Raw genomic sequence first — 122,226 nt, 5'->3', positions numbered from 1 at the left:
GCTGACCTCTCAGCAGGGTTGTGGTGAAACCCTAGTGAGGAGGCAGAAAAGAAGCTGAAAGGGGGGCCACTGAAGCCTGCCAGAGGATGAGCGAGCCAAGGATCCCAGGGAGGAATTTACCAGCAGAGTGCTCTGCGTTTCGCCTCTGGAGCAGCAGAATCAGATAGACCCTGGGGGGGATGAAGGCCTTCCTCCCAACAGTAAAGATGATAAGGCCTGCTCCTTCTCTCATGTGGCAAATTCAGCGTCAAAAGAAACCTTTAAGCGGGTCACCTGAGGGAAGTGTACAGGGCTGGGCACGTTCTGGGAGGAGTCACAACAGTTTAGGAATGTGTCGCCATAAAATTCCGTTCCTACGCCACTGGCCCTGTGATTTTTTTCTTAAGCCCTGGGGTGGGGAGTGGGGGGGTGGAAGAAAGAATAAGAGCATTTACGGGATTTTTGTTTCAAGCCCAGCCCACCTTCATGGGGCCTCTTTTTGCCCCAACAGCCCTGGAAAAGGTGACCCAGAAAGGGATCACCTCCCAAAAGAGACTTAGCATATTCAGACTCCCCCACCCCACTCCAGGAGGGCAGGTCTGGGAAAGGACCCCTGCTCATGGCTGAAAAGCACATTCCTGAGATGCCAAAGCCTAGCTCCTCCCCTCCTCCCCCCCCTGGGAAATCTCCCACCCCTTTCAGGGTCCCTTCTCTGGCAGCCACACGTGGTCAAATACTAACCTGAGGGCCGGGCGGGACATGATGCTTCCAACTGCTCTTCTAGAAGGGGAACCCCTTCCCCCCATGGGTGTCTGGGTGTGATTACTAGCAATGCACCTCATATACAACCTTGGAGGCTTGTGGGTTGCTGAATAGGTTTCAATAGCGCCTTCCAGAGACCATGAAGAAGAACTCACAATTCTTTCTACTTCACCAAATCGGCCAGTGAGGATCCTGTGGTCTCACATGCAACCTCCCAGGGCCTTGGTGCCCCTTTCTTTCCTTTGTGTAGAGAGCAGGGACCATTCTCTTGATCACATGGGATCCTTAAGAGGATTTGTCACACAGTGCAATATTCAGGACCCAATCTTCTTCCCCCAAAGCCAAACCCACTGCCATTGAGTTGATCCCCACTCACAGCGACCCTGTAGGACAGGGTGGATTTCCCAAACTGTAACTCTTTACAGTGACTGGACCAAAGAGAACTAGTGGACATCCCACCCTTTCAAAAGGTAGCAAATGATAAGAACCAGTGGTGCTGAAGGAAGACGTTCAAGGTGCACTGAAAGCATTAACCGAATACCAATGGAAATGTTTCAACAAGCTGATGAAGCACTAGAAGTACTCATCTATGCCAGGAAATGTGGAAGACAGCTACTTGGCTAATGGGCTGGAAAAGATCCATATTTGTATTCATTCCAATGAAAGGTGACTCAACAGAATGCTCAAACCATAGAACAATGTCATTAATATCGTATCTAAGTAAGATTATGGTGAAGACCATTCAACACAGTTGCAGCAGCGCACTGACAGGGAGCTGCCAGAGGTTGGATTCAGAAGAGGATCTGGAACAAGGAATCTCATTGCGATGTCAGGTGGATCTTGGCTGAAGGCAGAGAATAATCAGAAAGATGTTTTGTTTGTGCTTTATTGACTATGCCAAGGCATTCGATAGAGTAGAACATCACAAACCGTGGACAGCCTTGAGAACGTAAATTCCAGAACACTTCATTGTGCTCATGCAGAACTTTTATGTGGATCAAGGACCAGTTGTGTAAACCGAACAAAGGACTGCTGCATGGTTTAAAATCAGGAAATGTGTGTGTCACGGTTGTATCCTCTCGCCATATTTATTGAATCTGTATGCTGAGCAAATCATCAGTGAAGGAAAATGAGCCTCCGGGATAGGAGGATGGCTTATTAACAACCTGCAGTGTGCAGATGGCACAACCTTGCTTACTGAAAGGGAAGAGAGGTGGAAGCATTCGCTGATGAAGATCGAGGATGGGAGCCTGCAGTGTGGACCACAGGTCCATGTAAAGAAGACCAAAATCCTCACCACTGGACCGATAGGTTACATCCTGATCGATGGGGGAAGGAATCAAGTGGTCAAGGATTCTGCCTTGCTTGGATCCCCAATCAGTGCTCATGGAAGCAGCAGTCAAGAGATCAAAAGATGCATTGCACTGGGTAAATCTGCCACATGACCTCAGAAAGCAAGGATGTCACTTTCAGGACTATGGTTCACCTGACCCAAGCCATGCTGTTCTCTCTCTGCTGCATCATGTGCCTGTGAAACAGTGGGTATTGCAGAAGGAAGGCTGAACAAGCATCGATGCCTTTGAATTGTGAGCCTGGCAGAGAATACTCAAGGTACCATGGACTGCCAAAAGGAAACCCACGGACAGCTAGAGTGCTCCTTAGAGCATGGAGAGACTGAGCTTGCATAATTTGGCCAAGTGTCAGAAGAGACCAGTCCCCAGAGAAAGACCTCACGTGTAGTGGGCAGCGAACAAGAGTAAGGCTCTCAAGAAGGCACATGGACACAGCGGCAGCAACGAGGAGTTTGACCATGGGAACAATTGTGACAATGGCGCAGGACCAGGAAGTGTTGCTTTCTGTTGTGCAAAGGGCTGCAGTGGGTTGGAACCGGCTCCATGACAACAGCCTCCGCCACAACCCTTTCACTCGCTTCTGGAAAGATGTCAGGCCTTGGAAACCCTATGGAGCAATTCCACGCTGCCCTCTGAAGTGGAGTTGCTAGGAGCTGGAAGGGACTCGCCAACGATGGGTTATGTAACCACCAGCTTTTCTACGTGAGGTTCAGGTGCACTCAGATGCTGACTGAAAGGTTGGCGGTTCAGGTCCCCCCAGGACTTCAGAAAATCCAGCTGTTGAAAACCCAACAGAGCACAGCTTTACCCTGACACACATGGCTCACTGGAGCCAGCTGTCTGCAGCCGGTATGTTACCACCACCGAGCTCCAACGAGAGCGTGTTGGCTGCCCTTCCATGTAGGACAGGGCTGACTGTGGCCCTCTCAGAAGAAGGGGACATTTCAGATCTGGTTGAGGGAAGGGTCTTCTCAGCAGAGGTGCAGTGACTTGAGGTAAGAGAAGGGCGAACGAGTGACTGTGGTGAGGTGGGTTGGCAGGAAGACACAGGCCAAGAGGTGGCACAGCAGGTCATTTGGGGCCTAGTGGCCCATGGTGCCGACGTTACCTTTAGCCCTAAGTTGAGGTGGAAGTCCTGGAGGGTTGCCCTCTGACTCAGGTGTCTGCAGACTCTCTGTGGGGGATCAGGGTGGGAGCCGAAGTGTCAAGGAGGAGGCAACTGTCCTGTTCCAGGTGCAACATGACAAGGCAAACTCAGAGGGACTCTGCGAGGGATGAGGGATTGTTAGACTCTGTTTGCATTTTGGTGGAGATGCTATTAGGGTTGGATCCTTCTAGAAAAACACATGTGGGGTTAATTTAAGTTAATTCTAGTTCTTGGCCCTCTTGCTTTGTGATGGTCAGACCAAAGTGAAGCTGCCTTAGCAGTTCCCTGCTTCAGCTGGCAAGGCTGACTTCCTGCAAGACATCCCCAAGGAGAAGCCTCATGGACCTACCCCGATGCAGCCCTGGGTGCTGGAGCAGCCGCGTGGAGACCCCTGCCAGCGCTGAGATGCTTACACATTCACTGACTCGGCGTTCCTCCTGCAGTCAGGATCATTGCGTCTGTTTTGTGAGATGGAGGAGGACTTTGTGGATTGGTGTTGGACATATGGGTTAATGGGTTAATACAGGACTTGTGTGCTGGGGGAGCTCTGGGTTGGGATGTTTTCTTGATGCGTGCTTAACTTTTGTATAAAACTCTCTCTTATACATGAGTTTCTGTGGATTTGTTTCTCTAAAGTACCCATACTAACACAAAACATTTTAAGCAAATACAAGAAAGTTAAATTTCCCCCAAAAGCACATTCTGACAGCAACCCTATAGGACAGAGTAGAACGGCCCCATAGAGTTTCCAAGACTGTAATCTTGATGGTAGGAAATCTCTACAATGTTTCTAGAAGGATCCAACCCTAACAGCATCTCAATCAAATACAGGCAAGCTCCAGTGGCATCATGGGTCACGCACATTGGGCTGCTAACAAGGTCAGTGGTTCAAACCCACCAGCCACTCCTTAGAAGATGAGACTTTTCTGCTCCTGTACAGATGTACAGCCTTAGAAACCCATAGGGGCGGTCTGCTTGTCCAGGAGGGACACGATGAGTTGGAACTGACTCGATGACCATGAATTTCCATCGTTATGGAAGTAGATTGCCACCTCTTTCTCCTGCAGAAAAGCTGGGCAGCTCGAATCACCAAACTTTTTGGTTGTGGACCGAGGCTTGTGGCTTCTCTACACATGGGTATGTCACATCCTCAGCTGTGGCAGTTACATAATCTGGCACCATCTTGAGACTATGAAGAGTGAAGGGGTGGAGTTTAGCCTGTCAATCAGGTCTCAACTTGATGACCTCATTTGGAGGCATGACAGATATAAACAGCTCGCTAGAGGCAAGACACACAGAGACTTCCTGCGAGACATTCCTGTTGACAAGCCACATGGAGCTATGCAGATAGAGCCAGAGCCCTGGAGCTGGAGGAGCCCTGTGGAGACCCATGCAAGTGCTGAGATGTATCCACCATGACTAGTTCCACAAGACTTTCCACTCACTGGCTTGTGATCTTCCTGCATTCAGTGCCCTTGCGTGTGTGTGTTGAGTCTGAAGAGGAACTGGTATCTGGACATATGGGCTAATATCAGACTTATGGATTTGATCTTGAGTGTGCTGGGATGTTTTCTTAATATACAATGACTCTTTACATAAAGCTTTCTCTTAGGTACACATGAGTGTCTATGAAGTTGTTTCTCTAGTCTGCCGGGCTCACACCTCAGTCCTGAGGTGGGACACTGCAGCCTTCCCTGAGCAATCTGTGCCGCCTGGACTTGGTTCTGGTTTGGGGGGGAAACTGAAAACCAAACCCACTGTCATCCAGTGGATGGGTAAGTGGCAGGCGAATCTGAAAGGCCAACTCTGTGGTTAGCAACCCACCCATTAAGCCACTGGGAAGGCAGCTTACAAATCAGGTCTCCAAGGGGCCACCTTCCCAGATCTCAGCCCTGGATGGTGGAGCTGGGCTTCCATCAGGCTCTCAACTAGTTCAGTCCAGTTTGCCCCCCCGCTGAGAAGACCTTTCCAGAGGGATTGAATCAAAATCTATCCTCCCCACAAAACCCCAATCCCAGTGATTCTTATGTGGACATGGACAGTGGAGGAATCGTGTTAAAAAGGAGGCTTCGCCTCAGTATGCTTGAGGTGGAAAGAAAAGGAGAGGTGGTGGTTACTTGTTAAGCTGCTAACCACAAGGTCAGCGGTTCAAAACCACCAGCCACTCCCCAGGATAAAGATGAGGCTTTCTCCTTCCATGAAGCGTTCCCCATCTGGGAAATGCACAGGGCCAGTTTTACCCTGTCCCGGAGGGTCCCTGTGAGTCGGAATCTACAGGAATGCAGTTGTTGAGCAAAGGGTTGAACTGGAATTAACTGGTTCTGATACCTGCTCCCCATGCTCTGAGTGGTTGTGTGTTGCGGGGCACAGACTGAGGATTTGCAGAAGAGGCCCCAACTGGGAGGAAGACATTGGCTGGAATCAAGCCCATTCGCTGGCCATTCTGGAAGTGGCTCCAGCCTTGGGGATGGCGTGACCCTGCTCTCCCGCCCTTGTCCCTGGATAGTGCTTGATGTCTTTACAAGGGTGGGCCGGCCTCGTGGAGTCCTTGAGTGATGAAGAATCAAAACAATCTCCATTAGAAGCTTCTCCAAGACACATGGGTGGCCTTGGCGTCACCAGCTTTTCATAGAAGGCAGCCAGGGCCATCGGGCCGGTCAAGGGCGACCGGCCTCTCAGTTCTTTGTTCCCCGCCAGTGTTCCTCAGCTGCCAGGAACCCACATTCCCCGGGGGAGGAAAAGCCTCCCAGCCTCCCAGCACTGCAGTACCTGTTCTGCTTCAGCTGTTTCCTCAGCTAGACCATCTTTCCCCTCCCCTCCCCTCTCCTCCCTCTCCTGGGACCATAATGAGCACTTAGGTATGCTCCCTGTCCCCAGCCATTCCCTTAACAGAGGAGAGAGCACCTGTAAAAATGGCCGGGGGGTGGCTTCTGACCACCTCTGGCGTCACAAAGGAGGAAGGAAAAGCAGGCGTAACTGAAGCCCGAGGTCCGTGCCTATGAGACGGAGATCTGCCATGCCCTCCCTCTCCGCCCTCTACCAAAGCTGACACCAACCACCTCTCCCGGGTACGCTCTACCGCTCTGCTGGTTGGGATCCTTCATTGCAGTGGTCACACCGAACAAAACTCGCTATAGTGGGGTTTATAAAGTTCATGTCCACTTGAAGATATATAAAAGCATAAGGTTGGAGCCTAGCCTGTCAATCAGGTCACGACCTGATGTGCCCTCCTTGTGGGCGAGGCTTTCTCCTAAGGAGGGCCCTGGGAACCGCCCCCTCCCTCTCTCTGCATTCATCTTCCTGCTGACTGACCAGGAATGGATCCACAGGACTTTGCATCCACCAGCCTGCGGCATTCTGCATCATTGCATGTGGCTGCGTGAGTCTGAAGAGGGATTTATGGACGAGTATAGCAAGACCAGAGGATGTACACTGGTGCAGATAGGAACTGGAAACACAGGGAATCCAGGACAGATGAAACCCCCAGGACCAGTGGTGAGAGTGGCGGTATGAGGAGGGTGGAGGGAAGGTGGGGTAGAAAGGAGGAATCTATTACAAGGATCTACATATAACCTCCTCCCTAGGGTATGGACAACAGAAAAGTGGGTGAAGGGAAATGTCGGGCAGTGTAAGACATGACAAAATAATAATAATTTATAGATTATCAGGGGTTCAGGAGGGAGGGGGGAAATGAGGAGCTGATTCCAAGGGCCCAAGTGGAAAGCAAATGTTTTGAGAATAATGAGGGCAACACATGTACAGATGTGCAATGAAAGTATATATGGATTGTGATAAGAGTTGTAGGAGCCCCCAATAAAATGATTGAAATAAAGAAAAAGAGAGAGAGAGTGTGTGTGTGTTAAAAAGCAAGGATGTCACTTTGAGAACTAAGATGCCCTGACCCAAGCCATGGTGTTTTCAGTCACCTACTTTGCATGTGAAAGTTGGACACTGAATAAGGAAGGCTGAAGAAGAATCGATGCGTTTGAATCGTGGTGCTGGAGAAGACTATTGAAAGTACCATGGACTGCTAAAAGGACAGACAGATCTGTCTCAAAAGAAGTACGGCCAAAGTGCTCCCTAAAGGCAAGGATGACAAGCCTCTATGTTCCATACTTAGGATGGACGTGTTGTCCAAAAAGACTAGTTCCTGCAAAAGGACATCATATTTGGAAAAGTAAAGGGCCCACATAGGAGAGGAAGGCCTTCAAGGAGCTGGACTGACATTGTGGCTGCAACAATGGGCTCAGGCTTAGGAACAATTGGGAGGCTGGTGCAGGACAAGGCAGTGTTTTGTTGTGCATAAGATCACTATGGGTCAGAACTGCATCAACAACAACCACACTGAGCGGCTTCTGACTCATGGTGACCCTACAGGACAGAGTAGAACCGCCCCTGTGGGTTTCCACGACTGTCACTCTTTACAGGAGTCGAAAGCTTCAACTTTCCCCCAAGGAGCGGCTGGTTGGTTTCACACTGCTGACCTATCTGGTCGCAGCCATGAGGGCTCCCAAGGTCTGACTAAAGGCTGTGTTTTCGAGTGTATGGGTGTCCTTGGTGATTTGTTTCTGTAATGAGGGATCCTGAAATCGGTTATCAGCCCAATAATTAGTCTGCCTTGCCACCAGGGCTCCTTAAGACTCAGTTGGAAGTCACTATCCTGGAGGTCAGTGGGTCAGCAAACCCGATAGCCCTAGTGAATTGTGTGGAGCCATCCGCTCTGCGAGCAAGCCTCCTGTCCAAAGAGACTCAGCTCTGCTCAGTCTGGGAGCTGGGGAGCCCAATGCCCTGTCCTGTGCTCTGGGTTCTGCTGCTGCTGCTCCTCCTCTGCCACGTCACTGGCGTCACAGCCCTTTGTGTCCTGCACTAGGTTCCGAAAGGGGATCTCAGTCATCTACGTGATGCCTTCCACTCCTGGCGCTTCTCTCCCAACGGTAATGAGACCCCTGGTCAGGTGTCTGAGGGCGTTCATTTTAAACCCAGCAGGAGGGCAACACAGACCCCTCCCCCATTGGCATTCCATGCACCCTATCTGCATCGTCCCACCCAGGCATTGGGTGGGAGGTCACAAAGACTAGTGGGCTCAAGCGTAGGAACAATTCTGAGACTGGCGCAGGACTGGCCAGTGCTTTATTCTGTTGTGAGAAGGGTTGCTATGGGTTGGAACCAACTTGGTGGCACCTGGCAACCACAATCCGGGCCTTTGGTGGAGTCACCAACCAGGACTGACACATATGGTACCAGGAGTGGGCACTAGAGAAAGGAATCACGGAGATGAGAGTGGATGCTTGTTTGACCTCTGCCTCATGCTTTTCTTCTTTGGCTGGCCAGAGGTCAGAGATGGCCATGCAGTTGACTGGGTTGTTTTCCAGAGAGAATAAGGGAAGTTTTTATTCTTTTCTTGGGTTGTTGTCTTTGATTATTCCTGTTTGAAATGGTGAAAATGAATGTGATTAATGTATATTTTGAGTTCTGGGGGCAAAATCACCCTTAAGTTTCTCAGAGACCATGATGCTTAGTGAAAATGGCTGACAGAAAGTCTGTCTCAGGCTTGATTCCGTCAGAGACCTAAAGCCACACTTCATCTCAATGGGATAATTTAGATAAGGATTAAGATAAGATAGATAAGGATTGAACTTGACTGCTTTAAGTATTGAGTTAAGGATCTGGCTATACTAGGTTTATACTGTTTTCTTCTGACTCTTGTTATTATAGAATGACTGATAAAATGATTGTTGGGGAGGATGGAAATAGAGATCTTGTAAGCCCACTTGCCGTCAGCCATTAATTTGAATCTTTAAATGGGTTAGGACATGCCTGCAGAGAAGGCTCTGAAAAGCTAAGCCTCACTCAGTGTCTTGAGGGCTCAGGACATTCGAAGGTGAAGAGACTTGGTTAGGGGTCTGTTCACAGATTGAAGAAAAAAAAAGAAACCCCTTTAAAAAAATTTTTGAACTAGTTGTTTGTGTCAGAAGCTGGAAAAATTTGGAGCCATGAAAGGAACTTTCCGCTCTAGGACTGAACTGTTAAAGGGAGCCTGGGGGCAGGCTGAAATGTATGCTAGATGACCACCTGGATCCACTTGTTGAGTGGAAGTGAGAGAAACACAACAATAAAGAGACAGGTTGAGTCTGGCCACTGACACCCGTGGACCTGGGTCACAGGAACTAGAGGAGAAAACGAGAGTGGGTTGACTGGTCTGAAGTTCATGGCTAGGGCTATTGAAAATCTGTGATGGAGCCCATGATCCAAAGGCAAGGCAACCAAATGGCACCCTGGTGAGGCTAAGGCGGCCCACATTGAGTTGACCAGAACTTGACCCGATGTGGAGAAGATTTTTGAGTCTGTGAACTGGTGCATGTTGTTGCTGACTTTAGGGACGGCCTGTCCTGATTTGACTCTGCTTAGGGATGCGGACTCACAAGGTTCCAACTGGAATGAAGATTCTTCGCATCGAAGAGTATGATTATCTCCTCACAGCACTGGGTTGATATCAGTGGGCAGTCTAGAAATTGGACACTCAGAATGAAAAGGACAAAGGCCAAAAATTTTAAAAAGAATGAAGGCAAGGAGTGGTTGGCTTACAAACTTTCATAGGATTAAGGTGCACTTGGTAGTGTGACGATGTCCGCCTCAGCGGTGAGGAGCCGAGTATTGACTGACCCATTGCTTTGTCTGAAGTGTTCCCTGGACCGCGGCCTGGAGTGAATCGAGAGAACACTCCGCACAGGTTGGCCAGGTCCAAAGGTGCGCTCTGCCTTTTCACAGCGACACCGGCTTTCCCAGAGGAATGGCTTGGGTTGTGTTTCCTTCAGAGGAGGAACTGCAGAAAGCACTGCAGGCAGAACATCACACTGTTGACGGTGTAATGCTCCATGTTCAAGCTCAAAGGCGGAAAGCTCTTTAAGGGGATCAAACGTCGGATAAAGAGAAAGACTTATGAGAATGCCACTCCCTACTAGATAAAATAAATCAATGTAACACCCCCCACCCCACCCCAAGAAAGGTGAATTGTGAGGCATAAAATATTGTTGTTTTGTTCACTTATAAAGTATCATGTTTAAATGAGGCTGGCACATATGAAATGTTATGCCATTTAGTTTTATCCTAGTAGGTACAGATTTGATTTTATGTTTGTTTGTTTAAAAATTATCCAGGGCCAAAGAGTTGTATAAAGGAGTCAAGCTCCTATCAACTTGGGAAGGGCTGGAAACTAACCTTTCAATCAGGCCTAGCCAATGAGGCCTCTGTGTGGATATGGCCTTCTCCTGAGGATTCTGGGAACTCTTGGCTTCCTCCCTGGGGGCGGGATACACACTCGCTGCTTCACATTCCTGTGGACAAGCCAGATGGAGCAATGCTGATGGAGCCAGAGCCCTGGAGCTGGAGCAGCCACGTGGAACCCCACACCGGCACTGAGATGCTTCCACTGCCACTCGATCCACAAGACTTTCCACCCACTGGCCTGTGATCTTTCTGCATTCAGTGTCATTTCATGTGTTACGTTGAGTCTGAAGAGGAATGTATAGACTGGTATTGAGCATATGGGTTAATATTGGACTTATGGACTTGATCTTAACCGGGCTGGGATGTTTTCTTAATATAAAATTACTCTTTGATATAAAACTCTCTTACACACATATGAGTCTCCCTGAATTTGTTTCTCTGTTCAACACAGGCTTACACGTTATGGTACCAGGAGTAGGGTCTATCCCTAGAGAAGTCATCTCTAACAATTCATTGCACCCACCACTCCTCCTTGGTTCTCAGTCTCCATACTTTGGGTGAGGCCTCCTTCCACAGCAAGGGTGGCCACAAGACCCAGGCTCGACTCAACCGACTTTAGAGATTGGCTCAAGGATGTGCACGCAATTTTATGGACCCTCTGAGCCTACTGGGGACAAGGGACACCTGCTGAGCCTACTGGGAGCAAGAGACTCTCTTCCTATTAGGGATACTGATGGGAAGGTAGAGTAACTGGATGTGTGTCGGAACAACAGATAAGATCAGAGCCCAGAGTTGGTAAGAACAGAGCAAAGCCAAGGAGTTGGAGAAAAATGAGCACTGACTTCACAACTAGGCGTGAACGCCTAGATTCAGCCGTGCCTGAAAGCACCCCTGGACTTTACTGCTATAGCTCCTTACTGACTTCAGCCTGTTTGGGGATGAGTTTATGCCACGTTCAACTACAAGCCCTGCCAGACACAAAGAGCAAATGCTCAACACCGTGCCGGTGTTTTCAGCATCATGAGGACAATGAGTGCTAGGTCCACAGCCAGGCTGTGGCGTCAAAGGATTGAATGTGATTCGAGTTTAAATTCTGAGCACTAGATTTGACTTGTCCGTCAGTTGGTCTTCCCGTGGCGGCTTGTGTGTGGCTGTGATGCTGGGAGCTATGTCATTGGCATTTTCAAATACCAGCAGGGTCACGCGCAGTAAGCAGGTTTCAGTAGAGCTTCCAGATGAAGAACAGACCGTGAAGAAGGGATATGCTGTCCACTCCAGAGCAACTAGCCCCTGAAAACCTTATGGGTAATATCAAAACATTGTCAGGTACGGAAAACCTTGTGACTAGAAGCAGATCACTGTCGGAGACGGTACCAGGAGATGAGCCCCTCAGGCCGGAAGGCACTCAAAATACGACTGAAGAAGAGCTGCCTCCTCAATGTAGAGTTGACCCTACTGATGGGAGTGGAAGAAAGGCCATGAGAGTAAGGCCCTAGGGACCTTCATTTGCCGATGGGGCACGGTGCAACATGAGAAGAAACGGGGCTACAAACAGCTATTAATAACTGGAACTTGGAATTTACAAAGTATGAACCAAGGAAAATGTTAAGTTATTAAAAATGAAATGGTCCCTCAAAACTATCTGTAGCCCTTGGATTTAGGATTGAAATTCCCTGATGGGAGAAGAAGCAGACAATGGCAACCCCAACACGGAGCAAGTGATGGCTCTGAGTGTTGGTTGGGACCCCTTGCTTGGCGGCGTCCAGTGAAAGGGGACCTAGAATCACTGTGTATTTACTCCCTCAGTGCCCTCCTTGCACCAATATGCACATGTCAATCTGATAGGCAAGGATCTGCCCGGTAAGGAATGTTACAGGAAGTTCCCCTAGAACCAACCCCATGCTCAGTGTAAATGTAGTCACCTCGCTTAACACGAGAAACTCCATCTTGTTTCAAACTGCCTTTAACCCATGCTAGCAGTTAGCCCCCCTTCTCCTCTTCCCACTCCTGGCTCTCCAGCAAAACCTTGACTCTTCCAAGATGTCTCCAAACTCTGCCCAATTAGCAAGAAATGTACACTATCTTGTGAGACCTTGAAGCAGCACCTGCAGCTGTCCGGTTCCCCTCAGCCCTGGCACCCTGCCCACCCGATAACAATGTAGCGCTTAGAGTATCCTTCCCTTGAGCTAGCTCCTGATTTGGAACTATAAAAAGTTTGGCATTTCTTTGTTCTTGATCTAGAGGTATCCAGGTGCTAACCTACGCTGGTCCAGCTGTTTAATAAAGGCTTTAGTGGGGTGAGGGGAAGGAGCAGGGGATGGGGGAAAGAGGGAGAAAAAAGAGGAGGGGAAAAGAGCTGATACCAAGGGCTCAAGTTGAAAGAAAATGTTTTGGAAATGTTGATGTCAACATATGTACATGTGTGCTTGATAAAATTGAATGATGGATTGGTCATAAGATTTGTCGGAGCCCACCCCTTAAAAAAGACTCATAAAAATAAAATGAAGGATTTAATTATTAATATAGTGGTGCGGCTGATCTCACCCCTTTACAACAGTAAGCGGAGCTCAGTCATTTATTCAGTATGTATCAAGAAACAACGCATGGACTGCAGGCCATAACTGACCGGTGTGGCGTAGCCTCCTCCTCTGAACAGTACCTTAAACGCTGGGGCACTGGATGGATCATTGAGGTTGGCAACGCAGCCGTCTTCTACTCTGGGGAGATCATGGCGAATGTGACAGTGAGGCCCATCCAGTAAGCCGGAGTCATTCACAACCCAGACAGTACATGGATTTTGAGGTCCCACCTAATCCTAGCCGCAGCCCAAGAGCCGGTCATTCTTCTGACATGGCCCGGCTCGATAGGCACCTTCCTGGGGTGCTCCCTGGAGAGATGGGTGGCAGAGCCAAGGGTGGTGCCCGGCCTCCAACTGGAACAGTGGCTGGCGTCTTACAGGCTTGTTTCCCAACAAGCAGCCATCTAGGTGAGGCATCCATTAAGTCTACTTCGAAGAAGCACACCGACCTGGGTGATCCAAAGATGACGATAACAAAGTCCAAATACGATGAAGGGAAGTACCAGAGCTCAAAGGGTGCGCACCCAGTTGGTAGGAGGCTGTGGAGGGCAGTGGGAGGCCAAGCTCCATCTGCAGGCGACCTGGTCCGATTAAGCCCCGGGCAGGTTCCTTCTGGCCCCAGTGGAGGGACACAGGCTGGAATTGCAGTTTTATATGGTACTGGCTCTGTTGACCTCCCTCTTGACCCAACCCGAATTTGCTCTAGGTCGAAATACTTCTCACTTGTTCCCCGACAGAAATTTTTTCCCTCTGACTTATTTTAATATTGCTGATGGGCTTATCTTTCTTCCTCTTTTTGTTTGGCTCTTTTTCTTTCTGTTTTGTTTTAGTTTTTATGGTTTCTGTTATGTGTCCACTGATGCAATGGTACATCAGGGGTGCAGGGGGTGAGGGGGGACTGGGGCGCATGTAATGGATGTGAGAGGTGGGGAGGGTGCACTAGGACTGGGTGCGGTGGTGTACATACAACTCTCTTTAAAAAGATAGCAAGGGCTCAAGTAGAAAGCAAATGTTTTGAGAATGAGGATGGCAACAAATGTACAAATGTAACGGTGGAAGTGTATGATATGGGGATTTAATATCAATAAAACTAAAACTGTTTCAACTAAAACTGCTTTTAAAAAAGTGAACTGGAAAGATCAGGATCCTTAACGCGAAGGGAGTGCGACAGGGCAGCAAGAGGAACAAGGTAATCAAATCCCAAGGAATCCTGAAAATAGACTTCTGATCCGAGAGACAGGGCTTGGCACCGCATCAGACACAGTCAGAAAACATACATAAGGGTCCGCAGACAAACCTGGAGCTGTCCACTGGTTTTTGTTTTGTTCTTGGTGTTTTTCCTTCGCCCTATGTCTATCTACATAAGATAGGCAGGAGGAACAATCCCAAGGAGAAAACACCGGGACCAGGGGTTCTGTTGGAGACAAGGGAGAGGAGGGCGTGAGGACGGGGAGAGGGGAGCCAACAAACTCAGGGACAAGGGCACAACAAAAGATCTAAAAATGATGGCGAGGAGAGCGTGGAACGCCTGTGGGGTTTAATCAAGTGCAATGTATTGGAGAGGAATTACTGAGAGCCGAATGCAGGGTGAGCATGACCGTGGGACAAGGGGCTGGGGAAAGGAGAGAAACAGGAGGCAAAGCTTTTTATCGAGGTGTCGCTACAGGCATGCGTATCTGTAAATATATTGATTTATAATGAACGGGAGAGGCCACGTACATATATGTATATGCTAAGTATTAAGATAGCAGATGGTTGCTTATGGAAAAATGGTAAATATAGTTGAGAGCAGTGCGCTTAGACCTTAACATTCTATTATTAAAGTTCCAAATTATTTCCATTTGAAATTCTTCCTTAGCTTCGACTGGAACTTTTCCATGGTTCAGTTCCGGTAACTGGAGGAGTATCAATTGACACGGCTCAATTACATAAACTTGGAGGAATAAAAGGAAGCACTGATGCTCTGGGTAAAACGAGAGCTGGCGAGGAGAGACCAAGATTTGAATGGCCACCTTTTCCAGGGGAGCCAGTTGCTCTCTGAGACCCTCTAACGGTTCAATAGCTCCCTTTCTGTGTTCAGCTGGTGCCGCTCAGTGCAGAGTGCGGTGACTAGCTGCTGGGCCAGCGTCTTCACATCGCTCCCGTCACTGCATTTTCAGGCCTTAAGACGGCTGAGAGAAAGGGGGTAGACTTAAAACTAACTTAAAAATAAGTTTTGCTTTAGTCAAGAGTTGCTCTTCCTGAAGCTCTGAGGTAGTAAGAATGAAATACCTCAGACACTACAGTAATTTTAAAGTCAATATATACCATTATATTCTTGGGTGTCAAATGCTACTGATGAGTCTACATTAAGGAAACTATTACAAAAAGCAATAATAATATTCATTAGAGACAAAAAGTAAAGCAATGTAGAGAAACAGATTTAATATCAATTTCATTTTAATGCTTATTCAAAGGCTGATCTATAATTTTTTGTGTGATCTTGTAAATTGTTTTTGGTTAAGTTTCCCTAAAGAAAAATAAACAGTATTTCAAAATCGCAAATGGTGGTAAATTGAATTACTTGGTATGGCTCTTCTGAGCTAGATGAGCTCTGTAATTCTCAAAGGATGAATGGGTTGGGATATGCAAATAAAGTGTATGAGACTCTGAAAAAAAAAAAAGATAGCAGTTGGACTTTGGGCCTCCACTCAAGGCCTCCCTTAACACAAGAACACTTTGTTCTGATAACCTGGCACTCTCTGATGCTCACCTTCCCCACACTGTCGCTGGAGACAAAATGGGTGCATAAGCAAATGTGGTGAAGAAAGTGGATGGTGTCCAGGTATCAAAAGATACAGCATGTAGAGTCTTACAGGCTTGAAGTTAAACAAGCAGCCATCTAGTAGGGAAGCAAAGAAGCCCACACGGAAGAAGCACACCAGCCTGTGTGATCATGAGGTGTCAATGAGATCAGGTATCAGGCATTAAAATATCCAAAACAAACAAGACACAGAACAAAAAAAAAACATATTGATATGAATGGGGTGGGGGGGTTGGAGTGGAGACCCAAAGCCCATCTGTAGGCAATTGGATAACCCCCCCCCACACACACACAGAAGGGTTATACGGAAGGGATGATTCAACCAACGTGCAGTATAGCACCTGTGAATCACACATCCTTCCTCTAGTTCCTGAATGCTTCCCCCCACTACCATGGCCCAGACTGCCTTAAAAATCTTGCCACACTGGAGAACACACATTGCTATGAATAAGAACTCTGGATGCACGGAATTCAGGACAGATAAACTCCTCAGGAACAGTAGTGGGAGTGGTAATATCACGAGGGTAGGGGGATGGTCGGGGAGGGGGGAGAGAAAGGGGGACCCTATTGCAAGGTCGTATATATTGCCCCACCACACACACACACACACACACACACACACACACACACACACGGGGTGAATAACAGAGATGGGGTGAGGGGAGACAGTGGACAGTGTAAGATACGAAATAATAATATATAATTGATCAAGGATTCAGGAGGGTGAAAGGGTGGAGGAGGGAGGGGAAAGGGGAGGAGCTTATACTAAGGGATCAAGTAGAGAATGTTTTGGAAATGATGATGGCAACATATGTACAAACATGCTTGATACAATTGACGTATGGAATGTTATAAGAGCTGTAAGAGCCCCCAACAAATGAGTTTAAAAAATTAAAAAAAAAATTTTTTAAAGATCATTATCCTTGGCATTAGTGAGCTGGAATGGACTGCTCTCCGTGGCAGGAAGGACAAAATCAAGGTCAATGGTGCTGCGTTCATCATCAAACAGGACATTTCAAGATCGATCTTGAAGTACACGCTGTCTGTGATAGGATACTGTCTATCTGCATGCAAGGGAGTCAACTCAGCCAAACTATTATTGCAAATTATGCACCAACCACTACAGCTAGTGGTTCCGCAATTGAGGAATTTACCAACTTCCTCAGTGGGAAATCGATCACAGCTGTGCTCAAGATGCATTGGAAAGTACTGGCAATTGGATTGCAAAAGCTAGAAACAAAAAGGAAGGAACAGAAGTTGGAAAATACGGACTTGGTGAGAGAAATGAAGGTGGAGACCACACGATAGAATTTTGCAAGGTCAATGGCTTCTCCATCGCAAATACCTTTTGTCAACAACACAACCAACAACTATAAACATGAACGTCTTCAGATGGAGGACGCAGAAATCAAATTAACTACATCTGTGGGGGGACACGATGGAGAAGCGCAATATCAGCAGCTAAAGCCAGGGCAGGGGCCGACTGTGGAGCAGCCCATTTGTAAGAAAATGAAAACAAGCCCCTGAGAGCCAAACTATGACCCGCCAACATCCCACCTGTATCTGGAGAAGATCTCACGGCCGCTTTGACACACTGAACATTAATGACAGAGGACCAGAGGAGCTGGGGTGAAGGACATCAAGCGGGAAGAAAGCCAAAGGTCCTTACAAAGACAGAAGAGCGAAGAGACCACAGTGGACACCAGGGGAGACTCTGAAACCTGCTCTTCATGGTCGCGTAGCTGAAGTACCTGGGAGACTTCATGACAGAAAGCGCTCGACAGACAAAGTCAAAGGCCAGCGGGGAAGAAAATTAAAGCATGACCATGAGATGCGCAAAGACCTAGAGTTACAAGACCGCAAATGGGAATATGCTCGGTCTATCTTTTCCTTTTCAACGTTTAAAAAATCATTTCATTAGGGGCTCATCCAACTCTTATCTCAATCCATCCATCCATTGTGTCAAGCACATTTGCACCTCCGTTGCCCTCACCATTCTCAAAACATTTGCTCTCCACGTAAGCCCCTGGCATCAGCTCCTCATTTTTTTGCTCAGTATATCTTAAACCGATGTAACTCAAGAAAAAGTCCAAGTCTCAAGTTGCACTACTGAAAGATTGCAGGAAGCATTTTTTTAAAAAAATAGATGGCAAGAATACACACTGTAAAAAAATACACACTGTAAATAAAAAGAACGAGTGGACATCCCACCATTTCAAGAGGTAGCATCTGAGCAAAACCCAATGGGCTTACAGAAGAAGTGCAAGCTGTACAGAAGGATTTAGCCAAAAACAAGGCTCCAGGATGTGGTGGAATACCAAATGAAATGGTTCCCTAGGCTTATAAAGCAATGGAAATGCTTGTCCGTGGCAAGAGATTTGGAGGACAGCTCCAGTGCTAACTGATACAAACAGATCCATATTTGTACCCATTCCAAAGAAAGGTGACCCAGCAGAATTACAGAAGAACATCTTTGCTGTCACACACAGGGAGCTTGCTGAGCTTTAAGCTCCAGATCATCAACCGTGGCTGCAGCAGTGCACGGACAGGGAGCTACTAGAGGTTCAGGCTGGATCCGAAAAGGGCACGGGACAAGGAACATCATTGCTGATGTCAGATGGATCTTGGTTCAAAGCAGAGTAGACCAGACCGATGTTTACTTGTGTTTTACTGACTGTGTGGATGCTAACAAACTGTGAATAGCTTTGGGAAGAGTGGGAATTCTAGAACATTCGTTATGCTCATGCTGAACCTGTACACAGATCCAGGGGCAGGCGTGTGAGCAGGACAAGGGCACATGGCATGGCTTAGAGTCAGGCAAGTTGTGCGACAGGTTTGTGTCCTCTCACCAACTGGTGGACACCGGGCTATGGGAAGTAGAATGGGGTATCAGGATTGGGGGAAGGCTTATTAACAACTGTTATGTGCAGATGAAGAAGACTCCTGGTTGCACAGTGGTAAGACCCTGGGCTGCTAAGCTCAAAGTTAGCAGTTTGAACCCACCAGTTACTCCACAGGAGAAGGAAGGGGCTTCCCACTCCCGAAAAGCTGACAATCTTGGAAACTGCCCTGTCCTGCGGTTGCTGAAGGTCAGGACTGGCTGGAGGGTAGTGAGTGTGCGAAGCAAGTGACAGTGCTTTGCTCGCTGAGAGTGAGGAGGACTTGAGACAAGTCCTGGAGAAGATCAAGGGCTGCAATTCAGGGTGAAGAAACCCAACATCCTGACAAAGGACCAACAGCGTGAGACACGAGGAAAGGACTGACATTAAGGATTTCGTCTCGCTGGGACCCACAAGGCGGGATCAGGGAAGCCGGCGACAAGAGATCAATCAGATTGGCCAATCTGCTGCACAAGTCCTCTTTCGTGTGATTCCACTATTGAATCGTATGATCTGTGAATCATGTGCCAATAAAAGGGTTTAAAGGGGGAAAAAGACGTCTTTAAAGTGTTGAAAAGTAAAAAAAAAAACAAATTAAAAAAAATTAAACAATTTAAAAATTAATTTAAAAATTGTTGAAAAGTAATGTTTTTTACTCTGAGGAATAAGGCGTGCCTGCCTCGGGCCATGGTACTTTCAGTCACCTCCTATACGTGTGAAAGTTGGACATACGCCGACCGACGATCGACGCAGTCAAACTACTGTGCCGGCGAAGAAGATGGAAGGAGCTGGACTGTCCCACGGGCTGCCAAGAGAACAAACAAGTCTGTCTTGAAGGAAGTACAGCCAGGAGGAGCCTTGGACACGAGGATGAAGAGACAGGGTCTCGCGTCCTGTTGACACGTTGTCAGGAGAGACCGGTCCCTGGAGAGGAATGTCGTTCTTGGGGAAGTGGAGGAGCAGAGGAGAGGGGAGCCCCTCAACTAGAGGGATGGACACAGCTGCCAACGGCGGGCTCACCCCACTTGTCTCCAGGGCATCAGCACAGGACTGTGACCTTTGCTGTCTCTTCCTGTCCCAACAGTGGGACCTGCCTGAGAGCAGGTCTTGTTCATGGCGCCACCTCCCCCCACCCCGCCAGCACCCGGAGGAGCTCAGTAAACGGTGAATGAACGAACCAGCAAGCAAGGTGTGTAGGCAGTACTTTCTTTATTTTATTTAATTTTTTAGTACTTTCTTTTTAAAAATCCTTGTATTGGGGGCTCGTACAGCTCCTATCACAACCCAAACATACATCCATTGTATCAAGCACTTTTGTGCGTAGGTTGCCATCCTCATTCTCAAAATATTTTCTTTCTACTTGAGCCTTGGGTATCAGCTCCTCATTTTTTGCCCTCCCTCCTCTACCCGCCCAACCTCACGAACCCTTGATAATTTATAGATTATTATTTTTTTCATGTCTTACACCGACTGCTGTCTCCCTTCACCCACTTTTCTGTTGTTTGTTTCCACCACCACCACCCGCCCCCAGGGATGGGGGTTATATGTTGATGATTGTGATTGGTTCCCTCTTTCTCCCCCCACCTTCCTCTTCCCCTCCTGACATCCCTACTCTCATTATTGGTCCTGAGGGGTTTATCTGTCCTGGGTTCCCTGTGTTTCCAGCTCTTATCTTCACCAGTGTCCATGCTCTGGGTCTAGCCGGATTTGTAAGATAGACTTGGGGTCATAGTTGGGGTGGGCATTAAAGACCTCGAGGAAAGTTGTATGTTTCCTCTGTGCTACACTGCACCCTGACTGGCTTGTCTCCTCCTTGTGACCCTTCTGTAAGGGGATGTCCAATTGTCTACACATGGGCTTTGGGTCTCCACTCCTGGCCCGCCCCCCATTCACATCAATGTAGTTTTTTGTTCTGGGTCTTTCTTGGTAAATCTTGGACAGTGGAGTTTTCCTTACAGTTTATTCCAGAAGCATTGGCAACATTAGGGGGCTAGGCATTTGTGGTAGTTACATAATGTGGTGTCAGTTTGAGGATTCCGAGTGAAGGGGTGGAGTCTAGTCTGTCCATCAGATCATAGCCAATGAGGGCTCTGTGTGGGCATGGCCTCCTCCTGAGGATTCTGGGAACTCCTGCATTCCTCCTTGGAAGTGGGAGTTTTACACTCTCTCTCTCTCTCTCTGCTCACTCCCTGTGAGACATGGTAGCTGAGAACACATATGGAGCTACACTAGTGCCCTGAGCTGGAGGAGCCACGTGGACAGCCCTGTCACCGCTGAGATGCTTCCACCGCCACTGGATCCACAGACCTTCCCACCCACTGGCCTGTGATCTCCCTGCATTTGGCATCATTGCAGGTGTTTCATGAGTCTGAAGGGGACTTTATAGAGTGGTACCGGACACAGGGGCTGACATTGAACGTAAGTGAACTTGATCTGAACTGGGCTGGGATGTTTTCTTTTCTTTTTTTTTTGGTGGGGGGATGTTTACTTAACGTAGAATTACTCTTTCTATATTTCTATAAAGCTCTTTCTTTTACACCTAAGAGTGCCTATGAATTTGTTTCTCTAGTCTCCCAGACTAACACATCATTTTATTTCTTTTTAAAGTTGCTGATGTGACCTGAGTGAAAACGTGCAGAGCGCATTGGTTTCCCATTCCACGGTGCCAACGCGTTGTGTGGCGATTGCCTGCAATACCAGCAATGCAGCAACGCTCTCCCCACTTCCTCCCGGTCTTTACTGTTTCCATTTTGCCGTCTTTCTGTTCCTCTCCTGTCCATCCGATCGCTTGTGGTTGGTTGTGGTCAGGAGGGTTTGCCTCTCCGGTGTTGCGGTTCACCTAATAGGCCTGCCTATTGTTTGGCTGAAAGCTGAGCCACAGGGAGACTGAGTTGACCTCCCGGTTAGTAAGGTGTCTAAGGGCCATAGTATGGGGAGGGAGATTTTTACCATTTTAATGCGCTCTCCGTCCCGCCTGCCCAAACCAAATGAAAACTTGTATGCACATGAGCATTTTTCTGGGAAGAGCGTCCCCAGATTTCATGAGATTCTCAAAGGGCACCCCGTTTAAAAAACTCCCCTCTGATGATCCAGATGTTCATCCAATCGTAATTTTACTGTATTCCATTTTGTGTAAAACACAGTGCGAATATTTTTTTTTTCCACAAGAGAAAAGCTTGTAGTTAGTTCAGGGATCGTTTGCTGGCCCTTAGGAGCGTTTTCCAGTCCAGTCTGTTGGGGCACCACGCCCTGGCCCCAAAGTCCACTTTCAGCATTCCCTGGGGACCTTGCCACTCCATTCCCTTGCTGTTCTGCTGCACTCCCCCAGTGATTTGCCTCGGTGTGGTGGGATCAGGTCAGGTGCAATTCCCACACTGTGTCTCCGGTGCTGTCCCCTGTATCACCCTTAGTCACTGAGGGGCATCATGTCTCATAGTGGGGCCAGCCATGTTGTCCTCTCTGTGGACTGGCTGCTCTACTCAGGAACATCATCATCACGGCCTGGTGGGCCAGGCTGTGCTCCACTCTCTCCTCCTGCCCCTTCATCTGCTCCCGTGTGCTCTGATCAAATATGTCCATCTCCCATAGCTGCAGCGTCAATGTCGTCCTTTGGAACAAATTCTTTTCGGGGGAGGGGCAGGAATCCACTTAATTTATGGTGCTGGGGCCAGCCTCCCAGACCTCTCCACCGGTTCCCTCCTCCACGCCGGGATATTGCATTCACACCTTGCGACACTGGGTTGAAGTCTGGTCCCACTTTCCCTGTGGAGATATAAACAATACCCTCCCCTTGGGTGGATTAATGCCCCATGACCCCACTACCCTTTTCTTCCTTGTATTCATCCTTTTGTTTTCCTTTCCCCACTTGTTTGTTTTTAAAGATCATTTTATTGGGGGCTCTTACAGCTCTTACAACAATCCATACATCAATTGCATCAGGCATATTTGTACATATGTTGCCGTCACTTACATTCTACTTGAGCCCTTATCAGCTTTTTACCTTCCCTCCCCCCTCCCACCCTCATGACCTCTTGACAAATTAGAAATTATTACTATTTTCATATCTTACACCGACCACTGTCTCCCTTCCCCAGCAGTTTCTCCTCTCCCCACCTTCCCCCTCCCCTCCTGATGTCACTACTCCCATTTCCGTTCCTGGGGGGTTTATCTGACCTGGAATCTGTGTGTCCTGAGCTCTTATCTGTATCTGTGTCCGTGCTCCTGCCTAGCCCGCAGTGAGAGGCAGGATTGGGGTCATGATAGTGGGGGAGGAGGAAGCCTCAAGGAATATCGTGTGCTTCATCAGTGCTGTACTTCACCCTGCTTGACTCATCCTTTCCTTGTGGCCCTTCTGTGTGAGGGGATGTTGCATTGTCTACAGATGGGTTTCTCAACAATATATTTTTTGTTTTGGGTCTTCCGATACCTGATCTGAACGACACCTCCTGATCACACAGGTTGGTGTGCTTCTTCCAGGTGGGCTTGTTGTGTCTCTGCTTGATGGCCGCTTGTTTAACTTCAAGTCTTTAAGACCCCGGATGCTATGTCTTTTGGTAGCTGGGCACCATCAGCTTTCTTCACCACATTTGCTTGTGTACCCATTTTGTCTTCGGCGATTGTGCCAGGAGGGTAAGCATCACAGAATGCCAGGTTGTTAGAACAAAGTGTTCCTGCATTGAGGGAGGGCTTGAGCAGAGGCCCAAAGTCCATCCACTCCCTCAATGTACGCCATATAAATATATATCTATCTATGCCAATATCTCTGTTTTTATGACTTAATATATTTATTTTCACAGAATGCACTTTGGTTTAGTATGAGTCTTTAAAGCAGTCAATGTCTGTCTCAGTCTGTGTGCCCAAAGGCAGCTGTGAGACCAGAACGAGGGACAGGTGCGTGGTTCCAAACCAGGAAAGGTGCGTGTCAGCGTCATATCCTCTCGCCATCCGTACTTCATCTCGGTGGTGAGCAAACAGTCTCAGAAGCTGGACTCTGTGAAGTCACACAGGACACGAGGGTGGAAGGAAGTGTATTAACAGCTTGCACGATGCAGCTGACCACCTGGCTTGCTGAAAATGAGGACGTGAAGCATTCGGTGACCGATGGTCACAGCCTTCAATATGACATAGAACTGAATGCGAAGAAGAAGGAAGACAATCACCAAGGGACCAACGTCATGCTATCAAGAATTTAACTTGCGAGGTGTAGTGGGGAGGAGATGAGTCACTCAGGGTTCAGTGTAGCAATAATGAAACTCACAACCTTCCTCTAGTTCTTAAACGCTTCCTCCCCCAACTCTCATGGTCCCAATTCTACCTTGCGGACCTGGTTAGACCAGAGGATGCACAGCGGTAGAGATGGGGACTGGAAACACAGGGAATCCAGGACAGATGAATCCCTCAGGACCAGCAGTGAGAGTGGTGATACTGGGAGGGAAGGGGGCGTAGAAAGGGGGAACCGATCTCGGGGATCTACACGTAACCTCCTCTCTGGGGAGTGGGCAACAGAAAAATGGGTGAAGGGAGATGCTGGGCAGTGTAAGATAAAATAATAATTTATAAATTATTAAGGGTTCATGAGGGAGGGGGGAGCAGGAAGGGAGGGGGAGGGAAAAAGGAAAATGAGGAGCTGATTCCAGGAACCCAAGCGAAAAGCAAATTTTGAGAATGATGAGGGCAATGAATGTACAGATGTGCTTTACACACTTGATGTATGTACGGATTGCGATAAGAGTTGTATGAGCCCCAATAAAATGACTAAAAAAAAAAAAAAGAATTTAACTTGCTCGGATCCACCGTCAACACTCACGAAGAGCAGTCACGAAACCAAACGATGTGCAGGCCAAGGCCGCTGCCCAACGCTGCCGAGCGAGGCTGTCATATGGAGGACGACAGTGCGTCTCACCCACGCTATGGACGATGTGTCCAACTTTTCATATGTCACACCTGCCCAGAGAGCAAGGGAGACCCCAGAGGAAGCGCCCTGAAACCATGGTGTTGGTGAAGAATGGTGACCTACTTCATCATGAGCTGTTGTAAGGACAAACACATCTGTCTCAGGAGGGGTTCAGCCACAGGGCTGCTGAGAAGCAAGGATGGAGAGACTTGTCTCACATGCTTCAGTCATGTTATCAGGAGAGATCAATCCCTGGAAAATGACATCATGCTCAGTAGGGAGCCCCCCCCACCCCCCCAAAAAAGACAACTCCCTCCGCGAGATGGACTGGCACAGTAGCTGTAACAGTGGGCACACCTGTCACAGTGAGCCGTGTGTCCTGCTGCTGTGCACAGAGCCACCGCGGCCTGGAAGGGACGTGATGGCACCTCACCACAAGGACACAGCGTCTCCGCATTCCTCAGAATGTGAGTTCCACTCTGTAGGATCCTCACGTTGAATGTGTACGTAAATTGGATGCAGACAGTGGTTGGTCTCTCACATCATGGTCTAGGATGGTGTGGACTTTTCTATGCATAAAAACCAGAGGATGGTACAGACAGGCACTGGAAATGCCGGGAATCCAGGACGGATGATCCCCTCAGACCAGGGGTGTGAGTGGCGATACCGGGACAGTAGAGGGAGAGTGGGTTGGAAAGGGGGAACCCATTACAGGGATCTACATGTGACCTCCACCCTGGGGGACGGACAACAGAAAAGTGGGTGAAGGGAGACGTCAGACAGTGTAAGATATGACAAGATAATAATCTATAAATTATCAAGGGCTCATGAGGAAGGGGGGAGTGGGGAGGGAGGGGAAAAATGAGGACCTGATGCCAGGGGAGAGCAAATGTTTTGAGAATGATGAGGGCAACAAATGTACAAATGTGCTTGACACAATTGATGTATGGATGGATTGTGATAGGTGTTGTATGAGCCCCCAATAACATAATTTAAAAGAACACTTCAAAGACACTCCCAGATTCCCTAAAACGTAGTCAACACCAGACTGGGACAAAAACTGTGTTAAGTTTAACTTTATACATTTTCAAAATTGTGATCATCAGTTTTGTATTCAACCGTTTAAACTCCCTATCAAGCCCCCAGGAGCTGACCTTACCTCTTCTCTTACTGACGTAATAATAGTGATCAACAAAGACGTCCTACGACTTGAGCGAATCCGTATTGTTTGGTTGTTGTTTCCCAAGTCCACCCTGAAGCCCGTGTGTGCTAGTTAATACATTTATGTCAACTTGATGTGGAAAGCACTTGCGTGCTATCCGACCTGCCAATCAGGCCGCCTGATGGCGCCTCCTTTGGGGCTTGGCCTTCCCATCGTGAGAGCCCACGGGAACCTGCACCTCTCTCTGCCTTTCCCTTCCTGCTTGCTGGCCACCCTGAGAGCTGCCGGGCCCCAAACTCTTTCCACGTCATCAGAGCCACGTGACATAGTGGCCACTGGCCTGTGATCTTCCTGCATTCTGCATCACTGCTTGTGGCTGTGTGAGTCTGCAGTGGGACTTATGGACTAGTGCTGGACTTATGGACTAGTGCTGGACTTATGGACTTGAGAGGGACTTATGGACTTGAGAGGGACTTAGGGACTTGACAGGGACTTATGGACTTGAGAGGGACTTAGGGACTTGAGAGGGACTTAGGGACTTGAGATTGACTTATGGACTTGACAGGGACTTATGGACTTGAGAGGGACTTATGGACTTGAGAGGGACTTATGGACTTGAGATGGACTTATGGACTTGAGAGGGACTTAGGGACATGAGAGGGACTTATGGACTTGAGAGGGACTTATGGACTTGAGAGGGACTTATGGACTTGAGAAGGACTTAGGGACTTGAGAGGGACTTATGGACTTGAGAGGGACTGGGCTGGGCTGCTTTCTTGATACACAATTACTTCTCGAGAGAACTTTCTTGTACACAGGTAGTGTTATCGGAATCGTTTCGCGATTCGCCCTGGCCTAACACGCAGAGTCCATGTAAAACAAGTCTATGTGGCTTCCTCGAAGGGCACATTCTGACTTCACACAGCGCACTGCTGAGACCGCCTGTTACTGTCGTCTCCTTGCTGGTACCACCTTCAGCTACGATTCTGTTTCTTCCTCTGCCTTGGGGTAGATTAGTAAATCCTCCCTCCTCCGTCCTTCCTCCCGTAATGAGGACATATAATGCACGTTGCAAATGAATGTGTGTCGGTCATGAAGGCCCTCCGTATGCTGAATATTCAGGCTACACTATATAGGGGTTGGTTCATCACTACAGGTTGTACTAACTCAGGCCTTGTAACCTGTCCTTGGAGTGCCTGTAGGTCGAAGTCACTCACCCGTCATCTAGCAGGTGTAGGAACTGAGGTCGAGGGAAGGGCGGCATGCTTGTCCCATGTCTGAGACAGAGCCCATGCTGTCGATTCGCTCTCTCCCCCTTGTGTTGAGCTGTCCGGCTTGTCAATGCCTCTCCTGGACTGGGGGATCGGACGCTGCTAGGTGACCTCGTGCTACTGTAACAGAAAAGCCACACGTGGGCGGCTTCCAGAAACGGGCATTTATTCTCTCACAGCTTCGGAGGCTTGCCTTCTGGATTCATAGCTGTGTCTAAGGGAAGCTTCTTTGTCGGTGCTGGAGGAAAGCGTCTTGGCAGCTTCGGTTCCTTGGGCCCTTGGTAATCTTCAAGTGGCCTAGCATCGAATTCCTCCCTACCGCAGCCTTTGCAATTTCCTCGTTTAACCTGCTCCTTTTTTAAAAAAGGGATAGGCTCTCAGAATAAGGCGTCACCTTACATAGACAGCAAGTGCGCAAGGAGAGACACCTGGGACACAACAAAGCCTGGGGAGGGTCGAGCTCTCCTACGCGGCTGGTTGTGCTGTCGCTTGGTGTCACGGCATCAGTTCGGACTCATGGGCACCCCAGTAGCACAAGAGAACAAAACACTGCCGGGTCCTGTGCCACCCCCACCACTGTTGTTCTGGCTGAGCCCAAGGTCGCAGTCTCCCCTCGTCGCTGCCCCTCCATTTGACCAGGGACGATGGCCTTTTCCAGGGACTGGTCTCCCCTGACCACACGTTCAAAGTAGATGAAACGAACCAACCTTGCCTTTCCAGAGCATTCCGGCTGCATTTCTTCCAAGACGATCTGTCTGTCTTGTAAGTCTACGATGCTCCAATAGTATGCACCAGCACCCTAATTTAAATGCATGAATCCCTCTTCAGCCTTCTTTATTCCCTGGCCAACTTTCACGGGCACACGAGGCTATGGAAAACATCATGGCTTGGGTAAAACAACAACAACAACAACAAACAACTCACCTCACTGCCATCTAGTCCCTGCTGACTCCTGATGACCTGACCCTACAGGACAGGGTAGAGCTGGCTGCGAGTTTTTGAGGCTGGGCCCGTTTACAGGAGTAGAAAGCCTTGTTCTCCCACAGAGTGGCTGGTGATTTCAAACTGCTGACCATGAGGATCTCAGCTCAACTTGTTACCCCTATGCCATCAGGGCTCTTTAAGAACCTTAAAGTGACATCCTTGCTTTTCAGTATTTTTGAAGAGCTCTTATGTAGCAGATTCACCCAGTGCAAGGCATCATTTGATCTGACTGCTGCGTCCATGGATATTGATTGTGGATCCAAGCAAGATGAAATCCTTGACAACTTCAATCTTTTTCTCTTTATCACGATGTCATATATATTTTTGAATTAAATAGTTTCACTGGTAGTTCTTACATCTCTTACCACAATCCATACATCCATACACCCGTCCATTGCGTCAAGCATATTTGTACATATGTTGCCATCATTCTCTTTTTTTGGTCATTATTTTCAAAGCATTTTCTTTTTCTTTGAGCCCTTGATATCAGCTCACCCCCCCCCCACGAACCCTTGAAAAGTTATAATTATTTTCATATCTTACATCTTACTGTGTCACCCATCACCCACTTTTCTGTTGTTCGTCCCCCTGAGAGGGGGTTATTTATATATTAATCCCTGTGATCTAGTCCTCCTTTCTCCCCCTACCTTTCTCTTATCCTCCTGGTATCTCTATTCTCATTGTTAGCCCTGAGGGGTTTGATCTGTCCTGAGTTCCTTGTGTTGCGAGCTCTTACCTGCAGCTGTGTACATGTTCTGGTCTAACCTGATTTGCAAGGTCATGAGAGTGGGAGGGAGGAAGCATTAAAGAACTACAGGAAAGTTGTATGTTTCATCGATGCGATACTGTACCGACTGGCTTATCTCTTCCTGTGACCCTTCTGTAAGGGGATGTCCAACTGTCTACAGATAGGCTTTGGGTCTCCACTCCATGCTCCGCCCCTCCCATTCACATTGGTATGATTTTGTTCTGGGTCTTAGATGTCTGATACTTGGTCCCATCGACACCTCATGATCACACAGGCGGGTGTGCTTCTTCCATGTGGGCTTTGTTGCTTCTCACCTAGATGGTCGCTTGTTTTTCAGGCCTTTAAGACCCCAGATGTTGTATCTTTTTTTTTAATTGCAGATGTTATATCTTTTGGTAACAGGCACCATCAGCTTTCTTCACCACATTTGCTTATGCACCCATTTGTCTTCAGCGACCGTGTCTGGAAGGTGAGCATCATAGACTGCCAGATTATTAGAATAAAGTGTTCTTGTGTTGAGGGAGTTCTTGAGTTGAGGCCCAATATCCATCTGCTACTTTAATTCTTAACATATAAGTGCAAAGATCTATTTCCCTATCATTATATAAAAATATATTTACATATGTACATGCCTGTAGATGTTATTTATTTTCAGTTGGAACCAATTCAACAGTACCTAAGAACAACTGTGGTAGTTACATAATTTCATGTCAACTTGAAGACATATAAAAATGTAGGGGGTGGAGTTTAGTCTGTCTATTAGGACACAGTCAGATGGTGCCTCCGTGTGGGGGCGGCCTTCTCATAAGGGGGACCCTAGAATATCTTCTCTCTTTGCCTTCACCTTCCTGCTGGCTGACCATGATTGTGGCCAGTGCCACTGCCGGTGGATCCACATGACTTTGCCCCCACCAGCCTGTAACCTTCCTGCATTCGGCATCATTGCATGTGGTTGCGTGAGTCTGAAGAGGGACTCGGGGACTAGTAGCAGACTTATGACTTGAGTTGGTCTGGGCTGGGATGTTCCCTTGATACAAAGCTCTTTCTTACATGTCTGGAGCCATGAGGCCTGGCCATTACTTGGAATTTATTAGGACTTGCTTGGAGCCATGAGGCCTGGCCACTACTTGGAATTTATTAGCCTGAGCTCTGGGCATTCTTCTACCCCAGCCTACGTGACAGAGCACTGCAGCTGTAAAGCTTGAGCAAACAAGGGGTGATGCTCTTTAGATAAGCACTGTGTCCTGCATCCCCTTGATTGGGCAAAAGATCGTCCTCCCCTATGCTTGATTTGCATGTACATGCCACTCCTCTGAGTACCTAATTGAAGACTGTAAGCCCTTACTGACTTATGGGCAGGGCACGCTCCCCTGAACTCCCTGATTGGCCTGTTGCCAAGGTAGCCTAATCTGCATGTGCGGCTGAGGCTCCCCTCCTTGGCTGGCTCTTATAAGCTGTGACTCTTTGTTCATTAAAACAGAACTTGATCAGGATATTGTCTTGTCCTCATTCTCCGTGCCTCTTGTATCCCCCAATTCCCACTCTCTCCTCCAGGACCCACGGTGAACGTCCCGCGGGACGGGGCACTTACACATCGATGAGTGTCACTGAATTTGTTCGTATAGTCAGCCTGGCCTAATACAACTACATACAATACAGTTAGCGTTGACGAGCCCGTGGTGGAGAGTAGGTTGTATGTTGAGCTGCTAACCACAAGGCCAGCCCCTCTGCAAAAGCAAGATGAGGTTCTCTACTCCCCTAAAAAGGTAACGTCTTACAGTTAAAAAAAAAAAAGTTAGTGTCTCGGGAACCCCCAGGGGCATTCTACGCTGGCCTCTAGGGTCGCGAGGAGTCTCAGTTGCCTCGAAGGCAATGAGTTTTTTGTTTTGATCCATGAGAAGGTGGATTCTAGGAAGAAGAAAGTGGTATCAGGATTGGAGGGAGGTTTGTAAACAACCTATGATATTCAGATGACTCGACCTTGCTTGCTCAAAGTGAGGACTCAAAGCCCTTGCTGATGAAGAGCCAGGATTGAAGCTGTCAGTGTGGATTACAACTCAGTATCAGGAAAATCAAAATCCTCACAACTGGACCAACAGGTAATATGATAAATGGAGAAAGGGTTGAAGCTGTCATGGAGTGTGTCAGCCTTAGATCCAGGCGCCAATACTGCTCTTTGAAGCAGGAGTCAGGAGAGCAGACAGTACACTGCTTTGGGTGAATCTGCTGCACAGGACCTCCTTACAGTGCTGAAAGGAGAGGAGGTCACTTTGGGGACTGAGGTGCACCAGGCGGCCCAAGCAGTGGTATTTCCAGTCACCTCGTATGCGTGTCACAGTTGGACACTGACTAAGGGAGACTGAAGAAGAATGGCTGCGTTCAGTGTACGGTTCTGAGGAAGAATATCCATAGTCCATGGCGTGTTAGTCTGGGTTGCCTAGAGAAACAAATCCAGATACTCAAATGTGTGTCAGAGCGAACTTTATAACAAAGAGCAAATGTACTTAGGAAACATCCCAGTCCAGATCAAGTCCCTAAGTCCGATATTACCCCATATGTTGATACCAGCCAATAAATTCCTCTTTAGACTCCGGCAGCCATGCAATGACGCTGAATGCAGGAAGCTCACAGGCCAGTGGGTGGAAAGTTGTGGGTCCAGTGGTGGTGGAAGCATCTCAGCGCTGGCGTGGGTCTCCACGTGGCTCTCCCAGCTCCAGGGCTCTGGCTTTGCCAGTGTGTCACCATGTGGCTTGTCAACAGGAATGTCTTGCAGGACGTGTGTGTGTCCCGCCTCCAGTGAGTTATTCATCTCCATAGCACCGCCAAATGAGGTCATCAAGCTGTGACCTGATTGACAGGCCAAACTCCACCCCCTCTTCACCTTTAAGAGTCTCAAGTTGACACCAGATTCTAGAACTGCTCAAGAAGAAACAAATCTATCTTGGAAGTAGTACAGGCAAGGTGCACCTTGGAGGCAGGGACGGTGAGTTTTCGTCTCCCGTTTTGGACCCATCGTCAGGAGAGGTCAAGCCTTGGAGAAGGACGTTGTGCTTGGTGAAGCTGCAGGGCAGCGAAAACAATGAAACGGATCGACACAGCGGCTGAATCAATCGGTTGGAACAGAAGGAAAATGGTGAGGATGGCACAGGACGGGGCAGTGTTCCTTCTGCTGTGCGCACGGCCACTGAGTCGCCACGGACCCAGTGTCACCCAGCCACAGCCCTTACTGAGCTCTCCCCGACCTCATGACCAGCCGCACACCCACAGGGCAACTTGAGAAGGCTGCTCGGTTTCTCGCTGACGCTCCTCAGAAGGCACAGGGTATTTCTTTGTCGTGTGGCACCATCATGCTCCCCCAAAACATGCTGAAGGGAACATGCCGATTCCCTGGCTCTTTGCAACTCTAACGACTTCTGGAAGACAAACTGCTCAGAAAAGGAGTGTAAGCCCATGCCGTCATCTTGCCCATAAATGACTTTATCGAAAACAAAACTCAAAACACAGCCGCCTGCAGTTCTGGGTAGGAGAGGGCGCTCCCCATCGTCTCGACGGCCAGCGTGTGTTATCATGGAACAAATCTCTACCAAAGTGCTAAGAACAACCAGGAGTAGCGATGAGGAATCCTGACGGGGTAGTAGGGTCAAGGGTTGGGCTGCTAACCCCAAGTTCGACAGTTCAAATCCACCAGCTGTTCCACGGGATAAAGCTGAGGCTGTCTGCTCCTGTGAGGACTTAGCCTAGGAAACTCTATGGCAGCGGTTCTCAACCTAATGCTGCGACCCTTTCATATAATTCCTCATGTGGTGGTGACCAACTGTAAAATTATTTGTTACTTCATAACTGTCATTTTGTTACTGTTATGAATCATCATGTAAATATCTGATAGGCAGGATGTATTTTCATTGTTACAAAAACAATGTAATTACATATTGTGAAATATTTCTAATGACAAATCAGTGAACTTCTGTCTTGAAGCATGGTGTAGCATGGTTAAGTCTTCACACTGGGTCCTCGCATGTGAGCGGACCCGCCTGGAGACCATAGAGGAGCGGCGTCCTGGTTCCTGAGACCATCGGAAATGTGTTTTCCAATGGCCTTAGATGACCCGTGAAAGGGTCGTTCGACCCCCAAAGGGGTGGAGACTCAGGTTGAGAACCGCCGCCCTATGGGGCTGTTGGAAGGAGCCTGCAGGGGTGCATCTCCCCTCCATGTTTTCACTCACACTTGCCCTGAGAGTCAGGAACTCCTCCCCTCCCCATGTTGGGGGTGGTGGTGGTGTGTGGACTCTCTCTTGTAACCCCATTTTCCCAGGAACTTCTTGAAGCCCTCAGGTCTTGCTTCTGGAACGTTCTTCTGAAACTTATCTCTCAGCCAACAGGTGGAATGTCTCCAAGCCTCCATTTATTCAGCAAACAAGCTAGTACTTCTCCCCAGCACTTCCCACTCCCAGTGAATTATCAACCAGCCTTCCTGGTTGCCACAGAGATAGGCTTCACCAACAGTTTGGGGACTCTGTTAGGGAGGGGCCTTCTTTTCCTAGAGGATGAGGAGGGAGGAAGGAGAGCAGCCAGGTGAGGCGTTGGGGTGGGAGAGGGACGCCCTCCAGCCCACCTTTGCAGGCCTGGGAGCTTGCTGGGTTCAAGCTCAGGTTTAGCAGGCGTCCCAGCTCCCGCTGAAAGGTGGATGGATGGTAGGAGAGGCCGCGGAGGTGCCTTGGAGGAAAAGGTGGGCCATTCCCCGCAACACCAGCCCTGAAGCCCCAGCAGAGAGGAGAGCAACAGGCATGGTTTAGAAAGATAGGGCTACGGAGTTGCCAAGCTCAGAGGATTTTTTCCCCTTCATTTTTCTTATTAGTTGGTTCTTTTAAAAAATCATTTTATTGGGGGCTCGTTCAGTTCGTATTACAATCCATCTATCCATCGTGTCAAGCACATTTGTACATAAGTTGCCATTATTTTCAAAACATTTTCTACTTCAGCCCTTGAATATTAACTCACCCCGTCCCCCACTCTTCCGCCCTCATGAACCCTTGATAATTTTTCATGTCTCACACCAACTGCTGTCTCCCTTCACCCACACGTCTGTTGTCCATTCCCCTGCGAAGGGGCTATATGTCGATCCTTATGATAGCTTTCCTCTTTCTCCCCCCACCTTCTCCTTCCCCTCCTGGGTTCAGAGGACTTTGAACTCACTGCCGTCAAGGCAAGTCTGACTCATAGCGAGCCTATAGGGGCCCCTGTGGATTTCTGGGACGGTTCACTTTTCATGGGAAGAGAAAGCCTCATCTTTCTCTCAAATAGGGGCTGGTGGTTTTAAACTGCTGACCCTGTGGTTGACAGCCCACCCCAACCCATCGCTCCTCCAGATCAGGGCATGTTCAGAAGCAGCTCGTGGTGAGGGTGGTGCTCAGTGGGAAAATGGAGATCAGGGAGGAGCTGGCCACCAGGGCTGCTAGGTCTGGTTGGGTCTAAAAGATTCTTAGGGAAAATGAGTAAGCAGAGTAGGCAGGGGATGGGTTGGTGGGGGGCGGGGTTGGAGGGCTGGGGCCCTTGGGCCACCTATGAAGTGGGGCCCCAGGAGCGGAGTCAGGTGTGGGAGAGACCCGAGCTGGAATTTGGACATGCCACAAATATTCAGGCTGTGGAAGAAAAGAATTACTTGTCTGGTTGCAGGAGGGCCTTGGGAGGCCATGGGATGAGCTTTCCACTTGAGAATTCGGGTCTGTGAAATTAAACATTGGTGAGGCCATTCTTCCAGTGGCCGTCAGCAGTTTGGAGATGCGTCCAGCCTTCCAGTCAGGAGTCACAGCTGCGCTGGGGTGGGGGGCGTTCCCACGGGCTTTTCTCTAAGTGATGACATGGCAGAGGCACATTTCTGATGCTGTGCCTGCCAAAAACAGCGTCTGTGCAAGGCAGTCCACCCTACAGGTGTCCCAGCGCCCTTCAGCAGTGCTCTCAGGAGCCTTCAGCCTCTTGTCAGGGACCCTCTGTCCTTTAAGTGACCTTGTCATGTTCCTCTTAGTTACTGCACCCCCCATGGCCCCATGACTTTGTGGCTTAAAACCATTTACTCTCATTGTTTTTACCATGCAGACCACTTTTATACAGCCCCCCCCACTGTGAATTGAATGGGGGGTGTGTTATATATTAGATCAACTCTGCATTCAACAGTTCAAATCCCTCATTACCACCCGTCCACCCCCACCTCTGATTTCCCTTCTCCTTCTAGTGGCCTCCACCCTCCCTTTCACCCAAGTCAACACCAGCCAGCTCTCTAGCCCCGCCCCCCCTGGCTCTTCTCTGTGTGCTCCCCCTCTTGGGAACTCCCGAAGGCTGTCCCCTTCTGTAAGCAGGTCCTTACAGGACAGTGGTCTCATACAGTGTCTGTCCTGTTGTGATGGATAGGCTAACTTCATTCTGCATGTGTGTTCTCCAGATCCACGTCAGGGGTGCATTGTGGCTTTGACGTCCTTTTTGCTTTTTGGTGATGCATGTGTTCCGTGAAGGGGGCTTGGGGCTGCTGAGAGGCCAGCAGTCGAAAATCACCAGCCGCTCCTCGGGGAGAGAGACGGGGACTCTCCACGCCCTCAAAGAGGGGCAGTTGGCACTGACCGGACGGCAGTGAGTTCTGAGTATTCCACTGTGCATGCACCAAAGTTGCCTCAACCGTTTTCCTTACCGGTGGCATCTGGGCTATTTCCAGTTTCTTCCCAGATGGAGCCGCGCTGCCATGAACATGGGCACGTGTGTTGTGTGGCTTCCTTAGGCTCTGTATCAAGCAGAGGGACTGCTGGGCCATACGGACTTTCTAGTCCGAAGCGGTGGAGGCTGTGTGTGGTCTGTCACATTCCACAATGGCTGTCCGATTTACCATGTGAGGGGCCCGATCTGCCCGCACCCTCTCCAGCATTTGCTTCCTTCTTTTAAAAAATTGGTTTCTGGCCTTTTCCCATCATGGTGTTGGTAACTGCAGCAAGGACAGGACTATGCCAATACAGTGTTTGTGGCTCTGGGGAGGGGATTGGACAACTTGCCAACAATGCAAATGAGGTGCATGAAACCCTACAGCAGCGGTTCTCAACCTGTGGGTCGAGACCCCAGTGGGGGGTTGAATGACCCTTTCACAGGGGTTGCCCGATTCAGAACAGTAACAAAATTAGTTATGAAGTAGCAACGAAAATAAAGTTATGGTTGGGGGGGGGGGTCACCACACATGAGGATCTGAAAGGGTCTCGGCATGAGGAAGGGGACAGGACCATGCAAGTAAGGCCCAGGGAATCCTAATTTGGTGTGAGTGCCAACGTGGCTCCGTAGGACCATGTGGGCAGAATTTAGCCTATCAATCAGGTCTCAACTTGGAGGGGGAGACAAATGGCCCACTGGGGGTGGGGCGCTCTCTTCTTTCACCCTCTTGTTGACAAGCCACATGGAGCCACACTGAGACCTGAGAGCCCTGGAGATGCTCCCACTGCCAATAGAGCCACACTGAGACCTGAGAGCCCTGGAGATGCTCCCACTGCCAATAGAGCCACGAGACTCAGCATCCTCCGGCCTGTGATCTCCCTGCATTTTGCATCATTGCGAGTGCTTCCTGAGTCTGAAGAGGGATTTGTGGCCTAGTGTTGGACACAAGGACTTGATCTGGCCTGGGCTGAGATGTTTTCTTAATGTACAGCTACTCTCTGATGGAAAGCTCTCTCTTAAACATACATGAGTGTCTCTGGAGTTCTCTAGTCAACCTGGCCTAACACAGGTGGGGACTGATGGCTTGCCATCCTGTTAGCCTTAAAATGAGCTGACCCTCGAGCAGGAGAGGGATTCTCCCATAGGCGTGGACACCAGGTCCCGGGACTGAGAATCTTCTGAATCCAGGAGCAAGACCAGGGCTCTAACACCAGAATTGTGTGAAGTGGAGGCAAGCGTGGCCGGATCCAGCAGCAGTAGCCAAAGAGCCGACCCAGGAGACCCCCGGCTCAACAAGGTCCAAGGCAGTTACAGTGGCTTGCTGACTCAGAGCCAGAGAGCTGAGGCTCACGGGAGGAGTGGGGGTTCCTCTGGGCCCAAAGGGAGAGACGAGAGGGAGGGAACGAGGGAGAGGCCGGCCAGCAGGGAAGGTTCAGTGGATCCAATAACCGTATCCAGTTCCAAATCCTGAATTATGACCCCCTTCTACCCCATCTGTGAGTCATGCCTGTTTTAGGTGGATGACTGAGACCAGCAGAGTGCTAGGGAAGGGTGGGCGGGGTCGGACCGGGTAGAAAGGTCAGAGGATGGCAGTCTGTCAGTCCTGGGATGCCGACTCCCCTCACTGCTTATGACGTCACATAAAGGCCTCCGTCCGACGCTGCTGCCACACTGTTTTCGCAGTTGGCGCTATTTCTCGTTGCTGTAGGTCAGAATCCCTTAAGGCCCGGCTATCCGGTTCTGGCTTGGAGTATTTCATTTGGTTGCACTGGGACGGATGGTGGCTAGATGAGTCAGTCAGGGGTGGACCAGCTGGGGGCCTTGGTCATTGAGGTCTCTCAGCAAGGCTGCTGGGGCTTCCTCACAGCACGGTGGCCCCAGGGCAAGGCTGCCATGTGCTAGCTCACACATTTTGGAAGGCAGTCAAGAAGGGAGAATTCCGCTTCCTCACAGCACGGTGGCCCCAGGGCAAGGCTGCCATGTGCTAGCTCACACATTTTGGAAGGCAGTCAAGAAGGGAGAATTCCGGCATCGTGATGGGTTCTAGAACACGTGGGATAGGAGAACGTTGGGGCCACCTGCCTGCCACACGATACTACTCCCTCTTCTTCCTGACCTCACCCGGCACCGAGCAGCTGCCAGGGGATGCCAGGTGCTTCTGCTTCTCTTCAGAGCCCTGGCCACCTGAGTGCCGGAGGACACAGAGACCTGCCTCTCGCGGCTCAACACACATCCTTTCCAGGGTCATCTGACCCTCTCTGACCCAGGCCTCTCCTCCAGAGCCAGAGCAGGGCCCCATGACCCTCTCCTTGAGCCCCACTGGGATCGCTGGTGAAAATGGGAATGAACCCTGACCCCCAGGACAATTGGGAAAGTGAAGAGCAAGACATGGGTCACCTGGAAGGGAAAGGGCAGCAGGGAGGGTTGGGGCTGAAGGTGAGGCTGGGGGTCTGGTGAGCAGCCCTCATGAGGGATGCACTCGGCCCTGGTTCCTGGCCAATGCCCACATAAGGACTGAATCAGCTGCAGGACTCAGGGCCAAGGTCAACAGGGGTGCCAGGCTGGGGGATGGGAGGTAGCCCTGACCTCTCACCCACTCCACTGTAGCCCATGTGGACACACCAACCTGTGAATGCTCCACCAGGGAAGCTCCGACTCACTTTTTCCCTTAAAAACACAGAACTGGACTCTCTCACACTCACTCTCACTCATTCACTAACTCACTCTCATACTCACTCAAACTTACTAACTTACTCTCACTCACCCACTCACTCATTCTCACTCACCCACTCACTCAATCTCAAAAAAAGGAAAAAAAAAACCCACCACAGAACTGTCTTTTTAATCCTCCTGGGACACAGAGAAATCCTAGAAGGGGCTGGGAACCTCCGTGAACAAGCCTTTGCCTTCTTATTCCCCAGGCGGGCTCAGGGAAGCGTGAGCGCTCCGGTCACCCAGCCTGGAGTGGTCTCGAGTCCCTGACAAGAGTGGAAGGGGCTGGAGAAGCCACAGGCTCCTGGCCAGGGGCAGGAAGTCATGAGCACCCATTTCCTGTGTTTTCAGGCCTCGAGCTCCTTTCTCAAGATGATGCCCACTTCCTGGGAAGAGAACCTGACTCTCTGGGTACACAGGCATCTAAAATTGAGGCTGGATCCTTCCCCAACTCCACTGGCTTCCTGGACAGCCCCGTGTGGCCATACAGCCAAAGCCGGAGTACGAGGGACAGCTTCCAGGGAGGGTCTCCAGTGGGCGGGTGGGATGTGTCCACATCCTCCTCCCTTTTGGTTCCTGGTGGGAAACATGGACTGGACAGGTACAAGCCGGCAGCCACCTGGGGCCCCACTCCACACTGCGACATGAGAAGAGGTGGGCATGGTGTTCAGCCCATGACCACTAGCTTGGACTCTGCTGCTCTTCACCAGAGGCCTGTCACACATATTTTGCCATTGTTGTGTTTCCCGTGGACTCCGATCGGCATCCGTTTTTTTAAACCGGCCTCCTTCCGACTCCTGTGGGCTCGTGGGTTTGGCGAGTCGGCTCTGTGAGCGTTCCTAGAAGTTAATACTAAAATGGCGGCGTGAGGCCCCAGGACGACAGTGTGACAGGACAGGACTGTCAACAGCAGACTCAGGACTCAGCAGGACCCACCAAGGCCTGGACTTGTCCGTTCCAGGAAGCGCACCGGTCAGCAGCCACCCACGGTGAAGGAAGTGCTGTTTCTGCCCGAGGCTGCACCCCGCATAGGCCCGGGCTTCAAGGGGCCAGGTTTGGTTTGGAAGTCACGGCCTCAGAGAGGAGGGAGTGGGGAAGGCCGCCTCGCACGGCCAGGCTGCAATGCATGCTGGGTAACAGACTGGCCAACCAGCCAGAAGTGTAACAGGAGATACAGAGAATGAGGATTTGGACAGCAGCTGGTGCTGCTCTGCAGAACCCTGGTGCCCTGGAGGGCTGTGTGTAGGCAGCACTGAGGCCGCATGAGTGGGACAGGCAGAGAGCAAAGCCAGGAAGGCTCATGGACTCCGGTGTCTGACCACGTGCTGACTAATCACTGGCTTACCCCTGAGCTACACTGATCCTGGGACTACGCCTTGTGGGACATGAACAGACCCCCCAGCTTTGTCTCCCCCAAAGATATGCCGAGCCTTAGGGGCTGTTTGCCAGCACATGGTGGGAGGTCAGATGCATATTCTCCCTGAAGGCATTCAGCCATCAGACTATGGTCTGATCCACTGTAGGTGGGCCCACACCCTACTGATTAAGGATAGTAATTCTTTCCAGGAACAGACAGAGAAGTGGTCAAACCTGCTCAGTGACTTCCAAAATTAGGCTGCCATCCTGAATCTAAGATTCCCCCGTCTTGTCACATGTGCACCCCAATCCCTCCCCTTCCTATTGCGTGTATATCCCTAGGTCATCCCCCCCTCATTACTGTATAACCTATAGCACAACCCCTTCCTGTGACGTATGTCCTCACCTGTAATCAGGGGCCTTGCACGCCCCCAACAATATATAAACCTTGGTGAGTAATGAATCGCTCCCTCTCCCCCGTAGTCCTTCCCTGCTCCCTCTCCCCTGCCATTCCCACCTTCCACATCCTCACATGGCCCACCAAGCGGGGCTGAGGTGAGGCTGCGACTATGAAATGTGTCTGACTCCTTTATTTCCCTCTCTTCTCTCTCATCCTGTGACTTCACTATCACCTTTGCATGTGATTGCTGTCCAACTGCGCCTGCCGGGCCCCCGACAGCGCCGCAAGGTGAGAAACAAGAACTTCAAAATCAATCTGTGCCGAGACACCAGCAGCTGCACAGTCCAAGCCCACACTCGCCACGCAGACAAGCACACAAGCAAACGCTCCCTGGGAGGTGGGTCAGAATTCAGAGTTGCTACAAGAAAGCAGCCGTTTCTCAGGAACGGCAAAAAATTCCGAGAGAAAGAAATAGGAGTGTGCGGCCCCTACTCAGGAAGAGAACAAACCAAATCAGACCACAGACCCTCTGTGAAGGGGTAGGTGTTGGCTTTAGAGAACGTCCACGCCGCTAATAGGAATGTGCTCAGAGGGCAGGGAGACAGCGCTGGGAGTAGAACCTGGGTCGACCGTCACTACAGAGAAGGCCGTGCACACCGAGGAAAATGTACGGCCTGCCACCAAACTATTGGCCTAGATGCTGTCAAACTTTCACCAAAACCACAAGAAAGTATTCTTAGAAACAAATGTGTTCAAAGAATGGAGGGACACTGTTCTCAGCTACAAGTCTGTGTTGAGCACCCGGGAAGAGAGGCCACACGCACAGAATGGACCACACCAAGGGGCCACGGGGGCCACAAGGCACAAGACAGGTCACCCTTGCCTTGAGACACTCGAGGTCATGACACCAGCTAACAGGTTAAAACAAAAACAAGAAAATCCACAACAGCCACCACCAGAATTTAAGGCCCTGCAAACGAGAGGCTTCAAAATGTTTGTGGAAAACAGAATTAAGAGTTCACGGTCTAACTCGAGAGCTAACAATGCTAACATTCTTTCTTGAAAGTTAAAGAACTTTCGGAACACTTCAGTGGGTCACGAGGTCATCGCCGACCCCCGGGGACGGGGCTGGGCAGCCTGTTTGCAGGGCACAGCCCACTGGACGAAAAGGGCGACGGGCAGGGTGTCGCAGCCCCCCCACAGAGTCGCGCCTTGAGTCTGAGTTGGTTTAATTTATTACTGCTGGACATCCAGTGACACTGACACAGGTCGCCGGGCCCGCTCGCCCGGCGTCTGCCCTGTCCGGTAAGTACAGTACGAGAGTGGACGGCTACACACATGCATCCACGGCTGACACTACAGTGATTCCAACTGCGGCGGTGGCGGCAACGGCACGGCCAGGGAGGAAAGGGGAACGGTACCGCGTGCTCCCGGTCAGGACGCCGGGTCTTCTTCGTTTAACAGTCACTGCGGTAACCAGGGCTCCTGGTGCCGGGGCCGGTCAGACACACAGCCGGCATCTTCTCACCCGCGCCTGAAACTACGTCTGCTGCTACCAGGTACTGCTAAGGGCTACCCCGCCTCGGCGCCACGCCAGGGGCTCAAGACGGCGGAATGTCGGCACTCAGTCTTCCTCGCTGCCACTTCCTGAGCGGTCCTGCAGAGGGGACAAGGACAGCACTGAGTGGGCGTTTTTCGCATGCACGTCCCCACATCCCCGGCCTCCCTCGGGGTCCTCTGACCAGGATTTAAACATGTGTGTGTGTGTGTGTGTGTGTGTAATGACACAAGTGGTGGGAGCAAGGCCAACCCACTCCGACCCAAGCCTCTTAGCCGCGTGCAAGCTGATGGCAAGAAAGGGGTATCTGGCTTCGGGTCCAGCTGCCACAGCTCTGAGCCCACCCGGTTCTCTTGAGGGACCTGGGCGGCAAGAGGCCTTCTGGCTCCGTCCCTCTGCTGCCTGTCTTTCCTGGAGCTCTGAGCCTGACCCCAGTCCCAGCCTCGCTTCAAACCCTGCTGGTTACTCCTGACTACAGAAGGCGGTTGCTCCTCAGGCCACAAGACCCCCCCATCCCACCCCCGGATCCAGGAGGGGCAGGATGGACTGTCCTTCAGACCCAAGGCGTAGTTGCTAGATTAAAACAGAAACGAAATGAAACATGTCACTGCCTTAAGACATCTGAGTTCATGACCCAAGTAACAGGGAAAGCAGACACGACTAGACCTTTCAGGCCCTGCGAATTCAAGGGGCTTCGAGAGTTTGGCAGGAGACATGGGGATTAGAGTTCATGGCCCTTCAGCGAGGCAGTCAACCCGCAGAAGCTGGAACCTGCGTGCAGGGCCCTCTCTTGCAGAGGGAAGCAGGACACAGAGCGGCGAAAAAGAAAGCGTGTCACCCGCACCCGAGAGCGGGGAAGCGCGAGCCCCGGGGACAAGGCCATGCTGTGAGGGGTCCCGGCTCTCTCAGGAACAGACTGCAGAAGGTGGGACAACACTGAAGAGGACCTGCTGGATGGTCTCTTGAGACATTTGACAGCTGTGGCCACAAGGGCTGGCTACAAGATGAGACCAGCAAGGACTACTGCCGGCAGGTGTCCTGCACGGTGGTGGGGCTAGCCAGCAGCGATGCCGTCACCAACACAGCCACCTGCGCTGCTGTGCAGAAGCAGCAGTGGAGGCTCAGGGCAGGGCCAGCGTCAGGGCAAAGAGCCTCATGATGAGTCCCGGCAGCTTTGAATCTGCCCCCTGCCCCTCAAAAATGCCCACCTGGGCTGGAGCTTCTGCAGGTGCTTCACACCAGGCTGCCAGTGTGGCACCAGGACCTGCCTCTCACTCCTATGTCTGCTTCCTGGTTTGGCTACAAGGGTTGTGGGGCTTTGGTTTTTGACCCACTGGACCATGCTGAAACGGAGACCAGGAAGTCCCTGGGGTCCTGGGCAGGCCTGCCTCCGGGGCGCCGAGTACAGGGCCAGCCGGAGTCTCACAGACCTGGGCCTGTGTGTAGCTCTGCCAGGAGCAGCTGTGTGAGGAGCAAGCTATGTGACTGCTCAGTCACCCTGTCTCCAGAGCGCGATGCTAGTGTCCGTGCAGACTGATGGCCAGTGACCTCAGTGTGGCCGCAAGCCTGAGCCCTGCAGCTGGGGTGTGGCCCACCCCATCAGCCCCTTGGGGCTCCCCCCAGCAGGGCCTGGCCCTCACCTCCTCCTGCTCCTCCTCACTGTCGTCATCGCTCACGACCGGCTTGGCCCGGGACCCCCGGCTCGGCCGCCGCCGGCTCCCCTTTAGCCGGTCCTGGGCCTTCTCCTTGCGACCGAGCTTGATTTTCACCTTGACGGAGCGGGCTGCGGCGGGGAGGCAAGAGGGAGACGGGAGTTCTGAAGAGCCCAGCACCTGAGTCAGAACCCCGAGATCCAACCACACTGCAGACAGCTGCCCAGTGCCCGCCCACCCAGACAGGACTCACACTCGGACTCTGAGCCTTCCTCCTCGCCCTCCTCCTCCTCCTCGCTCTCCTCGCCCTCGCTGTCGTCCTCCTTCTCGATCTTCTGCCGCACGCTGGTGAAGACCGACTGCAGGACGATGGAGTCCTCGTAGATCTGGGGCAAGACGGGGGCTCAAGTGCCTGCTTCCCACGCCCCCTCCCCGATAGTGCTATGTGGCTAGGATAGCCTGGGGGTGTGGGGGCTGGGCATCTGCCCTGGGATCTTTGCCTAAGAGCATCTAGTTTATACAACGCTCCCAGAAACAGGGTTCAGGGCTGAAAGTAGCAGAATCACAGGGAACCCCAGCTTGCACAGGCTCTGTGAGGGTCTGTAGTCCCCGACAGTAGGTGACCCCTGGTCAGGCAGGCCACCCAACCTGTTCTGGTGAACGGAGGTTGTGGAGGGGTTTCATGGAGTCATGGAATGAGCCTGGGGCTGCCCTCGGGGAGGGCTGCCTGCTGGTGCCAGGAGCAGAATGAGCTTGCTCTGTCCACCTCGTCTTTCCTTCTCAGTGAGAGCTCAGTACACGGGGCAAGTGGTTGGGCATTTGTTAGCACCCACACCCCGCGAAGGGCTCGGAGTCCTGTGGTATAGTGCTCACACTTAGGTCTGGCCTGCCAGCCCAAGGTCAGCAGTTCCCAACCACCGTCCACTCAGGGGCCTACTGAGTGGGGAACGACTCCATGGCAGTGGAGCCTGAGAGTTCAAAAGAGAACGGGACATGTTGGTTTGGAGCCCAGGAGGGGCAGGCAGGGCAAGGAGGAAGATGAGAGTGGGGGACCCAGTCCTGCCCCCCATGGGCAGTGTCCTCACCAGCGAGCCCTCCAGGTTGAAGGTCTGCGCGTTCTGACACAGCAGCATAACGTCCTTCTCCAGGTCATTGAGGCTGCGGTATTTGTGGTTGCGGATGCGCTCCTGCAGGGGAGGGGAAGGGAGAGCAGCCTGACCTGAGGCCCTGCATGGTCTGCCTGTTCCCACCCTCAGGGTCAAGGAGAACCAGTCAGGGGCAGGGCGTGCTGGGCTCACCCGCCCGAGCAGTACCTTGATCTTCTTGAAGTCCACGGGCTTGCGAATAAGCTCGTAGTACTCGGGCAGCTCCTTCCTCGAGGGCAGCTGGATGAACACCTCACTGAGCTGACGTCCACTGCTACTGCAGGGGGGACACAGCCTGCGTCACTCAGAGCCCCCACAGCCCTAGGGGTCCCAGCCTGCCTAAGCGAGCACCCTGCCACCTGAATACGTGAGGGGCAATGAGGGTGAGAAGTTGAGCACGGGCACGGCTATGAGTTCCAGGTATGTGCCCTCCTCTGACCTGACCTGAGGGACACTCCTCAGAGGCAACCCTGCACCGTGGGCAAGACCAGGGGGGCTGGGCTTGGGAAGCAGTCTGAGATCTCAGCTCTGCAGTCCACCCAGCCGCCCCTTGGCACCTGCGTCGAGCCTGGACACCGCTTCTGTGCAGCTCTCCTGGTGGGTGGATGCACTGGGGGCCAAGGACCTGGGAGTGCTAAGGGAAAATGAGAGCTGCCTTCCAGCCCCTTCCATTGAGGAAGCTTTCTACCAGAAGCAGAGAGCGGTCACGGTCACGGTCACGTTGGCTCCTCCTGGGCGCACTGTGGGGAGCTGGACGGAGACACAGCTGGGGAAAGGCTCTCAGGAAGCGTGAGCTGAGCAGTGCCAGCCTGACCGTGACCAGTGGGACGAAGCTGAGAGTGGTCTCAGCACAGCTGTTCCTGCAGGAGACTGTCTCCAAGCAGGTCTTGCTTGGTTTGGTGAGGCTGTCTACCCAGAGGGGAGCAGGCCTGCTGTCAAAGTGTCTGCCCCTCGGCCTGCTCCCTCCTGACTTCTAAGGCCCAGAGTGTGGAGACGCTGGCAACTCAAAGTGGCTCCTCTGTGAAGGTGGAGCTGCCGTCACCGGGGGGGCAGTCTCTCCTGCGAGGGGACAGGCTCCTGGTGCTGAGCCTGGAAACTCGGGTCTCCGGGCCAGCTCTGCTTCTCAGCCTCTTTCATTTCAGGACGATTCTCAAGAAACCTGCGATATTCTGCCATCAGCCTGTGGGCCTAGAATGTCACCAGTTCTGTGTTTTGCTGACTCTTCTGGGCCTCAGTGTGGGGCTTATTCCATATGATGCGACCAAGGTGCAGATGTACCTGCCGGCAGGCTCCTCATGGCCAGCCCAGACCTTCAATTTGTGGTGTTTCTGGGCATCCTGAGATCCACCCCCTCCTTTCCCAAGTGGCGCCATCAGCACTCTTGCCCTGGGCCCTGCAATCACACATGGCCCCACCGCCCTCAGTCAGGTTAGAGCCAAAACGATTTCACTTGTTCTGATGGAGAAACAGCCTGCCAGGCTCCTTTCCGGCTGGGAATCGGCCCCAAGGATGGCAGCACCAGAAAAGGTGGTTTCCTCTCCCCTTTCAGGCTTGGCTGGAGCGGCTGTCACAGAAAGGCAAGGATGAGCCACTCTGGTCTCTAGTGCGCAGGCTCCCAGGCAACTGGAAGTGTGTTTGCATCTGCCTGGTACACATGAGAGCCAGGTGCAGCCCAGCTGATGCAGATGCAGGCCATCCTGCAGGACTGTGCTCTATGGGTAGGGAGGCTTCCTGGACCTAGGTGCCCATGGGTGGGCAGGGATCACCACCTTGGTGTCCGTGGCTGAAAGCTAGACCTGAGCCTCATGGAGAGAACACAGGGATGGGCTCCAGGCAGACACCCCCACAGTGGGTCCTGCTGTCCTCCTCAGGGGACGTGTTAGGCATCCCTTCTCGTGGGGACACACATGCGCGCGTGACCCTCAGAGAAGTTGCCAGAAGCATCAGCCTCACTCGCAGTACACCCTACTCTGCCACCCTGTCCAAATATGCTGGCTGTGGCCTGCCTCATTTACGCCATGGGCACCAGCGGGCGGTCTTGTGGGTGAAAAGCCCTGCCCAGGGTTGAGGGTGACCCGGCGGGTGGGAGCTACTAGTGGTGCCATGCCCTGGGGTCATGAGGTCATAGCTGCAGTAGCCCACAGGCTTCACAGAGAAACTCGGCCCAACATCCACAGCCGTGGGAGTAAGAAACCCCCCCACCCCGCAACCAGCCTGACACCCCACCTCTGGACAAGCGGGGAAGGGCGGCTGGGATGGATTGAGAGAGGGCTGTAGGTGGGCACAGTGCCTCCATCTGCCCAGACGCCATTGGTGATCCACATGGTGTGCTCCCCACCAGGCTGCTGGGCCCCAATCATCCCTCTGACCACACTTCCATCTGTGCTTTGCCCCCCTGCCGCTGCTCCTCACAGCCCTGGGGCCCATACAGGTGCTGTTCTCCAGGTAGCTCAGGATCCTGCCCTCCCCTCAGTGGCTCTCTGAGCCCCAAACCACCTCCCCCGCTAGCACCCCGTTCCCTCAGGGCCCCATCTGTACCCCATACTTAGATGGTGCAGGTGTGCTGGGCTGGCCCCTCTGCTTTCCGTGGCCTGTGGCTGTGTTGGCAGCACTCACGCTTAGTGGGTGGCCCGTGCTCTGTGGCGGGCACACACTACAACTATGTGACAGCTCTCCTGCCCAGGTTGGTGTCCAGCAGCAGCTAGGGTACACGACTCTTAGAATGTGGTGCGGGGTAGGGAAGGGCTTAGCTTCCTCTGCACCTGCCCCCTTGGTCTGTCTGTCTGTCCATCCATGCCGTCCTCTCCAGCGTGGCCCCTCTGCGATGTAAAGTGGGCGCTCTGAGAACAGGCTGGGTCTTCACTGTGCTCTCTCCTGCAAACCTCCTGCCACCGCCTGGCTGTGTCTTGGTCCTCCTGTCTTTTGATGAGGAGATCTTGCAAAAACCGTACAGCCACTGAGCTGATGCTGGAGGGCAGTGTCAGAGACTGTGACTCTAGGCATGTAGAACATCGCCCATCACGCCACGAGGGCTGCTCGCCCGGATCTTTCTGAGTCGAAATCGCCAGGACTTCCTTGCAGACTCGGTGCTGTGTCCGTCTTGCTAGCAGAGGTCTGGGGACGGTACCGTTTCCTTCCAGGAGCTCCGGCAGTTCCCGCTCACACCCTCGGAGCTCGTGAGGCTGTGCTTTCCTCCACGGCAGCACCTGCCAGACCCCGAGGCACCAGGATAGAGACCCCATCACCCCGTCTTTTGTGCCTGGCACACAGCAGGTGCTTAATCAACACTGTTGAATGGAGGCAGTAAAGGGGGCTTTCGGTGGAGGTCTCAGGGTCAGGGGGTGGGATCTCAGCCTGGGCTGGTGCCCCGGTCATTCTGTAGCTGGGGAGGGGGCTGCCTTACTGCCCCTCCCTCTTTCCCCTGTTCCAGGGCACACTTGCCTCAACCCCCACCCAGAGTGAGCCTGAGGCCTCTCGTGCTCCTGAGAACTTGGTGAGCCGGGCTGGAATGTTCCACCTTGACAGCAGCAGTGTGGGGGGGATATACTGGGAAGATTCTGGAGCCCCCCTCTCAGGGTCACCCCTAGGAATCCAGTCCAGACTGCAGACACAAACTGGCCGATGCTGGTGACTGGCCTGACCCAGCTGCAGGCTTGTGAGGCCCCGAGCTGTGGCGCTCGCAGACGACTCCTCTGTGCTGCCAAGATAAACGAAGCTCCCACTGGGCCCTGATGGGTCTCAACAGCGCCTGCGTATGTGGCTCCAATGTCCCCACAGACACTGCCATTCAACTAGATGCAGCGGTTCTCCGCCTTCCTCATGCTGCGACCCTCTCATACAGTTCCTCACCTTGTGGTGACCCCCAACATTGCTACTTCATCACTGTCGTTTTGCTTGTGATGAATTGGGTAACCCTGAGAAAGGGTCATTCGACCCCCAGAGGGGTCCTGACCCCCAGGTTGAGAACCGCTGAAGCAGAGGTATGCTTGGGCGTGCTCCTTCCACACGTCCTTCCTTCCTGAGCCGAGGGAGACCCGGCGGCCAGTGGGGACTCCGTAAGGCGGGCCTGCAGCTCTGCCGAGGCTTCCCGTGGTGGAGCTGTGGCAGCTGTAAACCCCAATGTACAGTGCTAGTCCGCACAGTCAGACAGACACCACAACAAACACCTCCACGGGGACAGTTCAGGGACACCGGGTCTGTTCAGGTTGTGTACTCATTCTCACAGCACCGTCCATGGAAACCCACTGCCCCTCCCTGCCACATCTGGTAACCAGCACCAATTCTGGTTGCTAGGGAGCCCTGCCGGAGCGGCTAGCTCAGAGGCGAGCAGTGCTGAGGGCGTAAGGTGTGGCAGCCAGCGTCCATGAAGCGGGACCGGCCTTGGACAGGCCCTGGGGCAGGCAGTACGTTCTCCTGTCCTACAGAAAGGCCCGCAAGAACCAGAACCTACGCAACAGTCTGGTTTCTTCACAGGGGTTTATGTTACCTAAGTAACCAAGTAAGATCAGAAGTCAAAAAGCCGCCAGGGCTTTGTCTGAAGGTCAGAGAGTGGGTCCTTGGCAGCGGGCTGCTTTCACTCTGCCAGAGGCTGTCCTGTGGCAGCGTGTCCCAGGGTTCCCTTCTCCTCGTGGCTGGGCACTGCTCCACGTGCGCGGAACCCCCCTCCCCCCCCATCTGCTATGGGAGCGATGGGCTGTTTCCACATCCTGGTGACGGGGACAAAGGCAGGCAGACACGCTGGTTGCGTTCACCTTCTCCTTGGAGGCTTAGATTCTTATCAGTGCAGCTTTTTTTGTTTTATCTGAGCGGCCTTGCTTTTTTAGTGATTTCCTACTTACGGAGTCCATCCTGACCTTCCCAATAGCGGTCCCCTCCCCTCGGCTTGTTTACTGACTGCTGCGAGGGGAGGTGAGGCTGAGGCTTGGCTGAGCTGAGCTCTGCTGCCTGCGCGGTCCTGGGCTTTTACGTTTTCATCCCAGCTGCGGTTCAGGGACACCTCCAGCCAGCTGTCACGTGTCTCCACGGGGATGGTGCTCACTCAGGCACTGTAGCAGCAGAGTGAGGCCGGGGTGGAGTCAGCCCTACAAAGGGGGCAGGTGGAGCTTCTGCAGGGCAGTGTCCACAGGTTTTGAGCACTCCAATGGGCACCGGGCTGTGCTCAGTCTGGCTTGGGGGATTGTGGGTGAGGTGGCTACAAAGTGCATCACCCTCCCTGTCTCCCATTGGCGGAGCCCACCAAGTGCCTGGTTCCACTGGGTACAAACAGATGGAACAGCAGCTCTACCTGCCTGCTCCCAGCGTGGCCTTCCTGAGACTCGGCTGGTGGCCTTGGGTGTCCTTGCTCCCCCCCACCAGTCCCCTCCCCTTCCCTCGGAACCTGCCTCCCCATGAGCCTTCAGTGCACAGAGACACAACCCCACTGCAGGGCTGCTCCCTTACAAGGCCACAGCCAGTCTTCCTTGTACCACACAACAGTGGGCTGGTGTCTCTTGAGCCTGGATTCTCTCACCCACCAAGGGACATTTCTACTCCCAAGAACCATGCTGCTTCTGGATGCTACACAAGGAGGTACCAGACTTGTGCCGAGCAGAGGGACGCAGGCCTTGGCCGTGGTGGCCAGCCCTGCATATCCTGGGCCCAGGTCCACCCTCTCCTGCAGCTCCTCATTAACAGAAGTTCAGGCTGGCTTCTGAGCAAAGCGCCTAGCCCACATGAGCTCATTCGAGCTTCCACACAACCCCATGCAGCAACTTGGAAACTGAGGCACAGAAGGAGGTGGGTAACCTGGCCACGCTACCTCTGAAAACACTAGTGTGGTCACTGCCTCCTGACTGGGGGACATGTCAGAGTGCCCCCCGGAAGATGCGCCTGGGTGGGTGACTCACGACAGCATTTCCTAAGCCACCTGAGCGTAAACTGTGGCCACTGCCAAAGAGCGTCTCCCAAGGATGAGGAGGCCCCTCCCCTGGCCTGGGCACCACTGGCAAGCTCAAGAGCTGTAACCCTGACCCAGCGGCGCCCTCACACGTCCACCTGGCCGCGGACTTGGAGTCCGGCTTCCCACGGCCTGGTCCTCTCTGAGGCCCTCGCAGCCCTGGGACATGGATTCCGGGCTACGGCACACCGACATTACATTTCCAAGGGCGCCGCGTAATGTTATTTCTGAAATGGGGGAGGTCGGGACCCTACCCTGTAAGGTACCAAGGAGCAATGACACCAAGAGGTGGGGCACAACCCAATGACTGTCCTGCATGCTTATTAGACTCTAAAGCAAAATCCCTCTGTCCTTATTTTCATTCTCGTGTGCTCCTCAGGGCAACGCCAGATTTTAAGTCACCTAGGTGAAGGTGTTTCTGGCTCACAACGCCCCCTGCAGGCCCAGCCTCCTCAGTTCCCCATTCACTCTGTCCCCCCCCACCCCCCCTCTGCTCACTGCCACTTGCTCGGGGGACGGCCCAGGCCCGTGCAGACCACGTGGAAGGGCTGTTCCGGTGCAGTGCCCAGTACAACCCCACACAGAGCAGCAGGTGAGTTAAAAAGGAAAAGCCGGAGACGCCAGCAAAAGTAACATTCAGAGACTCCAGCTGCCAGGCAAGTGGGCTACTCTCCTTGGCACTAGGTGTCCTTCAGAGCTGGGCTTCTGGGTGGCTCTCAGACGTCTGTGTAGCAGGGGTCTTCACTCAACACACATCGAATGGCCACTCTTCAGTTACACTAAAACCCCAAACCCTATATAATATAGGCTCTCTGGAACTGTACATCCTTAAGGGGCAGGATGTCTCATCTTCCTCCTGTGGGTTTGAACTGCTGACCTTGTGGTTACAGCCAAAGCTGACCCGACAGCGCTATCAGGATTCCTCGCAGATTACAGTATTCTGGAAATTAAATGGATTTTTCATTTTAATCCAAACACCTTCCTCCAATGTTTCGTTCTCTCTCCTGGAAAGTTGCAGGTTTGGGACAGACACAGGAGGTGCTCTGTGCCCAATTTTCACCTGTGTTTCCTGCCATGTGGGGCTGCCAGGTGGGTGAAGAGGGGCAGCAGCCAGCTACCCGGAGGCTTCTCCTGAGGCTGACCAGTGTCTGCCTTCAGCTCCTGCAGGTGGAGCCCCATGTCCTTGGAATGGCCTGCCTGATAAGTATGTTGGTCTGTCTGGAGACCTTAGGCCACCACTGGGATTTGAGGAATGTGGTATCAAAATAGCCTCTGAAGAGGGGCACCCAGGCTAGCCTGTGGGTATCCACCTCTACATGCCTGCTGGGAAATCTGGTCACCAGGGCAGAGGTGAGCGTCCACGGCTGGCAGCACTCTGTACCATCTCACAGTTGGTCTTGTCCCTGACTTCATGGGGAGACACAGGATGGGAAGGGGCCTTTCCTGGGCTCTGCCCTGGGCTGCTGTTCATCTGCCCTCTCCCCGAAGGGCTGCAGCAGGAGCATCAGAGCAGAAGTGCTGTGGGTCCTTCAGATGAAGAAGCAGAGGGCCCAAGAGGGGCCGGAAGTCTGAACGATACAGCTCGCTCAGAAGAAGCCAGAGAGCCTGTCTTAGGAGCTGTTTCCCAAGAGACTGAACAGTATCTAGGTTTTGGCTTATAAGTTCACATTTAAGAAGATAAAAGCCATCTGGTTAAAATAGTTTAAGTTTATATTCTGGTGTTATCTTTGGGAGTCATATCACAAATGCGGTAGCTTTTCATCCAGAAAAATATGACTGTCTTCTTGAGTGTCTGGGCCCTGCCCAGCCTGCTGAGGGTGCCCATGCTGGCTCTGGGGGGCTGGGGGGTGGCACGCCTGGCCTCCATCTCCAACAGGATGCGTCTGAGTCACGTGGGCTGGCTCCCTGTAATAACCACGACTAGCATTGTTCCTGCTCTGCCACCTGGGGTTCCCCGGGTCACGTCCAGGATTGGAGGAGCTTGTCCATGGAGGGGCCCTGAGCTCTACATGTACAGTCCTAGGGTGAGAGCACTGCTCTCGTCCAAGGCCTGCCCCCAAATCCCTAGAGGTACCGAGCTGTCTCAATAAGGCGAGCCTGAACCCCAACAACTGGTTCAAATGTCTCAGGCTGGAAGACCCGTTTGCCCACTGCGGGGAGCCATTCTCTCTTGCCTCATGCTACGATGACGGACAAGGCTTCTCCAAATGCACCGGCTCCTGGCTACGTGTCTCCTTCGAGAACACTCATGGCCTCAACGGCCAGATCAGCATGCCGTGTCCAATCATCCTAAAACCACCACCAGTCCACCCAAGGCACCAAAGAGTGCAGGAGCACACCAAACAACACAAAGTCACTGCCATCGATTTGACGCCAACTCCTAGGGGGGCGCCCCCCTCCAAGTCCCCTGGGCCTGGTGGGTTTCTGAAAAAGAAAACCCCATCTTTCTCCTGTGGAGCCGCTGGCTGGTGGTTTCAAACTGTTGACCTCAGGGATAGCAGCACAATGGGAAGCTGCGTGCACACACTTTAACTGCACCCCACCACTCAGGTCTAGACAGAGAACCTTCCTGCACCCAGAGGCCCTCTGTGGCCCTCCGTGGTCATGCCCTATCCCCAGTGTCCACACCACAAAGCTGGCCCACTGGGAGCACACAGCAAGTCTTCTCCAGTGTCTGGCTCCTTCGCTCAACAGCGGTCTGGGTTCCCCCGTGGGCGGTCGGCTTCCATGTAGATTATTATGAATAAAGACAGCTGGACGCCGGTGGCGCGGGTCCTCGGCTCTCCTGGGCCTACGACTGAGAGTGGGGCTGCTGGGCGACAGGGCGTTCATGAGGGGCTGGAGCCTGGCCGGCGAGCAGTGGAGGCGCCTTAAACTGGCTTTCCTGTGCATTTCCTTAAGGTTCTGGTGCCAGTAAAATGCCGCTGAGCACCTTGCCACATGCCAAGCGCTGCCCTGACATGCTCTGCAGTCAAGTGTCCGTGTAGGTGCGCCTTGAGCCAGTGTTTACATTAGGTTGGTCTTTTCAGAGTCTCAACGATGTGCCAATGTCAGTACCTCATGGTCACGCCCCTGGGCGGGACAGACAGGCAAGAGGGTCTGAGGGTTCCCCAGTGGTGGCAGTCTGAGTCTCCTGGGAGGTGTGAGGGGCACGGGGCTTTCTGGGCAGACATTTCCAGCTGGCCCACCTGACTGAGAATGTGACTCTCCACGGAGACAGACGGAGGACAGGAGAAGAAAGGCCCAGCATCTACTCCTGAAAACCCCGCCGCGGACACGACGGAGTCGTGGGCCAGCAGCCCCCGGGAGCAGTTCTGTGCCGTCCTGAGGGTCACGGCGGTTCTCTTCTATATCCTCTCGACCTTCCTCACGCTGCCACCCTTTCATACGGTACGGTTCCTCAGGTGGTGGGGACCCCTGACTGTAAAAGTATTTTCGTTGCTACTTCATCACTGTCATTTTGCTCCTGTGAAGAATCGAGCGGCAATGTGAAAGGATTGTTTGACCCCAGAGGGGTCGCGACCCACAGGTTGAGGACCACTGCTCTAGAACATGGCTCCCAAACGTTTTTTATGGCTCATTGACCTTTTTCAGGGGGAAAAAAAATATATATATATATATATATATGCTCAGTCAGTGCACCCGACAATAGAAACGTTTGAACGTGATCCAGGATGAAGGTGGGTAGGCATGTACCTTTGCAGGACCTCTGGATCATTCCCAGGAAGCTTGCGAGAGCGAGGTGGGGGTAAGGGGTGTTGGTATCATGCACTTTGGTAAACATGGTTCCAGGACAGCTTTACCTTTCACGTTGATGCCTGTGACCCGTGTTGAGTGAATGTGTATGTATGGTGAGAAGCTGGGGTCAAGGCTGACAGGAAGACCCACTGCTGTGTGAGAGCTCACGGCCACAGCTCACACAGCACAGCAGGCGGGGGCTCAAGCCGCTGACCCTTCCATTGGTGGGCGAGCACTTGGACCACCGGGTCACCAGGGCTCCCGAGTTTTAAGTCATTCTTCTGTTCTCCCCACAAGAGCAGAACTAAACTGGGGTCTGTTACTTTCACGGGGTTTTCCAGATTTCATAACGCCACATTTTAAATAACTGCTAGTCTTTTACTTATTTTTTCTTTGCGGAATTTGCTTCACAGGAGGAAGGTAAAAGGAAATTGAGGAAAGAACTACAAAGTAAAACTATTTACAGAGGTACAAACATACACTACACATATGTAAGTATATTAATATAACTATAGGGGTTTGGGCCTAGGTACATATATTTATATGGCAATATATTGAGGCATTGGATGGACCCTGGGCCTCTATTTACTAAGTGTTCCCTCAACACAAGAACACTTTGTTATAATAATGTGCCATTGGGCGCTGCCCACCACCTCAACACGATCACTGAAGACAAACGGGATGCATACATAAATATGGTGAAGAAAGCAAAAATTAGAAGATATAGCGTCTGGGGTCTTAAAAGCTTGAAGTCAAATAAGCAGCCATCTAGCAGGGAAGCAACAAAGCCCACGTGGAAGAAGCACACCAGCCTGTGTGACCATGAGGTGTCGACGGGAACAGACATCTTAATTCAAAAAAATAAACCACTTCATTGAGGTGATGGAGACCCAGAGCCCATCCGAAGATAACGGAGACATGCCCGCGCTGAGGGGCTGCCCGAAGGAGAAAATGCATCCAGGGCATTTTAGCACCGATGAAATGCACAACACTCCACTAGGTCTTTAATCCTTTTCCCCTCCCCCACTGTTATCTCAGTCTTTCCCGTACAGACCGGCGTACAGTGGCGCAGATGAGAGCTTTCAATATAAAGAATTTAGGAGACAAACCCCCTCAGAAACAGTAAGGGGAGCGATGTTTCCAGGAAGCTGAGGGAGGGGGAGGGGGAGGAAGAGAGGGAGTGGAGAGCAATGATGGCGGCAGAATAACCCCCGTCAGGGGGAGGACACCCGGAGAGTAAGTGAAGGGACAGAATGGGCGGTGTAAGTGATGTATAAACAATAATACATAATATAGTAAAGATTCGCAGGGGTGGCAGTGTGAGGAAGGAGAAAAAAAGAGATGTATCAAAAAAGAGATAATGTTTAGAAATTGTTGAAGCCAATAACTGTGCATCTCCTCGAGATAAATATGTATGGTTTGCTATAATATATATAAGAGCCCCCCAATAAAATGATTAAAAAAAATCTTTCTAAAGGACCCAAACTGTGGGCTTATCTTTCAATATCCACCCCTCCCAACAAATAAGAGTCTTCCACGCGGTGCTTCCAGTCACTACTATACAATCAGCTCCACGAGGAAGACCCGCACAGTCTAGAAAAGAAATACAAGCTGCTGGTGGAAGAAGCCGAATCCTGGGCCTGGTGAGGGCATAGTGCCCTCACTGCCCTGGCGACCCTGCGCACTTGCCTTGCACATGGGCCTCCTGGACGCTGCAGAAGAGCCCCTGCCTGCTTTTTCTGTCAAAATAGGATTCCACCCACTCCCTCCACAGACGCCAGGACCACGCTGGGCCCTATGAGGGCAGGGACTCCGCGGAGAGCCGGGGTCTGGGTGACGCTCAGGTCACACTGCTCATGAAGGAGGCCGCAGGGGGAGAGGGCTAGAGCAAAAAGCCGTTGTACGGCCCCGTGTGGTCCCTTCAGTTCCTTCCGCCTGCTGCCTAGATGCGTCTTACTAAACCACCTGTTTGGCTACCTTTGCCAAAGACACGTTCCCAAGCACTCTTTCCTGAGGCTCTCCCTGCATACAGCGCTTGGCCTGTCTCCCTGCCTGAGGTGGTGGGGGTGAGGCATGTAGCTGAGAGCCACCCAACACTCGCCGAGGGCACCCTCCCAGCCACCGCCTCTGCTTACCTATCCTTGTACTTGATCACGGCGTCCACGATCTTCTTCATCTTCTTGGTGAGGTTGGGAGGGTTCGGGGAGAGCTTCTCGGCGGGAGGCCGTCCACGCTTCTTCTGCTTCTTGCTCTCGTCGTCCTTGTCGCGGCTGCGGGTGCTGGTGGTCGGTGTGGAGGAGCCGGCGTCACTGTCCCTTTTACGTTTTCGCGACGATTTCTTCTGCCGGACCTCCTCTTCAATCTCCTCCAGCGTGCCCTCCTCGATGGCCTTCAGGGTCAATAGTAGCAAAATAGGACAGCCAGCACCCGTGTCCACAAGAGGAGGACGCCGCGCCACAGACCCCACCCCGGGGCCCGCAGGGGTGGAGGTGGGCGGTACAGGCAGCTTCTACAGTCCCTCCAGTTTGGGGCCAATGGTCACTCAGGCAGTGACAGCAGGGCACCAGTGCCAAACAGTGCCAGCCCGGCCTCACCAGCAGGCACCCACCGAGCCTGGCCTTAAAGGCAGAGGCACAGGGCTGTGGCACATTTGCTCTGCTCGGGGCACACAAAGCAAAACTGGGACTTTTAAGCCCCAGAGACCCCCTAGGAACACATTTCCCTGGTCCCTATATTGTGACTCTGCCTGTCACTTCTCCATATGTCCTTCTTACTGTCGCTGCCCAGTGCCCCTCCCGCCCGATTCTAAGCAACACCATGATTAATTAGTAAGTGACTTTAAGACAGCATCTAAGAAGTAAACTGCTGAGCCCAGAGGTGATCTATGGACGACTGTGGGTAACAAGAACCCCAATGCAGGCTTTCCCCTGGAGAAGGAGTCTTGGGTGCCTGGGCTCCCTAGGAGCTGGGCCTCAAAAGAGGGGGCATGGGGCCTGGACCCAGAGGGCCAGGTGGGCACTGGCACTGAGGTGGGCCCTGGAGGCAGCAGTGAGGAGACTGCCCAAGCATGATGGCGTGTGCCACAAAGGGATTCCCTGGGGGGGGGGTGTTGGAGACGTGCTTGGGCCATGGCATGTGTGCCGAGATGGGGGACGAGATCTAGGTACCAATAGCACCCTGGAGGGAGCGGGGCAGGCATGGGGGTGCAGTGGGTAAGTGAAACTCAAACCCCAAACTCAGGGTCTTTCAGTTGACTCCAAATCATAGTGACCCAGCAGGGCTGAGCAGAACTGCCCCTGGAGGTTTCCAAGCTGGGAATCTTTATAAGAGATCTCATCTTTTCCCCCCTGAGAACGGCTAGTGGGTTTGAACGGCTGACCTTGTGGTTAGCAGCCCAACGCATGGCTCATTAGGTCCCCTGGACTCCAGGGGGCAAGCAGTGTCCCCCAAATTAATGCGTGCCTGGACCCCCGAATGTGCTGTTGTTTTGTGAAGGTGCTGTTTTATGGACAGAGACGAGGTCATGTTGTGGTTAGCTGACTGGCTGGGCTCCACTCAGGTGCAGGGGAGAAGTAGGTTGTGCCAAGGGGGAGGCTCAGCCTGGAACTAGGGGCACCAGGGGCTTCGACATGGCCCAACAAAGGCTTCTCCCTAGAGCAGTGGTTCTCAACCTGTGGGTCGCGACCCCTTTGGAAGTTGAACAACCTTTTCACAGGGTACCCAACCCATAACAGTAGCAAAATTACAGTGATGAAGTAGCAATGAAAATAATTTTATGGTGTGTGTGGGGGGGTGTCACCACATGAGCTGTATTAGAGGGTCTCGGCCTTAGGAAGGTTGAGAACCACTGTCTTAGAGCCTCACAGGAACCTTTGGGAGAAGGCAGTCCTGCAGTTTGAATCACTGAGGCTCCGGACATTTGTCACAGCAGCTTCAAGAAAAGGAACTCGGGGTGCCGGAAACCCCCCCCAGGTCATCGTAGATGAGCAGAAGTGTTGGGGCGAGTGGCCCCAGAGAGGCTTTGGGTACTAACGCCTGTTTGAGGGCTCGGGGTGTGTCAGTGCGGAGACAACCGGCTGTGCACGGGACCTGTAGCTCATACAGGACCAACACCGCATCCAAGATGGAACAGTGGGTATGAGAGCCTCAAGTTACAAAATTCTTTGAGAAAGCAAGCATAGGAGTAGCTCCTCGTGACCCTGAGCTTGGCTGTGATACAGGAAGCCCAGATGACACGACTCGAGGAACTGCACAGCAGCACTAACAAGAGCTGAGCTCCAAAGGGCACCCACATGACGGGGGAGAAGACCCCCCAAACTCACAACTATCCAGTCATTTCTGACTCCCAGTGACCCTACAGAGCAGGGTAGAAGAGCCGCTGTGGGTTCCTGAAATGAATTCCTGACAGAAGTGCCTGCCTCACCTTTCTCCACAAAACAGAACCCACATATCCAACGGTGATTTAGAAAGAACTCTTGCAACTCAACAATAAAGGCAGTTCTAACCCATTGAAAATCTGAGTAGACATTTCCCGAAGGACGCAGAAGGATGTGCAGGGCCATCAGTTATTAGGGACACAGATCCGAGCTAAATGAGGAACCGCTCCACGCCGGCAGACCTGCCTGTGGTCACGCAGACCTGCCTGTGGTCACGGCGATCGGATGGATTCTGAGGGGCTGTGAAGGGCAGAGTAGAGCTGCCCCCTAGAGCTCCTGAGGCTGCTGTCCTTACAAAAGCAGACTGCCACGGAGGGCTGATGGGACTTGCTAGACCGCTGAGCACTGCACCCCTGCAGCACCAGGGCTGCTTCTCCGCCCACTAAGGTGTCCATAATGCAAAGGACTGATGGCGAGTGTGGGCAAGGTGGAGAAACTATAAGTTATTGGTAGGAATGGACGAGACGTGGCAGCCCCACTCCCAGGCCTCTGCCCGAGAGAAGTTAAAACCTGTCAGCACAGAGCGTGGACACACATGCTCAGAGCAGCAGGACCCGTCATGGCTCGAAAGTGGAAAGGAGCCAAATGTCCATAATGGACCGACAGGAAGATGGACTGTCTTTCTGTGGACTGAAGGTCACAGCGAGCTGGTTTGGGGTGGAAACTGGAGGCACCGTGAGCCTGAAGGTAACTTAAAGGAGCCAGTCTCGGCGGCCCCACCCTTGAGGAATGAAGGCCCAGGCCAGATGGACTGAGGGAGAGAGGAGAGAAGACCTGGCTCTTTGCTTGTGTAAACGGACAGCCCAGGAAGTCATCTAGGCGCTGTGGTGAGGCAGCGGTCAGCAGTCTGGAAGCACCAGCCACGCGGCAGGGTAAAGACGGGCTTCTATGCCAGTAAAGCTGGTCTCCACAACCCACAGGGGCAGTGCTCCCGTCCACTCAGAAATGACTCCACAGCAGCGAGGGTTTGAGGTGTCCCTCGGGAACAGCTCGCCTCTGTGGCTGGGGTCGAGGAGCGTCAGAATCACCTGGATGGTACTCAGACACACCAGATGTTCAGGGGGGGGGGAGGGAGGCGCCGGGAAACAGGGCCCTGTTGGGGTTGATGCAATGCTCTACAACTCCATCAAATACACTAATGGCCACTGAACTGCTCACAGTAAAAAGGTAAATCATAAAAAGGCGAGTTAAATGGTGTGCGAATGGCAGCACAATAAAACTGGTGGCCCTGTGGGTAGAGCACTTGGCGGGGAACCTAAAGGTGGACAGCTCAAATCCACCAGCCACTCCGAGGGAGAGATTCCAGTCTTGGAACCATGTGGGGGCAGCACTACTGTCCTGCAGTACTGCTGAGTTGGAATCAACCCGAGCACGGTGGGTTTGCTGTGTGCACACATGCCACGTGTGTCGTGGTGTGTGTAAAGCTGCAAAAAACACGGCCAGTGCAGCCGGCCTCTGCTGCAGGCTCCTTTACGCTAATAGGCACCCAGGGCCTACACTGCAGCATGCTGTTCCTATGGGTGCCGCAGGCTGCGTCCCTTCACCTGGTCCTTTTCTTTGTCCCTCGTGTGTTTGGCTCAAGCAGGCTGAGTGCCTGGGCACAGAGTGGGCTGGCCTGGCTCCCAGGCGTGCCTGTGCACAGCCCAGTAGTGTGAGCTCACAAGGCTGGAGTATTGGAGCAACAGGGAGGGACGCTGGGCAGTCCAGGGGCCTGCCGCTAGCTGAGGGGAACTCCCGGCAGGGCAACAGAGACTAGCTACAGCTCGCCCATTCCTGGGGTGGCACTGAACAGGTTATGCTGCTTTAGGGCATTTTATAAAAACGCCAGGGTGGGGTTTGCTTTGACTAAAACAGTAAGGTTTTACTTATTTTGGAAATTCTAAATAACTCGTTTGCCAATTGCATGCTTGTCGGTGTGAAGCAGAGGCCTCCCTGGACAGCTCTCTGGACAATGGTCCACAACCCCATGTGTCCTGCTGTAAGGCTGGGCAGGGAGCTCACTCCTGGGCACTCGGGGGATGAGGTGGCCCCCAGAAGGGTTACCTGACCCCAACACAGAGATTCAACGAGGGAGGGGTCACTCCTCTCACTGACACACACAAGTGAAGAGCCCCCCCCCCCTGCAGAGCCCTCCTGGTACCTTGAGCCACTGCTTCTCCGTCAGAGAGTCACTGTAGTCCACCTCCTTGCGGTGGCGGGAGCCACGGCCGAACATCTTCTCCTCCTCCTCCTCACAGGTCAGTCGCTCCACCTCGGCGTCGTCCTTGATGATCCACGAGGGCAGCTCGTCCTCCTCCATCAGGCGCGGCTTCCGCTTCGGGTTGCGGGCCTCCTCGCGCCTACGGTCCAGGTCCATGCGCTAGATGGGCAAGAATGGACAAGGGCAAAGGGGAGTGAGGTTAACAAGAGGCCGAACCAGGGGGCATGGGTGGGGACGAGACACAGTTTCCACCTGCGGGGACCACGCTGCCACACCAGGTAAAGAGCAGCCTGTGACCCCAAGGTGGCTGCCCTGGCTGTCTGCCAGCCTCCATCAGACAGGGGTTTGGGGAGAGCGCTGCTCCCTCTGCCGAAGTGAGTGGGAGAGCCACGAGGTCAGAGGGGCTGCTGACCCAGCGGGGAGAGCAGGGACGGGCAGTGTGCCCAACCTGGTCCCAGTTCTACACCTGGACAGAGGCAGGGAGCCGGTGTGTGTGCAGGGAGGGGCAGTGTGCCCAACCTGGTCCCTGTGTCAGTCACACCTCAGACACGGCCGGGAGCCGGTGTGTGTGCAGGGCCCTCGCTGCGGCAGCCCTGAGTCCCTCTGAAAGGGAGGACGGGCAGTTGGCGGTTCTGGCCAGCCTAAGGGTCATACCACCAAAATGGGACTGTGGGTTGCACCCTCCCAGTTGGAAGGGTGCATGTGCTTGGAGGGACAATAAAATCGCTCCAAGAACCGCCTGGGACCATCTGCCCCGACATGGCAGGTGGGTGCTCGAGGCCTGGAAGGCTCATCCACAGCAGGCCGGCCAGAGGCACGCTTACCATGAACAGGTCAAACTCCTCTTCGTGCCGGGCAATCATTTGGTTGACGGTTTCGTCGTCGGGCACTTCGTCTTCTTCCTACAAGACGTCAGACGTTTAATTTGACTGTGGGGTGCCGGGGTGGGCGATGGCCGAGCTCGGTGGCGAGCATCGGCGTCCTTGGGAAAGGAGGCTGCGGTCCCGGCCAGGCTGCGGCGGAGGGGACCCTGGCAGCGAGAGCACACACGCACACGCACACGCACGCTCCGTGGGCCCAGGCCCCTTGCTGGCCGTCTCAGCCGAGAAGCCGAGGATTGAATGGGCATGGAGACTGAACTACCCCTCTCACCTTTAGAGGTGGCTCCTCCAAGTCGGGGTTGACGCCCGCTGGCGGAGGGGCAGTGTGGGCGAAGCTGGCACTGCCGCTGCCCGTGCTGCAGTGTCTGCTCTGTGGATAAATAGAGGACTTCAGTCTCCAGGGCTGTCAATCCGGCATCTTTCACCAGCAGGTCAGGAAAAAAAAAACCACTTCAAAGAAAAAACAAGTACTCATCCTCGATCCGTTCAGCCCACACTCCCTTTACTCCAAAGGGATGCAAAAAAAAAAAAAAAAATAAGAGTGCAAAAAAGGTACAAAAACAAAAATGAAAGCCGCTCGCTCATGCATCCACCACTCACGCCGGGGAGGGGGCGGGGGCGGCCCTCACCTCGTCCTGCTCCTCGTGCTCCAGGATGGCCTGCAGGAAGGCCCGCCGCTCGTGGCTCGAGGACTTCTGGTCGAACATGCCCGCCTGGATCACCTTCTGGTCCACGTTGAGCTTGTACTTGGCGGCGGCCAGGATCTTCTCCTCCACGCTGTTGACCGTGCAGAGGCGGAGCACGCGCACCTCATTCTGCTGCCCGATGCGGTGGGCACGGTCCTGCGCCTGCAGGTCCTGTGGGAGGACGCAGCTCTCAGTCTTTGCTGTCTGACCTCCCCGTCTAGCGCCTTTCTGGGGCCAGGAGGAAGCCCAGATCTCAGCAGAGCTTGGGTCTACCCCAGCCACCCACTGCAAGATGCCCTCCAAGGAGCTGCTGTTTCGGGCACAGCCTGGAGCCTGCGCCTGCATTTGCCCCCAGGGCTCTACACTTTCCTTCAAGAGGGTCTCTCTGCCCCTTGCTGGGAACAGACAGATACGCTGGGAGAAAGAGCAGCAGTGCCCACGATAGCAGCCCAGCCCCCGTCAGCCACGGCCGGCCACTCCCCTTTGAGTCCTGGGACTCATTCTGGGGACAGGAGCAGCCCCTCCCTCGCGACCACCACGCTCATGAAACTGCGCTGGCCTCTGAGGACCCAGTCCAGTGGTGGGTGCAGCACACAGCGGACCCCACCCCAACATCCAACCTAGGCTCCAACAGGATTCTGAACTTGAGGTCCTGCCCACAGGGGCAGCGGAGCAGGCTCTGGGGGATGCAGGTGTGCCTGGGGGTGGGAAGGACAGCCTCCCCCATCACTGCCCTAGTCAAGGAGCAGGGTAAGGAGACAGATCCCCGCAGGGGCCCAAGCCTGCGCTGAGCCGTGATACTGGCCAAGCTAGGGCACAGGCAGGTCCCTTGCCCTGGGGAGACACACTTGGACATCCTCTGAGGCCTCCCTGGACGGCCGAAGTTGACCACGGAGCCACCACGCAAACCAGCAAGAGGTCGACAAGCCCAGCACATGAAGGACAAACACAATGCAGCCAACACATGCGCCGGGCTCAGTGGAGCCGTAGAGAAACGCAGGCTGGACGCACGTCAGGCTGAGCTGAGCCCCATGCTGAATGACCTCACTCACATGTAGGAGGCAACCACGCAGAAATGAAACGCTGTAGGTGGGAAGGAGATGGGGAGAACCGGTTTGGGGGAGCACCGAGTTACTGTTAAGGAGTGTTGGTGGTGCCGTGGTTCTAACGCTTGGTTGTGAACCAAAAGGTCAGCAGCTGGATCCCGGCCAGCAGCTCAGTGGCAGACAGCTGTGGCAGTGCTGCTCTGTCCTAGAGGGTCACGGAGCGCTGGGCTCAATTCAAGCCCGTGGGCTTGAGTTGCTGTGGACAGGAGTGGGAGGATCTGGAAAGGTGCACTCCCTGGAGGTGGGCTGCACATGTCAACGCTGCTGGGCTGGCTAGTGCGGGGTTGGGTCAAAAGGACCCAGGTCAGGAGACCTGTCAGGATCCTTGCTCAAGTGTGCCAGCTGTCAACCTGGGCACCCGCCTCAGGGGCAGGGAGTCACTCACTACTGGGCATGCCCAGTCGGCTGTCAACCTGGGTGCTGTGTCAAGGGACGTGGAGGCACTGGGGACGCTCAGATAGTATCAACCTGGGCGTCCACGTCAAGGGACAGGGACACACTGCTGGGGGTGTCCAGATGGCTATCAATAGGGCACGTCGAATGTCAGGGGACAGCTCACAGCTGATGCCAGGCCTGGGGCCAGAGAGAAAGGAAGTGGACGGAGGAGGCGTGCTTATGTGGAACACAGAGGCCCAGGTGAGACCAGGACTCGGGACCTTCTTTCAGCTCCACTGCTAAACTACTGTTAAAAGAGATTCCTTTTGACAGAGAATGAGAGCGCTTCGGGTCTGGAATTGAACTCACCCCATGGCAGCACAGAGGTGTCTGTAGGGAACAATGCCCCACCCCGAGACTGACGGGGCAGCCACTGGCCAAGGACAAATGCAGAAGGGTTAGGACAGGAGGAGGAATGACCTTGGGAGGGACATCGAGGAAGTGGGAAGAGTGATGTCACATTACAGGGATGGTAACAAAATGTGTGTGAACCACTGAAAGGCACCTTCACCATGACAACAACAACGACGAACGAAGATGTCCCTTTGAAACAAAGCAGAAGAGAGAGTTACCTGCTCCCTTAAAAAAGGCTATGTTAACGTGGAGCCTGGTGGCACCACGGCGAAGCACTCGGTGGCTCACTGAAGGCTGGCAGTGCAAACCTAGCATGGCTTCCCGGGAAAGCCCTGGCCGCTGGCTTCTGAAAAGGTGAGCTTGGAAATCAGTGGGAGAGTCCTATTTGGTTTTTCTCTTAAGAATCACCTTGGAAACAACAAAGCTACAGAAGGAGGGCCAGTGAGGCAGGCTGTCCTCGACCAACTCGTGTGGAGCCCTGAGCATGGCACCGCCAGGTAACACAGGCAGCAGCGGGAGGGCATTTGGGCGTGGACACAGACCAGGCCTGGAGGGGTGTGCCCCCAACCCATGGTAGCTGTAACCAACTGATGGATCAGGTGGTTCTCAGGAACAGCAAGGTTCTTCTGGAAAGGGTGGAAAACTGAGTGTGGCTCCCAGGCCTTTACCTGGTGGGGGTTCCAGTCACTGTCGAAAATGATCACAGTGTCAGCTGACTGGAGGTTCAGGCCGAGCCCTCCGGCCCGGGTGCTGAGCAGGAAGATGAAGTACTCGGAGCCGGGCTCATTGAAGGTTTTCAGCAGCATGCCCCGGTCCTCCGCCTTTGTAGTTCCTGCCATGCCCAGGGAGAGAGGAGTCAGTAGGTGACCTGGGACTGGCATGGCGGCAAGGAGACACTCCACTGCCATGGAGACACGCTGGCTGGGGCAGGTTGACTGTACACTGTAGGCCACCCCACCTCCCTGGCACTCAGGGCCAAGCAGCAGAGCGCCAGGCCAGGAGACACTGGTACTCATGCCCAGGGCACAGTGGCCATCCATCATTGCTGCTACTGCCACTACTCTCCTGAAAATGCCTCCCGGAGCCCGTCCATCGGTCCAGCTCTGTTCCCGGGCACAGCCAGAGACAGCCAGAGACAGCGGCTGAGGCCGTGAAGCTCAGCGTCCCTCCTGAAGGAGGTAAGGAAAAAACGACCACTTTCAAATGAGGCAGGCTGCTTCCTCGTCTGACACCTAGAAACTCTGAGGGAGGAGTGGGAGGGGCATCTGGCTCTCAGGGACACTTGCCAGAGGGACAACTGAGCACCTGGCTAGCAGTCAGCTCAGACCAGTGTCCCCAGCAAGTGTAGGAATTCCTGTCAGTGATCAAGGGACAAAGGCTTCCAAGGTGCTGCTCACCCTGGGGCCTGGTGGGTCAGCACTGCTGTCCCCATAGCCAGCCCTGCGCCTTCACCTGTCCACTGTGGAGGGGGAGATGCTGGAGGGGCCCTCAACTCCTCAGCACTCTGACCTGGGAGGCGGGCCAGTTGCCACACGAGGCTCTGGGGCTGTGAAGGTCACAGCTAACAGACCCTGTCCTCAAAGTGAAATGGGAAAACTGGGCAGACAACAGTGTAGGGGGCAGGACAAACATTCCCAAATGCCAGATCTCCTCCAAGGGGAGGGGCTGGGACAGAGTAAGGTGTGAAGCAGCTGGAACAAGGGCAGGGCAGGGGCCAGGCCAGGGCAGGAGGCCCTAGTGGGTGGGGGGTCGGGGGTGGCGTTAGACACGGTTCTATGGCGCTCACACCTGTGTCAGAGACAAGTGGTTACTGTCCTCAAGGTGGATGAGAGATTGGGTAGAACACAGTCCACTGACCCTTAATGACCAGCAGTTCCCAAGCTCATTGTTCTAGAAGCCCAGCACATTCTCCCGCAAAGGCAAAGAAGAGCCTCCATTGGGCCTTCTTGGCCAGTCACAGGCTGAAGACAATTTGGTTGGCATCTCACACAGTCCCTTCCTTTCCAGGGCCCTGATTTAAGGGGAGAGGGAGGCAGACAGGGCCAATGACTCCCTCAGGGACTGAGGAGCTAGCTCTCTGGGGCCCTCTGCACCCGCCCTGCAGCTTCAGCTTCCCAGACTTCTCCTGAAGGGCTCTCAATGCCCACAGGGCCTGTACAGCTAAGCCCACTGCAGTTCCTGGCTGCTGACACTGGCCAGCCAGTCCCTGACCTCAGCAGGAAAGACCAGTGGCCTTTCTGCCAGGACACCAAGCATGTGGAGGGACCTTTAAAATGGGACCAAGATTAAGAGAAGGGAGCTGAGAGCTGAGAGAACCATTGTGCCCCCCAGACCCCATCATTGTGCTCCTAGATCCAGCTGTGCGTGAAGCAGCAGGCACCATCCGGATTCCAGCTATGGGAAGTAGTTGTCTTTACGGCCCTGGGCGTTCTCTGCACTAGCCACGGTGCCTCTAAGGGCCCCCTTCAGTGCTCAGTGTGCAACTGTGCCCACCCCCACTGGGTACTGGGGTCCATGGGCCTCACCCCGACCACCACCCCCATCCCAAACCTGCCGCCGGTCACACTCACCGTCAAGCCGGAGGTACTTGAAGCCGCGGTAAGCGAAGTAGTCCTCCATGATGGTCATGAGGGAGGTCATCTGACAGAACAGCAGCACCTTGTGGTTGGTCGCCCGCAGTTTGGGAAGAATCCTATCCAGGAGCTCAAATTTCCCTGAGGCTCGGTACAGGTCCAACCTGGTGAAGGAAGGGGTGGGAAGAATAATTTTATAGCTTAGCCTTGGGATGGACGGACGGAGAGACAGATGGATGGATGGAAACACACCATGACAGCTTGTCTCCAGATGGAATAGATTACAGCACAGCCTTGGGACAGACGGACAGACAGAAACGCACGCACGCGCGCACACACACACACACACACACACACTCCCTCCCCGCTTATCTCCAGGTGGACCAGTGGCCAGGGTGGCTGGTGGTTTTGTGCAGATTCACGTGAAGCCTCAGCAATGCAAAAACCCACTCAGGAGTCAAGCGCACCTCCCAGGTGACCACGCAATGACCGTTCAGCTAGGGCCTTGTGAGATGAAGGAAGCACTCTGAGGAACTGTGCTGGGACAGGGGCGTGGCCAGGGTCTGTTGTCTCCTTGTTAAGGAGCCTGCCATTGGCGCCCACGCATGGCGGTGCAGGGCCACTCCAGCCGACACCTCTGAGGCTGGGGATGGAGTGGCGTTGGTGACTTGAGCCCAGGCCTGAGACGCCATCACATGAGCAGTGTTACCAAATACGACTTAAGAACCTTTCTTTCCAGGACTCTGAAGCTGGGAGTGGTCTGAGACTCTGGGGAAAGGCGGTGGCTGCCAATCTAAAGGGCAGCCAGCCACGGGGGCCCAAGCAAGACCTGTGGGTGCTGTTGGACGGCAATTCAAACCCGCACGTGGCTCCTTGGGTGGAAAAGACACGGTCTGCCCCAGTGACGACTTTATACAGCGTTACTACGAATCGGAATCTACTAGACGCCAGTGGGTTTGGGTGGAAGAGGCCTGGGCTACACTCAACAAGACGGGCTGTGAGAAGCCCCAAGGGGGTGGGACGAGGCTGTCTGGCGTCCGCGCTAATCTGCAGAGCGCCTCCTCCCCTGCTGGGGGTCTAGAGGCCCAGAAACCACAGGAATTCTGCCGCTCCGAGTTACGAGGGGTAGGTGGGCTCAACCTCATTGGGATTTTTAAGCTCGTCTTTTGGTGTCTGTATTTCCTAACCACCAGGGACATCAGACAAACACGAATAGCACAGCAAAGGCAGCGGAGGACCGCAGACAGCGCCCGCCCCTCTTCCCCGCGAGGGCCACGTCTCACCCCTGGACGATGCCTCCAGTGAAGCCAAGGTGCTCGGAAAAGGACTCCTGCAACAAAGGAGAGCCGGTCAGCGCCGGGCCTTCTGCTGACAGGGCGGAAGCCCAGGCTAGCACACGACCCCGACCGCCCGGACCGCCAGCTTGCTGCAGTACCACTGCCTTGGGGTCCCCAGGGAACGAGGGGGGCACGAGGAGACCATCCCCTCTGAGCTGGGCAGAGATCAATCTCAGTCAGAGGTGTGGACGCTGGTGCCCTTTGCAGACGCTTCACAGAGGAGCAGGGCTACACTCAGTGCGCAGGCTCAGGACCCACTATGCCACGTAGCGGGAGGAGCTAGTGCCTAGAAAAGCTGACTCGGCTCCAGCCAGTGGGTGAGAAAACTTTTCCCAGGAGCCTCTGCTTGGGGGGATAAGTGGGGGGGAGCCCGGCTGAAAGGGGGGAGCTTCTGACAGGCCAGATTCTTAACCACAGGGCGGGTATCAGCAGAGACAGGGAAGCTGAGCCCCAGCAGGCGAGGTCAGGCTGCCTCACCTCGATGTGCTGGAACATGTAGGGGTGGTTGCAGATCTTCCGCAGCTGCATGATGGTGTTCATCAAGGTCTTGGTGCCCCCTTTGCCCTGCCGAGGCAGGAGAGAGGGTCCCTCAGGATTTGTCTTTGGAGTGGGGGGGGGAGTGAAGGGAGGGAAGCAGCAGGAGGTGGGCGGGGAGGAAGGGGCTGCTGTGGCAGAGCCATCAGGTGAGAGGAGGTGGCTGTTGGGAACCTCCAAAGCTCAGAGCTCATCTTGGGGGTCACAAAGGGGAAGACAGACAGTGGGACAAAAACAGGACTGGAGAGGAGCTGAAGCCAGGCCATAGTCGTGGAAGTGCCAGCTGTGTCTCAAGCATCGTGGCAAAGGCTGCAGGGTGGTGCGGTGGCCTGGAGGTCACCCAGTAAATACACTGCTAGGATTCTTCAGGGAGGGGGCTGCGGAGGTTCCCAGGAGGAGAGCACTTCCACTTCTGGTGAAGGGGTGCTGGGCAGTCAGACCCCAAAGGCAGCAGCCTGCCTGTCCCCATCCTCTCCACTATAAGCCCTGCTCCAATTTGCTTAAAAACAGGAAGACAGAGGGGCTGAGGGGCAGCGCTGTGCAGGAAGCTCATTCACAGCTGGGAAGGTGGGCTCCCTGCAATACCCACTCTCACCATGACTCAAGCCCCTGCCAACAAGAGGCTACTAGACAGCAGCTCAATCGAAGGAGCCCCCAATGGGTCACTAACCCTTGCTCTGCAGCTGCACCCACTGGTCCTGCCAACCCAGATATGCTGAAAAGCGCAGCCATTACAACGTCCCTGGGATCCCACCGAGGAGCCCTGGTGGATAAGCAGCCGAGTGCTAACTGTAAGGCCACAAGTGCTCGGCAGTAAGACACGTGGTCTGCTCTGCTCCCCACAGACCCAGCCTGGGGACACCGTCCAGTAACGTCCTGGGAGCTGGGACCAACTTGGTGGCCATGGTTGTTTGGGAGTCTCGATCCAAAGGGCAATAGGCAGCGAGTGCCGGGAACACGCACCTTCTTGTCTTTCTCAGAGCCGTCAGTCAGGAGCACCCCTTTGGCCTGCATGTGCCGGTAGAGGACACGCTGCAGTGCAGACATGTCGCACTTGATGACGTATTCCACCTATGGACCAGATGGTCACTGTCACTGGGCTGAGACCACCACGGCTGAGCTCCCAGCTGGCCGTGACCCTGGGGTGTACACTCTGATGGGGGCACCAGGGACAGCGAGGACAGACGGGCTGGGACAGGTCCTCAGGGCAGAGGAAGGCAGCTTGCCAGGAAACAGGGCAGGGACTAAAGGCATGGCTGTGGCCAGGGGCTCCAGGTGCTGCCCAGGGAATGAGGGAGGGACCCTGCCAGCTACGCTGGGGGCTGGGTCTGATGGCTAGACGGCAGCAGTCACAAGAACCCAGAGCTGTCATTGTGGGCCTGAGCCTCCAGCTCCTCCTGACATGGTTGGGCAAGACCTAAACAGGCTTCTGACCAGCTGACAAGAAGTGGCCCTAAGCCCGCCCTCCATCCACACACAGGTTGGGTGAGAGTCCCCACCTGCTAGCTGAGCCACTCCAGAGGGCTGAGACCAGCTGAGGCCTGGGCCCAAGACCACCCGCACCCACCGAGGCAAGAAGGCCCTGCAGCTCTTCCCCTACCTTTTCCGGCAACTGGGCCTCAACCTCCTTCTTGAGCCGCCGGAGCAGGAAGGGCCGCAGCACTTTGTGGAGACGACGGATGATCAGAATGGTCTCCTCTTCATTCAGGTCCACCTGCCATGCCCACCAGACACACAAACCAACCCATCACTGTCAGGGAGGGGACCCCACCTAGTCGTGAGCAGGAGGGGTGGACCCCCAGATCACTGTGTAGACTCAGTTCAGGCTCTATATGATATGAGGGCGCCTGGGAAATCAGTTTTCTGTGAGAAACAGACAAGGCTGGGACCCTCACAGGGAACCATAGGGATGTGGGGCTAAGGTCATGGAGACTCATGGACTGCGTGTCCAACCCACAAGACCCACGCATGCACAGCAACACACGTCCCCACATAGAGAAACCTTAGCTCTCTGGCTCTGCCACAGCACCCACTAACGTGAGACCCCATGAGACGAAGGGGCCCCACTTTGCTAAAGCAGGAGTCTGTTAGGGCTGCTCAGGGGGCCTGGACTCACTGTCCTTTCACAGCCCGGGCCAGGCACTAAAAGAAACACTGCTTCCAGGCGCCTGCCAGTGCTCAGGAAGGAATTAAAGTCGGAAGCAACAAAGTGAGGAAAAGACAGGCCATGCCTAAACTTCCTTCACCCTGGTCGATTCTCTTTCTCTCTGTCCCTAGCTTTTGATCGGGTGACAGTTCCTACGGCAAACTGACTTTCCATGCAACCGTTCACGTGGTTTTTCGTGGGTGTGTGACTGACAGCAATCCCCACAATGCAACCGTCCTCTCAACTTCCTCCCAGTTTCCCATCTCCATTTGTCCCCTTTCCTGTCCCTGCCAACCCCGGGGGTTGTTGCTCTCGGGGTGGCTCATAGCACCCTGGAGGGTAGAGCTGACCCTCAGGGTTACAGAGACCACCCATCTCTCAGCACTTAACCCACTGTGGCACCAGGGCTGATGAGAGTGCACATCTCCCTGTTTTGTTCACCTCATGAGCCTGTCTCCTGTCTGGCTGCGATCTGAGTCACCGCGCTGAGCTTGGTTCTGGGCTGTTTCCGGGCTCTCCATTTCGCCCTGCCCGTTAATCACTAGGCGGAGGGAGCTTTGACTTAACTCTCAACCCAGACACCTGAGCGTCTGCTCCCAGCTCTACTGAGAGGACGGGGACCTCAGCGTTGCTGTGGCTCCCTGCCCCATCACCACGCACATGGCGTGGTCCTAGCTCTAAGGAGACCTGGGACGTGGGCCCTAGTGGGCAGGGAGCTGCCCCATGCCTGTGCCCAGGCTGGCTCAAGCGGCTTGTCCACATGCAGGTCTGGGCCCTGAGACTCAGTGCTTCACTGTGGATGTGGAGTGCTCAAACTGATGCCCCCTTGTAGCCACAGAGCCATCACGACCCAGAGGCCAAACACAGCACTCTGATCAGCAACATGGGAGCATAATGGGTACCAGAACTCTAATTCTCCCCGGGTCCGGCCTTGGCGGACCGGCTGGGACTGGAGGGCACCCTGAGACAATCACCCCAAGACACAGACAAGGTAACCCTTGACCCAAAACCATCGTGTGAAGCCATCTTTGAGCTAAGTAGCAGGCAGGCCTGTGAAACAAACAGTATCACCCCCGAGCACCTCCACGTGACCTAATGGTCAGCACTGACTCAAGGGGGAGGTCAGAAAGAGGCCATTCCTGGGAAGGGAACATCCAGAACAGAAACCATGAGGAAGCTGATGCGCTGTGACAGATGTAGCCCATGCTACTGAACAGATCGCACGGAACTGTTACACGGAAACCTGGCTTGTTATGTAAACTTTCACCCCAAGCCTCGTGAGATACCTTCATTAAAAAAACAAACTTAAGAAAATAAGTAACACACCTGGTCACGCTGCTTTCTTTCATGAAACCTCCCAAGCCCCTGGCTGCTGTGGGGTGGCCCTAGACTCGCTGGGGGCCAGATAGGCTGCTGATCCCCGAGCTGCCCGCTGCACTTGCCCCTCAGCTGTTGTTCCTCAAGCCACCTGGCAGCTCTTCCAGCTCCAGGGGTCCCTTCCACCACTATATCCCACGACCGTGCATGTGAGCGCAGCTCCCTCTGGGACGCCTCACTCGGGTCCCGGCCCCTCTGCTCTGGGGTCAGCTGGCCGGCACACACGCACCTTCTCTCCGGTCATGGCAAAGGGGGCGTTGAACCACTGCTCGAAGGTGCTGCAGCTCTTGAAGATGGTGGGCAGCAGGAAGTTGAGCAGTGCCCAGAGCTCGGGGAGCTTGTTCTGCAGCGGTGTGCCCGTCAGCAGCAGGCGGCGGGGGGCCACGTAGTGCGTGTTGAGGACCTGGGTCAGCTTGCAGTGGTGGTTCTTCATGCGGTGGCCTTCGTCGACAATCATATACTTCCAGCGGATCTGCAGTCATGAGCAGGCCGGTCAGGGCAGGAGAGGCCAAGCGGCGCCCCTCCGGCTCTGAGGGAGAAAGACGCCCTTAGAGACACCAGCTACAGACTGGGCACAGTGATGCGTCACCAACCATTAGCCAAATAGGTAGTGTGGTGGCAGCCCCATCCGTCAAGAAGGGTGCCAATGTGGACGCACAGGCAATGACACAGAGCTGTGACACAGTTAGGTAGGTAAAGCAAAGGTGTGGGAGGTTCGGGGCTAGGCTGTCTCAGTACCACCAGCACCATCAAGCCAATGCTGACGCGGGGCGAGCCCAGGTGCGTCGGAGACCTGTGCTCGTGCTCATGGCTGTGACTTTGGGAAGCAGGTCACCAGACCATCCTTCTAGGCACCTCCGGTGGATATCAAGAGTCAGTCGAGTCACTTAATGAAGACTTATCCACCTGTGCCACCCAGTGGCTCCAGGCTCAGCCAGCATAGAAAATGTCCTAACCACTCGCCTTGCTGACTAGGGTCCACTGGAAGGAGGGCAGGGGGTTTGGTCTGGCACAGCAGGGAGCTCCTGTACCCCGAGGCCAGCACACTCGCCCTCCACACTCCAGAGCCCGTGGATGGCCGTGTGTGTGTGTGAATCTGGCTTAGGATCTGCTGCGTGGCCACAACAGCCTGGCAAGGGCTTGGTGTGACCACTCGCATCTCCCTGATGAAGGCGTCCATAGAGCCCAGGCGGTAGCCATGGACCACAGGTGTCCCCCTGTAGAGTCATGATGACAGAGCTGCTGCTGGAGTTGCACAAGGCTGACAGGCTGGAGGGGGATGCCTGCCCCAGGTCTGTTTTATCACTGGGCCCCTGCCACCACCAAGCTGATTCTGTCTCAGAGCCCCGCAGGTTGCAGGGAACGCTCCCCGGGTTGCCGGGCTAGGATCTTTACGGACCCAGTAGAGGAGCTGGTGGGTTTGAACCACCAACCTTGCTGCTAGCAGTCGAGTACTGAACCCTGTGAGTGAGGACGCCCTCTGTCCTCAGCAGGGAGGCTCGGGCTGCACTGAGGACCTGTGTGGCCAATGCCTCCAGTCGCTGGCATCCCGCCCACTGATGCAGTGGAGGCTAGGGGAGCCCCACTATCGCCCACACCAGGCAATGAGCCAGGACTGCTGTCGGCTTCATCTCTGCTTCTGCGTCAAGGCTTGAGCGCAGCTCACGGAAGGGGGGCTGCTAAACGGGACAGACTGATCTCACGATGACACCTCACGGGCGCTCCTCCAGTGTCAGGTTCCCTGTGCTCCCCCGAGGCGCACTGCACAGCTCCTGGGCTTGCTGCTTTGGGCGGCCTGCGGTAATGGCACAGCCCCAGAGGAGCAGGGCAGTCAAGGCCATGTGAGACAGGTGGAGACGATGGAGAGCCAGAGCCAAGGCCAGCATGGACATGAGTGCCTCTGACCGGCAGGGGTCTTTCCCACACAGCAACTACGCTTTGACACACGTGGGCACATGAGAGGCTTAAAGATGCTTTGCAGAAGATGGGTACTGTGACATGTGCACGCCAACCATGGCCGATGAGGCCCACGGGCAGCACCAACGACTCAAGCCTGGCTGACAACCAATAGGCTGGTGATTCAAGTCCACCCAGCCCCACAGAGGAAACAGGCGTGGCCATCTGTATCTGTGACAAGGACAGCAGAGAAAACCCTGCAGGGCTGCTCTCCCGCCCCGCCCAGGTCGCCGGGCGCCCAGCACTGATGACACAGCACACGCTACCTTGGCAAGGATGTGCTTATCCTTGATGATGTACTCGTACGTCGTCAGCAAGACATTGAACTTCCCGCTGCGGAGCTGAGGGACAAAAGCCCGTCGTGCTGCCGGAGAGCCCTGCAAGGGGGAGACAGGCACGGGCTCAGGGAGCAACCAGGACGCGGGGGGTGGGGTGAGGATTCAGGGTAGGGCCTATGGGCTTCAACGCAGGGGAGGGAGACAAGAGCGTGGCCAGCCAGCACACAGGAGAGGCTTCAGACACAGGGCGGGAGACCAGCGCTTGGGCCACGGAGCTGTGCCAGTTTCCCAGCCAGCTGCCCTCCTCCGCCCAGGTGTCTTTCTCAAGCCCAGGGCCGGAGACCAGTGGTACCACTGAAGGTCCCTCCCGGCTCCTCTGCCCTCTGGCCCAGGTCCCAGGGTTCAACTCTCCTGAAATCTGACTACGCTTGCCTCCTCAAATTCATCATGCTTCCCCTCCTCTCTGGGCCCACGCCCGCTTGTCCTCTCTGCCTGGACACTCGCTGTCCTCCCGTAACAGGCGCGAAGTGACATGACACTGCGTGGGTCCTGGGCCCCAGTACAGCGGAGCCAGCACCGCTAACCCCTCCTCCCCACTGGTGGCTGTGGGCTGGCCTTTGCAGGTGCTGCGCAGCTGAGCCCCCACCCTTCACGCTGAAAGCAACACTCACTCCAAATACACGAGGGACCCCAGGCCTGCGTGAGCGTCAACGGGAGAAAGCATCTGTGACCTACCTTGTAGGACACCTTCACCACAGAGGGGGCCCACTTGTCAAATTCGTACGCCCAGTTTGAGAGTGTCCTGGCGGGAACAAGGACAGGAAAGTAAGTTCCCTGCACTCACCAACAGCCGGCCGGGGAGCAGCGCTGCCAACCAAGAGGCCACTTCCGGGCAGGCAGGAGGGTGGGCTGTCCCCACGGCCAGCAACACACAGGAAGGAGAGCCAGCGAGAACCCTGGGAGCCCTGCCTCAGCGGGGCTGTGGGAGTTGGAGGAGTACCAAGGGGGTGTCAGGGCACACAGAGATGAGGAGGTGGGCCCAGCAACCCTGCTTCTAGGCTCAGGGATGCCTGCACTGACTGGGGCAGGGACAGCCAGTTGGACAGGGTCAGACCCAGGGAGGGGCTTTGGAGACGGGTCCTGTCATCAGCTTGAGAACACACTGTGACCACCAAACCCAGGTCCTCACTGCAGGTTAACCACTGGGTCACAGAGACTGAGGAGCAAGTACGGAAAGGGCTAAAGCTTCTTTCCGTTTCCTCAGGACAAAAATGCAGGCACTGAGAGGTGCTGACCAATGTGCCCAGAGCGAGCAGGGGAGATGAGCTGGGCTGGGGCGCGGACTGGGTTGTGCCGCACGGCGGCAGAGGGTGGTGGCTCAGGAGTGTGGGATGTGGTGTGGGTGGCGAGCAGGAGGCGGGAGCCCCAGGGTTCACAGTGGGTGGACTGGGTAAGAGTGGTGCCAAGTCAGTGGGTGGAGGCCCCTCAGAAATCTGGCTCAGGCCTCACCCAGATCCTCCCCACAGCAGGCCATGCTGAGCTCACCTGAGCGCCACACGCCCACTAGCAGGCCTCCCTGTGGCCTCAGCCAGCCAGGCGGACAGTGACAAGGCCAGCTCAGTCGGCTGTGGTGCAAGCTAAGAAAGCTCTCTAAGGGGGCTGGGAGGAGGGCACCCATCCTGAGATGGCCAGACTGCACGAGGGGCTAGCAGGGCGAGGCCAGGCGTAGAGGACAACTTCCTGTTAGCGCCCGAGAGTGGCAGCACTCCTGCTTCTATGCCATGTAGACAAAGGCTCCCTTTCCCGGTGGGGCGGCTCAGGGAGAGCCGGGAGGCAGAGACTAGGGGGCAGGTGGGTTGGAGGAGCTCCTCTGGCTGAGGAGATGCCATGCTGAGCCAGCGAAAGGCCAGGTTGGACGGTGGGGGGGCAGGAGCAGGCCTCACTCCCTTTGGAAATGGAGTGCGTCCTGGAAATGGTGAAGCTGCAGACAAACCCACACGCCCTGGACGCTGGTGTGACAGCAGTCTGCACAGGCATCCTGGGATGGAGGGGCTGGAGCCAGGCATCCCGCTGAGGAAGAAGGTGGGCCTCGGTGAACATGGCGTACTGACACCGGAAGGGCGGTGCGAGGCTAGATTCCAGCCTCAAAGGAGACATCAGCATGGAAGCCTGCTGGCCGAGGGTGCAGTGAATTAAGTGTTGGGCTTCTAACCAAAAGGCCAGCAGTTTCAACCAGCCTGTGGGAGAAAGCTGAGGCAGTCTGTTCCGGTAAAGATCTCAGCCTGCCCTGCAGGGTCCACGTGAGTCAGAATATGGGTTTTAACTTAATATAGAAGGTGCTCTGGTGGCACAATGGTCAAGTGCTCGGCCGAGACCTGACAGGTGAGTGGCTCAATCCCCCTCTCAGCGCTAAGGGAGCAGGAGCTGGTGGTCAGCAGCCAGAATGGTGACAGCCCAGGAAACCCCTGGGGGACAGCGCCACCGCTGAACAAGGTCACCAAAATCAGATCGTGGCAACTAATGTGGACAGACAGCCAGACACAAACTCACGTCACAGGTGGATGTACACGTGGGTTTGCGTACACACATGCGCTCCCCTCTGTAGAGAAGGCCCAGAGCGGTGACCACACCTCATGCCCACATCTTGACTCTGAGGTACTGCCAGCTAGAGAAACCAAGATGAGCCGGGGGTGTCTTTTAGTGCAGGAAGATAGGACACGCTCACCCCAAACCCCTGCTATGATGGGAGCACACCAAAGAGACTGGGCAGTGAACTGAAGTGCTCCTGGCAGCCAATGCTGAAGGGGGCTGAGACACAACACAAACACAGCAATGCTACGGTCAACCCAAAGAGCACGACGAATACGCACCGTGTGCCAACAATTACATGAGTACGTGGGGGGAAGAGACAAGCTCTCCCGCAGAGAAGAGTTCTAAATGCTGTAGCAGTTCCTCCCTTACGGAGGAGGACCGTAATCCTCGCCGAGTGAGTGACCTTTCCCCAAAAAGCACAGGGCAGAAAGGGGAAAGCAGGAACTGTATACTGCTTCAGCGGCCAAAGCCCACACCAAGGGCTCTGGCCCTGCTGAGGGCACACAGCCCAGACAAGGTGTGGTGGGAAGGTGGCTTGTCCTCGAGCCTCTCAGAGGGCCAGGTGGCATGGTGGTCTGTGCACTGGGCTGTTCAAAAGCACACGTCCCTCCCTCCCTGGGGGAGAGACAGGGCTTTGTAGTCCTGTAGTCATCCTTTCCAACACACAAAGGGGCACCTTGACTCTGCCCTATCAGGTGGCTATCAGTTGGAATTGATCCGATGGCAGTGAGAGCCAGTCATAGCTCCGCTAGGTGGAACTATGCAATTAGGTGGTGTCTTGGCCCATCCGGGAGGTTGGATAGCTTGCTAATAACGTAAATAAGCTGCATGGTGCTCATGTAGGCGAGCCTGGGTCCCTAATGTGGAGCGGGTCAGTTTACCATCCCACTGCATTTAAAAGCAGATGACTTAAGGGGAGAGGAGGCCTGATGGTGCAGAGGGCTGCGTGTGATCTGCAAGGTTGGCAGTTTGAAACCACCAGAACCCCTGGGGAAGGCACCGGGCTTTTGATGTCCATTCACAGTCTCAGAAACTCACAGGGACAGGTCTAACCTGTCCTACAGGGTTGCTAGGAGCCGGTATGGACTCGGTGGCAGAGAATGTTTTCAGTGTGAAAGTTTAAAATGAGCCCCCTCAGAGTGGGCAGGGGGAATCCCACCACCATCAAGAAAGAAGGTTCGGGAGTAGAGCATGTCCTCTGAACCCCAGACCCTGACACTCCTTGGTGCAGGAGATGGAGGTGTGACATCAGAGGTGGCGAGGAACAGCAGCACAGCAGCGGTAGCAGAATAGCTGAGTGCTCACAAAGAGCTGAACGAGTGGAGGGCCTTCGGGGCATTTGGTGGCCGAGTAAAGGAGCTTTGTAACACTGCCACAGCAGGACAAAGGCCAGGAGGCTGCGGGGCCGAGAGTCTGAGAACCAGAGAGAGGTATGGCTGTGGGCACGGGTGAGAAGCAGCTGTCCTGACCCAGCTATCACCGTTTACTTCCCTAATAGCCCTCCAAGTCCTGAGTAGTGCCTAAGAGTTCAGTGTGGCCACTGCAATAGCTCACCGCCTCCAGCAGAGAAAGTGTCTTTGAAGTCAGAATTTATAAAGAATGACAGAAGCTGGAGGTAAACCTGATTTAGAGGGACTGGCCTGGGGCTAATGGTGGATTTGATCTCCTCCCTCCCTGGTGGCCTAGTGGTTACATGCCAGACTTCAATCCTCAAGGTCAGCAGTTCGAAACCCATAGCCTCTTCGTGTGAGAAAGGCGGCTCTGGACTGGAGTTGTCATGGAAACTCACAAGGGCAGTTCCACCTGTCCTAGAAAGGCGTTAATGAGCTGGCAGTGAACTTGGTTTTGGTTTCTCCCTGGTGGCATAGTGGTTACATGTTGGGCTGCCAACCACACAGTCCACGGTCTGAATCCACCAGCTGCTTTGCAAGAGAAAAGACCAGGCTTTCTACTCCTGTAGAGTTCCAGTCTCAGAAAACCCACTGGGTCAGTTCTACCCTGTCCTATAGGGACGTTACAAATCGGAACTGACTCAATGGCAGTGAGATGTTAAGAACTCTCCCTGGCAACGTCAAAGGAAATCAGGCACGGCCCCCACCCAGCTTTAAAGCAGAAAAGGGACACAAGGAAAAACAGCAGGGCACTGGGAGATGGTCTGGCCTGAGTTAACAGTAACAGACCAAGACTGATGTCTTAGCTCAGAAAAATGCCCCATGGTAAGGTCGTTAATTTCTGGGGAAGTAAAAGGAGGGGGATAGGGGAGCTCTCTCAACTCCCTTGGTATCTTTTCTGTAAAGTCCAAACTGAAATAAAAAACCACCAGAGCCAGGTGACAAGGACATGTCAGAAGGGCACAGGAATCCACGGGAAGAGCTCCCCAGGCGGGGGAGGAGAGACCATGTAAAGTGCCCACATGCAGGGGTGACTGCCCAACTGTCAGCACAGTAGGATAGGAAGTGGGCTAGTTACATAGTTTCTAAGTACCTCCTCGCAGGATACTTTTTAGTTATTGAAAAAAAAAGTTCTTTGGCTACAGTGGGGACCTCTGGCACACACCAGGTTCCCACAGTCCACTGCCCTCCTGGTGGGCCTGCCAGGACCGGGTGCCTCCTGACGTGAGGCACCAAGAAGGTCACAGCGCCACCTGTGGGGGAGGACCTTGCCTAAAATGCCCGTCCCATCCAATGAGCCCAATCTAAAGGGCAGTCGGGCAAACCCCTGAGTAGGACTCCAACGGGCTCAATCCTGAAGGACACAGGCGAGAGGAGATCATGGAGATGGGACAGCGGAAGCAGAAGGCCAAGGGAAGATGGGTCCCATCTGGAGACGGTCTCCAGGTCAGTCACTAGTGTAACACCAGTGTAAATGTCCTGGTTCATCCCACTGTCCTGGGAAAAGGGGCCCAGTGGTGCTGTCAGTTAGGAATCGCTGCTAACTCCTAGGTCAGGGGTTCAAATCCACCAGCCGCTCCTCAGGAGAAAGATAAGTCCGCCCACTGGGTAGACTCAGTCTCACAAACCCCATCCTTATACATGATCTGTGGAAATCGACTCAATGGCAGCAGGGCTCTTGTGGCGTGGGGGAGAGGATGATCTAAGATTCCAAGAGTCTGTGAATTGTATACACATGTGATTTGTTACACACTTGAAATCCCCTGGAGATGAAACGGATGGACAAAGGCTGCAGAACAACATTCTGGGGAGAGCTGTATTCGGGGAGACGGACAGGGTCCCTCTGGGGTCAGCGACGTTCACGGTGACAGGAAGCAAGGGGAGGAGGCTGGGGTGGCACGTGTCTAACTACAGCAGACATGGGGAGGAAGGCCAGCCCACCGACCTCAGAGGGTACTTCCACCAGGGAAGGCTGAGGAGGAAGGGCTCTGGCATATGCCTGACGCTCAGGCACACAGGACAGGGAGGGGAAGGGTGCCCCACACCAGGAGGGGCTCTCAGCAGAGAGCCCACCTCACACTCTCGAAAGGAATGGGGAAGAGAAGGAAGAGCTTAGATCCTGGGCAGGTCCTAGAATCCCCCAGGCCGGGCGGGGTCCCATCTCACTGCAAGGTCCGAGCCCTAGCCCCAGCTGTGGGCACACGGCTCCAGAGCTCTGGCGAAAGGCATGAAGCCATTTCCCTAGCAAGTTGGAGCACAGACACTCAGCTCCCTACTGACCAGGGGCTAGAGTGGTTCAGCTGAGTGCTCAGTCAGGTTGGGGGTCACTATGATAGAGAACCAGGTCATGTCTCCACACGGAGCCCAATAACCCCCAGGGCAACAGTTGGTGTGGGGCTGGAGATGGGTCAGCCCTAACTCCCAAGGAAACCCTGGCTCTGTCCACACTGAGCAGGAAGAAGACTGCCCAGATCAGTGGAACATCTCAAAGAGGCCAGTGGGGCTGCGTACGGCAGAGGGAGACTCTGGAGGAGCCTGTCTGGGGTGGAATGGCAACGCCCCACTGCTCCCAACCACCAGCCCAAGCAGGGAGCCAACGAGGACCCCATGCCGCCCTCCCACAGGCCTGCTGTGGCGGGTCACTCACGAGAGGGGCACGATGATGAGGAAGGGCCCGTTGATCCGCTTGTGCTCCATGAGGTACGTGATGAGCGCGATGGTCTGGATGGTCTTGCCCAGCCCCATCTCGTCGGCCAGGATGCCGTTCAGGTTGTTGTTGTACAGGGACACCAGCCACTCCAGGCCTTTGATCTGCGGCCAAGGGCAGCTCTCAGGCACTGTCACCCCCCAACCACCAGCACCGCTCTCCACGGCCCCATCCTGATCACGCCTGCAATCCCAGGGGTGCTGTGCCCGAACGTCTCAGGGCTACAGCACAACCCCAAGTTGCACACCTGAGGACACATGCCTGCACCATGTGACACAGCAAATCGGGAGATCTAATGTGCGTACATGTGCATGTGCAGAGGGGCGGGGGGCGGGGTGGGCAGAGATCCTGGAGGTGCAGGAAGTTCTCGGGCAGCTGCTAACTAAAGGCTGGCTGGTCCAGCCCACTGGGCGGCACCGCAGGAGGCCTGGCAATGTGCTTGTCAGGCGTCCAGCCGAGGAAATCCTAGGAGGCAGCTGTGCTCTGTGCACACGGGTCAAGAGTGAGAACCCACTGGACGGCAGTGAGTTTAGTTTATTTGCCTGAGGGGCTACAGAGAGTCCAAGGCTCCCACCACAGAATAACTGGGGCCCTTGTGAGCTTGTAGCCTTTCTGAACTGCAAGCATTATAGGACAGATGGCTCTTTAAGTGGAATATAATCTTTTATGAAGGAAAACTTCAAAATGCTCAGGAGACGGAGGAAAGGAGCTTGGGCCACGTTCTCTATTCAGACCACACTGACCTTTGGAAGTTTCCATGGTTACAACAGTATTGAGAGGCGGGACATGGGGGCGAGGGCCCCAAACAACAATTGGTATGACCTCCTTCGGCTGCAGCTGGGAGCACCCAGAGGCACTCGGGGCGGTGGACCCAGCACCAGAACTGTCTGAGGGCCCAGGTCAGACATCATGGCTGTTCCCAAGAAACAAGGACACGCCGTGTCCTGAGCTGGGTCCTGGGTCCTAGCAAGAACCCTCAGGAGCTGTGTGAATGAGAGGACACACCATGCCTCTCTGATCCTCTCGGTGCCCCACCCTGTCCCGTAAACTGCAAAGGATGACGACAGTGCCTACTTCACGGGGCTTGTTGGCGCATAAGGCACTTCTGCTCTGGCCCACAGCCAGCACCGCGATGCTGACGTGCTGCAGTTTGACAGTCTCCTCTTGGCTCATCTAACAGCTTTAGGATGGGAACCGAGGTGCAGAGCAGGAGACAAAGGAGGGAAGGTGAGTGTGAATCTGTCTAACCGCCAGCCCCATCAAGACTGCCGCCAAGGAATTTGGCCAGCTCCTGCCCCTCCCTCACCTGGTACTGCTTGAGGACACCGTTGACCATCAGCGCTGACTGCTTATCCACTCTCTCAGTGACAGCATGGGCCACGGCATAGTAGGACTGCAGGCCACGAGCAAGGGCCTGTGACACGCCGTATTCGTCGTCGACATCTTGCTTGGCATTCCTGGAAGATGGGACACACAGTTGAGGGCACAGAGCTGGCCAGTGACCACCTTCTCTCAGCACGAGCCACTGTGTAGCGGCGCTTTTGGCCACTGCCCCGGGGTCTGAGCCGGAAAAGACTGTGACAGACAGCTGGACAGCCTGAGGATATGGACAGTGGCCAAGTGCAATCGCAGTGAGGCCTGAGAGTGGACTTCTGAGGGTCTTGGGGGCTTGCTCTGCCTACACACTACAGTAGTGGTGGCCCTGTGTCCTCCCAGGAAGACTAGCTTTGGTCCACCCTGCCTGCAGAGACAACCTGACTCAAACGGAGACACGCACACTGAAGAGTCTCGCCCAGAACCGTCACTCGGGCTTCCGCTACTTTGTGGTCTGACCTGGTGCCCTCGCCCTTTAGAAGTGCCGCTCACACTCTTGGGCAAGACAGCGATGTTTCCCATTGCCAGAGATGCGCGACGGCCTTCACACTGCCCCCAGCAGAGGACTGGCTACACAGCGCCAAGGCAGGCTGGGCAATGGACACTCAGCTCTGAGAGAGAGGGCCAATGCTCTCTCAAGTCACACAAACCTTGTGCAGGTGCTCAAGACAAAGTGCCCACACACAGGAAAGAAATGGCACGGCATGGGGAGAACAGGGCCACCCTGCGGACATGGCAACCAAGGTCACCAACCTAACCGTGGGAGCTGCTGTGAGACCTGTGTGCTCTGTCCACTGTCACCCAGATCACAACCAAAAGTTCAAGAAGCAAAACACGCCTACACGGTGCGCTCGTGAACACCCAGGCTGGTGGGGTGCCCAGCTGCTGCCCGCACACCTGTGCCTCAGAAGCCCTTGGTGAGCAGTGTGAATGTGTCACCTATCTGAAATTCCGATTTTCCTTAAAATTAAATGTTAAGTAAATAAACTGCCTGCTCGCTTTCCCCGCAGCTCTGAGAGCACAGGTCTGCTTAAACCCATCCCCTGCTCGTGGGAGAGATAGAGAGAGATCACAGCTTGGGGACCCTGGCAGGGTGGCTAGGAGTCGGAATTGACTCGGAATCTGGTGTTTGTTTGGCTGCTGCTGCCAGGACCACTTCACAAGCTGCTGCTGAAGGGGACTACATGGAAGGCTCCCTTACTCAATGATGTGCCGGGCGTCCACCTCAGAGACATCATCGCTGTCTGGATCTGGAATCTTCTTCTTCTCCTCCACCACAGGCAGGGTGGGAGGCTGCGCAGGCTGTGGCTGCTCCTCCTCCTCCTCCTACCAAGAGATAAGCCAGGTAACACCACCCTTCCCACAGACATGGTGCTGGGCTCCCCCCAAGAAGGGCTCTCAGAGGTAATGCTCAACAACTCCTGTACCTGCTTCCCATCCCAGACTGCACCATGCCACTCACTGGCATTTTCTCTTATTTGCACCGTCAATTATGCTACTTTTCCTAACTCTCCTGTGTCCCACGGGCTTCTCAGGCCCCCGTGCTGACATGAGAAGACCCACCCTCCTCGTCCTCTTGAACAGCAGGCAGTTGCCACTGACTCTTTGCCTATTCAGGTTGCCTTTGAGTTCATTCTTTGGATCGTCCAGGAATCACACATGTTATAACCAACTTTCAGTGTCTGTTGCTTTGAATTTACTCCAGCTTTCATAGACGGGGCTAGAACATGTAAAATGTATCAAACAACGCTGGTGGTGCGGGGCAGCACAGTTTACTACAAGTGTTTGTGTTTTTAAAAAAAAAATAAATTTGTAAATTGAGTGACTGTTGTGATTCACTCAGGGATTGGTCAGCATGGATTGAGCACATAGTACTGGGATATTACATGATACATTGGCCAAATGAATATATTTCCTAATATTAAATAATCCTAGCATTCCTATAATAATCTTTTTTAAAGAGTAGACCATTTTCTCTATAAGTATTAAAATTAATTTTAAAAAACATCATGATTTAGTATGACAAGCTAGATTCCCATCAAAATCCAGTAGCATTCTCTCAGAAGATGGGAAATGAATTTTAAAGATCATTTGGAATAATATATAGACGGTAATAAACATTTCTGATTTTAAAAGTTTGTGACAGGTACGGCCTTTTTCTAACTAATAACAAAGAGTCTGGAGACTAGCTGGGTCCATTCTTAAGGACTACCACTTCTGAGCTCAGGAAATCAGTCCCCACTGCGCAAGCACGACTGCTTGAAAACCTGTGGGACTCCAGCCAGAAGTAGTGGGAGCCCGTCCCCATCCCTAGATCTGGCAGCTGCGAGATTCTGCTGGGCAGAGCAGGCCTTGAGGTCTAGCCGTGGGCTCAGAGGGGCTGACTCGTTTTGCAGTGGTATCTGGGAGGGGAAGGAAGAAGAGACGAGGAAGGGTCCAGAAGACAGTCAAAGCTGGCAGAGTCATGCCAGCCGCCGGGACGTGCCATGGGTCCTTCCCTCAGCAGAAGATAGGGCCTTCACTAGACCAGCACTAAGGGCCTGAAGTAAAAAGGGCCAACCCTAGGAGCCAGGAGACTCAACATAAAAACAAGAATCAGAGATGAAAGAGTCCAGAGATTTAGCCCAAGGAAATTACTAAACAAGCAACACCCCTTGCCCCAATCAGGATCCAGAGTAAGAAGAAACTGACTACCCTATTTCAAGACAAGCAAATATGAGCAGAGGACACAAACTCAGGAGAAAGAACAGTCAATCAGACCTGTTTCCTACAAAGGTCAAATTTAACACGCACAGTCTCCAAAAGAGCTGCTACCATCAGTATGTTGGGAGCGACTACAAACACGTACAGTGGAATAAGGAAGACAAGTTTCAGCACAGGGTGAACAATGAATCCACAGCAGACTCTCAGTAAGGCCACAGAACTGTGAATGTCCCAAACCTGACTGAAAACAACACAAAACCACCTTGTAGGATTGAATTCTGTCTCCACAGCATATGTTACAAACCCTAATACATAAGACCACATCCAAGTAGGCTGTAATTCCACCTTATCACTTCATATCTGAGTGGTGAAAGGAACTGATTAGGTACAGAAGCAAGCAAGCACTAATGGGGAAAAGACAGATGCCTCGAGGAGACCGCCCACAAGGCGGAGGAGGATGCTAAAACTGTTGCGACAAAGATTTCTCTCTCTGAAGATCATCTTTCCCTGGAGTCAGCACCCTAAATTCTGACTGCTAACTTCTAAGAAGACCAAATAATGCATTTTAATTGTGGTGCTGGTGAAGGATATTCAAAGCACCATGGACTTCCAAAAGGACAACCATTTGTCTTGAAAGAAGCACAACCAGAGTGCTTAGTAGCAAGGATGGTGAGCCTTCCTCTCAGACCTCAGACATGTGATCAGGAGAGACCAGTCCCTGGACAAGGCCATCGTGCTTGGTAAAGCAGAAGGGCAGTGGCAAAGAGAAAGATTCTCAGAAGGTGGTTTCACACGGTTGCTGCAAAACTGGGCTCACACATAACGAGGCAGTGTTTCGTTCCGCTGCACCCAGCGTGCTGCGAGTGGGACTCACTCAACAACCACACCACCTCCTAAAGTGAGACTAGGTGACTGTTCGTTACAGAAAACCAGCCATGGTACTCACTGACAACAGCACTAAGACAGTACCTGTCTGGAAGGCTGAAGCAAGGAGAAGAAATACACATAAGACAGAACAGCAGGGAGAATAAATGCAGAGAGACAACTTCAGTCAAACTTCAAAGCCAAGAGTAGAGATAAAATCATGGAAGCAGAGACATCACATCCAGAGGAGCTAAGTTCCCATCTGAAACAAGAGGCAGCAGAATGAGAGCGTCTAAGGGCTGAGAGAGAAAAAAGACAAACTGTCAACCAAGAAATTTTATGGCCAGTTAAGCTAAACTTCCAAAATGAAGGTTAAATTAATACCCCCCCAACCAACACAGAGAGTTTGTTGCATGCAGAAAAAGGTAAGAAAAAAAGGGTGATCTATCCTAACCCAGTGGGCTTTCTTGCAGGCATCCAAGGGTAGTTGAACCTAGAAATCAGTACTGTCACAGGTCACGTCAACAGAACAAAGGAAAGGAAGCCAAGAGATGCCCACAATGAGGAAAGACACCGGGACAAGCCAATCCCTGTCATGTCACAAACACGCCACCACGAGAAAATCCCTTAATATGAAAACCCACAGTTCACCCAGTACTAAATGGAGAAAGACGCAAAGCTTTCCCATGAAATCAAAAAGAAGGCAAGGACGCCCATTTTCACCCCTGCCATCCAACAGTGTCCTCCAAGTCTTAGCCACAGCCACGAGGCAATTAGGAAAGGAAGAAGCTAATTACCTCTATTTGAGGTCTCAGGGGCTGGGCCCAATCCCAACTACGTGGACAGCTGCCCCTCCCTGCAGAAGAATTCACTTCAGAGGACAGCACTGAAACGCAGGGAGAGGGGCATGTCTGATCAGAGCACACGGGAGCAAATGAAGCGGGAGGAGGAGAGTGGAGGACATCCTGGCCCACCAAGCCTTGAGGACGATATCCCTGCTCAGAGCAGCCAATGCAGAGAGACCACATGGTCAGCCCCACTACGAGACACGACATCCCTTACTGACCCACAGCCCTACAGGGGACACTAGAGACACAGTACAGGAATTGTGCCGGATCTGACCCCACCACACCAAGGCAAAACACTAAGGGTGTACAATAGCTAGGGGAGCAGGGCAAGAAAGTCCTGAGGGGAAACCAAAAAGAGACTTTGGGGCCAGGGCATGGAACCCTATCAGATTCAACTGGAAAAAAACAAACAAAACAAAACGCCTGAAGTACTCCGTCAATGCAACACGTTGCTCTATTAAACTGGCATTCCATGATGCTCATCTTCCCAACACGATGGCTGGACAAAGAGGGTCTATAAGCAAATGTGGTGAAGAAACCTGATGGTGCCCAGGTAACAAAAGATAGTGTCTGGGGTCTTACAGGATTAAAGATAAACAATCGGCCATCTAGCTGAGAAGAAACAAAGCCCACATGGAAGAAGCACACCAACATGTGTGATCACAAGGTGTCAATAGGATCAGGCATCAAAGAACAAAAAATTGTTCTTTGTGAATGGGGGAGGGGGGAGTGCGGAATGGAGACTAAAAACCCATCTGTAGGAAACTGGACGTCCCCTTACAGAAGGGTCGTGGGGAGAAAACAGGCCAGTCAGGGTGCAATATAGCAACAATGAAATATACAACTTTACTCTAGTTCTTTAATGCTTCCCTCCCCCACCAACCTCTCCTACAGCACCTTGATACCAATTCTACCATACAAAACCGGCTCCACTAGAGGATTTACACTGGTACAGATAAGAAATGGAAACACAAGGAATCCAGGGTAGATAAATCCCTCAGGACCAATAATGAGAGTAGCGATACCAGGAGGGTAAAGGGAAGGAGGGGTAGAAAGGGGGAACCAGAGAGCTGATACAGGGCTCAAGTCAAAAGCAAATGTTTTGAGAATGATGAGGGCAACAAATGTACAAATGTGCTTTACACAAAGGGATGTATGTTTGGATTGTGCTAAGAGTTGTACAAGCCCCAATAAAATGATTAGAGAGAAAGAGAGAGCATGGATAGGAGCTGATCCCAAGGGCTCAAATAGAAAGTAAATGTTTAGAAAATGATGATGGCAACGTATATACAAATTGCCAATACAATCAATGTATGGAATTTTAAAAAATCATTTTATTAGGGGCTCATACAACTCTTATCACAATCCATACATTCATCCATTGTGTAAAGCACATTTGTACATTAATTGCCCTCATCATTCTCAAAACATTTGCTCAACACTTAAGCCCCTGGCATCAGCTCCTCATTTTCCCGCCTCCCCCTCCCCTCATGAGCCCTTGATAATTTATAAATTATTATTTTGTCACATCTTTCCCTGTCTGACGTCTCCCTTCACCCACTTTTCTGTTGTCCAAACCCCAGGGAGAAGGTCACATGTAGATCCTTGCAATCGGTTCCCCTTTAAAACCTACCCTCCCTCTACATTCCCAGTATCGCCACTCACACCACTGGTCCTGAAGGGATCATCAGCCCTGGGTTCCTGAGTTTCCAGCTCCTATCTGTACCAGTGTACATCCTCTGGTCTAGCCAGACTTGTAAGGTAGAGTTGGGATCATGATAGTGAGGGGTTGGGGGGGAGGAACCATTTAGGAACTAGAGGAAAGTTTTATGTTTCATTGTTGCTTCATCGCACCCTGTCTTGTCTCCTCCCTGAGACCCTTCCGTAAGGGGATGTCCAGTGGCCTACAAATTGGCTTTTAGTCTCCACTCCGCACTCCCCACCTCATTCACTATGGTAAGATTTTTTTGTTCTGATGATGCCTGATACCTGATCTCTTTAACACCTCGTGATCGCACAGGCTGGTGTGCTTCTTCCATGTGGGTTTTGTTGCTTCTGAGCTAAATGGCTGCTTATTTACCTTCAAGCCTTTAAGACCTCAGACGCTATAGCTTTTGATAGCCGGGCACCATCAGCTTTCTTCACCACATTTGCTTGTTCACCCTCTTTGTCTTCAGCGGTTGTGTTAAGTTGTACGAGCCCCCAATAAAATTATTTTTAAAAGAAAAAAAACACAGAAATTTGGACATTGAATAATAATAAGAATTGACACATTTGAAGAATGGGTAGCTCACCTAGCAGTCAACATTCTGAGATGGGAGGGAAGAATGGGGTAGGGACTTAGCAGCTTACACATGGAGTTTCTCTTGCTAGTCTCCTCAGCACATTTGTACACATGTCGCCATCATCATTCTCAAAGCACTTTCTTTCTACTTGAGCCCTTGATATCAACTCATGCTCCCCCCTCCTGCACCCTCCCTCCATCATGAACCCTTGATAAGTTATAGATTATTATTTTCATATCTTACATCATCTTCTGTCTCCCTTCACCCACTTTTCTGTTGTTTATCCCCCTGGGAGAGGGTATTATGTTGATTCCCCATTTCTCCCCCCACCTTCCCCTTATTCCCCTGGTATCTCTGTTCTCATTGTTGGTCCTGGTATTTATCTATCCTGGATTCCCTGTGTTGTGGGCTCTTATCTGTAGCAGTGTACATGTTCTGGACTACTCTGATTTGTAAGGTAGAATGGAGGTCATGATAGTGCGGAAAAGGAAGCATTAAAGAACTAGAGGAAAGTTGTATGTTTCATTGGTGCTACACTACACCCTGACTGGCTTGTCTCTTCCTTGTGACCCTTCTGTAAGGGGATGTCTAGTTGTCTACAGATGGGCTTTGGGTCTCCATTCAATGCACCCCCACTCTACCCCATTCACATTGATATATTTTGTTCTGGATCTTAGATGCCTGATACCTGATCCCATTGATACTGCATGATCACACAGGCTGGTGTGCTTCTTCTATGTGGGCTTTGTTGCTTCTCAGCTACATGGCCACTTGTTTATCTTCAAGCCTTTAAGACACCAGATGCTCTATCTTTTGATAGCTGGGCACAATCAGCTTTCTTTACTACATTTGCTTATGTACCCGCTTTGTCCTGAGTGATCATGTCGGGAAGGTGAGCATCACAGAATGCCAGATTATTAGAACAAAGTGTTCTTATGTTGAGAGATTACCGTATATACTTGTGTATAAGCCGAGTTTTTCAGCACAAAAAATGTGCTGAAACTGGGGTTCGGCTTATGCATGGGTGAGTGGTATCCCAGCAAGGTGTAACATCTCGCTGGGACCCCCGAGGTAACGGGACGAGCGCCCGTTATCTCGCAGGTGACTGCTGTTTCTTCACTGTTCATTCAAAACCCTGCTGACACTGCAGGGCTTCGAACGCTTGTTTACTCACATCTAACCAATCAGAGCCATCCTATGACGTGAATCTTTGAAAAGCCTTTTAAAGACTGCGTGCGAAGGATGTGGCATGAATGGATGTCATCTGGTCAAGCCCGACTAACAAAAGGAGGAAATCTCATGAAGCCTGACGTAGAGTTAATAGCAAAGTGGGTTCGAGATGCCTTGGAAGACATTCCAGAAATGTAGTATTAGTAGTGCTATGGATGGCAGTGAAGACTGTGATTTGTATGAAAATGACAGCAGTGATGGTGATGATGGCAATCTCAATGAGGACAGCGTCTATGATGACCTCACACCAGCTGAAGCTCTGCATTGGGATACGGATGATGAGAAGGATTCCAGTTTTGAAGGATTTTAACTCTTTACATTTTAGCTTGGTTGCTGATTGAGCTCAGGGAACAGTAATCTTTTTTTTTTCATTAAAAAAATCATTTTATTGGGGCTCATACAACTCTTATCACAATCCATACATACATCAATTGTATAAAGCACATTTGTACATTCATTACCCTCATCATTCTCAAAACATTTGCTCTCCACTTAAGCCCCTGGCATCAGGGGAACAGTAATCTTAAGGTATCATTGTCGATACCTTGTTTTTGTTGAACCTATTTTCCACTTACTGTGCTGGTTTACTAATGTTAAATGACTTGCTCTCCTTTTATTTATTTTTTTATTTAAAATAAATATTTAAATACATTACCCCACTGATGTCTCAATTTTTAGTAATTTTCTTTTCTTTTTTTTTATTATTGAAACTCACCAAAAGTTTCTGCATTTTCCACCCTAGGCTTATACTCGAGTCAATCAGTTTTTCTGGTTTCCCAGGTAATAATTAGGTACCTCAGCTTATACTAGGGTCGGCTTATATTCGAGTATATACGGTAATTAAAAGTTACATTAAAATTGTGGTAAATTCTCAAATGCTTAAAATGAAAACACGCTTATAAATACGCTGGTAGAGATAGGAGCTGGAAACACATAGAATCCAGAACAGATAAACCCCTCAGGACCAATAATTAGAGTAGCGAGACCAGGAGGGTAAGAGGAACGATGGGGGAGAAAGGAGAAACTGATCACAATGATCTACATATAACCTTCCCTGGGGACACACAACAGAAAAGTGGGTGAAGGGAGACATCAGACAGTGTAAGACATGAAAAACCAGTAATAATTTATAAATTATCAAGGGTTCATGAGGGAGTTAGTGTGGGGGAAGGAGGGTAAAAATGAGGAGCTGATACCAAGGGCTCAGTTAGAAAGAAACTGTTTTGAGAATAATGATGGTAACAAATGTACAAATGTGCTTGACACATGGATGTATGTATGTATTGTGATAAGAGTTGCACGAGCCCCGATAAAATGATCTTTAAAAAAATTTTTTGGTACATTCTCAAATGCTTAAAATGAAACAACATGCTTACAAATAATCTATACATATTACAAAGTACTCTGGATGAAACAAAAACAAATGTATCCAAAATTAGCAATATGCAGCTTGAGCAATGCCAAAGGAAAATTTTTAGTTTTAAACACCTACGTCAGGAAAAGAAGATCAAGCCAATAGGCTAGACAAAGACTGAACAAGAAAAAAAGGTTAATGACCAAATTTCCAAAAATATTTCCAATAAAGAGACATTACTATAAACCGTATGAAAATTACAAGCTAGCCTGGGGCTGCAATAACAACTTGATTACAGCTATCCAGAGAGCAGAGGTGACAATCCCTCAAAAGATACAAATCACTAAAATTGACGCAAAAATGAAGGAAAAACACATGAAGGCTTATGACAATTGGATTTGTAATTAAAACTCTCCACAAAGAGAGAGCGACAAGTGTTGGAGGGGCTGTGGTGAAGAAGGAACCCTCCTCCACTGCTGGTGGTCGTGTAGATTTGTACAGCCACTGTGGAAAGCAATCTGGCGATACTTAAAGGAAATGGAAATTGATCTACCTTATGACCCAGCGATCCCTCTACTGGGCATATACTCGGTGGAAGCAACAAATAAAACACGACCAGTCATAAAAAATAAAAAAAAAAAACTCTCCACAAAGAAAAGGCTCAAATCTAGGCAGTTAGTTTCACTGGTAAGCTCTATCAAATACTCAAAAGATATCTTTCACAAACTTTTTTGAAAAACAGGGGAGGAACCATTTCCCAATCTATTCTATGAGGCCAACATTAACCCAAGGCTATAGCCATAGCCAGGTTTTACAAAATCACTATAAAGGCTTTAAAAAAAACTCGCATGATCATCTTAGGGGACAGTTAGTTATACCAAAAAGTGTAAGATAAAATCTAGCACCCAGGAGAGTGGAGGGTGAGTGGATTGGAAAGGGGCAACTGATTACAAGGATCCACATGTGACCTCCTCCCTGGGAGAGGGACAGCAGAGAAGGGGGGAAGGGAGACTCCGGATAGGGCAAGATATGACAAAATAACGATGTATAAATTACCAAGGGCACATGAGGGAGGGGGGAAAGGGGAGGGAGGAGGGGAAAAAAAAGAGGACCTGATGCAAGGGGCTTAAGTGGAGAGCAAATGCCTTGAGAATGATTGGGGCAGGGAATGTATGGATGTGCTTTATACAATTGATGTATGTATATGTATGGATTGTGATAAGAGTTGTATGAGTCCCTAATAAAATGTAAAAAAAGAAAAATAAAGTAGAAAATATATTTTTTTAAAAATCTAGCACCTGTTCATGATAAAAAATTCTCAACACATTCTAGAAATGCAAAACAACACACTCAACCTGATAAAGAACAGCTACAAAAAGTCTGCAGCTAATATCTCGCAATGGCGCACTCATTACAGGTAAGATCAGAAATAAGACAGGGTGTGCGCACTCACAACTCTACGCAACTTTGTGTAATGAAGGATTACAACAAAAAATTCTCAAAATAAATAAATAAATTTGATAACAAAAAAAGCTCACTGCCATCAAGTCAACCCTGGGGACCCTATAGGACTAGGCAAAAGTGCCCGAGGGTCTCCAAGTCTATAACTACTCCTGATGAGAGTAGAAGGCCTTGTCTTTCTCCCGTGAAGTGGCTGGTGACTGTGGTCAGCGGCCCAGCACATAGCTCACTGAGCCACCAGGGATGGTGGGCGAGGGACATCATCAGGGGCCAACACTGAGGGTCTAAGCGTAGGCCCTTAGACCACACACACAAATCAACTCAACAAGGACTGAAGTCTTTCCTAAGCACAAAAGCTTCTATTGTAAAACTTCTAGCAGTGGTTTTCAACCTTCCTCACGCCGGGACCCTTTCATAAAGTTGCTCATGTTGTGGTGACCCCCCAACTATAAAATTATTTTCGTTGCTACTTCATCACTGTCATTTTGCTACTGTTATGAATCGGGCGACCCCTGCAAAAGGGTTGTTCGACTCCAGAGGGGTAGTGACCCTCAGGTTGAGAACTGCTGTTCCGGATGAACCTTAAGAAAAAAACAACTTTTTATGACCTTGGGTTAGGTAAACAGTCTGACACCCAAAGTAAAATCCACAAAAGAAAAAATGTGGTAATTGCACATCATCAAAATTACAAATTTCTCCTCTTGAAAACAAAAAACAGGCAGGGAGAAGATATTTGCAAATTATCTCTCTGATCAGGCTCGTGTACCTACAATTTCATAATAAGATGACAAAAAAAATCCTCAATATAAAAATGGGTGAAAATGTGAATAGACTTGCATCACATAAGGTGTACAAATGTCATATACGCACTAGAAGGTGCTCTGCACCACAAGTGACCAGGAAAATGCAGATAAGATCCCAACGAGGTGCCGCATCCACGTCCACTTGAATGGCCACAATCAAAAGGGAGGATGTGGAGTAACTGGAACCCATGAAACTCACGGGACAGCCAATTTGGAAAACAATTTGGCAGGTTTTGGGGGGTTTTTTTGTTTTAAGTTCAACAAAAACTTACCATACGACCCAGAAATTCCACTCCTAGGTTTCTACCCGAGAGAAATGAAAAAACCCACGTCCACACAAATGTGCACAGGTATGGAATGTTCACAGCATCACTGTTCGTCACTGCCCAAGGATGGAGGCACCATGAATGTCCATCGACTACTGAATGGATAACCAAATCTGGCATAGCCTTACACTGGAACACAGCTCAGCATAAAAAAGAACGAATTCCCAAGACGCGTCACACCATGGACGAAACTCCAAAACACTGTGCTGCACGAGAGAAGCTGGACACAAAGACTACATGTGGCTTGGCTCCCAGCAAAGGCAACTCAGAGACAGAAGTGGACTGGGGCTGCGGGGGGGGGGGGAAACTAACTAGCTCAAACAGGAGGGCGCTTTGTGGGGCGATGCACCGGTTCTAAAGCTGGCATGTGAGGATCGTTGCACAAATTACTAAAAGTCTTCACGTTACACACTTACGAGTCCATCTCACGCTATCACTGCCATCGAGGCAGTGCCGACTCGTGGCGACCCTACAGGACATGCAGAACTGCAGGTGGGTTCCGAGACCGTCATTCTTAACTGAAGTAGAACGTCTCATCTTTCTCCCACACTATGGCTGGTGGTTTTGAACTGCCGACCTGTGGGTGGCAGCCCGATACACAGCTTGCTGTATCACCCCCACGCCACTCCATCATTCCCATAGAACGGGAATTACACTTCAGTAATCATGCCGCACAGTAACACCGTTAGAAAGTTACAACCACATGGTTCCCAGCTTTATGAAACACTTGAATATCATACTGGCTCTGTCCCTTTCATCCTTATTAAGGGAACTATAATTAGCCACTAATCTTTTGAAAGCAAGAATGTCTTTTTTCTGTTAAATTCCCCTCTCCCCGCAAAAACAAACAAACAAACAACACAAACACCTAGGTTAGCATTATCAGGTTGCCACAAGAAACTAAACTGGTGGTCCTCGCACTCAAATAGCTTCAAAAACGAATAAACTTTATTTTTAACATATCAGAAGTCAACGGGTACGGGAAGATTCAACAGTATGCAAGTTGGCTTACTACTCTGAGGGGGAAAGTTAGTGCTCCACCTCACAGCTGGAGCCAACAAAATCCCAGACAACCTAAGGAGGGTCACGCAAAAATGAAACAGGGGCAGGGTACAGGTAGGCAAGTCCAAAGCAAGGCAGAGGTGATCACTGAGCTGGCTTCAAGCGAAGGTTAAGTATTTATCAAACCCTTAAAAGTCCTAGTTCAAAACCACCAGCAGTGGGAAAATGAAGCAAGCCGGTCACAGAAGGGATGTGAATGGTCCGTGGCCCCTGAGAAATGCTCCACCTTGAGAGCCATCCAAGACTTATAAGAGCAGCGCGCGCACACACACACCCAGGAGGTTAAGTGGGTACAACAGCTCAGGCCCTCTGAGACCCTTTCCCAGGAGAGCAACCAGGATGGAGATGGGAAGCAGGTCTGCCCAGAGCTCCTAAGTCAAGCCCATGAAAAGCCAGAAGGAACCTTCCTGCAGGTGTGATTACATGGACTGGAAGACACACACAATCAATGCAGCCACGTAGCCATTTCCAAAGAATGGGCACACATGAACATGGGCTACAACGAGTTACAGAAGAATTCCACACACAGGCTGCTTCCTACCAATGGTTGGGAAGGAGGAGCCTACTCGAGCCTACAGAAATGTGTTTAGTGTACACTTGGCTCAGTTAAAATGGAAATAGTCACATGGGGTTAGTCCCTACCCGACTGGATGGGACAACATCTTTTACACCCAGGCCTGGACCAAGGCTGCACACCCTGTCCCTTCGGGAGAGGGTCTCAGCGGCCAGGGTGAAGCACACATAGGCAACAGTCACCACGCAGGACACTCGGGCCCGGCTTACCTCTTCCTCTTCTTCAGAACCGCTCTCCTCACTGTCAGACCGTGGCGCTACTTCATACCTAGAAAACATGCCCGTCAGACCACACACGAGGCACTGCCCCTGCAATGGGCCCGCACTCCTGGCCACCACTGGCCCGCTCCCACTCACCCAGGGTTCATTTCCAGCCAGGCCTCCAGCTGCCCTGCTTTGGGGGCATCTGTGCCCGTGAGGATCTTCCCGCTCTCCACGTGGATCACTTTCACTGGCAGGTCACTCATCTGGCTGGTCTCATCCAGAGGCTGAAAAAGAACCCCAACGGATCCAGTCAAGAACAGGGTGATTCAGGGCCAACTGATGGTGAGCTCGCCTGCCTTCACGGCCAGAAGACAGCCCCGACACAGCCCCAGTGGCGGTGACCGGCTTCACAGTGGGGAAGCATTAACGGCTCCATGAGGAGAAAGTGGGGCAATTGGCTCCTGTAGAGACTGACAGTCACAGAAACCCTGCTGAGCCATTCCCCTGTCCTGTGGAGTGGCAATGAGTCAGAAGCAGCTTGAGGGCAAAGGGTCATGATTCAGAAAAATGCACAGGTGGAAATATCAAATTGCATGAACCACTGGTCTTAGATACATGACAGCTAGTTCTTGGAGTTAAACTGATTGGCACAATTGTTTCAGTTCAGAATTCACGAGTGTGCGGTGTGTGTTCTCCCGGAGCCCTGACCTCGAGCTTCACAGCTGCCTGCTGTTCCTAGGCTTCTGGCATCAGAAACAAGCCTTTCGGGCTCTCCCCTTCTAGCACCAATGACCACTGTCCCCTCTCACTGGGCCCGCAGCACAGTGCTGCCCGCTGGGACTGCCTTTGTGGGGTTCAGCAAAGCTCCCAAGTCCTTTCTGTTCAACAGCTCACTGGAATGCTTCAGAAGACCCAACAATAACTTCCTGCTAGGAACAAACAAGGAATTCCTCATTTCGGAGATGTCGATCTTGGATAAACATCCTCCCCCTTAATTGAGGCCTTCAAATTTCTTAAGGAAAATCTTCAGGATGTAGATAAAACCGTCTTGAAGAACTTATCCTCCTGTCTCCAACCCTCTGACACGCCTGCTTCCTGCTCACTCGGAGGGCTGCTAGTTTGCTGGCACGTTAAAGCCTCACCCTCTGAGCAGCCCCCCGGGGAAGGCGACAGGGACCCCGACCCCTCAGGTGGATGCTGCAGACGGTCTCGGTCAGCGACTTTTACCCCTACACTCTCCAAGGACCCCATGGTCCACCTTCTAGATCGACTCAACTGCTCTCGGGTGAGGCCGGGCCCCCTGCCTTACTAAACACTCCCTCGTGCCTCAAATGCACTAGCAGGCTTGAGAACCACCAACTAAGATCTACCACCACCACAGGGATGTCCGCCCCACCACCTCCCCGAGCCCCTCCCTGCCACCCTACGGAGTCCATCACACACACAGCCTGCAGAGGGGTTTTGGACGTCAGTGGAATTCCACCCATCTCACCTCGTTTAAAAACACCAGGAAAGCACTTTTAATAAAAGCATTTGATATACACATGTACTTAAATTTGTCACCACAGCCACCCGCTTCTGGGAAGTGGACCCCGTAGGACTGCGTGTGCGCACGGCCACGAAGTGCAGGGATGATCAAGACAACAGGGGAGCAGACAGCAGGCTGCCCGTCGGCTGGGCCTCCCCGAAGCTGCCTGCAGGGTTCTCAGGGACAGCAGGAAGCAAGGTGCAGCCTAAGCAGCTCTTGGCAGCCAACGACCCAGATGCTGAGGACCTGTGTGGACTGACTCGGGAAGCTGTCTCAGTAACAGAATGAAGACGTGGGCAGACAGACTTCTGAACTTAATGCACACGCCAACCTCACTGATTCTGACTCACACAAGACCCTCCAGGAGAGACACACGAAAACAACTCGCCCAGTGGACCACTGGGCCACGCAACCCTCAGTCTCCACCACCGAGACCAGAAGAACTCGATGGTGCCCAGCTACCATGACCCACTGCTCCGGAAAGAATCGCGTTTGTAGCTCCTGGATGGAGTGGGAGAGAAATGTGGGAAAACCTCAAAAGCATAGCAGACACCATGCTTTCAATTCATCTATTTCAGACTCGTTTTCCTCCCGAACGCTCGGTCCCTGGGTCGATGCTGCCCTTTTGCTCTTACATGGCTGCGTATTCTAACAGTTACTAGTTCAGCCTCAGAGACAGTAAGAGTGCTAGTGGCCATAGTCTTGGGGGTCCCAGCAGTCTCTAGCTCAGTTCCCTCTGGGGAGTGGGTGCCTGGGGACATACTTGACCCTCACCACCACCACGGACAGCTTCTGTGACTTGGGAAGAGAAGGGTACACCAGACCCGAGGTCTGGGCTGGGCTGACCTTTCCACAACCAGAAACCCTGCCCACCTACCTCGCCGTCCGGCCCAATTGCAGGCGTCTGTCCTTCCCCATTCTCTGCCTTCTGAAAGGGAAGACAGACAAGGTTACTTCCTGACCTGGGAGCTCGAGGCTGAGGCAACACAGGCAAATACTAGCCCGCCAATTCTTGCCTTCTTTTTCTTTTTCTTCTTCTTCTCCTTGGCGACCTGAGCGGCCTTGTGCTGCCGCACTAGCTCCGTGAGGTTCGCCACGTACTCATCAGTCTGCTGCAGGAGGTAGGCCAAGCGCTTGTCCTTCTTCTGGTCAATGAGCTTGCGGTAGCCTTCCTCATCCTCAGCCTGCAGAAGTGTGTCAGGTTAGGGGGCTGGCAAGCAAGACTGAGTACCCTCCAGCACACTCTGCTGATCAGAAACGCCTCAGGTTGGTGGGGCAGGAGGGGAGTGTGTGTGTGTGTGTGTGTGTGTGACAGAGAGAGAGAGAGAGAGAGAGAGAGAGAACCAGCTACCAGACACACACTGAGGCGCCTCTCAGCTGGTACCCAGCACCGTGCTCTGTTGGCGTACTGTTCAGCTAAATGTTTGCAAAATACCTATTGAGTGCCAGGGCCTGTGGGGGCTCTGAGCCGACTGGATCCCAGATCCAAACTCCTCTTGACCTGGTCTGAGCAGCATCACTCTCACCCCACCCCACCCCCTGCAGCAACTCTCATCTTTCAAATCACAACCTGCCTCCTCCTACGAAGTCTGAAGTGATACCCAGAGACTGTCCTGTGGCCAGCCTACATGGCTCCAGAAGACCCCACCCGAGTCCCCTGGGGGCAGGAACAGTGTCCTCTCACTACTGTGTCTCTGCACACACAGCACTTGGTCTGCCACACCGCTGAACCAAAGTCAGAGAAGGGCAGGGGAGCGGTCAGAAGGACCTGCCTACGTATGGCTCACACCAGGAAGGCAGTGTCATCTCCACTTTGAAGAGAACACAGAGCACCCACTAAATGACCCAAGTCCACAACGTGGTCTGTGCGCTGGGGACTCAGCCAGGAGCGACTAGGTTAGAGAGCTAGCCTGATTCCCAAACCAGGGCCCCTTCCGCCGCCCCCCCCCCCCCGCCCCGCTCTCTGCTTGCCCTCTGAGCCTGTGCCCTGGGGACAACCTGGTCTCTGCACCACCCAACCCAGTGCCCACAGATCAGAAGGGACCAGAGTCCCCGAGGCAAACACATTACCATGAGCCTCCGCATTCGCTCCTTCTCGATTCTTTCATTCTCCTTCTTCTGCTCCCGCTCTGTGTTGGCATGGTATGTCGCCACTGCCTTTGTAAGCTTCTGGATCTTGCCCGTGACCGAGCGGTGATACTCTTTGAAATCCTTGGCATGTTGAAGAATGCTGTTGAGGTATTCCTGCAGGGACGGCACAGAGCAGAAAAGGCCGACGTCACTGTCACGTTGCCCCAGGTGACACAAGGCAAACTAAGGCTGCAGACATCTGATGTGAACGAGAAGGGAGCTTGAAACCGCCTAGTAACAAGCTTCCCTGAGTTAATGACACAACCTCCTGCTGGTGACTGGGTGGGGAGAAGGGCCCTTGGACGCAGCGTGGCACTGCCAATCCAAGGCTGGCAAATGCTCCCACTACCCCAGATTTCATTTTCTGAGGACATCAGAAGCTGGTACAAGAGTTGAAGTGGAAAGTGGAAAACCAGCGACACGTTCCCAGGGACTGTCCCCCGAGGTTACTGCAGGCAGGGCCCATGGAGATGGGACACAACACCGGCAGAGCCAACTGGGTTTCAAAGGTTTACAAAAGCAGGTCAATGTGTTCACTTACAAATAAATCAAGAGGGAACAAGCCCAGGACCATGGAAAGAACACGTTCCAGAACTCTCTCTGAAGTGGTAGAGGTCGAGGTCTGAGGCCCCTGAGCCTGTGGCTCGGAAAAAACGGGACGGAGCAAAAGGAACAGCACTGAGACTATGGAACTGAGGGGCAGGCAGGCGGGCGTCCTGCTCCAGAGAGGCAGGAGCCAAGTGACCACGTGGCTGAGGAGAAGCACTAATGTGGGTCAATGACTGTATCCTTACTGGTTAATGATCTTGACTCTGGGTAGCCGGTAACCTCCCCTAATCAACACCTTTAATCATGGGGAAAATTAACAATCACCCCATCCAAACAGCCCAGCATGGATTAATAGGAGTTGTCGCTATCTTTTAGTTTCATTTTCCCGCCACTTTCTGAAGCCCCCTTGGAAATAGAGCCGAAAGCCCACGCCAATGGGCTGACTCAGACACATAGTGACTCCACAGAGCCCGGAGAACTGCTCTCTGTGGTTTCCAACACGGGAAGCCAGCGCTGCCTCTCTCTCGCCCTGTGTCTGTACACTGGGGGGTGGGGGGGTGGGGGGAGATGGGAGAAGGCCAACCCAAATGCTGACTGTGGTGAACACACCTTGACAGCAAACTGTTTGCTGTTCTTTAAAGCTGCACCAATGGAGGACTTGAGGAAATAAAGGTGTCTACTCCAAATCCTATTGGGTTTGCAACTGTAGACGCCTTGAGTGATCTCATCAAGACCATTCAGATTGGCGCCACCTCTACCCAGCACCCTCCAGGGCTTGCACCTCACGGGAAGCGAAGCCAAATCCGTGGGGTGGAACACTGGTCTCTGTACGACCTGCCCACTCAGCTCCCACTCTCCAGTCTCCCGTTTCACGGCCCCGGGCTCTGTGCTTTCCCATCACATGTGGTCTTTCACCTGCCCCTCGCTCTGGACAGCTCCCTCCCACAGGCCAGTCCAAACGTCCCCTCCAGCAACTTCTTCCCGCTCCACCCGCACAGCCTTGCACCACCATGACTGCTCAGGGACAGGAATGTGGCCAACAGGAAGCCTGGGGTGAGCTTATAGGCAAAGGCCCGCAGGCATGGGGCAGGCAGGGGTACCTGGTGCTTCTGCCGGCGCTTGCGCTCCTGCTCGATCTTCTGCTGCTTCTCCAGCTTCTCCGTGATGCGGGCCTCACGCAGGGACTGCCGCTTGCTGCGCTTGTAGGCCTTGGCGTTGAGGGCCGTCTCGAGGGCTGTGTCCCGCCTCATGCACACCACCACCTCCTGCCGCAGCTACGGAGAGTAAGGGGATGGACTGGCTGTGTGCGGGGCCTGGTGGCTCCCCACCAGCGCCTTCCAGTGTGCAGTCCACCCTGCGCAGCAAGAGGGCCCTCCTGTCCCTTCATTTCTCCACCACCTCCATTTCTAGGGATCATTTGAAAACACAAGACCCTCGGAAGTAGTTCACTCAGCTTTCCTGCATCAGAGATGCTGCTGCGGGCTTGGAAAAGCCATGCACTCCCTCCTCACACTTAAGCCTGGCATCCCAGCAGGAGCAGCTGAGTGTACCTGGGCCTGTGCTCACTGAGGACGCAACGGCCCACACAGAGCTCTCGGACACTAAGCCTCAGCCACTGCTGGCCCGTCCTCCTGCAGCTGGTCCCTGACCCACAGTGGCAGACTGCCACTAAGCCCCACCTGCCTCTGGAAGTTCAGCAGCCTGAGGGCCTTGAGTTCAATGGTCGCTTTGGTTCGCAAATCCCCGGCCAGGGACCCGGGAAGGTTTTCAAGTTCCTGAATTCGGTGTGCAATTCGAGCCTGCAACCTGGGCGCAAAGACAGAAAAAAGGGCAGGTGAGCCCCTTTCATTAAAGCCCAAGTTTCGGAGAGACTTGTGCCCACCATCCCTAGAAGTGGGTAGGAAACACCCCAGAACAGAGAAGGAGATCCCCGTGACAGTGACTTGGAAGCCTGAGCAAAGTAGATGACGTTTCAGCAGTGTGAGCCTGGCAGCCTCTGGAGGCCCCCAAACACGGATGAGGTGCCGGGCCCAGTGTGCTGCTGGGGAAACTGGGGGCCCTTAGAGACCCTGAGACTCTGAGCACATACATGGTTAAGCACACAGCTGCTAAGTGACAGGCTGGTAGTTTCCTGTAAAGAGGGAGAGCCTTGTAAGGACAGAGCAGAGAGGACAGAAAGGAGTGGCTGATGGGAAGCTAGAGAAATGTTTCTGCCTCAGGGGCAGATCTGGCACAAGTACATTTTTAAAAGATACTTTGAATGTCACCTTAACAAAACAGACCGTATAGGCAAAAGAGGGAGCAGGGAGGCCAAGAGCAGGCGCACAACAGGTGGTCTCAGAGGCTGGAAGGGGTGTGCAGGGCACCTTTTCCCTGGGCTGGAGGACAGGAACTAAGGCGACTGATTCATCGAGACGACAAGGCGATGAAGGAAAGCAAGCAAGGATCTGGGGGCCTCAGCGCCCAGTGAGTGGATGGGCAGTGGGCCACGGGACTGCTAAGAGGAGAGCAACCCAGCGTAGGTCAGCTTCAAGCCTGACGGAGGCCGTGAAGGGAACTCTGGTGGTGACTAAAGAGAGCGGACAGTGGCTGTGCGTCATCTGACTGTGAACGTGACAAGGGCGGACGGTGGAGGCTGTGCAAGGGCTGTGGTGGCCGCTGAGAGCCACCGCAGATAGTTGGGGCACTAGGCACATCCCTTCAGAGACAATCACTTGGCAGAGACTCACTAGAGCACCTGGCTTATCACCAAGGATCCTCGAGGAATAAGTCGTAAGCACCCTGGGAGCCCGGAAGGAGATGGGCAAGGAGCTGGGGAGGCACACCCAGCAGTATGAGACACTGACCCTGCACCTCACAGTCCCTGGGAACAGCAGTCAGCGGCTCTGAGAGGTGAGCCTGCAGGGGGTGGTTTAGAATGTTGATCAACCAAAAGCTGGAGAAGATGCCAGGGGAAATTGGCGATCTACAAGGAGACTTGCTACAGAAGGGTTTCTAACAAAGATCTGAAACCACCGAATGTCTCCTCGGCCCAGGGCTGGTCAGCAGACCAGGCGACGAGGACCGCAGACGAGATGAGGGGCAGGAAACGGGGAACAACGAGCCTAGCCCAGTACAGTGAGGAGAAACACAGGAAGCTTCTCTCAAAGGACCCACGACGAGCCCAGAGTACAAGAGCCACAGCCCCTCACCTGTACTCGCGCTCCTGCAGGATCTCCACAGGGTCGAGGCCCCTCGGCTTCTGGATGGGGGTGATCCGGCTCTGCTTCTGGTGCAGTGGCACCATGGGGGCAGGCTGGGCGGGCTGCCCCGGCGACTGCGTCTGGGGCGGCATCACCGGCGAGGCAGCAGGTGGAACGGCTGGGGGCGCGGGAGAAGGGCGGCCTGTCGGCTGCGGGGGGATCAGCTTCTGAGGTGTGCTGGTTGGGGCAGCAGCATTTGCCATGGGTCCTGGGTGAAAGTCAAACAGCAGAGGCTCAGGGTTGAGTCTTGGGTAGAAGGAGAAGCCCGTCCGCTGCTCGCTGCTCCCCCCCACTGTCCTCCCACACCCCCGTCACTGCCCTTCCTCCTGTAGTCTTCTTTTTCGCCTTCTCCTCTTGGGAGAACGTGACCCAGTGATGTCACCCAGCACCACCCCCGGCCTGTGTGGCAGTACTCGGCCACAGGGAGGGTCAGAAGCTGGCCCAAGGCCTCATTGAGTTAGGGGAGGAGATGGAACCCAAGCCTGCCTCTCACGTGCAGAACTGCTGCTGGAACTGGGAGAGGGGTCAGGCACGGACTCAGAGGGACCATTTCTCCCCGAGTCCTCTAGGAAGGACAGATGGGCAGCTGTGCCTCTCTGGGGAAGCTCACGGCCATCAGCTGTGACTGTTTTCAGAGAGCCCCTGGGACCAGAGTGGGCAGGAGTCAGTGAAGCCATATCCAAAAAGGAAGCGAGTCTCTTGAATGGAGCTATCCCGTCCTTTCCCTAAACCAGGCTCAACTCCCTGTCTGCAGTGCCAGCGTGTATGGGAAGTCAGTGTCCCAATGAGAGCGCGACACATACCTTCAGGCCAGGGCTTGGGAGGCCCTCCAGGAGGCTGTCCCGGCATCCCGGGGGGCACACCTGAGGGTCCTGGTGGAGGCATGTTGGGCCCTCCCATACCTGTATGGAGAAACAAACGAGAGCTAAAGTGTGTCCTGTACTTATGCCTGCACTCTCCCTGGACAGGCTGGCTCCCATCATGAGGGAGACACCCTCATCAAGGCCGACAGCGGGGGAGCTGCACACAGAGTACAGGCTGCAGCGACACCACCCACTGCTTCCCTGAGACCCCTCCCCATCCCAAGGACCTCACCGTGTGGCCTGCTATAATTTGGAGGTGCGGAGCCGGGGCCAGAGCCAGGCCCGGGGCCTGTGGCGGACACGGAGGGCGGAGGTAGCGTTGGCATCTGCTGCTGCATCCCGGGCATGGGTCGCTTGCCCTGCACTGCCATCTGCAGGTGGTCGGGGAGGGGCTGTCCCCGGGCCAGCATCTTGTACGCCATGATCTGAGCTCGGAGCTGGTGCAGCTGGTTCTGGTTAAATGGGGTCGGGCCCCGGTTCTGCTGCCCCAAGGCCTGGGGGTCGGCACCATCCAGGGGGGCCCCTCCTGGCCCGGATGACATCTGTGGGCCTGAGGATGGGCCGCTGGCTGGAACAGGGCTGGAGGAATGCTCAGAGCCGCCCAATGGTGAGGGGTAGCCTGGGAAGAGACAGCAGACAGTCACTGGGCAGCACCGATCTGTGACAATGACGGGAATGGTCAGATTCCCCTCTGGTGGGTCAGTCCCGAGAGGCCACGCCTCAGCCTCAGCCCCAGACCCACATCAACGCTGAGTGGTGACATTCCTCAGCCTGGGCACCGTCCCCATCTATTTGGCCCAGCCAGTGCCCTCAGAGCCCGTTTTCCATTCTTACAATCAGTCAGGTTTTGTAAAGCAAAGGGCCAAGGGAAAAGAGACAGACCCTCAGGGGAAGAACTGATACAGGGGCTACAACAAGGGGCCCAAACACAGCAACGAGATTCTGTTGTACACAACAGCACGATAAACTGGAAATGACTGACAGCTCTCCTGGCCACTGCTGCCGCCTCCACAGAGGGCTGGCAGTGAGTCTCAATCTCTCCTTCCCCAGAAGCCACCCAGAGCCCTCCTCCCGGAGAGGCGCTTTCACAGATCTGAAGGGGTTCAAAAGGCTAGATCTCTCCTAAACGCCTAGGTGATATGGGGCAAGCTCACAGACTACCCTGGGTCAATCTGTGGGCCCCGATGGGAAACCCAGAGTCAACACGGACAAGGCAGGACAGACACACACCAGTACCTTGAGAATGCTGGTCCATCGGGCTCGGCGGCGGCCCCATCCCTGCGTGGCCGCCTGACCGCATCCCCATGCCCTTCATCTGGCTGTAGCGGGGGTCATCCGACATGCCCTTCTCGTGCATGGACTCCATGGGCTGTGGACATGGGCAGAGTCAGCAAGGAGGAGCACGAAGAGGCAGCCCAGCCACACGAGGCCCACACCATCACCACGGCTTCCACGGACTCACTGACACCCTCTGGGGAGTCAAGACAGACCTAAAGGAAGTGCCAGCACCTGGCAGGGTCTAGTCTGGACTAAAGGTGAGATGACTAAGCTGCACCAGGGCATTGAGGAGAAGGACAAAGTTTTAGCTGATGGCCAAAAGCCCACAGGCAAGAACGGCAGTCCTGTTCATTAGCCAGGCCATTAGGCCCCTGTCTCACTGTCACACAGAACCCTGACATCTTCTAATGTCTGTGAGCATCTAGCAATGTGTCCAACACATGCATGTGCCCCAGGTCAGAGCCTGCTGATGGGGCTGGAGGCTGTCAACTACCTCCTCCCCCTCTAGGAGGCAATCTCAGACTTCTCCAGGAAGCAATGTGTGCTCCTTCCTGGTGCTCGGGTGCTGGCTGGGGAAGGGTACCCACCAGGGCAGCCTCCTGGGCACAGGAGGCCACAGAAGCTGGGTTTCCTGGGAACCCAGTCTACAGTGACCAACGAGAGAAGTGTGCGGAAGAGCTGCCCAGCTGGGAGCGGAGGCTGACGGTGGGCCCTCGGGATGTGCCTGCGGGAGGTCTCCGCAGACAGGGAGCGCACCCTGTCCTGTCACCATGAGTCCCATCATCTAGCAGGTGGGAAGCTAGTCTTTAATCAGTAGGGGGGGGGGCGGTTACCAGGACAGACACAGCAGGGCAGATCCTATACTCATGGTGACAGGACTGTAGGGGGACTGGCGGGAAGGGCACACTGCTGGCGGTGGCGGTGGCAGCACCTGCCTGAGGCACAGAGAGAAGCCAGGCACCACCAGCTCGCTCAGTGATCACCTCTCTGACTCTGCTTTCTAGTCTGTGAAGTAGGCGTGAGGTGCCGACACTTGAAAGCCCAGCCAAGAGACCCGGAGCCAGCACACATTCTCAGTGTGCTGGGGCACCAGCCTCATCTCCCACCTGGCATGTGTGGTCCTGTCTTTGGGAAATGCCCTTCCTTAGATGCTAACCAACAGGGGTTCTCTCCTCCAACCTAGACCTAGAAGCACGTGGTGCTTAAAGCACTTTTCAACTCATTGCCATAGCAACCTGCTCAGCTCAGACGGAACCAAGGGCTCGGCGAAGGTGCCTGAGGCCCAGCTCCAAGGCCGGGAGGTCACCCCCCATGGAGGCTGCTGCCTGCCTGCAGCCATGTGCAAGGGCCGGGGATGTGTCTGCTTCACTGCATGCATTCCATAAAGAGCTGCGTCGCTACGCTTCCAGCCTAGAAGGCGAGCGTGGGAGACAGGCGGGATGCTGCTGCCCGTCCCAGCAAGCTGGTGTGCAGCCCACCCCGACCAGCGCTAAGCCTATAGGCCTGGCACAGGCTGGACACTGGAGCCAAGTGGGAGCATTCCCCTGGCCTCTACTGGGGTCTGGTCCAGAGACTGCCTTCAACTGCAGGGTGCGGAGCAGGGGCAGGTCCTCCATCCTAGGGCGGGGGAGGGGTACAGAGCTTGCCTACCTTGTGCATCTGGTGCATGTTATCCTGAGGGTAGCCTCCAGGCCCCTGGGTTGGAATGGGGTGTCCTGCTGAGGGGGGGCCCGGGCTGGGCCCCATCATGCTGTGGGCGGAGCCAGGAGAGGGACCTGGGCTGGGGCCCAACATGGCTCCAGGGGAGGGGCCTGGGCCTGGGGAAGGCCCCGGCCGAGGAGTGCCGCCCAGGGGTGGGTCTGGAGTGGACATCTCGGAGCTGCGTTCAGTGGCCTCCTGCTGGAAAGAAGTCTCAGTCAGTCTGGGGTCACAGCCACCAGCAGGGCAGGCAAGAAAGGGAGGACAGGCCACAATCTCCCCCGATGCCTCAGACACTCAGCACACAGCTACTCAAAACCTTTTCCCCTATTCCTCTCACAGAAGGTCATCAGTCTCAGGCTTCAAAAGCAGACCCGAGAACCCAGCTCAGGAAGGCCTGGGAGCATTTTACCTCCTCAATCACGCTAGATTTGCGCATGTTCTTTTGTATGTTTAGGACATAAAGTGACGACGGTGACAGAAGTGGTGGTTCCCTGAGGGTGTGGGATGAGAGAGGGCAGGGGTAAGGGGATGGGACAGCATCGATGATTGAGTAATTCCACCTCATGGGGTTGAACAACAGAACTGTGTGTGAATGGACATATTGGAATGTAAGACATGGCAATAAAACTACGATTATTTATCAATAGATTTATATTTCAATGTATATGCTTAAATCTATTACAAACATTTACAATAATAAAATATATTAATCAGTTGTTTTGTTATCTATATTTTTAGGTGGGTTTATTCCAAATAAAAGTACCACACACACAACAGTCGCTGCACTCGGTCGGACCTGTGGGCAGTGGGCAGACTTTCTGGCTGATTACCACACTAGGAGTCGGTCCCTAGGGTGTGGGATGTAAATCGTAACTGAAAGGTCAGCAAATTTCCCTCTCAACCTTACTGGACATTTCAGGTACTTTCTAAGAAAGCTAGAGAGACATTTCTAATGCCTCAATGAAAGCTTTACTTCTTCTACTTTAAAGCTGGGAGATTTTCCAGAAGATGCCATCAAAAGGCCTGCAAGACTGTTCCAGGAGCAGAACCTCAGCAGGCAGGGTCCCGGGGCTGGCAGGTCAGCAAACCCAGAGGAGCGCCGGCACAGACATGCTCCTCAGCAGCTGGGGTTCCCCAAAGTCCCGGGCCCTCGGTGCCACCCTGACCTAACCCTCACAGGGAATCCTTGAGACCTTACCACGCATCCCAATTCTGGTAAGCTCAGGAAAAATCAAACTCTGAATAGAAATTGCTTTTTAAGTTTTTCTTCAGCTGAGCGTGTACAAACTGTCTAATTCACACACATTCAGCTTTGTGATACCACCCCAACAATGTAACAGCACTTCCCCCACATCTTCCCATCTCCCTATTTTCATTCCTCCTCTCCGTTCCCTTCCCTTCCTCCCTTCCGAGCTTTGTCCCAAGTAAAAGCTACAGGTCTGATCTCCTATGACCAACTGTCCTAAGGAGCGCACAGCTCCCTCGTGTTACTGTCCACCTTTATAGACTTGAGCCATGGTGGCAAGTTCATCCCCGCTGGAGGGGTGACTGAGAGATGGTTTCAGGGTTCACAAGTCTCTATGGGACCCGAGGTCCTGGTCCCTTTGACAATTGTTGAGTTATAACCACAGCTTTCTCTCACTCTGTCCAAGGCCCTCTACTGTGACCCCAACAAAGCAGCCGAGGACGACAGCTGGGCACCACCTAGTTCTGGTCTCAGTCTCCTGGGGCCATTCTTCCGCTGGACGAATGGGTTCCTGGCATCACTGGCTCTTCATTCTCTTTTCTCAGGTTGAGGAGAGACCAACAGCTGCCCCTAAGACAGCCTCCTAACCCTCTGAAGGCCCAGTCACCCTCACTCACCTAGGATGCAGAACTTTGCTTTGTGTGGACTGCATTGTGCCAATTGGCACTTATGTCCCCAAGACCATGGTCTCGGGGCCCAAGTGACTCATTCCCTCAAGGTGTTTGCCTATGTTCACGCTGTTTACACAACTTTTCCCTGTATGCTCTACTGCAGACATGGACAAACTTGGAGCACATGCTCATACAAATATCTATGTAGAAATGCCTTCTGCCAAGTCTGTGTGGTCATGAGTACAGTCCCTTCCACACACCCATTATCTGTCCAGCTTGCCTATCTGCCTGTGTGTCCACTTGTAGGTTAAGGTTTGTTATTAGACAGTGCAGGGCTGTGGGTTAATTGGAATTAACTCTTGTGGACCTCGTGTCTTCCTTTTCCTTAATGATGTTATACTGATGACGCCTTATTGTATAACACCTTTTCCTCTCCCAAATTAATACACATCTATTACCTCATGCTTCGCTCTGGGTATAAAGCTTGACTTTTTAATAATAATGTACGCATAAAATGTCCTTTATGACACAGCATAACATCCTCCAGGTTCATCCACATTATAAGGCATTTCACAGAATCACTCCCTAAGAGTGCACGGCTTTCTACTGCATGCATGTATCATAGTGTTTAGCCGTCCCTATCTCTGCTGGTGTGAACAGTGCCACCATGAATATGGGCGTGCATATATCTGACTGTGACATGGCTCCTATTTCTTTTCAGGCATTTGCCTCTTGCCTTGTTAGATCATCACATAATCTTTGTCCTTCTGTGACTGACTTATTTCACTCAGCAGGTCTTCAAGCTCTATCATGTGTCAACTTCCTTTCGCCTGCTGGCTGTGTAATGCCCCATTGTACAGTGTGCACCACGTGCTGTGTAACCATTCATCTGGTGATGGGCACGTAGGGTGTTTCCACAGGCTGCCTCCTGTGAACAGTGCGGACACATCTGTTTGAGTCCCTCTGCTTTCTAGTCTTTTAGGGATCTACCTAGCAATGAAGCTGCTGGGCACCTTTTTTGCCTTTTAAGTAAGCTTCAGGCAAACCTGACTTGTAATGCTTTTCTGGGAATATCCACATGCTTTGCCATCCAAACTGCTGCCTGTTGGATGACAAGATGTGGCCAGACCCCTAGGTGAAAACTGAAATAGAAATCTGGATTCTGAAAGCACTGGCCAGGGGTTGTCTCCAGGGAGCTGGGTCTGCACTCATGCTTTGCAAGCGGAAGGCCAGCTCCCAGGCCCAGCTCCTCAGCACTGCCGTGGGTCCTCTCCCCAGCTCTCAGACACTGCGGTGAGGTGCTGTCAACATTAGCGCATCGGTGGCGTGTGGCAGTTGTGGTGAAGTCTAGCCACCTGAAGCTGACAGTCAGATAAAGCCTCAGTCACTGGAGAAGCTGATCTATCCCCAGGGCGAGGCGGACAGGCCAAGGAGCAGGCACAGGAAGCTTCTTTAAAGGCGCGGCTTTCTCTCTCCTGCCCCTCAAATGAAGGGGCCGCCATCATGCACCCACTAGGATGGCTATTACCAGAGAAACAGAAAATCACCACGTGGATGAGGATGGAGAGAAACTGGAACCTTCTTCCACTGCTCTGACAGGGAGTGTGTGTTGGGGGGGGGGGGCTGTTAAACAGAGGAGGCCAGCCTATGGAGACACATGAAGATGAATGACTTGGGTGCTGGAACAAGGCGTGCTGGAGACAACCCACACATGGTGGCTGGAACTAATGGTTCTGAATTATACACTGTCAAATGGTTAAAATCAAAATGTTTTCACATACAGTAAAACCTTTGAGAGGCAGAAACCTTTCAGAGAAGGAAAACCCCAATATGCTCTACTAATAGTGGCAGAGAAGTAGCAAGCCTGCCCCTCCACCCCGCACCCAGCAGAGGCAGAACACTTTCGAGAGCTACAACTGCAAGGTAGTCCGGTCAAATTTTGATTAGGACAGGTGCGCGGTACACACTGTAGCCCCACAGAAACAGTAAGAGCCCATACTCAGGGGAGTGTCACTGCACCTGGATACTGGGCACGGACCTCTGCTCAGGGCAGTGTCAATGCCGCCGCCGCCGCCGCCGCCACCGCCACCACCACCACACACCGAAGGGACTGGCTCCAGAAAGCATCATCAGTTTTAGAGAAGGGTTTCATGACAGGCTTTTTTTTAAGTGGCATTTGTAGTAGAAGCTGCCACCTAGGCTGTGTCAGGCCATCAGGACCCGCTATGTGCATGTGGCCACCACCAGCAACCGCACCGGAATGGAAAGATCAGACACACGCTGCGGCCGCACAGAGATCCCCAGGGTCAGCAATTCAGAACTACCAGTCCCGGAGGCTCACACGGGGCAGTTGTACCCTGTCCTGCAGGGTCGCTAGGAGTCAGCGTCGACTTGATGACAAGGAGTTTGGTCTTTGGTTTATTCATAAATGAAATTGTTGGTCACAGACCAAATCCAACAGGGCTGTGACCTTTCTCTTATGGCTCAAACCACTGACTTTTTGGTTAGCAGCCCAGTGCTTAACCCCTGCACCACCAGGCCCCTCCTCAGGCATGACCATCACACCACACCAGACCCACAGTCGCAATGTCAGTTCTGACTCGGCAACCCTCCAGGGCAGAGGAGGATATTTCTGAGGGGTTTTCTCAATAGGTGAACCTGTTACTGTTGTCACCCGTTATTGGTCATTTCTAATGACCAATTCAAATTCCACCTGAGCTGCAGCTGTAAAAATTCTGTTAAATCCGTGAATGAGTGTCCTGAGGGAAATCCACCACCACTAAAGAATGAAAGAAATGTTAAAGTAACGCAAAACCCAAACCCGGAGTCCGAAAGACTCAGGAAGTCAATGCTCATAAAGATGCCAGGAAGTGCCTCTGCAGAAATCAAAGAGAGAGATGAAAGGACATGAGGAGGGCCTGGTTTCCCAACGGCTTTCAGCTGCATCAAAACGATCATTTAAACAGAACCGTCTGGAGACATCGAACGTGGAGCCAGGCCTGCCAGCGGATCACACATCTAGCATCTCCTTTCACCTGCCCTGAGCTCTGGGCAGGTCTGGGTGGGCCGCCCTGCAGTCATCAAAGCTGGGCTCTGAAAGTCACTTACCGGGACTCATAATGCTCGGAGAACCAGTATTATGGAGGGAGGGGGGGCTTAGAGAAATGTCACTAACTGTTGCCACACTGGAGTCAAGTAAGGGCAGGGCCCTGGACCAGGGATCTTAGCGCTGCTTTCACAAGCCCTCTCCACTGGTTACATTTGACTTACAAAACCAGTCGGGCCTGGTGCTCTAGAAGCCACAGAGAACGTGCGGGCGGGCGGGGCCCTCCAGCCCAGGCAATGGTATGTGAGATGGAGCATCTGGGACCTAGGGCCTGGGTGGGGCAGGCTTATTACTGAGAGCAACTGAGTTTCCCCAAAACTGACTATTTGGTGGCATTTTCCTTGCCATGTAATTAAGTGGCAAAATCTGGCCCTACCTTTAGAAGGGAATACATCCCAGGGGAGAAAAAACAAAACCGTGTCTTTTCAGCCCTACCTCTGACCTCTAAGGTAGACACGCCAAATGATTCCCAAATATTACTCTTATCAGTGGGAGTGAGACGTCATTTTATTTGCTGGTATTGCTTCCTCCTTGCCTATATATACATATGTGTATGTATCTATTCAATCCACCTGAAAACCACAGGACAAAGCCCCTCAGGGGCGCTCACTGCGCTAACACTAATTGCCCGGCCACCAGAAAGCCTGCCGCCTGCCAGCTGATCCGATCCAGAGTAACCCTACATCCGGTTTCTGAGGCTGCCAGGCCTTACAGTAACAGCCAGCCTCAGCCGTCTCACGGGGAGCCGATGGTGAGTTTGAATTGCTGACCAGCCCAGCGCTACCAATGCCACCAGGGCGCCAAACACTGTCCTATCTACCCACAGAGTAGTGATTTCCAAATCTTCTGACCACAGCCACACTGAGACCCAGCGCAGACACCGCAAGCCTCGAAAGCCTGTCCTTCAATGTAGCCCACCAAAACTCTTCCGTTTTAAGGCTTGTCAAGACTCACTAAATGGACGTCAGGAGCCACCAATGTGTTGGTTGATTGTGTTGCCACTGTATATGCGACACTGGCACACTCTGGACGGAGAAGCCCCACTCAGCAGAGGGGAGCCAAGAGTGGGAGGTGAGGCATGGAGCCCACACCTGTCTGTGGAGAGCTCACCTGTGAGAGGCCTTTCTCCCGGCCACCCCAGGCCAAGGGCTAGTCACAGCCAATGACATCCCACAAACCCCAGAGGCAGGCTGGCTCCCTAGGAAGCAGTGCGCCAAGCAAGTTCCAGCCAAGTGGGAGACAAATACACAGACAAATACGACAGGTGTGCGTGTGCTGTGAGAACAAAAGCAGACGGGAGGCCCCTTTTCAGCCTCAGCAGAAAGACCTGAGGTCAGTGTGTATCCCGGGCTGCGGACGGGCAGAGGCTAGGGGCAGAAAAGCACCCTTGGTGTGTTCCAGGCAGTTGGGACAGCGTGAGAAGAGGTGGCAGCAAAGGTCAGAGGTGCGGAAGGTGAGGTTCTCCTCTAAATGCAATAGGAAGTAACAAGTGCTCCGGACAGGGGAATGACAAGGTTGGAGATAACTGCAGAAAATGTCTCTTGGGGAACAAGATGACCATAGTGGCCCCTGAGTCCCCTGTCAAGCCTGCAACCAAACTCACTTTTTAGCTAAAAAATAAACCAAATTCCTGAGCTCACTGCCAAGGAGTCCATCTTGACGCAGGGCATCCCTACAGGAGTCGACCTGCTGCTTTGGGATTCCGAGGCGTCTTCTCTGATGGAAGCAGGCTGCTCAGCTTTCTCCCAAGGACCTGAAAACCACCCACCTGTGGTTAACAGACCAACATTTCATCTGCTGCACCACTAAGGCTCCGTAGGCAGGCCCACCAGGAGAACAGCGAGTCAGTGAGGCCACTCTGCCCCGGGAGAAAGTTCAGAAGCAGGAAAGAATCAGACCAAAGGATAACTGGGAACAGCCAACACGTGGAAGAAGTAGGAAACTGCTAGGAGGCTGTGGGGTTGGCTAATCAGTGTCAGGAAGCAAAGTGTGTCCAAACTAGTGAATGGAAAACCAATGGGCATAGTTAGTGAATTACAAATACAAACCAATGTTAAAAGGGGGCGGGAGGGGGGAGAATACAATACAGGCCAAACAAAAAACCACCCAAAAAAACAATGTGCCCCAGACATTTGAATTAAAAAGTCCCTGGTGGCCAGCTGGCCTCACCTGACACAGGGGCTTGGTGAGGCCTGGGGAGGCTTGAGTTTCGGCCCCAATTAGGGTCCCTGAGTTGGGCTGGCAACTGAGGCTGCTATTTACTGACACGGGGTGGACCGTGGGAGGAATGAAGGGCTTGGCTTCTCTCAGAAGACATTTGCCCAGAGTCATAGGGAGTACAGTTCTGCTTCAAGTCTCGGATTGCCAGAAGAACGGACGGAGCCAGGTGCATAAGCCAGCAGCAGGGAGCCGTAATGGGCGGTGGGGAAAAGCAGGGGCTGCGGTGAGGAAAGCCACCTAACAGGGGTAGGTCTATGGGTAACGGGCTGGGTCAGACAACTTGGACTAGGCAGCCCTCTGTGCTGGAGCATCCTCAGAAGGACAATGAGACCATTGGCTGGCACTTTATGGGCAAGTCAGGGTGGCACAAATCAGACCTCCAGGACTCCCACTGGGAGGGACTGGTGCAGTGTAACGGCCGTGCCACCAGCTGCTTCCTGAGCCAGTGGGGCGTGAGGTGCCGCTACAACGGAACACTCGGAAGAGTCGTCTCTTTCTGGGCCCTCGCTTCTAAGCTCGGGGCCCAGGCTGCTGACTGACTAACTCACCCCTGACTAGCATCACATAGAAAACAATGCTACACGTGTGACTCTCCCCTTTGTGAACCATACTACACGTGTGACTCTCCCCTTTGTGAACCATACTACACGTGATTCTCCCCTATGTGACCCATACTACATGTGTGACTCTCCCTTTGTGAACCATACTACACGTGACTCTCCCCTTTGTGAACCATACTACACGTGACTCTCCCCTTTGTGAACCATACTACACGTGACTCTCCCCTTTGTGAACCATACTACACGTTATTCTCCCCTACGTGAACCATACTACACGTGACTCTCCCCTACGTGAACCATACTACACGTGTGATTCTCCCCTATGTGAACCATACTACACGTGACTCTCCCCTATGTGAACCGTACTACACGTGACTCTCCCCTATGTGAACGGGCGTCCTCTGTGGCAGGAGGCCTGCTGGCACAGGGGTTAAGTGCACAGCTGCTAACCCAACCGGTGGCAGTTTCAACCCATCAGCCAGCTCCTCTCGGTCCCACAGGGTTCCCAAGCTTGGGAATGGACTTAATGGCAATCAGGTGTGGGTCTGTTATGTTAATGAGGTGTTGGGACACTTTCTTATGCTAATGAGACAAGTGACTACTGAGACTGACAACCAGAGGGGCCACAGTTCAAACCCACTAGCTCTCCATGGGAGAAAGGTGAGGCTCTCTCAGCTTCCATACAACTTCAAGGTCTCAGAAACACTACGTAGGGTCGCTGCGAGTTTTGTGGTTTTTTAGGCTCCCAGGAAAAGAGATGAGGGAAGGTAGAGCCCATGGTGCACACAGATTACTGTGATCGCCAAAACTAGAAGACACCCAGCGTCCAGAAGGGCGCCCTGAACTTGAAGGCCTAGCCTTCCAGACCAGGAGAAAATAAATGTGTGTGCTAAAGCCATTTGTTAGAGCGGCCCCAAACACCGAGCCTTCAGGAGATGCGTGGCGGGGGTGCCTGCTGCAGCACACCCACCTGGCCTGACACATGCTGTTCGGTCAAAACCGTCAAGACAGAAAAATTCCTGTAAGATCCCACTGAAGTAGGAAAGACAGTGATGTCTCCAAGCCGGAACTTCCCACTACACGGAACAGCAAAGTTCGAACCGAAAATCAGACTTGAAGAAAGTGATAGCAGCGGAGAGCGGAGTATCGCCGTGGACAACACAAAGGTGTGGTGCTGCCGTCGAGTGGCGCTCTCACTCAGGTAGCAGAGTGCTTGTGTTAGAGCTTCAAGACATAGTCACGGTGCTTTCTCTGACGCTTCATTTGTGTAAAACATCGGGATCATGGCTCCAAAGAAACTCAGTGATCCCAGCAGTCAAGTCAGGAGGAAACCAAGAGCCACAAAAGAGTGAAAGAAATTAACCATCTTGCGAAATTTTAATCAGGTCACAGCTTGTCTGATTTGGCAGCTGCATACAACATGGCTAAGTCGACATTATCAACATTTGGGGGGGGGGAGTGATGAAAGCAGCTAATATAGTAAAAAGCATGAAACAAAGAGCCTAGACCATGGGCGAGGTTGGAGAGCCACTGTTCATTTGATGCATCAGAAGCATGGCCAACAAAGCCTCCACAGTAAGGGATGAGAAATGTCGGGGGCAGGGGGCAGAGTGCTGAGCCCCCACGGCCGCTCTGAACAGGCCGACAGTGTGGTGAGGCATAGGGAAGGAGGTGAAGCTGATAAAGTCATGGCTGAATACGTGGAGGCTGAGGGTTTCGTTCCCCAGTAAGGGTGAAACTGGGTGGGGGCAGGGGGCGGGGTGTGTTTGTGGTTTTTTTGGGGGGAGGAGGCAATGCCCAATAGGACCTTCATCACTAAAGAGGAAAAGGGATTACCAGGTCACGAGCCTATGAAAGATGGGCTCATTCTGTCATTGTGGGGGAATACACATAATGAAAAACAAATTTATTTTATTTATTGTACTGTTTTTATATTTAATGTACTGTATTTATTGTGCTCAGATGTTTTAAAGCTGTGGTTTCTCCACCTTCCTAATGCCAGGACCCTTTCATACAGTTCCTCGTGTTGTGGTGACCCCCAACCATAAAATTATTTTTGTTACTACTTCATCATGGTCATTTTGCTACTGTGATGAATCGGGCAACCCCTGTGAAAGGGTCATTCAAACCCCAAAGGGGTCTGACTCACAGGTTGCGAACCGCTGTTTTAGACAGTATTACCTCAATCTAGGGCTGGTAACTTTGTGTTAAAGTCCTGGAAAAAAATGAATTTATAAGTGTAATTTGGGGGCCTCAAAACAATTATTTGGCTTTCTATTATTTCTTATGGGAAAATATATTCAGTTCTTGAATTTTTTGGTGTTCGAACACGGATTTGGAACGAATTGAATTCAACAAAGGAACTATCACTGTTACCTCAAAACTCAAACTCATTGCCACAGTCAGTCTGGCTCATAGCGGCCCTAGAGGGCAGAACAGAACTGCCTCTGCAGTTCAGACTTAAAATGAAATACCAGAGCAGAGCAGGCAGTCTCAGCTTTCTCTGGGCGGAGCAGCTGATGGGCACGAACAACACCATCCAGGGACTCCAAATATTGTTAAATACAAGTGAAAAGTAATATATAAAGAAAGTGAAGTGAGCCCAAGTCCCCATCTCAGGATGAGCTGATAGGGACTGCAGCTCAATTTAAACTCCAATTCCATTCCAGCAAGTTTTCCTCTGGACTCCCCTCCCCCAATAGTCCCTAAGCTGTTGTTTTCCTTTTGTAAGAAAAGCTTTTCCACACCCCTTTGTGATTGCTTTGAAACATCAACTTTCTTAAGTGTTCTTATGTTAAAGGAATCAAGAAATGCACTAGGGGAACATAAGCATTCTTTATTTTTAAAAGTCTATGCCACCAGAACCAACCTTCTTTCCAACGCGCTATGCTAAAACTGCAACCAAGTTTTCACTATTAAGGACAATATAAAAGAGTTGCTTCCCTTGTATCACCAAACACCAACCAAACCCACGGCCACTGAGTCAATTCCAACTTATACCCACCCTCTAGGGCAGAGTGGAGCTACTAGCAGACAACTTCCTTTTTCTCCCAAGGAGTAGCCGGTGGATTCAAACCCACCAACGTTGCTATTACAAGCCCAACTTGTAATAGGATTCACAGGAGCAGACAACTTCACCTCTCCTGGGGAGCAGCTGGTGCTTTTCAACCTCTTGACCTGGCTGTCAGCAACGCCAATGCACAGCCCAATGCATGCACCTAAACCAAACTCACTGCCGTCAAGCTGATTCCAAGCCATACTGACTCTACAAGGCAGGGTAGAACTGACCCCATAGGTTTTCGAGACTGTAACTCTTTGTGCGAGAGAAAGTTCCATCTTTCTCCCTTGGAGTGGCTGGTGGCTTCAAACTTCTGACCTTGCGGGTCAACAACCCAATGTGTAGCCACTACACCACCAGGGCTCCAGAGCGTACTTGCACAGTAGGACAAAATCACAGTGCCCAGCTCAACTCCTCAGCATGCAGTAGGGATAGATGACAATACACTTACTATGCGCAGGCACCCTTCCAAACACTTTCTGCTTGCCACCAAGTTCTTGCCAACACCCTCTAAGGTGGGGACCATTACTGTCCCCTTGTACAGATAAGGAGACAGATGTGAGCGATAACAGGGCCCTTGTCTGCCTGCTCCAGGCGGGTCCCCAGCTCCTGGAGCAGCGCCTGGCTCACTGTGGCTGTTCAATGCTTATTTCTTCACTCTCTAAACAGGGGACAAGGGGTGGGGTGGCTCCTAGCACACCCCCAGGGGGCACCATTCACAATTGCTGTCTGAAGTCAGCATGAATGGGTCCCTGTGTGCCGTAGCAGCCCTGATGACAGAGGCCAAATCGACTGGCATGTTGGAGGACTGCATGCCAGCCTGTTATCCCCAATTCACTATGCCACGGGGGCAAGTGGCATCGCCCGGGACTCAAACTCAGGAAGCTGCCTTCAGAACCCTTGATGAGGAAACATCCTGAACTTATCTTCAGTGGTAAGTGGCTAGACACCCACTCAGAGCACTTGGGCCAGGCGTCCTCAAACTACGGCCCGCGGGCCACATGCGGCCCACCAAGGACATTTATCCAGCCTGCCAGGTGTTTATGCCCCATTTGGTTTTTTACTTCAAAATAAGATACGTGTAGTGTGCATAGGAATTTGTTCATAGTTTTCTTCTTTCTTAAACTATAGTCCAAGCCTCCAATGGGTCTGAGGGACAGTGAACTGGCCCATTAAAAAAGTTTGAGGACCCCTGGCTTAGGCCTTCCCAGATGTACACACTGGACACACCTGAAACAAGTGCTGGGCATCACTGGTGAGGCTGTGGGTTAAGCTGCTAACTTCAAGGTTGGTGGTTCAAAGCGACCAGTCATTCCAGGAGAAAATGAGGCTGATCACTCCTGGAAAGATATGCAGCCTTGGACTCCCCCTAGAGCAGCGGTTCTCAACCTGTGGGTGGAGACCCCTTTGGGGATGAACCTCCCTTTCACAGGGGTTGTCTGATTCATAACAGTAGCAAAACAACAGTGATGAAGTAGCAAGAAAAATAATGTGATGGTTGGGGGTCACCACCACATGAGCAAGTGTATGAAAGGGCCGTGGCACGAGGAAGGTGGAGAACACTGCCCTAGAGTCACTGGCTAGGAGTTGAAATGACTCGATGACAGTAGGTTTGGGTTGGGCACTGCACTGCACGAGGCCCAGAGTACATTACTCTAGCTTCACCTTGCTTCACAAGTGCGGATCCTGCTGCCAAGGGCCGTCTCACAACCCAGCTAGGATTCTGAGGGTCTGGAAATGGAACTAGCACTCTTCGCCCCCACCTGTACTCCCCACCCCACCCCACCCCTTCATCCCAGGGTGCCAAGGCTTGGAAACCCTGGCCTGGAAAGTTAAAAGACCAACAGCAGCAACTACCGTTCCTTGCTTTCCTACCCCCCCCACCCCAGTCCTAACACGGGTCACTGAGGTCGACACTGGGCTGGCGCGGTGGATGGTGCCAAAAGCCAGGACAGACACAGACCGGGTTCTGTACGAAGGGAGGTGATGAGCAAGCATGTAGCTAGAGGGAACTCTGGTCAGTTGGGTCGGTCAGGAAAGGTGTCCCTGAAGCAGCATCTCCACCAGTCAAAACCCAATCCCGGGCCTCCACCCTGAATCTTGCATGAATGCCACCTCTTCTGAGCAGTCTCCCCCATCACCGGGCCCCAGCCCTCCACTGCACTTCTCCAGGTCCCTCCCACAGGAAGAATGGGAAGGTTCAGTGGGACATCCAGGACAGAGACCCCAGCCAAGAGCCCACCCCACTGCAACGCTGCGCCATCTACTTAGACCCGCTGTTTCCAGGAGTCTGAGACTGGAGCAGTGTCTTGAGGGTATCCAGCGGACTACACTTGGGGCACCCGGTAGGGTTCCCCACAAATACTTGCTAAGCAATGAAGGTGCCCATTGGACCAGCCAGAGTGTTCTACCAGCCAGGAACCATTTTATAAGCTTTCACCAGCCACATCTGTAAAACCATGCCCATTTCACAAATCGGGGGACTTGACAGGCCCAGAGCGGTCAAGTCACCTGCCTCAAGCCACACAGCTAACGCCCAGCAGCTCCAGGAATGCATCTGGGAGCCACGCTGTCCACTCACGCTGAAAGCTGGTGTCAAACCCCGGGCAGCTGGCTGTTCACTCGCGCCCAGCCGCCTTTCCCCTCCTGCCCCAAGAGTCACTCCCCCAAAACGAAGATCAGCACAAAACACTAGCCCCGCCAAGCCTGTTACTTTAAACAAACACCTTAATCTGAAATCTAAATGGGGACGAAGGGGGAGAACAATGCTTTCCAACAGCAAATCGGTCCCTCCATCCACCCTCTCACCCACCTCTCCCCGGACTTCAGGGCGCCGGCTTTGCAAAGAAATGGGGGGAAATGAATAGGGACGCGTCTCTCTTCCCTATCGAGTCGCTCTGATTCACAGGAGCCTCGACGGCAAGCGGGGTAGCTGCCTCGCCTCGAAAATCCGGAGTGACGTTTTTTGTTTGTTTTCAATAAAATGTTCAGGGACCCGCGAGTCTTTTCCTACCGAGCCCCCACCACATTCTCGCCTCACGGGCGACCCAGGAAGGACCCGCTTCCACGAAGCCAGAGAAGCCGCGCCGCCCGGCCATTGTCGCGGGGAACCGCGGAGAAGACCAGCGGGACCGGGTCTCGGGCCCGTCGGAAGGGCGGCGAGCTTTGTCCGACGGCCCGGCGAGCGCGCGCCCGGGGCACGCGCGGCCTCCACGCGGCCCGGGGGTCCCCCCGCGCCGGCCCGCGGACCCTGAAGGCAACGCGGCCTCCGTGCAGGGTGGCCTCCCCCGCGCGCGCGGCGGCGGCGGGCCGCGGCTTCTTGACCCTCGGGCGCCGCCGTACCCCGGCCCCGCTCCGGGCGCCCGCGGCCCCCTCCCCCCGCGGCGCCCCGGCTCCATTCAAACCGCCTTCCCCAGGCCCGCGCCGCGTTCCGCCCGCCGCTCGCGCTCCTCACCGAAGCCGCCGGCGGCGTTGTCTTCCTGGCGCCGCCCCCGTCCCTCCGCGTGGGGCCGGGGGCAGAGTGGGCGTCTCGCCTCTCTTCACGAAACAAAGAAACCACCGCCGCCGTGCGAAGGCAAGCCTCGCGCGCGCGCGCCCGTGCCGGCCGCTCCCCCCCCCTCCAGCTTCCAACACGCCACCCGCGCCCCCGCTGCGCGCGCCGCCAGCCCTTCCCCCCAAGCACGGCCTCTCAAGTTCCGCCGGCGCCAGGCCCCGTGAGCGCGCGCGCCCGCGCTTCCGCTCGTCGAGCGCGCGCGCGCCTGCGAGACTGTAGAGAGGTGGGCGGGGTCCCGGGGAGCACGCGCGCGCAACGCGCCTCCCACCGCGGGCTGGAATGGCCCTGCGCCTGCGCATAGGCGCCTTCCTCCTGCGCACGCCGCGCGTCCGCACGCCGCCGAGCATGCGCGGAGCGGGCGCCACTGCGGCGGTCGGCGGGGGGATGGGGTTGGGTGGTCCGAGGTCCCGGAGGCTCGCACACGCACCCTCGTCCCTGTGCCTGGGTGCGAGAGTCGCCCGCGGGCCTGGGAGCCGCGCTCATCCTGGCTCCGGACGGCGGGGGCTGTGACGGCGAGGCCAGATGGGGCTCGATTGTGGTC

General features: G+C 53.1%; 1 protein-coding gene across 8 annotated transcripts; it reads right to left on the bottom strand.

Moving 5' to 3' along the window:
• Nucleotides 1-41,153: 41,153 nt before the first annotated feature.
• On the bottom strand, nt 41,154-121,751 carry SMARCA4 (SWI/SNF related BAF chromatin remodeling complex subunit ATPase 4). Of its 8 annotated transcripts, none has more exons than XM_075547171.1 (35): nt 121,587-121,751; nt 107,281-107,526; nt 105,589-105,721; nt 104,585-104,971; nt 104,293-104,391; nt 103,439-103,697; nt 101,927-102,053; nt 101,348-101,521; nt 99,639-99,812; nt 98,585-98,752; nt 98,446-98,496; nt 96,194-96,324; nt 96,047-96,104; nt 83,529-83,653; nt 82,260-82,410; nt 80,894-81,057; nt 74,999-75,065; nt 74,252-74,362; nt 72,259-72,501; nt 70,107-70,220; nt 69,470-69,577; nt 68,450-68,536; nt 67,919-67,965; nt 66,633-66,799; nt 64,731-64,894; nt 62,111-62,338; nt 61,753-61,851; nt 61,425-61,502; nt 60,542-60,759; nt 56,100-56,363; nt 44,460-44,565; nt 44,232-44,333; nt 43,400-43,532; nt 43,135-43,277; nt 41,154-41,593 (listed from the first exon to the last, which is right to left on the bottom strand). In XM_075547171.1, exons 2-35 carry the CDS (start codon nt 107,500-107,502, stop codon nt 41,561-41,563), a joined length of 4,935 nt encoding a protein of 1,644 aa, XP_075403286.1. In that variant the 5' UTR covers nt 107,503-107,526; nt 121,587-121,751; the 3' UTR covers nt 41,154-41,560. The 8 variants fall into 8 exon arrangements, with proteins under 8 accessions (XP_075403286.1, XP_075403280.1, XP_075403271.1 ...); XM_075547165.1 differs by having other exon boundaries at nt 44,460-44,568; nt 107,281-107,529; nt 121,587-121,750; XM_075547156.1 differs by having other exon boundaries at nt 44,460-44,568; nt 121,587-121,750.
• Nucleotides 121,752-122,226: the final 475 nt, after the last annotated feature.

The sequence above is a fragment of the Tenrec ecaudatus genome, chromosome 1 (genome assembly GCF_050624435.1).
Source record: "Tenrec ecaudatus isolate mTenEca1 chromosome 1, mTenEca1.hap1, whole genome shotgun sequence".
Lineage (NCBI taxonomy): Eukaryota > Metazoa > Chordata > Mammalia > Afrosoricida > Tenrecidae > Tenrec > Tenrec ecaudatus.
Note: the sequence above shows the minus strand (reverse complement) of the source record. Positions and strands in the feature narration are given on the sequence as shown.

What these genes read in the sequence shown, in the direction of transcription:
- SMARCA4 (XM_075547165.1), bottom strand. Translation starts at nt 107,502, where the DNA reads ATGTCCACTCCAGACCCACCCCTGGGCGGCACTCCTCGGCCGGGGCCT. An exon ending in TGCTGAACTTCCAGAGGCAG is followed by an intron (nt 101,522 to 101,926) that starts GTGGGGCTTAGT and finishes TACTCTCCGTAG; the next exon opens with CTGCGGCAGGAGGTGGTGGT. An exon ending in AGGCCCAGTTGCCGGAAAAG is followed by an intron (nt 69,578 to 70,106) that starts GTAGGGGAAGAG and finishes TCTGGTCCATAG; the next exon opens with GTGGAATACGTCATCAAGTG.